Here is a 144,179-nt window from a genome sequence, read left to right as displayed (position 1 = left end):
ACTGCACTACAGTGGTTCTGCTCCTACTTGGATGGCCGATTCCAGAAGGTGGTGCTGGGGGATTATTGCTCTGTGCCATGGCAATTGTGCCATGGGGTTCCACAGGGCTCTGTTTTATCCCCTATGCTGTTTAACATCTACATGACACCGCTGGGGGAGGTTATCCGGAGGTGTGGGCTGAGGTGCCATCAATATGCGGATGACACCCAGCTCTACCTCTCTTTCTCATCAAATCCAGGTGAGGCAGTGGCTGTTCTGAATCAGTGCCTGGGCACGGTAATGGACTGGATGAGGGCCACTAAACTGAAACTCAATCCAGACAAGACAGAGGTTCTGTTAGTGGGTGGTTCGTCTGCCCGGCTAGGTGATATTCAACCTGTTCTGGAGGGGGTTGCACTCCCCCTAAAGGATCACGTTCGTAGTTTGAGGGTGCTCTTGGATCCAGAACTGTCACTTGAGGCACAGGTGAACTCAGTGGCACGGAGCACTTTTTATCAGATTAGGCTGGTATACCAACTACGCCCTTATCTGGACAGGGAGAGCCTAGCCACAGTGATCCATGCTCTGATAACTTCTCGTCTGGATTACTGCAATGCGTTATACGTGGGGCTGCCTTTGGAAACGGTCTGGAAACTTCAGCTGGTCCAAAATAGGGCAGCAAGATTGTTAACAGGGACTGGCCTGCGAGCTCATATTACGCCAGTACTTTTCCAGCTGCACTGGCTGCCAGTCCATTTCCGGGCCCGATTCAGAGTGCTGGTGTTAACATTCAAAGCCCTTAACGGCTTGGGGCCAGGTTACCTGAAGGATCGCCTCCTCCCATATGTGCCTGCCCAGACCTCAAGATCATCGGCGGCGGCCCTTCTCCATGAGCCCCTGCCAAAGGAAGTGAGGTGGGTGGCTACTAGGAGGAGGGCTTTTTCTGCTGTGGCACCCCGGCTCTGGAATGAGCTCCCTAGTGAGGTTCGCCTGGCGCCTACATTGTATTCCGTTCGGCGCCAGGTGAAGACCTTTTTATTTTCCCAGGCATTTTAGCATCTTAGCTTTCTAAATTTTTATCTTTGCTGTTTTAAATCTGTATTTTAAACTCCTGCACTGCTGCTAGGTTTTATTGTGGTTGTATTGTTATATTGTGGTTTTAATGTTCTATATATTTTAAATTGTTTTATTGTGTGTTGCTTGGTTTTAATTTTTGTGAACTGCCCAGAGAGCTTCGGCTATTGGGCAGTATAGAAATGAAATGAATGAATAAATGAATAAATAAATAAATAAATAATACAAAATTATGCCTGGTGTGGAGAAAGTGGATAAGGATACATTTTTTTCTCCCTCTCTCACAGTGCTACAACCCAGAGGGATCATCCCATGAAGTGGAATGGTGGGAGATTCAGGACAGATCAGTGGAAGGACTTCTTCACCCTGCACATATCTAAACTATGGAATTCGCTACCACGAGAGGTAGTGATGGGAGGGATGGACGGACTCTGCCCCACCCGGCTTCGTCTGGTGCTCGCCGAGCTGCTGCCCCTGCCTGCCCCTGCTTGCGGAGCTGTGCAACCTTCTCAATGGCCCCGGTGGGCGCCCAAAGAAGCCGTGGGGCTGCCCCCCCCATAGCTGGCCAGACTTGTGTGAAACAATGGTGGCTCTGGAACTTCCTCATTTTTAATGCTGCATGATTGGTGGCCATAAAGGCATCATTTACCCAACCCTGAAAATACAGGAGTTCTGGAGCTGCCCTTGTTGCACACAATGGCGGCTACCAGGGTCCCTGTCAGGGAGAAGAAGAGAGGCTCCTGTCTCTGCTGCCTTGCAAGGCTTGCCAGGTGGGAGGGGTAGGAGTCATGCCTCCCGCTTGTTCTCTGCCCCTTGCAAGGAGGGGAGAACATTCTGGGCCCACTCACTCAGCATGGGGCTGCTTGGCAAGCGGGTCCAGGTGTGCACATAGTCTTGGCTAGCCCGTCCAGGATATGCAAGCAAGGGGAGGGGGGGTCCTCCGGACTCCACCCCCTTCCCAGAATCTCACAACATCCCTAAGTGATGGCCACAATTTGGATGGGTTTAAAAGGGGATCGGACAAATTCACAGAGGAGGAGAAGGCTATCAAAAGTGACTAGTCCTGATGGCTCCCTGCTACCTGCAGGATCAGAAGTGGTATGCCTATGGACACCAGTTGCTGGGGAACATGGGCGGGAGCCTGCTGTTGCACCCATGTCCTGCCTGTGGATTTCCTGTGGGCACCTGTTTGGCCACTGTGTGAACAGAATGCTGGACTAGATGGACCCTTGGTCTTATCCAGCAGGGCTCTCCTTATGTTCTTAAGGATGGGTAAGCAGGGTAAAGAATATGTGATTACAGTATTTCCATTACACGCTCTTGTCCATCCTGTACAGCATCCTCCTCTTTGACTGCCAGTTATTCTCTAGGGTCCCTGACATGCCCTCCTACCTGATCCTTTTAGTTGGAGATACCAGGGATTGAACTTGAGACCTTCTGCATGCAAAGCAGTTGCTCTACCACTGAGCTCTTATCCTTTCCTGAATTACAACCAGCTGTGATGTCATGGAAGGTTCTGATCTTCTGGCAGGGGGTGAACTGGAGCCAGGTGTCTTGTCTTGTGCCGGAAGAATGAGAAATACACTGTCAGTTTCTGCTCGCTCCAGCGGGGTGGGGGGTGGGGGGGATCTTCACAACAACAGAATGAGAAGTGCATTGGACTATTACCTGGATTTTCATGGAATCGTCTTTGCTTCATCAGGGACACACAAAGCAAGATAAGCCAAATCTACTGGACTTTTAAAGTCTGGTTTTCAGAGGTCACACAGCGCTGGAAAGGAACATACATCCAGGTGGGGTGTGGGGAGTAGAACTGAACTGGCAGGGGCTGCTCAACTGATGAGAGAGGCTTGTCCCTCCCCCGCCCATCCAGGCTCCCCCTTGCTACTACATTATTATGAATGGAGAGCAACTAATTTTCCCTATGTGTGCAGATTTCCCTGAAGAAACTAAAATCTCTGGTTCTTGAGTGCAGGATCTGAAGGGGTCCCCCTGGGAGCTCCCCCCCGCACCAATTTTGCCCCATTCCAGCACTCTACCCCCAAGTTATTGCTTCCAGCTCCCCCTTTCTCCTTCTCCCTGCTCACAATGAGACGCACCTGTAAATCCAAAATATCATTACTGCGATAAAGTGGAGAAGGGACTTCACATAATAGAGAAACGACTGGAAATGACAGAACATCAAAGAAGCGCGACATCGCAATAATGTTTTAAGATAGCATTGGAGAAGCAAAAGAGCATTTTAGGGAGAGTTACTACAGTTAGAAATTGCAAGTAGATAAATAGGCACCGCTTCGGCGGGAAAGGTAACAGCGTTCCGTGCACCTCGGTGTTCAGTCATGCTGGCCACATGACCATGGAAGCATCTTCGGACAGTGCTGGCTCTTCGGCTTAGAAATGGAGATGAGCACCACACCCTAGAGTCGGACACGACTGGATGGGGACACCTTTACCTTTTTTTTTTTACTACAGTTAGACGTAAACCCTTTCATTGCTGGGGAGCGATATGTATTTCTTACTTCTGAGTAAACGTGACAGAAAGGGGAGATATGTTAAAGATGAAAACCAGACGAGCTAAGGTGAGTGAGTGTCCCCATTATTGCAGTAATGTCAGTGGTTTCCTGGGGATTTTCTCAATAGGAAAATTAGTTTCATTGGGGAAACAAGAGGGAATGGGGTCACACCCCCTTGACCATGTTGCTGCAAGATCACAGAGGCATGCTCAAGATTTAAGGGGGGGGGGATGACCCACTGTGCTAAAACTGCTAGGGAGTGCTTTCAGTACAAAAAAAGTCACTGTAAAAGGAGTTTCAGAAAATGGGGCTTTTCAAGAGGGAAGCGGCTGGTTGGCAGTGGATTTGTGATGTAATCTGTTGCAAAGGAATTCAGACTGCTCTAACTTCACACTAAATTGCTTGTGAAGACAGCTCCCAGGTTGGGGCATTCATGCCCCACTCCGGATGGGGTCTTCTTTCTTTTTCTTGTTTTAATATTGTCAAGCCTCAGTTGAATGTTAACTGGACCCTAGGGATGGAGGAAGTAGCAATTTTTGAGCTCAATGAAATTCTCGAACCCCCCACCTTTTGAAACTCATTTCAGGTTGCTCCCATCTTCATTTCTCACCTGTTTTTTTTTTTTTTTGGCTCATTCAAAAACTGTGCATTTCTGTGCATATTTCTCAAAATGTGTGGACTTTTGACCCATTGACTAAAGCATGAAAATGCATATATATTTAAATGCACACTTCAAAGTATGCTTTTTTTTTTTTTTTAAATAAACACTTTTCTTAAACCATTCCACATTTCAGAATTTGTGGACATTTCTTGGGAAAAAAAAGTGCTCCTGCTTGGGATTACGAGTGGGAAATGTTTGCATGATTTGCAAACAGAAACAAAATTCTTATATATCCCTACTGGGTGCTGTCTGTGTAAGTGACACGGCTTGGTGCATGTCTGAAGAAAATTTGAGTTCAGCCCCCCGTCTCCCCGACAGCCATTTGCAATCTCTAATCTCTGCATGATAAGGGGGAAAACCCACAGCGACACAGATAAGAAAGCTTATTCCATTCTATTATTGACTCGATAAAGCAGACCAAAGTCCTGTAATCCATTTACTGCAAGCTTGCGCAGGCTGGTGGCATAAATATTTTAGAAACCATCCATTTATGCCAACTGCCAAGGTGAGAATAATTGAGTCTCTCTCTAACCTTTCCAGCCCCTCCATTTGCCCTGAAGGTGCAAAAGCTGTTGGGAGCTTTTGCTGTGAGGAAAATGTAGATATTTAAGCGCATTAAATGAGTGAGGAAGTAATGAAGTGGGCAGCTAAAGCTTAGGAAAAGGCAGCCAGAGAAAGGAGCAGGCAGGCGGGAGCTAGGGAGAGCAACCTGCTAATCGTATTTCAGACATTTTCTCCTGCTCTAGCCTCTAGATCAAGTCTTGGCTGTTTGTAAGCAAATACAGGGAGCGATGAAATAGAACAGTCAAGTTGGCAAGCAAATGGCCAAGCACACCGGTTTCAGTCCAAGGAGCTTTAGGCTAAGGCAGCAGTGGTCAAAGTCCAGGCAGAGGACAGAACACGGGCAGGCTGGCAAGAAGGATCAGGCAACAGCAAGAGTAGTCAAGATCACAAGAAAGAGGTCGAACACAGTAAATCAATCTGGTACATTACACAGCCTGGAAGCAGGGCCTCTGAGCAGTCCAAAAGGTCAGGAAACAGAGCATCAGTCACAGGGCACAATTCAGGAGGCAAGGTACATGGCAGAGGCTGGAAGGACCAAGTTGTTCCAACTAGGGATGGTGGAGAAATCCATCACGGACTCCGTGGTGGAATGGACTGCTCTTCCCTGCCACCCCGCGAAGTCTGGTCAGGATGGACCCTACCTGTTGCTGGCCAGTCTGGGTCCGTCCTCTTCGGTCCGCAGCCATCCGCTGCTGGGCTGTGGATGCCATTTGTGTCCCTGCCCTTTGCCGTGATAGGCTACGTAAATATTTACATAGCCTATCACGGCCAAGGGCAGGGACGCAAATGGTGTCTGCTGCCCCGGACGCCATTTGCGTCCGCAGCCCGGCAGCGGACGGAAGTCTGGCTGCGGATGGGCCCGGCCGGCAGCTCCGCAGACTCCGCTGGGGAGGATTCCAGGGGGAAGGATGGATTGCCTCCCCATGCCACGGACCCCTCAGTGAAATGGTAAGTGGGGTTTGTAAACCCCTAGTTCCAACACTAGCTGGGTTTCCAGTGAAGGCGTTTAAGCCCCAAGCCAGCCAGATGCCACGCAGAGCTCAGCTGCAGCTATCAGAGCTTCCTTTCCAGAGCCTACTCCTGAGGAGTCTCTTCCTCCTGAGGAGACCTCTTCTGGAGGTGAGCCCTCCTTTGCACAGGAGCCCTGCTAGCCTGTCGCTTGAGGCGACAATGCTCCCAGGGATTGGGAGCGGCTCAGCCTCTGCCTCAGAGGCGGATCCCCTCTCTCCTGACAGGAATGGCCCTGCAGCCACTTCCCCAGGGGTTCAGGCTCCTGTGGGTCTGGGGGCAGCCCCTGCTCTGAGGTATCCTGGGCTTTTGGGGCCTCCAGCTCCTCCTCTGAGGAGGACTCCTCCAGTTCGCCCCTTGGACTGGGAAACTCTGAAGCTGGAATGCAGATAATTCTCAGGAAGGGGCTGCTGTTGGGAGCAGAGTTGCTAGGGCACATCTTCCTGTGATTAAAACTGCTCCGATGAGATAATGCTGTGGAGATGAATATCCCGTTCTAAGACAACATCTTGCAGAATCCTGCCGGGGTGTTTTGCCTTGGCTGGACAACATGCAATACTCGATCTCCCTCCGCTCCTCCCTCTTCTTAAGACAGAGCTGTGTTTGAAAGTGACACTTGTTTAAATGGGTCGGTCATGCTTGTGGAACACAGCATGCCGACCGCATATTAAACATGTGGTGACAAGCGCAGCAGCCGGAGAGGAAGCAGGTATTCGGGAGCGCTGAGCCATGGTTCAGAAATAGCCCATCATTAGGAGGATGGTGGAGGTGAGTTTGCAGGGAGGGAAGTTTTGTGCTAGGGATGTACGAAAGTTCCACCACGGATCTCAGGGAGGCCAAATGCCAGCGCATTCACCCCCCCGAAATCGGTGGTGGAACGGCCCGCTCCCCTGCCCCCCAGGGACAAGACTTACCTTGGGCGGATCTTCCTGGTGGCGGTGTCTCTGGCAGGGTCTCCGGCGGCGGTTGGGCGGCGGCGGTGGCGGCGGCTGGTCTTCTGACTGGCTGCCGCTGCTGCCACCATATCCAGGCTAAACACACACACACACACAAAAAAACGTGATAGGCTACGTAAGGATTTACGTAGCCTATCACGGCTGACTTTAAAAAAAACACAAAAAACTGCGCGTACGCAAATGGCGGCGGCCATGGCCACCGCCATTTGTGTTCCTTATTTTGGCACATCTTAGTCTATGTAAATACTTAGTCTACATAGATGCTACGTTATTTGCGTACCCCTTATTTTCACCGTCTTAGTCTACGTAAATGTTTACGTAGACTAAGACATGCCAAAATAAAGAACGCAAATGGCGGCGGCCATTCGTACATCCCTATTTCGTGCACTGCAAAGACCCTGTTGGGCTCTGGGTTTTTCTTCCCCCCATCCCTCTAGAAAATCAAGGGTACTTTGCAGAATGTTCTCCAAGTGATCTCTACCATTTTTTGCGGCAGCCACTATACTCCCATGTTGTCCCCCCCCATTGGAGGAATCCTCTTCAGAGGAGAAGCTACAGCTCCAAGATTCAAATAATATCAGAGAGCAGCCCATGCCAGAAGACCAGGAGGAGCTTGGGTCCGTCTCTGCAAGAAGAGGGGAACACCACCTCTGAGATGGCGGCTGAGTGAGCCCCTAGCATGCAAAAGTGCTAGCAGCGTCCCAAGAGGCAATCCCAAAGAGCCCCTGTGAGAAGCAGTGCTCATTTCCAAAGGAAAAGTTCTTGTGTATAAAGGGTTTCTTGTGTAGGGCCCTGCTCATGAGGAGGATTTATTCCACAAGCCTCTGATGTGCTGCAGCTGAGTCTTCAGGGACTTCAATTTCCCCGATATTTGTTGGGAGGCAAATTCTGCAAAACATGGCTCCTCCAAGAGATTCCTGACTTGTGTTGCTGATAAATTTCTCCTATAGAAAGTGGAGGAAGGAACTAGAGGATCGGCTATCCTTGACTTGATCCTAACCAACAGAGATGACTTAGTGGATCAAGTAGCAGTTACGGGAACTCTGGGGGAAAGCGGCCACGTTGCACTTGAGTTCTTGTTACTAAGGGAAGCAAAAGCCGAGTGTAGTCAAAATCCGTACCCTGGATTTTAGGAAAGCCAATTTTAATAAACTCAGAACAATGATCAGTAAGGTCCCATGGCAAGTGACTCTAATGAGAAAAGGAGTCCAAGATGGGTGGGAGCTTTTAAAAAAGGAAATTCTCAAGGCACAATTACAAACAATTCCAACAAGAAGAAAAGGTGGGAGGCAACAGAAGAAGCCAATGTTGCGTCACAAAAAGCTTAGAAATGACCTGAAAACAAAAAAGAAATGACCTGAACATGAGTGGGTGTGTTTTTTTTCTGATTGGAAAATGTGAATTTTTTAAAGTGTACATTTTTTCTGCAACTGAAAAAATCCAATTGGGTTTTTTGATCTCCCTCCCTTAAAACACACACACACACACACACACACACACACACTTTTCCCAATTGAAAATGTGCACCCCCCGCAAGCTAAACCACAAAAATGCGGATTTGGGAGAGATTTGTGTATAAGTGCAAGTCTATAAATGTGCACTTTCCATAGACGCAATTTCCATGTGCACACTTTCCATACGTGCACTTTCAAATGCCAATGCAAGATTGGGAAACTGCAAACATTTCCTAAGAATTGTGTTCCCAGTCATGTTGTAGGGATGGTGGAAGAGTCTGGTCGGGGGCATGAGCTCAGTGGATTACTGCCAGCTCGGCCCCCCAGACTGGAGTCCACGGACCACTGTACTTGCCCGACTTGGTGCCCCCCTGAGTTGGGCAAGCGAGGTGGGTCCCCCTGCTCCATCGAGCCATCATTCTGCGCAAAATAACGGCTTGACCTTTTCCATGCAGGCCAATTTTGCATAAATGGCTGCTGTAGAGAGGCACATTTATGCAACGTTACAGGCCGACAAGGGCAAGTTTGCCTGGGGTGAGTTCAGGGTTGCAAATGGGACACGTTCACATGACTTGCAAACAGGAGCAAATTTCTCATACATCCCTAGGACTGACTGTGAAGCGGCCATAGCAGGAGATTCAACCCCCCCCCCCCCCAGTATGCCCTGGAGGAAAGCTTCATCTGGGATATTGTGGAGGGAATGCTGCCAACGCAGTTTCTCCTGCACACGCACCATAGGGCAAAAAGAAGCTGTGCTATGGCTAATGCTGACCCCCTCTCCTGAAACTGTTTGCAAATTTCATTCTCCCTTGCAGAAATTCACTGAAATGGTGCCCCCCTTCTCTTCCCATAAATATGGTGGAGCATTTTAGAGGCCATTTGTGCTTAGCCCTGTTTCCCATTTATTATGGTTTCATTCAATTTCTACACTAACCTGCCCTTGAAGACTGTTTGGAAGCGGCAGCTTGTGCAAAATGCAGCAGCCGGACTGATAGTGGGGACGAGAAGGTCTGAACATGAAATCAATTCTGGCCCATTTGCACTGGCTGCCTGTATGTTTCTTAGCCCAATTCAAGGCACTGGTTTTGACCGATAAAGCCCTATAAGGCTTGGGACCACGATTCCTGACAGAGCACCTGTCCCAGTATAAACCTACCCATACGCTATGCTTGTCACCTGAAGCCCTCCCCCAGGTGCCTTCTCCAAGGGGGGTTCGGAGGATGGCAACAAGAGAGAGGGCCTTCTCCATAGCGGCCCCTGATTGTGGAAAGCTCTTCCCAGTGACATCTGCCTGGTGCCACCATTGTCATCCTTTCAGCATCAGGTTGAGACTTTCCTCTTCTCCCCATCATTTGACAATGTATGATAAGGTTTTAATTGTTCCTGGTTTTTTTTTTTTAAAAATCTTGAGTGTTTTGCAGATGGGATTTATAATGTATTTTATTTTTTTTATTTTTAAGTCTATAATCTCTTATAAACCAAACAGAGAGCTTTGGGTTTTGGATGGTATAGAAACGTTAACAACAACAACCCATAATTGAACCAAATGCATTTCTTTCCACCCCGACTCTACCGCACCCTAGGTTTCTTCATATTTCTCCACATATACCGTTTTATCATGGATGAGTTACAGATTCATGTAATGGAACGTAGGAAGTTGCCTTTACTGAGTCAGACCCTGGGTCCACCTGGCCCAGTACTGTTGACTCTGGATGGGCAGCAGTGGCTCACCATTGTTTCAGACAGGATTCTTTCTTAGTCCTCCCTGGAGAGGCCAGGGTTTGAACCTGGGACCTTCTACATGTAAAGCACCAGCTCTACCACTTAGCTACAGCCCTTCCCTGGAGCAACTGACACTTAACCCCCCCCCCCCAAGAACAACAAAAAAAGATGCACGAACAAACCTTGGGTATTTAATAGGGATCTTAAATGAACATCTATTTTCAAAGACTCATCAGCAAGTCGGAAGAGCTGCTTTAATATTTATCTTCCCCCTAAGCACCCTTTAATCCATGCATTTCCTTTTGGAAGCTGATGAAACTTTTCAACATAGATTCATGACAGCCAAGGAATACTGCAGGTCATCCAGTGACAGGCTGGGGAATTCTGGGTGAAGAAGGCTTTTAGGAACTTATCCAAACTTTTAAAAGATGTTGTTGGTTTTGTTTTTTGGGTTTTTTGCCCCCCCCCAGTCCCATTAATCACACGTCCTTCCTCTCGATCTTTTTAATTTGCAACTGAAAGATGGCTCTGATTTGTAGCCTCTTAGCTCAGCTTCTTTCATGCTGTGTGTTCAGGTTATATTGCATTCTAGGTTTGTGCAGCTCATAATTTCTAAAAAGACACATTTCTGCGATCAATAGCCACCATCCAAAGAACTGCTAATTCAACTTCTTCATTTGTTGATGCTTTCCTGTTTCAAAGTCAGCCACATCTCGACCAATGGATGCATGGATTTAAAGTGACTGCAAAAGCTGAAACTGCAGTCCCTGACTACCTGCGGGATAACCTTGGGACCTCCCTCAGCTCAGTCCATGCACTCTCCTGGACAGTATGCAAAGTGGCATGGCAGAGAAGGTGCTTCAGACTCTCCTCCATGATGAACATAATGTCACACATGAGTTAGACATCCTACATGGGAGCCTGTCGTGTTCCAGTGAGGATGTGAGTTCATGGGGCTCTGAGCAAGGGCTAGCACAGACTGGATATTGGAGAAGCAGACTCTAGCACAGGGTGAGCACTGAGCAGCTAGGGATGGGTGAATGAGTGATGTTCAAAATCACTAGGACCCTCCAAACATCACCGCTTATCTCATGCATGATTCCTGATCTTGGTTGTGATCACTGCTTGCTTTGCCAAACAGGAAAACTGGAAAACTGCACAAATCAAGCAGCAATCAAATGTGAGATGTCTGTGAATTTCACCAAATATGTGCAAATGTCTCCAAATTTGCAGAACCTTTCTCCGCAGACTAAAGCATGGCTGACTCAGTCTACAGGGAAATTTGCTCAAAACTGAACTAGGAAAGTTTTGCAAATTGAACGCAAGCACATGTCTGACAATTTGTGAATATTTTCAGCAGATATGTGTACAAACTCGTGGTCGGACAGGGAACACTTGCATGTTTTGCAAGCAAAAACAAAATTATCTCACATCCTTATGAACAGCTTTTTATGTTGAGGGCTGCATTTCTCTGCCATCATCTGTCAGGGGCCACATCACAGTGATGGGCTGAGTTAAAACTAGTGGCAGGAATGTTGGAGGAATCTGTTTTGGGGGGGTGAAGCTCGATGAGCTTCCCTTCATTCAGCTCCCCCCCCCCCCAGACTTCAGTCCACTTTCTACTGTAGAGCCTGACACGATCTGCATCAAGTTGGGACAGTTCACAGATTTTCTGTATTTCTTACGTTGAGCAAATTACAGCTGAATTTTGCACAAATTTGCATAAATTGTGCAAATTGTACAAATTTGGCTGCAATTTGTGAAAATTACACAAATTTTGACTGCAGTTTGCACAAATCTTTGTGCAACTTAAGGCTCACCACAAAAACAAACAAAGCAAAAAGTTCCCAGAGTTTGGGAAAAATGCAGGGCCCACAAATGCAAGCCAAGTCAGGCACACCAAGGAACTCTGTTGAGAAGAAAGAGAAACAGTTGACCCAGTGAGGGACATCCCTAGACCAGAGTCCAGTGTGGATGGGTCATCATTTTGCTGTTTCCACCACCTTCTTTTCTTACTCCTATTTCCACGCCCCATCTTTAAACTGAATCCTACGGGGGAGGGAGACGTAAAGTTCGGGGTAACAATGGACGAAAACACATGCCAATGTGGTGTAGTGGCAAGAGTGTTGGACTAGGAGCTGGGAGATCCGGGTACTAGTCCCCACTCAGCCATGGAAGCTCACTGGGTGACATTGGGCCAGTCACCGACTCTCAGCCCAACCCACCTCACAGCTCTGATAGCACCCAATAATAGTCTTCAGACACATGTAGGAAGAAAGCCAGACTATGAAGCACATGGACTTCAATTTCTATATACTAATGCCCAGAGTATGGGAAACAAACAGAACGAACTTGAACTCTTAATACAAGAGGGAAATTATGACCTGATAGGTGTAACTGAAACTTGGTCGGATGACTCCCATGACTGGAATACAGTAATTGAAGGATATAACTTGTTCAAAAAGAACAGACAGAACAGAGAGGGAGGTGGGGTTGCACTGTATGTGAAAAATACTTATCTCTGCACAGAAATACAGGAGGATGAGCTTGGTAGCCCCATCGAGAGCATCTGGATCAAAATAAATGGTGCAAAGATTAAAAGGAACCTGGTGGTCGGAGTCTACTACTGGCCACCCAATCAAGGAGAAGACAAGGATGAAACTTTTGAAAAGCAAATAGCCAATGTTTCAAGGAATACATTGTAATAGGGGACTTCGATTTCCCTGATATTTGTCGGGAGACAAATTCTGCAAAACATGCCCGCCTCCTGAAATTCCTGACTTGTGTTACTGATAACTTCCTCCTACAGAAAGTGGAGGAAGTAGCTAGAGGACTGGCTATCCTTGACTTGATCCTAACCAACAGAAATGACTTAGTGGATAAAGTAGCAGTTATGGGAACTCTGGGGGAAAGTGACCATGTTATACTCGAGTTCTTGGTTCTAAACAGGGGCGTTGCTAGGTTCTTAAAAGATCCAGGGCACAGGCTCATAACACAAATTTGCATATATGTGTGTATATATATATATATATATATATATATGTATATATATATATATATATATATATATATATATATGTCTAAGCACACCTCTAATATATGTGTGTGTGTGTATGTGCGTGCGCATGCATGTGGTGTGCTTGCATGTGTGTATAGATTACATACATACATACATAAGAACTGTGCATCCCCCACTCCACTTCAACTCAAACTCTGAGTCAGCATTTTGGAAAACATCCCACTTCTGCTTGGGCCAATTTGTAGTCAGACCATTTCAGCTCAGTAGCAAACCTGAGTCAAGGTTTGGAAAAATGAGTCTTTATGCTTCCTGTTGACTACCATTGGCATTAAAAAATACCCCCAACTGTAACTTTTTTTCTCTTGGTCAGAACTGGATGATCACTTCAGGCATAGCAGCCCCCTGGAAGGGGACCACACCTGCCCAATGTCAGAAAAATAGGTGCAGGGTTTATATTTTGATTTTCTTCTAAAGGAATTGCCAATAACATTTTTATTACTTGGAAGAATTCGATAAACATTTCAGGATTCATTGCCCCATCAGAAGAGATCATGTCTCCACATTTCAGAATGATAGCCACAAGGTTTTTTGTGCAAGGGTGGCCTTGGCATTTTGAGGTCTCCAAAAGAGGACATACTTCTCTCCTTATTTTCCTTGTGGACCATTGTTCTGAAAATTACAGAAAGCCTAGAGTTGTTCCTAAATAAGAAACCAGCAAAGTTTCAGAAGGATAGGTGCAGCAGTTCATGTGGAAGGGGAGTTGTCCAGTTTGGGGGAGGGAGTGATTTGCTTTCCCTTCACCCCCTCCCCAATAGTTCTTTGGGTAAATTGGTATTAAAATGCCCAGGTCATTAGAGGTGTTTCCCAAGCAAGTTTATGAAGGATGTACATGCATCCAAATTTAGAATTACTACAATTTATTTACATTTCACCAATATTAGCAGCAGGGGAACATGGGTGGGAAGGTGCTGTTGCACTCATGTCCTGATTGTGGGTTTCCCATGGGCATCTGGTTGGCCACTGTGTGAACAGAATGCTGGACTAGATGGATGTTGGTCTGATGCAGCATGGCTCTTCTTATGTTCTTGAATATAGAGTGCCTCTGAGCATGTGCAGAATGCTTTTCTTTCACCACTGAGCACTTACATTCTCCCCCTACCAATTCTATTCCCCTCCATGCAACCATCCCTCCTCATCCTACCATCCTCCAGCAACTCTTCATAAAAACAGATGTCTTGTTTTGTGCAACTCTCCTCTACCTCCACCTTGTTATGCACGAACTCTCATTGTATCTTCCTCCACATAACTTCATTTGTGCCAGGACTTCACCAGGTTTCAGCCAATGAGTCTGTTTTCAAAACTAGGGCTCATTTATGGAGAAACGCTGAGCATGTACTAAGTGCTTTTCCCTCACCACTGATGCTAGAGTTCATGCAAAATTAAAAAAAACCCCACAAATGACAAAACACACATAGGACTGAGCTGAAAGGGTAGTCAATGCATTAGATGAAATTGGGTAGGCACTGTATTTAGGGATGTATGAAAGGGACTTACCTTGTCCCGCGGCTTTTTTGGCGGTGGGGGGGAGGCGCTTCGCTTCTCCCTCTGAAGTTCATGCGAGCGGGGGGTGTCTTCCCGCCTCGCCCCTGGCCGAAATTCAGGCCGGGGAGAAGCGCCCTGTCTCCCCGGCCGCGAACTTCAACAGAAAAGTAAAACAAAAAACAAAAACGCCCCGTGATAGGCTACGTAACGATTTACGTAGCCTATCACGGCTAGATCTGCAAAGTCAGCCGTGATAGGCTACGTTAATCGTCACATAGCCTATCAGGGATGACTTAAAAAAAAAAAAGCACGTACGCAAATGGCGGCCCCCACAGGGAGCCGCCATTCGCGTTCCTTATTTGGTCGCTGTAGTCTACGTAAAGATTTACGTAGACTACGGCGAAAATAAGGGCAACGCTATGTAGCCTATCACGGCTGACTTTGCAAATCTAGCTGTGATAGGCTACGTTAATCGTCATGTAGCCTATCACGGGGGCGTTTTTTTTTTTTTTACTTTTCTTGGAATGGTGGCGGCGGCAGCCGGTCAAAAGACCGGCTGCCGCCCCTGCCCCTGTCGAAGCCCTGCCAAACCGCCGCTGTGACCCGCCATCGGGAGCGACATTCGGGAAAGGTAAGTCCCATCCCGGGGGGGGGGGTGCGGGGGGGTGCGGAGAATTTCTCCCCGAAACTACTTCGGGGGTCCGAATATGTTGGCACTCGGCCCCCCGAAGTTTCGGCGAGAAATTCTCTGACACCCCTAACTGTATTCAGCCTGCAGTACCATGGTCACAACTCAGGACTTATTTCTGAGTAAACATGCAGAACATCAAGGTTCAAACCTCCCTGCAAAAGTAACTCATGCTGGAATCCTATGCACACTTTCCTGAGGGTAAGCCTCATTAAACATAATGGGGCTTCTGAGTAGGCATACATAGGATTGTATAAATGAGCAGTATTTATTTTATTTATTTATTTATTTATTGCATTTATATCCTGCCTTTTTTCCTCCAAGGAACTCAAGGCAGCGTACATGAACCTCCTCCTTCCTCCATTTTATCCTCACAACAACAACCCTGTGAGGTAGGTTGGGCTGAGAGTCTGTGACTGGCCCAAAGTCACCCAGTGAGCTTCCATGGCCAAGTGGGGACTAGAACCCGGATCTCCCGACTCCCAGTCCAGCACTCTAGCCACTACACCTCCACTTAAAAAAAGCAAACCAAAAAAACTTATTTTTATTAAAGATTTATGTTCATAGGAACATAGGAAGCTTCCTTATACTGAGTCAGACCCTGGGTCCATCTAGAGCAGAATTGTTGACACTGACTGGCAGCAGCGGCTCTCCAGAGTTTCAGGCAGGATTCTTTTCTAGCCCTACCTGGAGATGCTGGGGATTGAACCTGGAACCTTCTGTATACCAAGCATATGCTGTACCACTGAGCTACAGCCCTTCCTATTGCTGGATAATGGCAACTGACAAACAAAATAGCCCCAGATTTGTTTATCTGCAACCATGTGAACTTTTCTCAAAGACTTGAGTGAGAAGGAGAAAAGCCAACCCTCTTGTTTGTTTGTATAAAGTCAAATACAGTTCAGAACTTCTCTTGCCCCCAAGATATTCCCTGGGTGGAATAAAGAAGACAAAGAAAGAACAGGATAGAGGAGGGGAGAAGAAAAGAAGAATGGTGCTTGGAAATGTATGGAAGGGGCAGGTAGAGAGAATTCCCTAAGCCAAGTGGCTCCTTTCAGAGAGGTAGTACTTCAGAGGAATTTAGGAGGCTGTGGAGGGCTTGTAAGGATTGCACGTACTTATGAAATTCATGAGGTGAGGTGGCTGAGGGCTTTTTCTAACTTTTAAAAAAATGACAGAACCTGTTTAAAAGCCTTAGCAGTTCCTCGATCATGATGCCACATAGTTGTAACCCTCCTTTTGAAATAATTTGAGTCCTACAGCTATTTAGGAGAAATTAAAGTGGAGGGGGAGAAAGAAGTTTGAGGAGGCTAATTGGATCCTTTGCTGTACTGAAGCTACTGAGCTTCTGCAGAAGCCAAAGGTTCCACTTTGGGGCAGTAAAATCAGGTATTGTGTGAAATACCAGTATTTCATTTGAACCTCTTTCTTCCCTTCCTTCTCCATCTTCAAAATTTCATTGCAAGCAAACTCCCAACAGTGGGCATGCAAGAGCAGAAAAGTAGGGGGAGAGAAGTTTTTTGCACCTCAAAACAACAACAACAACAACAACAAAACACCTACACCAGAGATTAGGGATAGTGACCTCCTAATGGTCACCTTAAACACCTTCTGGTTAGGATCTTTAATCCCCTGTGTGGCTTGGCAGTTTTTACTTTTTTAGTCTTTAAGAAAAGGAAAATGTATGCATGGCTAGCACAAAAGCCCTTCAGCAAAGGAGATTGTTACCTTGTCGTGGTGCTGGAGCTTGAGCACCTCAATGACGTCATGAGCTAAACCGTGAAGGGACACCCAAGATGGGAAGGTCATGGCAGAGAGGTCAGACTAAATACGATCCCTGGGGAAGGAAACGGCAACCCATCCCAGTATTCTTGCCATGAAAACTAAATGGACCAGTACAACCAGAGATATGTCGGTATACCATCGGAAGATGGGACTCCCAGGTCAGAAGATGGTCAAAATACTACTGGGGAGGAACAGAGGATAAGTTCAAGTAGCCCCAGATGTGATGATGCAGCTAGCTCAAAGCCGAAAGGACGGCTGATGGTGCTGGTGGTGAATGACGAATCCGATGTTCTAGAGATCAACACACCATAGGAACCTGGAATGTAAGATTTATGAGCCAGGGCAAATTGGATGTGGTTATTGGGGAGATGTCAAGATTAAATATAGACATTTTGGGTGTCAGTGAACTGAAATGGACTGAAATGGGCCATTTCACATCAAATGACCACCAGATCTACTACTGTGGACAAGGGAACCACAGAAGAAATGGAGTAGCCTTCATAATTAATAATAAAGTGGCTAAAGCAGTGCTTGGATACAATCCAAAAAATGACAGAATGATCTCAATTCGAATTCAGGGTAAGCCATGTAACATCACAGTGATCCAAATATACGCCCCAACCACAGATGCTGAAGAAGCAGAAGTAGATCAGTTCTATGAGGATCTGCAGCACCTACTGGATAGTACGCCAAACAAAGATGTTATTTTCATTACAGGAGACTGGAATGCTAAAGTGGGTAGTCAAACGACACCTGGAATTACAGGCAAGCATGGTCTGGGAGAACAAAATGAAGCGGGACATAGGCTGATAGAATTTTGCCAGGACAACTCACTGTGCATAACAAACACTCTCTTCCAACAACCTAAGAGACGACTTTATACATGGACTTCACCAGATGGTCGACACCGAAATCAGGTTGACTACATCCTTTGTAGCCAAAGGTGGCGGACATCTATGCAGTTAGTAAAAACAAGACCTGGAGCTGACTGTAGCTCAGATCAGGAACTTCTTATTGCACAATTTAGAATCAGACTAAAGAGAATAGGGAAGACCCACAGATCAGTTAGATATGAGCTCACTAATATTCCCAATGAATATTCAGTGGAGGTGAAGAATAGATTTAAGGGACTAGATTTAGTAGATAGGGTCCCGGAAGAACTATGGACAGAAGTTTGCAACATTGTTCAGGAGGCGGCAACAAAAAACGTCCCAAAGAAAAAGAAAACCAAGAAGGCAAGATGGCTGTCTGCTGAGACACTGGAAGCAGCCCAAGAAAGAAGGAAAGCAAAAGGCAACAGTGATAGGGGGAGATATGCCCAATTAAATGCAAAATTCCAGAGGTTAGCCAGAAGAGATACGGAATTATTTTTAAACAAGCACTGCGCCGAAGCGGAAGAAGAGAATAGAATAGGAAGGACAAGAGACCTCTTCCAGAAAATCGGAAACATCGGAGGTAAATTCCAGGCAAAAATGGGTATGATCAAAAACAAAGATGGCAAGGACCTAACAGAAGCAGAAGAGATCAAGAAAAGATGGCAAGAATATACGGAAGATCTGTATAGGAAGGATAATAATATCGGGGATAGATTTGATGGTGTGGTCAGTGAGTTAGAGCCAGACATCCTGAAGAGTGAGGTTGAATGGGCCTTAAGAAGCATTGCTAATAACAAGGCAGCAGGAGATGACGGTATCCCAGCTGAACTGTTTAAACTCTTGCAAGATGATGCTGTCAAGGTGATGCATGCCATATGCCAGCAAATTTGGAAAACACAAGAATGGCCAACAGATTGGAAAAAATCAACTTATATCCTCATACCAAAAAAGGGAAGCATCAAAGAATGTTCAAACTATTGAACAGTGGCACTTATTTCACATGCCTGTAAGGTAATGCTCAAGATCTTGCAAGGTAGACTCCAGCACTTCATGGAATGAGAATTGCCAGATGTACAAGCTAGGTTTAGAAAAGGCAGAGGAACTGGAGACCAAATTGCCAATATCTGCTGGATAATGGAGAAGGCCAGGGAGTTCCAGAAAAACATCTATTTCTGTTTTATTGACTATTCTAAAGCCTTTGACTGTGTGGATCATAACAAATTGTGGCAAGTTCTTGGTGGTATGGGGATGCCAAGTCATCTTGTCTGCCTCCTGAGGAATCTGTATAACGACCAAGTAGCAACGGTAAGAACAGACCATGGAACAACGGACTGGTTTAAGATTGGGAAAGGCGTACGGCAGGGTTGCATACTCTCACCCTACCTATTCAACCTGTACGCAGAACACATCATGTGACGTGTTGGGCTTGATGAAGCCAAGACTGGAGTTAAAATCGCTGGAAGAAACATTAACAATCTCCGATATGCAGATGATACCACTCTGATGGCTGAAAGCGAGGAGGAGCTGAGGAACCTCATGACGAAGGTGAAAGAAGAAAGTGCAAAAGCTGGGTTGCAGTTAAACCTCAAAAAAACCAAGATTATGGCAACCAGCTTGATTGATAACTGGCAAATAGAGGGAGAAAACGTGAAGGCAGTGACAGACTTTGTCTTTCTAGGCACAAAGATTACTGCAGATGCTGACTGCAGCCAGGAAATCAGAAGACGTTTACTTCTTGGGAGGACAGCAATGACAAATCTTGATCAAATATTGAAGAGCAGAGACATCACACTGACAACAAAGGTCCACATAGTGAAAGCAATGGTATTCCCCGTAGTAACCTATGGCTGCGAGAGCTGGACCATAAGGAAGGCTGAGCGAAGGAAGATAGATGCTTTTGAACTGTGGTGCTGGAGGAAAATTCGGAGAGTGCCTTGGACTGCAAGAAGATCAAACCAGTCCATACTCCAGGAAATAAAGCCAGACAGCTCACTTGAGGGAAGGATATCAAAGGCAAAACTGAAGTACTTTGGCCACATCATGAGAAGACAGGATATCCTGGAGAAAATGCTGATGCTAGGGAAAGTGGAAGGCCAAAGGAAGAGGGGCTGACCAAGGGCAAGATGGATGGATGATATTCTGGAGGTGATGGGCTCGACCTTGGGGGAGCTAGGGGTGGCGATGGCCGACAGGAAGCTCTGGCGTGGGCTGGTCCATGAAGTCACGAAGAGTCGGAAGCGACTGAATGAATAAACAACAACAAAAGCACAAAAGCCACTGGACCAAACTGCCTGAAATTTGGCAAGTTCAGTCAGCTCCATAGGGGCTGCCAGGTAGGGATGGGGGAGAATTTCTCCCTGAAACTTTGGGGGGCCGAGCGCCAACGCATTCGGTCCTCCGAAGGTTGTTCGGGGAGAACTTCTCCGCCCCCCCGCCCCCGCCCCCCCCCCCGGGATGGGACTTACCTTTCACGAATGTCCCTCCCGGCGGCGGGTCCCGGCGGCGGTTCGGCAGGTCTTCGTCAGGGGCGGGGGCGGCAGCCGGTCTTCCGACCAGCTGCCGCTGCCGCCATTACAAGCAAAGTAAAAAAAAAAAAATGCCCCTGTGATAGGCTACGTAACGATTAACGTAGCCTATCACGGCTAGATTTGCAAAGTCAGCTGTGATAGGCTACGTAAATCGTCACGTAGCCTATCACGGGTGACTTAAAAAAAAAAAAGCACGTACGGCTAATGGTGGCCCCCATAGGGAGCTGCCATTCATGTTCCTTATTTGGCCCCATGTAGTCTACGTAAAGATTTACGTAGACTACGGCGAAAATAAGGACAACGCAAATAGCCCTGTGGGGGCCACCATTTGTGTACGCGCTTTTTTTTTTTCAAAGTCACCCGTGATAGGCTACGTGACGATTAACGTAGCCTATCACGGCTGACTTTGCAGATCTAGCTGTGATAGGCTACGTTAATCGTTACGTAGCCTATCACAGGAGCGTTTTTTTTTTCTTTTGAAGTTCTCGGCCGGGGAGACGGGGCGCTTCTCCCCGGCCTGAATTTTGGCTGGGCGAGGTGGGAAGCCTCCCCCCCGGCCTGAATTTCGGCCGGGCGAGGAGGGAAGCCTCCCCCCCCGGCCTGAACTTCGGGGGGAGCAGCGAAGCACCTCCCCCACACCGCAAAGCAAGCTGCGAGACCAGGTAAGTGACTTTCGTGCACCTCTACTGCCAGGTCCGCAAATTCCAATGATGTATGTGGAAGCACGAACAAAAATATAGCTCTTTGCTTTGACAGATTTTCTTGAAAATAGCAAATTTTACCTGAGGCTAGCACAAAAGCCACTATGCCTAACTGTAGGGATGTACGAAAGTCCCTTACCTGAACCCGAAAGTTGATTTGCAGTGGGGGGGAGGCGCTCTGTCCCTCCCCCTGAAATTCTGGCTGGGGGGGGAAGCACCCCGTCCCTCCCACTGCGAATCCTGGCTGGCCGGGACGCAAATGGTGGCGGCCGTAGCCACCGCCGTTTGCGTCCCTGCAATCAGCCGTGATAGGCTACGTAAATGTTTATGTAGCCTATCACAGCTGAGTGAAAACAAACAAACAAACCGCGTGTACGCAAATTTGCGTTCCTTATTTTGGTATGTGTAGTCTACGTAAACATTTATGTAGACTACGGCGAAAATAAGGAGAATGCTATTTGCATTCCCCTTATTTTTGCCATAGTTTACGTAAATGTTTATGTAGACTACACGTGCCAAAATAAGGAACGCAAATGGTGGCGCCATGGGCGCAGCCATTTGCGTACGCACGGTTTTTCTTCTTCTTCACTCAGCCATGATAGGCTACATAAACATTTACGTAGCCTATCACAGTGTTTTTTAAAAATCTAGCCGTGATAGGCTACGTAAAGATTTACGTAGCCTATCCCGTTTTTTTTTTTTAACTTGGAAATGGCGGCAGCGGCAGCCGGTCGGAAGACCGGCCACCGCAGCCGCCACTGCCGAACCGCTGCCGAACCACTGTTGGAGCCGCCGCTGCCAGGCACATTCGCACAAGGTAAGTCCCGTCCCGGGGGGGGCAGGGGGGCAGACTGTTTCACCACCAATTTCGGGGGCCCAAATGCGCTGGCATTCGGCCTCCCCGAGATTCGTGGCGAAATTCTCTGACACCCATACGTGATAGGCTACCTAAGAATTTACGTATTTTTTTTTTTAAAAAGGAACTGCAAATAGCACCCACTATGCTATTTGTGGTTCCCTTTTTTCTTTTTTTGCCATAATTTCCTACGTAAATATTTATATAGGCTAGAATGGCAAAAAATAGAGAACGCAAATGGCGGGCGCCGTAGCCGTCAACATTTGCGTACGCTGGTTTTTTTGATGGGGGGTTAGCCGTGATAGGCTATGTAAATTCTTACATAGCCTATCATGGCTGCCTGGCTGGATGCAAATGGCAGCTGCTATGGCGGCTGACATTTGCATCTCCACCAGCCTGTCCGCGGCCAGGAATCCGGATGTGGACGGCCTTGGCCGGCTGTTCTGCAGCTTGGCTGCAGAGTGGAGCTGGCCATCGAGGATTCTGGGGGGGAGGACTGGATCGCCTCCCCCCCCTTTGAGGCTTCCGGGGGGAGAGACGGAGCACCTCCCCCCCCCAGCAGATGCTCCAACTGGAACAGGTAAGTGATTCGTACATCCCTAGAACAAGCTGAGGTTAGTGAGGGATGCTGAAAGCAACAAAAAGGCTTTCTTCAGCTATGTGCATAGTAAAAGACAGAGGAAAGAAATGGTGGTTCAGCTATTAAATAAGGATGGCAAAACGATAACAGATGACAAAGAAAAGGCAGAGGTGCTCAATCCCTACTTTGGCTCAGTCTTCTCCCAAAGGAGGGTCTATGACCCCCTGGCAAAGGTGAAGTACAGGCTGAAGGGGCAGGACTGCAGTTTGAGATCGATAGGCATATGGTCAAGGAACACCTCATTACTTTGAATGAGTTCAAATCTCCAGGGCCAGATGAACTGCATCCTAGAGTCATAAAGGAACTGGCAGAAGAACTCTCAGAACCACTGTCTATTCTCTTTGAGAAATCATGGAGGACGGGGGAAGTGCCAGATGACTGGAGGAGGGCTAACGTTGTCCCTATCTTCAAAAAGGGTAAAAAGGAGGAACCTGGGAACTACAGACCAGTCAGTCTGACATCAACTCCTGGGAAAATTCTGGAGCAGATGATGAAGCAATCCATCTGAAAGCACCTTGAAAATAATGCAGTGATGACTCGAAGCCAACATGGATTTGTCAAAAACAAATCCTGCCAGATGAATCTGGTCTCATTTTTTGATCAAGTCACCTCCCTTGTGTACTGTGGGAATGCTGTAGACATCATATACCTCGACTTCAGCAAAGCTTTCAACAAAGTGCCCCATGATCTCCTGAGGAGCAAACTAGGTCAAAGTGGGCTAGATGAAACAACGATCCGGTGGATCCACAGTTGGCTACAGAATCGGACTCAAAGAGTGCTGATCAATGGAATCTTCTCAACCTGGAGAGAGGGAATGAGTGGGGTACCGCAGGGCTCAGTCCTGGGCCCAGTGCTCTTCAACACTGTTATTAATGACTTGGAGGAGGAGGTGTGGGGAATGCTGATCAAATCTGCAGATGACACAAAATTGGGCAGGATAACTAATACCTTGGAAGACAGAAACAAAATTCAAAGTGATCTTGATAGGCTGGAGCTGTGGGCAGAAAATAACAGAATGAAATTTCATAGGGATAAATTCCAAGTTCTGCACCTAGGAAAAAGAAACCAAATGCACAGTTACAAGATGGGGGATACCGGGCTCAAGTACACTACAAACGAGAGGGTTCTTGGAATTGATGTAGATCACAAGCTGAAGATGAGCCAACAATGTGTTGTGGCTGCAAAAAAGGCAAATGCTCTTTTGGGCTGCATGAATAGAAGTATATCTTCCAAATGCTATGAAATACTTTTCCCCTCTACTCAGCACCGGTCAGGCCTCATCTGGAGTACTATGTCCAGTTCTGGGCACTGCACTTTAAGAAGGATGCAGACAAACTGGAGAGGGTTCAGAGGAGGGCAACAAAGATGATCAGGGAACTGGAAACAAAGCCCTATGAGGAGAGACTGAAAGAACTGGGCCTGTTTAGCCTCAAGAAGAGAAGACTGAGGGGAGGTATGACAGCTTTCTTCAAGTGCTTGGAAGGTTGTCACAGAGAGGAAGGCTTCTGAAGGAATCTCTTCTCCATCATCCCAGACTGCAGGACATGGAATAGCTGCTGCAGACATGCTTGCCCCAGTCTGGAAAGCGCAGAGTCTTTGATTTTTAAAAAAAGTTTAAGAGCAACCAAATGTCCTGGAATCAGCCCTGGTGAGCTCCTCAGAGCTCGTGGGCCCTGGCATTTGCCCAACCCTGCCGGGTGTTGATGCTGGGTCTGGAATTGGCTCAGTTTGTATTGCAACTCACACAGATTGAATTTCTCTAGCATCCCTATATGTGTCACCCTCCTGTTGACCCACATCAATAAGCCCCCTTCCTTATAACTGTTATCCAAGACATCTAGGGTCTTGAGAGACCCATGTGAATAATGGCCTAATTCAAATACTTTTTTTTTCTTTTTGAGAGGGAAGAATTGACTCAAACAGGGCATCACACACACACAGTATTCACCTCCCATTTGGTGGCATGGATGTGGGGAGACACTGAGTTGTTCTACCAACACAGGAATCATGACCATGAACCTTTTGGGATGTGGGTGTTATGTCAGTTGTGAGTCGCTTTTTAATTTTATTTTTAAAGAAATACCAAGGAAATGAAGAAATACAAGGAACAGGAGGTATCAGGAAAAGGTGTTTTGTCTCTCAAAGGCAAAACCATCAAGGATTTGTTGTACAACTTAACAGCGATCGATGGAGTTTTCTGTTAGATTGTAAGGAACATATATTTCCCCCTCCTGCTTTTTTTTTTTTAAATACATACTTCCTTGATTTTCTTTTTCTTTTGGTGGTGAAAATCCATCTGTTATTTGAAATGTTTCATTGTTTGTTTTATCAGCCGAGAAAATAACAGAAGATTGGGTCAATTTGTTTTAGCCTAACACATCTATGTTTTTATACCCTTTCCACTTTTTGTATCTCAGAGGGGTGTGTGTGTAATTGTATCTCATTTTATAGCAATGCCTTTTGTGATATCTGCTCAATAGCAATCACTTTTTTTCCTGTATTAGTCTGTTGGTCTTTATTGTAATTAGCTGTTTACAATGTCACAAAGAATAAAGATCAAACCTTTTTCCTGTCAAATAAATATTTATATGAAGCAATATTTTGTAGCAGAGTTTTACCTAGGACTAGCATAAGCTTTTGCAGACACTACCAGTTTCATGCATCTGATAGAGTGGACAGTTTCCATGAAAGCTTATGCTAGAATGAATAAATTTGTTAGTCTTTAAGGTGCAACGAAGACCCTTCTTGTCTTTGCTGCTACAGACTAACAAGTCTACCCTTCTTGAAATTGTTCCTAGGCCTGGTTCACAAATGCATTGATATCCCTTGATCTATCTGCAATTTATTAGGGATATTTCTAGATTTCTCCACATCCAAATTTCTCCCTCGATTTTAGAGTTCTGATTTACCTGGCCAATGTTGCCAGAGTGGAAGACGCCATAGGAATACTCCATTCTTTTGTTTTTGTAAAACCGTATTTCCAAACGTACAGAGCTCTGTGTAAAACATCTGTCCTTTGCCTTCTCCTCTGCATTACTAAAATTCATGTGCACTGAACAACCTTGAAATGATTGTATATATGGCTGTTATCAAATTTATTGCACTGCAGGGTTTTTCTTTTTGTTTACCAATGCAGGGGAGTACATGTATGATACATGTATGATACAAACACAAACATAGTCTTGATACATGGCTTCAGTTTTTTATTTAACCGTGTGCCTGTCCTTGTCATTAACATGGTGTTGGTATTGATAGGAAGATGCAGATGAAGCTGAAAGAACATCAGAGTATGCATGCTCCAATTTCAGAATTAATTTAAGAAATTCTGCTTAATGTGGAAAGTTAATCTGGAAAGCAGGAGGAGCGACACAGGGGCAGAACAAACCAGGTGAGGGACAAAGGAATGGAATGGCGGAGGGGTCACCGGATGGCAGAGGGGGTCAGCTAAATATGTGAGCTGATGGCTTTGAAAAACATCGTAAGAGCTTGATATAAGATCCATAAAGAGCTGTACTGGATCAGACCAAAGCCCTGTCTAGTCCACCATTCTGTTCCCACAAGGAATGGGAGAACCTGGGATGCTTGAGCTGCTGAAATTCTTCAAACTTTGCTTCAAAGCTCACTTTGGCTCACTCCTGCTCTCATTTGCAACCTGCTCTTTAGTACATTTGAATGTGAACGGTTGTGCATTTTTCAAAAGCTGTGCATTTTTAGGAAGTGGAGCGTCATTCAAGTGGACATTTGGCAACTGTGAACGCAAGTTTGGGAATTTGTGAACAGTTCTGGAGAACATCTGCTCCTGTCTGTGTCGGCTTTCAGGGTTGCAACAGGGGCATTTTTGAATGAGCTGTGAACTGAAATTACTTTCTCGTATATCCCATTCCCTAATTCTCACAGTGTCCAGCTATATGCCTATGAGAAGTCCACAAGCAGGACATGATTGCAATAGCACCCTCTTGCTCACGTTCCTGGAGTGTGCGTGTGTGTGATCCTGGAGGATCTCTCTCTCTCTCTCTCATCTATCTATCTATCATCATCATGACTGGTAGCCATTGATCATCTTCTCCTCCATGAACCTGCCCAAAGCTGTTTAAAGTGGTGGCCATGACCACCTCCTGAGGGAGTGTATTCCATAGTTTCACTATACACTGTGTAAAGAAGTGGTTTGAAAGAAGAAGGCATGTGAAATATCAATTCTGGTCATGTGAGGAGATATAGGGTTGGATCCAGCCTTAGTCATACTTAGAGTAGACCCACTGAAATCAATGGGACATAAATTAGTCATGAATGACTTGTCCCATTGATTTCAAAGGGTCTACTCTGACTAATTTTAGATCCAACCTATTGTTTTTTTAAAAAATAAATAAATGTGGCATTGTATCCGTAATGGTCCACTCACCTAGATGATGCTGTTATCAAGGGATAAATGTGCCCCTGAGAAGCCAGTGGCATAATTTGTCATTTTTCACCCAGGGCAGACTCCCATTTCCATAGTCCTCCCCCAGGAACCACTACCTTCTCCTGCCAGTTCCCCGCCCCCCTCTGGCTGGTGATGCCACCAAAACTTCTAATGCTGCTGAAATAGCATCCTAGATGCCAGGAATTCTGGGAAATGTAGTTTTAAGAGTTTCTGGCATCCACAGTAAGGACTTGAGAAGCTGCTACAGCAACACTTTGTGGGCATAATTGTGCTCTCACTTCTTCTCCAGCCAAGGGGTGAGTGGGAAATTCTGCTTTGCTCATAGCTGCATGGTGAAGGAATGCAAAGTAGATGGTGGGTCAGCCTTTTGGGTTCCTCAGGAGATGGCATCTAGGAGACTTGAGCTTATCAGGCTAATGAGAGAGCATTCTTGGCCTATCTGATTGCCCAGCCTTCCCTTCTCAACTAGATTCATGGTTGAGAGAGGCACCCACCTACCCCAAATCAACGTGACATCAGTCTACTGAGGCTAAAGAGGTATTTTTGTTCTCACTCATCCAGCCAGCACATATGAACCTAAAGTTGGAAAAAATAGCTACTGAGATTGATAGATTTCTCCATCCTTTCTTGTGACAAATGGTAAGAGGTGATCGGGCCCCACTGCTCTCCCAATGACAAGATCTGGACCACAACAATGTTGAAATTTGGAATGAGGTCAGGAATGAAATGGTTTTTTTGCCATTGGGGTTTGTTTATCTTTGTGGGGGGTTCAATTTATCTGAGCCTGTTCCAGCTTGATGGGGGGGGTGAGGAAAGTCCCATGCCTTAACAAATATAAGTGTTTGTCCTTCCTTCCTTCTTCTTTGATAAGGATTGTTTAATTTCTCTTCACATTTCTGATTATTAGATGTACAAAATTAGCACTGAGTGAAAACTAGGGTTGGGGGTAGGGATGTATGGATTTTGTAAAATCCATTCCATCTGTGTTTTGCAGATTGTCTTTCTTTCTGTCTTCAGTTCATTGGCAGAATTGGATTTTTTCCCAATTTCCCGAATGTGGACAAATTCACACTTGCAAACAAAATTCAAAGTGATCTTGATAGACTGGAGCTCTGGGCAGAAAACAAAAGAATGAAATTTAATAAGGATAAATGCCAAGTTCTGCACATAGGAAAAACAAACCAAATGCACAGTTACAAGGGGATACTTGGTTCAACAGCACTACAAGTGAGAAGGATCTTGGAATTGTTGTCGATCACAAGCTGAATATGAGCCAACAATGTGATGTGGCCGCAAAAAAGGCAAATGCTATTTTGGGCTACATTCATAGAAGCATAGCTTCCAAATCCCGGGAAGTACTGGTTCCCCTCTACTCAGCACTGGTTAGGCCTCATCTGGAGTACTGTGTCCAGTTCTGGGCACCACATTTTAAGAAGGATGCGGACAAACTGGAGAGGGTTCAGAGGAGGGCAACAAAGATGATCAGGGGACTGGAAACAAAGCCCTATGAGGAGAGACTGAAAGAACTGGGCCTGTTTAGCCTCAAGAAGAGAAGACTGAGGGGAGATAGGATAGTGCTCTTCAAGTCCTTGAAAGGTTGTCACAGAGAGGAAGGCCAGGATCTCTTTTCCATCATCCCAGAGTGCAGGACATGGAATAATGGGCTCAAGTGAGAGGAAGCCAGATTCCGGCTGAACATCAGGAAAAACTTCCTGACTGTTCAAGCAATATGACAATGGAACCCATGACCTAGGGAGGTGGTGGACTCTCCCACACTGGAGGCGTTCAAGATGAGGCTGGACAGCCATCTGTCAGGGATGCTCTGGCTTGGACTCCTGCACTGAGCAGGGGGTTGGACTCGATGGCCTTGTAGACCCCTTCCAACCCTACTATTCTATGGTTCTATGATGCATAAATCCACCCCAGTTGCACGACATGTGCATTTTCATGCTTTAGCCTCTGGGGGAAATGAGCATTTTTCACCGATGATGTTTTATTTTACGAATTTTACTATGATTAAATTTGAGTAAACTTCCATAAAGTAAAAACAAAAACAAAAAACAAAACAGAAAACCCAGTCCGTAAGTCCGTGGAATCCATACAATTTGGGAAAAGTCGATCCATTTCATAGAAAACCAAACTCATTTGATTCCATTGTGGATTTCTCTGATATCCCTAGTCAGGAACATCTTCTCTCACTACAAAACATGTCACCGTTTCAGCAATTTATTGTTGAAAAGTGTTTGGAGGGGGGCATGTTGAGAGAAAATGTGATGTGGCCATCTTGTTGAGGTGATGAGAGGCTGATTCTCTCTCACCCTGGTCCACTCATGGGGATGATTAGTGGATACAGAATGTGGATAAGGGCGAGCATCTGAGCTACACACAGATGTGTGAGAGGGTCTTCTCTGCAGGGGCCCTGCACCTTTGGAACCAGTTGCCATCGAGGTCCGCCATGCTCCATCACTGCAGGCTTTCAAGAAGTCTCGAAAACATATTGTTTTACCCTGGCCTTCTCTTGATAGGGCTGCTGTTGTTGCTGTTGCTGCTTTTATCATGGCTGCTGGTTTTATTGTTGGCTTTTATTGTTTTTATTGGGTTTTGGGTTTTTTTATCGCTTTTAATATTTTAAATGTTTTTTTATGTATTTCATTGCTGTAAGCCACCTTGGGAGGGCTTCTGTCCTGAAATGTGGTTAAGAAAGGTTTTAAATAAATAACATAAAAATAAAATAAAATTTGGAGGTGTGCCTTGTTTTCAAGCAAAAGCAATACCTTCCATTCAGATGGGGAAGGTATGCACAGGCATGCGCAAACTCACCCCATCCATGCTGTGCAGTGCTTGCCGGATCCCTGCCGGCTACTCAACTTCGCTCACTGTGTCCGGCGGCTGCAGAGCAGTCAGGGGCCACCCATGAATACAGCATGTGCACCTCTAATGTTGCATGAATGGGCCTCTTTACGGCCACCATTTATGTAAAATTGGCCTTTATGGAAAAGGCCCAGCTGCTGCTTTGCACAGAATGGTGGCTCGGAGGAGCAGCGGGGCCCACCACTCTTGCCCGACCTGGCGCGTGCCGAGTCCGGCAAATGTGGTGGGCTGCAGACTCCAGCCTGGGGGGCCGAGCTTGTGGTGGTAATCTGCCAAGCTCAAGCCCCCAACCAGACTCCACCCCCCCAAGTATGTATTTCCAACCAAAAAGCCATTTTTTAAATGAACTCATCCAAATCTGCACTTTCCCACCATACAGCAATGCATGAAAATGTCCCTTTTTTACAAATATGTGCACTTTGTAATATTTTAAAATATTTTAAATAGTTTTGTGAATATTTTTGGAGAAAATATCCTGTCAGTGTTCATGTTTGGGGTTCTGAAGAGCACATGTTCTCATGATTTGTGAACATAAACAAACTTGTTGTACATCCCTAAATGGCACACCTGGAAAGGGAAATCTTGCTTGGAAACAAGCCCCATGCTACTCGCGCTTCTTGTTCAAAGCAAGCTCACATGTTGCTGAGTTACTTGCTGGCAATATTCACCAGTGAATTGGGCAGTTCACAGGCAGTCTAGGAGTACCAGGGCCTTGAAAAAGGCCAGGGGGTCATGAGACCCATGGCAAGCATATTGCATGTTGCCCACCCCGCGCTCTCTCTCTCTCTCTCTCTCTCTCTCTCTCTCCCGCCCTCTTTTTTTATACTGCCCAATAGCTGAAGCTCTCTGGGTGGTTCACAAAAATTAAAGCCACAAAGTACAACATTAAACAATATAAAATATGAAAGCTTCAAACTACAATATGTCCATGGAGGCTCAGGTGTCAGCTGTGAGCTGGACAGTGCTGTACCAACTCCATCTGATACGGCGGCTGCGCCCCTTCCTTCCCGACCATCTGCTCCCATTGGTAGTACATGCCCTGGTCTCCTCTCCTTTAGACTACTGTAATGCGCTCTATGTGGGGTTACCCTTGAAGACGGTTCGGAAGCTGAAGCTGGTACAGAACGCCGCAGCTCGCCTGATTAAAGGCAGCCGCCGGCGAGATCACATCACTCCAGTGCTGAAGGAGTTGCACTGGTTACCAGTTATTTTCCGGGCCAAATTCAAGGTATTACTTTTGACCTTTAAAACCCTATATGGTTCTGGCTCAGCCTATCTTAAGGAGCGCCTCCAGCAACACCAGACAGGCTGCTTAACAAGACCAGCCTCGGATGGCCTTCTCTCTGTCCCATCAGCCAGGACAGCTAGACTGGTGGGGACGAGGGAGAGAGCCTTCTCTGTGGTGGCCCCCACTCTGTGGAACTCCCTCCCTAGGGAACTCCGCCATGTCCCCTCTTTAATGAGCTTCCGCCGTGCATTAAAAACGTGGTTGTTCGGGCAGGCATTTGGAGTGGGTTAGGGTATTTAAGAAATGTTTTTATTGTAGAATTTTATTGTTTTAAACTGCTTTATTGTTGTACGTCGCCCAGAGCGGCTGAGTGACCAGCCAGATGGGCAATTAATAAATTTAATAATTAAATAAAAATAAATAAATAAATAAATATAAAAGTACAGCCAGAATAAGACCTGGCAGCAATGCAGAGATTTAAAATACAGATTTAAAACAACAGAGGTAAAAGACTAGAGTGCTGAAATGCTGGGAAAAGAAAAAAGAAGTCTTCACCTGGCACCAAAAGGAGTACAATGTAGGAGCCAGGTGAACCTCTCTAGGGAGCTCGTTCCGCAGCCAGGGTGCCACAGCAGACAAGGCCCTCTTCCTGGCAGCCACCCACCTCACCTCCTTTGGCAGGGGCTCATGGAGAAGGACTGCTGGAGATGATCTTAAGGTCCAGGCAGGCACCTATGGGAGGAGGCAATCCTGGGCCCAAGCTGTTAGAGGCTTTGAATGTTAATACCAGCAATTTGAATCGTGCCCACAAAGGGACTGGCAGCCAGTGCAGCTGGGAAAGTACTGCCGTGATGTGATCTCGTTGGCTGGTTCCTGTTAAGAACCTCGCTGCGCTGTTTTGGACCATGTCCTGTTTAACCATGATATGGTATAGTCAAATGATTATATTGTGTTATTATCAATTGATTGATTAAAAAGACAGGAATAAAGTAAAATGGTGCTGAACCAGCAGCTAGTCAGGAAAGATATGGTTATGCACAGGAGTGAAAAATATGCAAAAGAATGGAAAGCAAGGGATGAGCAACAGACCTGTACATTCCGCTGAAAGTAAAACGGTGCACTGCATCTGGGGGCGTATGAGAAGTCTGCTTTTGATTGCAAATCATGCAGACGTGTCCCTTTCACAATCCTGAACAAGAACCGGAGCTCTTATTTTCAAGAAATGTTCACACATCCTGAAATCTGCAGTCAAGTTTTAAAAATGCATGAGTGTGAGTGTCTATACCTATATCTGTCTAAACACATTAAACACACACACACACACACACACACACGTAATTGTGATTAACAAACAGATTTCAATTTAACTAACAAAATGTTTTGGCTTCTGCCTTCATCAGCTGTTAAGATACTGTTTGTTAATCACAATTACCTGTGTGCGCATATATATATATATATATATATATATATATAGTCAGTGGCTAAACAGCCATAGGATAGGTCGGTTCCCAGGAATCAACCATGACGCCCACGCCCCGAGGTCGGTTCCCCGAGAACCGACCTCCACCTCCTCCCGCTGCCTCGTAGGCAGCGTGGATCAGCCCGTACTCCTCGCTTGTAAGAGGATTGCGGAGCAGCGAAAAAGGGACATTCCTGGGGGTGGGGAGGGCGGACGTGCTGTTCCGACACTTCCTATGTGTCGTCCAGTGTCCCCCCCGTGACTTCCTGTGGCTAGACAGCAGAAAATGGCTGTCTAGCTGTGCATGCAGGGCTACTGAAGTGAGGAGGGGAAGATCCCCTCTGCGCTGCTCCTGCCCTGCATTAGATAGGTGGTCACCTCTGAGTTCGGAGGCAGCCGCCTATTCCAATAGGATTGCACCCTTAGTGATTAACTGAATCCTTATAGGTATCCAGAGCATATATACATAGCCAGAGCATGCATATGTGTGTGTGTGTGTGTGTGTGTATGTATATGTGTATATATATATATATATATATACACACACACACACACACACACACATACATACACCCCCCCCTAGTGATTAACTGAGTCCTTATAGGTATCCAGAGCATGAATTGGTGAAGTTCTGTTTTTTAAAAAAAACAAAAACCAAACAAAAACCAGTATGTGTGTGTATGTATATATACACATACACACACACTCTTTGAAATGTGCATTTAAAAAGGCATTTTCAGACTGTATTTGATTTGTTCCCCACCTTTCTACCAAGAAAAAATGACACTCAAGGCAGCATGCAATCATAAATAAAATTTAATTAAAACAAGAATGAATGTATTCAAATACTTTAAAAACCAAGCAACCGCAAAATAAACACCGCATCCAACCCAACAGACCTGCTTATGCGCCAAAGGTCTGCTTGAATAAACAGGTCTTTGCCTGCCAGCAGAAGGACAGCAATGGGGAAAATGTGCACACGTTTGAATAAGAGACAAAGAAACGTATACTTTTCACATTCGAAATGTACCCTTTTCCCATCTGGCGGTGCCCCCAAATGGATCAAAACTGAAAATGGGAGCGAGCTAGAAAAAGCTTGATTTTGGGAGATTTTAGAAGAGCTTGAAAATGGCTGGTTTGCCAGTCCCTGGTTGGAGCCAGATTTAGGTGGGTGCAGCTGTGCAAGTGGAGGTGGGCCTTGCGGCCACCTCTTCCCCATGGTGCCTCCCCCAGCCCCTTGAAAATGCTGCACAGAGGGTAGGGATGTACGAAAGTTCCGCCACGGATCATGGGGAGGCCGAATGCCAGCACATTCGGCCCCCGAAATCAGTGGCGGAACGGCCTGCCACCCCCCGCCACCCCCCCGGGATGGGACTTACCTGGAGCAGATCTTCCTGGCAGCGGCGGCCGGTCTTCTGACCAGCAGCCACCGCCACCATTTCCAGGTTTTAAAAAAAACAAAAACAAAAAAACATGATAGGCTACGTAAATCTTTACGTAGCCTATCACGGCTGATTAAAACAACAACAACGCAGGTACGCAAATGGCGGCGGCCATGGCCACCTCCATTTGCGTACGTGCGTTTTTTTGTTTTTTTTTAATCAGCCGTGATAGGCTACGTAAAGATTTACATAGCCTATCACGGCTGACTGCAGGGACGCAAACGGCGGCGGCTATGGCCGCCACCATCTATGTCCCTGCTAGCCAGCGGCGGATGTCCGGCTGCTGGCGGAGCCGGCCGGCGGCTCCGCAGAATCGCTGCAGAGCACAGCCGGCCGGACAGGATTCCGGGGGGAGGGACAGAACGCCTCCCCCCGCACCATCAGCATAATCCCCGAAAGGTCATTACCTTTTGTACATCCCTAACAGAGGGTCACTGCTGGGCCCTGCTGAGTGGGATGAGCTGTATGCTGGATTCCAGAAGATGGGGTGGAGGCTCCTTCTGTGAGTGGAACCCTCCCATCAATGGAAGGCATTTCCTAGTTCCAGCCCAGTGTTTTGAGATTAAGGGTGGAGCTCTAGGTGGTGATCTGCTGGGGCTGGGGGAGGAGAGCTATTTTGGTTCTGTTTCAGTGGTCACAATTTGACCCCCCAAATCTGATGAAGTGGGGAAGGGGCCAATACTTCTGGCATGCATGGTTGGGGGCTTCTTACCTTCCCCCTTCTTATCTCCCAAATCATTGCTTTTTGAAGAATTCATTGTATAGATGTTTAAAGATATCAGCAGCACTGCTTCTGATGTTCTTCCTTCTTTGTTTTCCTGTCTCTGGGGAAAAAAGAAAGAAAGAATGGCAGCTTTTTTCCTGACATGCCATCAGGGTTTGGCAGCAAATTCAGTTGGATGGCAGCACTCTGGGAGTGGTAGGGGCCACAGAAAAGGAAGGTGGCCAGGCGATAACTGGCCCCATATGGTTGTTGGGAATATTTCAACCTCATCTGCAAGTTATAGAAAGGGGTTAGTGTTGCAGTTAACTAGTTAATACATGGGAATCTGGGGCATAGCAAGCCTTAGGATCTCTACAGCCTACAGCGTGGCTTCCTGCTTCCTTCCTTCCTTCCTTCCTTCCTTCCTTCCTTCCTTCCTTCCTTTGTTCCTTCATTCCCCTGTTTCTGGGAGCCCATGGCTTGCTCTCTAGCTCCTACAAATGTAAAGGAACATAAAATGGACTGAACAAACTCTTTTCGAAACCCTCCACTGCACCTGCAGCTTATGTGCAATTACCCAACATGGATTTGTCAAGAACAAGTCCTGCCTCACAAATCTGATCTCATTTTTTGATCAAGTAACCTCCCTTGTGGACCGTGGGAATGCTGTAGACATAATATACCTCGACTTCAACAAAGCTTTCGACAAAGTGCCCCATGATCTCCTGATGAGCAAACTAGCTCAAAGTGGGCTAGATGAAACAACGATCCGGTGGATCCACAGTTGGCTACAGAATCGGACTCGAAGAGTGCTTAGCAATGGGAACTTCTCAAACTGGGGAGAGGGAATGAGGGGGGTACCGTAGGGCTCAGTCCTGGGCCCAGAACTCTTCAACATTGTTATGAATGACTTGGAGGAGGAGGTGCAGGGAATACTGATCAAATTTGCAGATGACACAAAATTGGGCAGGATAGCTAATACCTTGGAAGACAGGAACAAAATTCAAAGTGATCTTGATAGGCTGGAGTGCTGGGCAGAAAACAACAGAATGAAATTTCATAGGAATAAATGCCAGGTTCTGCATCTAGGAAAAAGAAACCAAATGCACAGTTACAAGATGGGGGATATGTGGCTTAACCACACTACAAGCGAGAAGGATCTTGGCACTGTTGTCGATCACAAGCTGAAGATGAGCCAACAATGTGATGTGGCCACAGAAAAGGCAAATGCTCTTTTGGGCTGCATGAATAGAAGCATAGCTTCCAAATCCTGGGAGTACTAGTCCCCCTCTACTCAGCACTGGTTAGGCCTCATCTGGAGTACTGTGTCTAGTTCTGGGCACCACACTTGAAGAAGGATGCAGACAGACTGGAGAGGGTTCAGAGGAAAGCAACAAAGATGATCAGGGGACTAGAAACAAAGCCCTTTGAAGAGAGACTGAAAGAACTGGGTATATTGGGCCTTGAGAAGAGAAGAGTGAGGGGAGATAGGACAGTCTCTTCAAGTCCTTGAAAGGTTGTCACAGAGAGGAAGGCCAGAATCTCTTCTCAGTCATCCCAGAGTGCAGAACATGGAATAATGGGCTCAAGTGACAGGAAGCCGATTCTGGCTGAACATCAGAAGAAATCTCCTGACTGTCAGAGCAATACAACAATGGAACCCATTCCCCAGGGAGGTGGTGGGCTCTCCCACACCGGAGGCGTTCAAGATGAGGCTGGACAGCCATCTGTCAGGGATGCTCTGACTTGGATTCCTGCATTGAGCAGGGGGTTGGACTCGATGGCCTTGTAGGCCCCTTCCAACCCTGCTATTCTATGATTCTATGATTCTATGATTCTATAACTCTTAAGTAAACCATTTCACTTCTCTTCATTAATGAAAGGTCTGGTTTCTTTTTCGGCCTTTGTGTGCACATGGGACTGGTAAGGGCTCATTCTGTTCCGCCTTTTGTTTTTCTCTGCCAACAGCCTGCTTGATTGTACTAAATAATTCCAACAGTATGGTTAAATGATTGTATTATTGTATTTATTATTAAATTGAAATAAAATAATAAATACGATATAAAATAAAACAGTGTGGAAGCAGCAGCCAATCGGAGAAAATATGGCCGTGACCATAAATGAAAAAAACATGCAAAAGAATGAAAAGTAGGGGTTTATTTACATGACACATGACACACCACACCAACAGCATCTTTCAAATCAAAAATCGATCCTCACCGAAATTCTGTGTAGCACTAGCAGAAGCAGCACTTCTGGCTTTAATATGTAGTTACAGCAAATCAATTGTATTTTTACTACCAATAAACTCGAGTTTTCCCTGCAAGCATCCTGTCAGAGCTGTTAGAACATTTAAGGACTGGGTCACAGAGCAGGAAGAAAACCTGCCAGGAGCTCTTTATATTGCAGAGAAATCAGGTTGGGGTGTTCGGACCATAAAATATAATTTTGTTGTTCAGTCATTAAGTCTTGTCCGACTCTTCGTGACCCCATGGACCATAGCACACCAGGCCTTCCTGTCCTCCATTCTCTCCCAGAGTGTGCTCAAGTTCATATTCATTGCATTGGTGATGCTATCGAGCCATCTCATCCTCTGCCGTCCCCTTCTCCTTTTGCCTTCGATCTTCCCAGCATCAGGGTCTTTTCCAGTGATTTTTCTCTTTGCATTAGGTGGCCAAAATATTTCAGCTTCAGCTTCAGTATCTGTCCTTCCAATGAGCACTCAGGGTTTATTTCCTTTAGGATGGACTGATTTGACCTCCTTGCAGTCCAGGGGACTCGTAAGAGTCTTCTCCAGCACCACAGTTTGAAAGCATCGATCCTTCGGCGCTCAGCCTTCCTAATACTCCAGCTCTCACAGCCATAGGTTGCTACTGGGAAAACCATCGCTTTGATTATACGAACCTTTGTCAGCAAGGTGATGTCTCTGCTTCTTACTATGCTGTCTAGGTTTGCCATAGCTTTCCTCCCAAGGAGCAAGTGTCTTTTATTTCATGGCTACAGTCACCGTCTGTGGTGATCTTGGAGCCCAAGAAAATAAAATCTGTCACTGCTGCCATTTCTTCCCTTTCTATATGCCAGGAAGTGATGGGGCCAGATGCCATGATCTTCGTTTTTTGAATATTGAGTTTCAAACCAGCTTTTGCACTCTCCACTTTCACCCTCAACAAGAGGCTCTTTAGATCCTCTTCGCTTTCTGCCATTAGGGTGGTATCATCTGCATATCTGAGGTTGTTGATAATTCTCCTGGCAATCTTAATTCTGACCTGTGGTTCATCCAACCCGGAGTTTCTCATGATGTACTCTGCATATAAGTTAAATAAGCAGGGTGACAATATGCAGCCTTGTTGTACTCCTTTCCCAATTTGAACCAGTCGGTTGTTCCATCTCTGGTTCTTACTGTTGCTTCTTGGCCCACGTACAGGTTTCTCAGGAGACAGGTAAGGTGGTCAGGTGTTCCCATCTCTTTAAGAATTTGCCACAGTTTGTTATGATCCACACAATCAAAGGCTTTAGTGTAGTCAATGAAGCAGAAATAGACATTTTTCTGGAATTCTCTTGCTTTCTCCATGATCCAGCAAATGTTGGCGATTTGATCTCTAGCTCCTCTGCCTCTTCGGAACCCAGCTTGTACTTCCAGTAGTTCTCGGTTCACATGCTGCTGAAGCCTAGCTTGTAGGATTTTGAGCATCACCTTGCTGGCATGCAAAATGAGTGCAATTGTACGGTAGTTTGAACACTCTTTGGTGCTGCCCTTCTTTGGAATTGGAATGTAAACTGACCTTTTCCAGTCTTGTGGCCACTGCTGAGTGTTCCAAATTTGTTGGCATATTGAATGCAGCACTTTAACAGCATCATCTTTTAGGATTTTGTATAGCTCAGCTGGAATACTGTCATCTCCGCTAGCTTTGTTGTTACTAATGCTTCCTAAGGCCCACTTGACTTCACTCTCGAGGATGTCCGGCTCAAGTTCAGTGACTGCACTATCATGGCTATCAGGGACATTCAGATCTTTCCTGTATAGTTCTTCTGTGTATTCTTTCCACCTCTTCTTAATCTCATCTGCTTCTGTTAGGTCCCTGCCTTCTTTGTCCTTTATCAAGCCCGTCTTTGCACAAAACGTTCCCTTGAGATCTCCAATTTTCTTGAAAAGGTCTCTAGTCTTTCCCATTCTGTTGTTTTCCTCGATTTCTTTGCATTGTTCATTTAAGAAGGCCTTCTTGTCTCTCCTTGCTATTCTCTGGAACTCTGCATTCAGTTGGATATATCTTCCCCTTTCTCCCTTGCTTTTCGCTTCCCTTCTTTCCTCAGCTACTTGTCAAGCCTCATCAGATAGCCACTTTGCTTTCTTGCATTTCTTTTTCTTTGGGATGGATTGAGTTGCTGCCTCCTGAACAATGTTACAGACCTCCGTCCATAGTTCCTCAGGTACTCTGTCTATCAGGTCTAATCCCTTAAATCTATTCCTCACCTCCACTGTATATTCATAAGGGATATAATTGAGGTCATAGCTGAATGGTTTAGTGGTTTTCCCTAATTTCTTCATTTAAACCGAAATTTTGCAACAAGAAGCTCATGATCTGAGCCACAGTCAGCTCCAGGTCTTGTTTTGACTGACTGTATGGAGCTTCTCCATCTTTGGCTGCAAAGGACATCATCAATCTGATTTCGATATTGACCATCTGGTGATGTCCATGTGTAGAGTCGCCTCTTGTGCTGTTGGAAAAGAGCGTTTGCTATGATCAGCGTGTTCTCTTGGCAAAACTCTATTCGCCTTTGTCCTGCTTCATTTTGTACACCAAGGCCATTCTTGCCTGTTATCCCGGTGATTTCTTGACTTCCTACTGTAGCATTCCAATCCCCTATGATGAAGAGGACATCTTTTTTGGGTGTTAGTTCTAGAAGGTGTTGTAGGTCTTCATAGAACCGATCAACCTCAGCTTCTTCGGCCTCAGTGGTTGGGGCATAGTCTTGAATTACTGTGATGTTGAATGGTTTGCCTTGGATTCGTACCGAGATCATTCTATCATTTTTAAGATTGTACCCCAGTACTGCTTTTCCCATCCTTTTGTTGACTATGAGTGCTACTCCATTTCTTCTAAGGGATTCTTGCCCACAGCAGTAGATATAATGGTCACCTGAATTAAATTCACCCATGCTTGTCCATTATAGTTCGCTGATTCCCAAGATGTCGATGTTCAATCTTGCCATCTCATGTTTGACCACCTCCAGCTTACCTTGATTCATTGATCTGACATTCCAGGTTCCTAAACAATATTGTTCTTTACAGCATCGGATTTTCTTTTCACCACCAGACACATCCACAGCTGAGTGTCCTTTCGGCTTTGGCCCAGCCGCTTCATTCTTTCTGGCACTACTTGGAAATTCGCTCTGCTCTTCCCCAGTAGTATATTGGGCACCTTCCGACCTGAGGGGCTCATCTCCCGGCATCATCTCTTTTAGCCTTGTGATACGGTCCATGGGGTTTTCTTGGCAAGAATACTGGAGTGGGTTGTCATTTCCTTCTCCAGTGGACCACATTTTGCCAGAACTCTCCGCCATTACTTGTCATTAACTGTGGGTAAAAGAAGGGGTGATGCTTAGACCTAGTTCACACATGCATTGTACTACAGTTGAGTTCAGACTACAAGTGATGAATACGTAAATTCACTCCATAGAAACAGGTTGTGGTTTGCAGTGATTTGAGTTGCTGTGAACATTTTAGATGAGGAAGGAAGGTTGGTGCACACCCTTTAGTATCTCTTATATGGTGAAAGAGGCCGGCCCCAGATGTGCCCCTCATGGCTGTTTGGTTCAAGGGGACAAGGGACACCACTTTTGGAGTGTGACCAACTCAAAGCTTATATGCCCAGGGTATGGTAACTTAGACGCACCTCCTTCAGTATATTCTTGGATGTGTAGGCTATGAGGAGTCATGAACAACTCCGAGACAAGGGAGATGTACTGTACAGTTTGAGGGAGGAGAACTCCATTACCTCATAACAAAGTGAACACTGGGGAGATGAACATAGTTAAAGACAGTGATCCTTTCAAGTTTAGGGATGTGTGTAGGGATGGGAGAGAATTCCGCCACGGATCACGGTGAGGCCAAATGCCATTGTATTTGGCCCCCTGAAATCTGGAGTGGAATGGCCTGCCACCCCCCCCCCCCGCGGATCCCCCCCGGCACGAGACTTACCTGGGGCGGATCTTCTGGGTGGTGGCGGCTCCGGCGGCGGCTCTGGCGGCAGCAGCGCCTGCGGTGGCTGATCTTCCGACCAGCTGCCACTGCCACCATTTGCAGTCTTGTCAGGTTTTTTTTTTTTTACAAGACGTGATAGGCTACGTAAAGACTTACGTAGCCTATCACGTCTGGCTTAAAAAAAAAATGCGTACGCAAATGGCGGCGGCTATGGCCGCCGCCGTTTGCGTTCCTTATTTTTGTCCGTCTTAGTCTACGTAAATATTTACGTAGACTAAGACAGTGAAAATAAGGGGAACGCAAATAGCGTAGCGGACGTTATTTGCGTTCCCCCTTATTTTCATCATCTTAGTCTGTGTAAATATTTAAATGCCTGAGGAAACTGCCTATATAATGAACCAAAATCTGAGTTTATTGAATGTACTTTTAAATGTTTGACTGTTATAACACAGAAATTAACAAGAATGAATGTACATGGAGAATGACCTAGAAAGCAAAGCTTTGGAGCTTTTTAATTTAGGGTCCAAGTGATACATAAATACACCATTAATTTTTTTAAACCCTTTCACAATATAGTCCTTTTTCTGCCACCTGAAGTTGTCTTTCATGGCTATAGAAGTACAGTTCATGGCTATAGCCACAACATATTTTCCAAAGGTTAGCTTTCCAATTATAATCCAAAATTTGAAGTTCATATTTTTTCTTATAGTCACTTTTATAACCACATTCTGTTGATTTCATAAAGATACCATTTAGCTGAGGTAGCTGGCATTTAAATTCCTCAGGCATTAAATTTAAATGGCCGAAGCCGCCGTCATTTGTGTACACGTGTTTTTTTTTTTTAAGCCAGATGTGATAGGCTACATAAGTCTTTACGTAGCCTATCATGGCTGACTACAGGGACGCAAACGGCGGCAGCTATGGCCGCCACCATTTGCGTCCCTGCTAGCCAGCGGCCGGATGTCAGGCTGCTGGCGGAGCCGGCTGGCGGCTCCGCAGAATCCCCGCAGAGCGGAGCCGGCTGGCGAGGATTCCGGGGGGAGGGACGGAGCGCCTCCCCCTCCAGCAGAACCCGGAGGAGCCAGGTAAGGGGAATTTCATACATCCCTAGATGTGTGAATTAGCTCTCCAAAGTTCTCTGAATTCAGTCTTGAAGCTCGTTCCAACTTGAGTCTGGATCAGTTTATGAGCTTTGTTGTTGTCGGTTTTTTTGCATGAAATCGTGTGTATTTTCATGTATATTAAAAGAATGTGTACATTTCAAGTACACATCCATTGCACTCATCTTTGAAATGTACCCATTATTTTCCCATTGATTAAAGCACATTTGTGTGCATTTTTCCAAAGTACGCATATTTTCACGTGCATTTTTCAATGGTACACATGCTGTCAAATGCATTTTGTTTGGTCCACGAGTCACATTGCAAGCTTGGAAATGTATGGACTTCAACAGCAGATTGTGTCCGAGTCTGTGTTCGGTCGGGAAGGTGCAAACTGGGTAAATTCTGATCAGAAATGAACTGAAACAAATTTATCATACATTCCTATTCAAATTAAAACAAACAAACATTTGGCTCTTTGTTAATCCTCCGAGGAAGGCTCAGAGGATGGCAAAAGAGGAGAGGGCCTTCCTGATGGCAGCCTCTTGGCTGTAAATTCTAGGGATGTGTGAAAGTCACTTACCTTTTCGAAGGGAGTGATTTGCGGTGGAAATCCTAAAACGTCTGGCTCTGCTATGCGGCAAATCCTCAGAGCCGCTGGCCGGGTGCATTTGCAGGCATGCGGAGCCTGCGGACGCAAATGGCGGTGGCTATGGTGGCCGCCATTTGCATTCCTGTTTTTTTTGCCGTGATAGGCTATGTAAATATTTACGTAGCCTATCATGGCAAAAAAAACAGGGACGCAAATGGCGGCGGCTACAGCAGCCGCCATTTGCGTTCCGTTTTTTTGCCATGATAGGATACTCAAATATTTACGTAGCCTATCACGGCCTCCAAAGGGACACAAATGGTGTCCCTGTGTTAACCGTGATAGGCTACATAAGTATTTATGTAGCCTATCATGGCAAAAATGGGGGAAGCAAATGGCGGCTGCAGATGAGGCCGCCATTCGCAAAGCAGCGCGAACGGCACCAGGCAAGTGCTCCATTTCATGCGCCTTTTGCAGGGTGGTGGGGCGGGGGGCTTCGTTCTGTCACGGATTTTGGGGGCCCAAATGCACTGGCATTCGGCCTCGCTGAGATCTGTGGCAGAATTCTCTGACATCCCTAGTAAATTCTGTCCCCACTGAGATACCAACATTGTCAACTTTGGGGCACCAGATTAAGCCTTTTTTCTACTTCCAGGCTGTTAACATCGTATGGTGGGGAATTTATGTCAGTTGTTTCATCAGGTCCCAGTATTTTAGCGCAACTTTCTTTTTAGCTGTACTAAATTGTTCTTTAATTTTTTTATGTTGAAAATTTTACATTATGTTTTTTATTGTCTTGTCTTTGTGTGTGGTCATTTTTGTGACCCACCCAGATCCTTGGCTATTGGGTTGTATAGAAATGAAATAAAATGAAAAAACAGTGATCACCCCAGTTGCACATCCTTTAGATTTAATAGACTTTGGCTCTCCATTACTCCAAAAATGTTGTCGTCTTGTTTCTTTATGGGTCTGAGAGCAATTCAGTTTTGCATAACTCTGGCATGCCTGATGCCTCCCCTCTACATTTAAAATGTTTCTGTCCACATCTTTCCTCCCTGGATCACCTGGGAAGTACAGTATTCTCTGGTCCTTAATGCAATTAATGCTATCAAGATTCAGGCTGAACTGCCCCCTCTCCGCCATCACAGTTCCCACAAGAACAGCGAATGGGGAAGTAATGGAGCTGTAAAGAGACTGTTGCCTCTCCTCTGCAAGGGAACTGTTCTTCCTTTGCAACTTCTTTGAGGGTGTCGATTTCAAGAGGGGGAAATTATGCCGCTAAAGGCAGGATATGAACAGGAAGATGGTAATGAAACATTGTCTCAAAATGAGCTCCGCCTAGGTAATGAACCATTGTCTGTGTGAGAATCTCACAGGCTTCTCGGGTCCCTTATTGTCTTCGTAACAGCTGCGGGAATGGAGGCACTGTTCAAATGCAAAATGGAAGAGCTGAACAAAAACACTTGCTCTTTCCCCCCCTGCCCTTAAGACTTCTTCTTTTTTCCTTCCAAAGCAAAATGCTTCTGGAAAGTTTCCCAACCTAACTTAGAACTGCCTGATCACCAATTTGGGTTCAATGACATTTCTTTTCTCCTGCTCTAAAGACTGGGGGCTTGTAGGCCACCTTGAGACCTTCTGCTTCCATTAATGAAACTTGTTGGTGTCCCATAAAATCCATCAGTTGTTTCTTGGCTTGAACTTGGCTTGACACAAGACCCAGTGACCACCTTGAGGAGTGTGGAATCTCTTGGAGGGCATTTTTCAGCTTGTATTGAAACTTTTGTTTCTCCTCCAATTCTGCAGATGTCTCACCTGAAGGAGAACCTCCACCCCCAAATATGGACACATGAGAAATTCAATTCAGTTCATTTTTTATCAGGATTTTAGGGATGTCAGAGAATTCCGCCACTGATCTTGGTGAGGCCGAATACCAGTGCATTTGGCCCCCCGAAATCCGTGGCAGAATGGCCTGCCCCCACGCCCCCCCACAGATTCTCCCTGGGACGAGACTTACCTGGGGCGGATGTTCCGGACAGCGGCGGCTTCGGCGGTGGCGGCGGGGGCTGGTCTTCCGACAGGCTGCCGCCGCCGCCATTTGCAGTCTGGTTGTTTGTGTGTGTGTTTTTTACATAGATGTGATAGGCTATGTAAAGACTTATCTAGCCTATCACATCTATGGATGTACGAAAGTCACTTACCTTTTCGAAGGGTGACATTCGTGGTGGGGGGGAGGGGCTCCGTCCCTCCCCTGAAATTCTGGTCAGCCAGCTTCGCTCCGCAGGGATTCTGCGGAGCCGCCAGCCGTCTCCGCCAGCAGCCGGACATCTGGCCGCTGGCTAGCAGGGACGCAAATGGCGGCGGCCGTAGCCGCCACCGTTTGCGTCCCTCCAGTCAGCCGTGATAGGCTACGTAAACGTTTATGTAGCCTATCATGGCTGATTTAAAAGTAAACAAACAAATGCGTGTACATAAATGGCGGCGCCCATGGGCACCGCCATTTGCGTTCCTTATTTTGGCACATCTTAGTCTACATAAACATTTACGTAGACTAAGACGGAGAAAATAAGGGGAACGCAAATAGAGTAGTGTCTACGCTATTTGCATTCCCCTTATTTTCGCCGTCTTAGTCTATGTAAATGTTTACATAGACTAAGGCATGCCAAAATAAGGAATGCAAATGGCGGCGACAATGGGCGCCGCCATTTACATACGCGGGTTTTTTTCTTTTAAATCAGCCATGATAGGCTACGTAAACATTTACGTAGCCTATCACGGTGTTTTTTAAAAAATCTAGCCGTGGTAGGCTACGTAAATCTTTACGTAGCCTATCACTTTTTTTTTTTTTTTTTTACAAGACTGGAAATGGCGGCGGCTGCAGCTGGTCGGAAGACCAGCCGCCGCTGCCGCCGCCGCACAACCGTCGTACCGCTGCCGGAGCTGCCACCGGAGCCGCCACCACCAGGAAGATCCGCCCAAGGTCAGTCCCATCCCGGGGGGGGGGGGCAGACAGTTCCACCACCGATTTCAGGGGGCTGAATGCGCTGGCATTCGGTTTCCCTGAGATTCGTGGCGAAATTCTCTGACATCCCTAATCACATCACGGTAAAAAAAAAAATCGCGTACGCAAATGGCGGTGGCTATTGCGTTCCTTATTACGTAAATTAAATATTTACGTAGGCTAAAACGTCAAATCAAAAAGGAACGCAAATAGCGCCCACTGCGCTATTTGTGTTCCCCTTTATTTTCACCGTAATAGTCTACGTAAATATTTACGTCGACTAAGATGGTGAAAAATAAGGAACGCAAATGGCGGCGGCTGTAGCCGCCGCCATTTGTGTACGCGTTTTTGTTTTTGTTTTAACCCAGACGTGATAGGCTATGTAGGTCTTTATGTAGCCTTTCACGGTTGAATACAGGGACGCAAACAGTGGCGGCTATGGCAGCTGCCATTTGCGTCCCTGCTACCCAGCGGCCGGATGTCCGGCTGCTGGCGGAGCTGGCCAGCGGCTCTGCGGAATCTCTGCGGAGTGGAGCCATCTGGCCAGGACTCCAGGCGGAGGGACGGAGTGCCTCCCCCCCACTGAGGATTCCAGGGGGAGGGACTCCCTCCCCACGGCGAAGCAGATCCGCGAAACAGTAAGTAACTTTTGTACATCCCTACAGGATTTACTTAGTTCACACCTTCTTGGACAAATATGGAGTCAGATGCAATCTGCTGTTGAAGTCTGTACCTTTAGAAGTTATCAATGGGATTCCTGGGCCAAAAAGCAAGTGTTCAAGAGCATGTATCCATTGTGAAAATGCTCATGAAAAAATATGTACTTCTGAAAAATGCCCACAAATATGCTTTAATCCATGAGAGAAGAAGAGGTATATGTCAAAGATGTGCACAATTGATGTATACGTTTGGAAAAAATATGCACAAAAATACCAATGGATTTTCATGCCAAAAGAAAAAAAAACCTCACAACCTGATATAGACTTGAATTGGAATGAGCTTTTAGATGGAATTTGGAGAATTGGACAAGCTTGTGTTTTGCTGACTGGCACATCCCTAGCCCTAAATTCACCTTCAGTTTCACTTCAGGTACATATCCCTGGCCCCCCATGACTATTCTATTGAAGTTTGCACATTCAAGGGTTTTTCATCAGGTGTGTGGTGGTAAATTTTGAAGAGCAGAAGCTTATCACCACAGTGTATGTATACACCCCCACCCCCCACCAAGGAGCAGCATGACACCCAGTTTAATAGGATCACACTACAGCAATCCTTTGCATAGTTACCTGACAATAAGTTGCTTTGTAAAATGTCCTGGAAGCTTCTCTGAAGGGTGGGTATTTTTAAAGAAATACATAAACATGACCCTAGAAACCATGCTGTGGATAATAGTACAGGATGAAAGGGCAGGATTGCAGCATGAGATCGACAGGCATATGGTCAAGGAACACCTCATTACTTTGAATGAGTTCAAATCTCCAGGGCCAGATGAGCTGCATCCTAGAGTCATAAAGGAACTGGCAGAAGAACTCTCCGAACCGCTGTCTATTCTCTTTGAGCAATTATGGAGGACGGGGGAAGTGCCAGATGACTGGAGGAGGGCTAATGTGGTCCCTATCTTCAAAAAGGGTAAAAAGGAGGAACCTGGAAACTACAGACCAGTCAGTCTGACATCAATCCCTGGGAACATTCTGGAGCAGATGATCAAGCAATCCATCTGGAAGCACCTTGAAAATAATGCAGTGATGACTCGAAGCCAACATGGATTTGTCAAGAACAAGTCCTGCCGGACAAATCTGATCTCATTTTTTGATCAAGTCACCTCCCTTGTAGACCGTGGGAATGCTGTAGACATCATATACCTCGACTTCAGCAAAGCTTTCGACAAAGTGCCCCATGATCTCCTGAGGAGCAAACTAGCTCAAAGTGGGCTAGATGAAACAACGATCCGATGGATCCACAGTTGGCTACAGAATCGGACTCCAAGAGTGCTTCTCAATGGGACCTTCTCAAACTGGGGAGAGGTCACGAGCGGGATACCGCAGGGCTCAGTCCTGGGCCCAGTGCTCTTCAACAGTGTTATGAATGACTTGGAGGAGGAGGTGCAGGGAATGCTGATCGAATTTGCAGATGACACTAAATTGGGCGGGATAGCTAATACCCTGGAAGACAGAAACAAAATTCAAAGTGATCTTGATAGGCTGGAGTGCTGGGCAGAAAACAACGGGATGAAATTGAATAGAGATAAATGCCAAGTTCTGGACCTAAGAAAAAGAAACCAAAAGCACAGTTACAAGATGGGGGATACATGGCTCAACAACACTACAAGAGAGAAGGGTCTTGGAATTGTTGTCGATCACAAGCTGAGTATGAGCCAACAATGTGTTGTGGCTGCAAAAAAGGCAAATGCTCTTTTGGGCTGCATGAATAGAAGCATAGCTTCCAAATCCTGGAAAGTACTAGTTCCCATCTACTCAGCACTGGTTAGGCCTCATCTGGAGTACTCTGTCCAGTTCTGGTCACCACACTTTAAGAAAGATGCAGACAAACTGGTGAGGGTTCAGAAGAGAGCAACGAAGATGACCAGAGGACTGGAAACAAAGCCCTGTGAGGAGATGCTGAAAGAACTGCGCATGTTTAGCCTTGAGAAGAGAAGACTGAGGGGAGGTATGATAGTGCTCTTCTAGTCCTTGAAAGGTTGTCACAGAGAGGAAGGCCAGCATCTCTTCTCGATCATCCCAGAGTGCAGGACATGGAAGAATGGGCTCAAGTGACAGGGAACCAGATTCCGGCTAAACATCAGGAAAAACCTCCTGACTGTTAGAGAAATGCGACAATGGAACCGATTCCCTAGGGAGGCGGTGGGCTCTCCCACACTGGAGGCGTTCAAGACGAGGCTGGGCAGCCATCTGTCAGGGATGCTGTGACTTGGATTCTTGCATTGAGCAGGGGGTTGGACTTGATGGTCTTGTAGGCCCCTTCCAACCCAACTATTCTATGATTCTACAATTTTGGCTTGCTGCGGACGTTTGGTTGGGTCTTTCAAGTGGATGCACTGGGGGTCGGCAGTGGGGTGCCATGTAGACCAGGGTGCCCCGGACCCTTTTCTTGGGGCCTCCTGGGGTGCCTCACCCCTCCCACCTTTGTGGGGAGGATAATCCATTTTCTTACCAGCAGCTGGAATCACTTCCAGGTGAAGTGAGGGCCTCCAGCCACTTCCATCTTCATTTCCTGTGACTAGGTCTGGGCACACGTGGGGATCAGAGACATTAAATGAAGCTGGTGGGTGGCTGCAGGCTGATGTTTTCCTTTGCACTGTGCCCAGCCACCAAGAAAAAGATTGGGGTAAAAGGAATCACAGGGCAGTGGTAAGCCATCTGGGGACACCAGGGAAGCCAGCAGGAAGCCAGTGGTGGTGAGTATATGGAGAGTAGGAGGAAGGCAGCAGGGGCTGAAAAAGCTATCTGGGAACAACATGGGTGGTTGAGGATGTTTGAGTTTTTCAATGTCTGAACAGAACAGGGGGTGGCATGTGTGACAAAGAGAGGGAGAGGGAGAAAGGGTTTAGTGTGATTTTGGAGGGATCTGGAAAAAAGAAGTAAGTACAGTTTTTATGTGATTGCAGTGAGGAGGAGAAGCGCAGGGATATGGGAGAAATCCACTTTGGGAGGGGAGCTCAATGAGCTTCCCTCAGGTTGCCCCCCTCCTCGGACTTTGGCCTGATTTTCATGAACTGGCCTGACTCGATCTGTATCGAGTTAGGACACTTCAAGGATTTTCTGGGTTTTTTATTTGCCCAAATGCAGATCTGTGGAAATTGCAGCCAAAATCTGTGCAAAGAATGAAAATTGTGGTGGCAATTTGCGCAAATCTGTATTTCGGCAACTGGGGGAAAAGTTCCTGGATTTTGGGAAAAACCTGTGGTGGCTCATCCCTCAAATGCAGGGGATGTACGAAAGTCACTTACCATTTCGCGGAATTGCTTCGTGGTGGGGGGGAGGCACTCCATCCCTCCCCCCGGAGTCCTGCCCGGCCGGCTCTGCCAGCAGCTGGACATCCTGCCACTGGGTAGCAGGGATGCAAATGGCAGCAGCCGTAGCTGCCGCCATTTGCATCCCTGTATTCAATCGTGATAGGCTACGTAAATATTAGGGATGACAGAGAATTCCGCCACGGATCTCGGTGAGGCCGAATGCCAGTGCATTCGGCCCCCCGAACTCAGTGGCGGAACGGCCTGCCCCCCCACGGATCCCCCCCACGGATCCCCCCCGTGATGAGACTTACCTGGGGTGGATCTTCCGGGCAGTGGCGTCTGCGGCGGCGTCTACGGCGGCTGGTCTTCCGACCGGCTGCCGCTGCTGCCATTTCCATTCTTGTAAAAAACCCAGCAACAACGTTATAGGCTACGTAAAGATTTACGTAGCCTATCATGGCTGGGTTTAAAAACACACAAAAACAACTGCATACGCAAATGGCGGCGGCTACGGCTACCACCATTTGTGTTCCTTATTTTTGGCCATCTTAGTCTACGTAAATATTTATGTAGACTGAAACGGCGAAAAATAAGGAATGTAAATGGCGGCCGCCATAGCCGCCGCCATTTGTGTACCCGTTTTTTTTTTTTTATCCAGACGTGATAGGCTACGTAAGTCTTTACATAGCCTATCATGTCTGGGTAAAAAAAGAGAAAAAAACAAAAGACCAGACTGCAAATGGCTGCAGCGGCGGCAGCTGGTTGGAAGACCAGCTGCCGCCGCTGCAGCCACCACTGGAGCCGCCGCCGCCCGGAACATCCGCCCCAGGTAAGTCTCATCCCGGGGGGATCCACAGGGGGCGGGCCATTCTGCCACAGATTTCGGGGGGGGGGCGAATGCCAGTGCATTCGGCCTCACTGAAATCTGTGGTGGAATTCTCCGCCTTCCCTACTCAAATGTGAGCCAAGTTTGGTGGGTAGTGGAAGTCCATTGAGCCTCAAAAGGGGTGGATTTCCAAGCAACAGACTAGAGAAAGGTGGGACATGTGTATCATAATCATGATGGATTGCATCTAAGTGTTCTGTTTCTCACTTTCCCCCCTTCTCCCTAAAAATTTGTGACTGGATTCTAATACTGGCTTGCTTAATATATCTGAAATGTTCCTAATTCACCAGCAAACAAAGCTGTATTTAATAATGCTTTTTTACAATGTTCTCACCTTCCAATTCTTTTGGGCATCTTTCACTGTAAAATATTTTGCTATGCATAATGCATTTGCACCCCTTTCTCTTTTGCAAACAGACTGCTCTGATTATTATAATGATTATTATTTCCTTGTGGCCTCTGATTCTCCATGTGTGAAAGTCTCTGAAGAAAGCAGTAATTTGATCCTCTTTCTGGTAATCACAGCATTAAAGGCTGCCTCTTCAAGTCACCACCAGTAACAAATTGGTATCTCGCTTCTCAGTTTCTTCCTGCCTCATCCCACATCCCACTCAAGATTGCAGAGTGCACATTATAGAAGATGAGGATTTAAATAATAAACTCAGAAAGTGAGTGAGTGTGTGAGAGAGAGAGAGAGAGAGAGAGAGAGAGAGAGAGAGACTCAAAATCTCTCTCTCTTTACTATGCCCATTTGTCTGGAATATGTTTCATTGCAGTTCCAAGAGTGATGCACACTCTGACTAATGAAGGAGTTATACATGTGCAGAATAGTATGAGTGGGCATCCTTTTCCCATACTGTCTGAATGTGTGGATGGCGGAACGTGGGGATGTGCAAGAATTTTATTTTGAATTGAATTATCTTTATTGCTAAAAGTGACAAGTCATCACACTTTTACATATTTAAAATAGAATAAAACACAGATAGGACAATAAGCTAAATCAGAATACCATAAAAAGATAAGATAAAATACAGTAAAAATGGTGAACAGAAATGCAAGACTAAAAAGATTATGAAAATGCAAGAACACATTGACATGGCTCAAAAGCTCCCCAATGAGTAACTAGGCCGACACATATAACGGAGAACGATATTTATATGGGCCCCACATTGGGATGCATTATGGGTGGTTTTGGTACTGAGCTCTTAAATTACTTGCAGGCAGGGCAAATTCTGCAACCAGAGAAGTAATATGTACATTATTATCAGCCAACAAAATACAAATTTGATCCAGGGGATGTCGATTACATAAAGAGTGGAGAATGTATTCCAAGAATTTCTGCCTAGGGGAGGTATATAGAGGGCACCATAGCAAATGATGTTGAATGTCCTCCACTTTCCCTGAGTCATAGAATCATAGAATCATAGAATCATAGAATGGTAGGGTTGGAAGGGGCCTACAAGGCCATCGAGTCCAACCCCCTGCTCAGTGCAAGAATCCAAGTCAGAGCATCCCTGACAGATGACTCTGCAGCCTCGTCTTGAATGTCCAGCCTCGTCTTGAGTCACAGATGCAGCATTGTTGTTGTTGTGGTGGTTGCTGTTGTTATATTTATATCCTGCCTTTTCCCCAGTACTGGGACTCAAGGCGGCTTTACAACATTAAAAACTTATACAGTTAAAACATATAAATAGAAATATACAGAAGTTAAAAATATAATTAAGTCATCAATAATATTAAAATTGTATCAAATATCAAAATTGTAAAAGACAACAAACAATATAAACCATAGTACCAATCCATCATATTCTCACAGGACCAGACTAACTAGCCCCAACAGCCTGCCAGAACAAAAAAAGTTTTTACCTGCCTGTGGAAACATACCAAGGTGGGTGCCACTCTCACCTCCCTAGGAAGGGAGTTCCAGAGCCTTGGGGCAGCCACCGAGAAGGCCCTTTCCTGCGTTCCCACCAGGTGAGCCTGTGATGGTGATGGGACAGCAAGAAGGGCCTCCCCTGAAGATCTCAGGACACGAGCAGGCTCATAGGGGAGAATACGCTCTTTCAGATAACCTGGACCCAAGCCGTATAGGGCTTTTTAGGTCATGGCCAGCACTTTGAATTGTGCCTGGAAACGGATTGGGAGCCAGTGAAGCTGTTTTAGCAGGGGAGTGATATGCACCCTGTAGCTAAGGATGAACGAAAGTCCCTTACCTGGTCCCGCAGCTGTTTTTGGTAGTGGGGGGAGGCGCTCCAGTTCTCCCCCCAAAATACTTGGGGGGGGAGGTGCCTTGCCCCTCCCCACCAAACTTCAGGCCGGGGGGGAGGCGCCCCATCCCTCCCCGCCGAAATTCTGGCCAGGGGGGAGCACCTCGCCTCTCCGGCCGCAAAAGAAAAAAGTTAAGGGAAAAAAAACACGTGATAGGCTATGTAATGATTTACGTAGCCTATCACAGCTAGATTTTCAAAGTCAGCTGTGATAGGCTATGTAAATTGTTACATAGCCTATCACGGCTGACTTTGAAGAAAAAAAAAAAGTGCGTACGCGAATGGCGGCGCCCATGGGCGCCGCCATTTGTGTTCCTTATTTGGGCACGGGAAGTCTATGTAAAGATTTATGTAGGCTACGGAGAAAATAAGGGCAACGCTATTTGTGTTGCCCTTATTTTCGCCGTAGTCTACGTAAATCTTTACGTAGACTTCCCGTGCCCAAATAAGGAATGCAAATGGCGGCGCCCATGGGCGCCGCCATTTGCGTACGTGCTTTCTTTTTTTTCAAAGTCAGCCGTGATAGGCTTTGAAAATCTGACTTTGAGAATCTAGCTGTGATAGGCTACGTAAATCGTTACATAGCCTATCACTTTTTTTTTTACTTTACTGGGAAATGGCGGCGGCTGCAGCCGGTGGGAAGACCGGCCACCGCTGCCGCTGCAACACCGCCGCAACGCCACCGGGACCCGCCGCCGAGAGGGACATTCAGCCACGGTAGGTCCCATCCCGGCGGGGCGGGGGAGTGTCGGAGAATTTCCCCACCAATTTCAGGGGGCCAAATGCGTTGGCATTCGGCCTCCCAGAGATTTGTGGAGAAATTCTCCGACATCTCTACCTATAGCCAGCCCCAGGCAACAGTCTGGCAGCAGCTCTTTGGACCAGCTGAAGTTTCCGAACCCTCTTCTGAGGCAGCCCCACTTAGAGCACATTACAGTAACCCAAACGAGTCCTTGGTGATTTGATTAGATCAAAATCAACTATTTTGATTAGTTTGGGACCAGAATCTGCCCCCTTTGTGCCTGTGAACATGAGCATGTTTGTCCAGAAATGCTTGAATATTCCTGAGCTTGTGTTCACCTTTGAAAAATGCGTATGTAAGAAAACGGGTACTTGAAAAATGCACCTTTGGGGGGAAGTGAGCCTTTCCACAGTTTAGCCAGTCGCGGGGAGGGGAGTGCACATTTGGGTGCACACTTCTAAAATTTTGCTGCTCAATTACCACTTTTCCCATTTGAACAGCAAGGACAGCAATGCTCGCAATCAGAAACAGGAAGTAGGTGAACTGAACTTCAAGGTGACAATTGGAAAACCTTGCTGAGATTGAGCTTCACTGTTTTCCCCTTCCCAGTTTCCACCTTGTGGGTCAGGGTGCCCCACTTGTGGGTCCCAATATGTCCCTACAGAATTCTCCAGATAGCCCCACCTCCCTTTCCCCAACCACTGACAGCTGGTTTCCTGGCTTTTGCTTGTTTTTCCCCACTCTGAAAGGTCGAAATCCCTCTGCTAAGGCTGAGTTGTTGGAGCTAAGAGCTTCAAGCTCAAATTTGCTGGGTTTTTTTTTGGCTCTTCCCCCTTTTGCCTTCTGCTGCCACTGGAACACAGCCCCCAAGAGCTTCTCCAAAACTGAATTCAGCCCCAACTTGAAGCCTGGCTCAGGGGTCACATGGTAGCTAGCCCACCAGGCTAATGCACAGGGCACTGCACAGCTCCTAGGTAGGATCCAGATGCATACAAATGTCTCTTTCTGGAACACACTTTCCCTCCAGACCAGGGGTGGGAAATGTTGGAGTGAAACAACTATGCTTGTGATAAGTCGTCTGTGTCAGGATTGATTCTGAGCATACGGAGATAGTTAGCAGTTCAGATTCAGAAGGGGAACAGCCAAAATCGGGGGAGGCATCTTCCTGAACGAGTTCAGATATGGATAGGCGTGCTTCTCCGGATGCTGACACCCAGATGGCTGGGCCTGAAGCCCCCTGTCCTCCACGAGAATCCTGGAGGACGAGGAGAACGCAGGGTGTGACCTGAGGGATGCTAGCCTGTGGTGCAGAGTGAAGCAGGAAAAGTTAGAGGCGGAGCTCAGACGGTCGACCCGTTTGGTGACGCATGAGGGTTGACGTGAGGGAGCATCTCTGGAAGGGGGGGCATCCCTCCCTAAGTTATTCTAGCCAGCAAGTCTTGTTCCAAACAGCGGGCAACTTTCGGTGATCCCATTTGGATCCCCTGTTGCCATTCCTTTGTAGCCAGAGAGTCTTCGAGGATTTGCATCTGTAATAAACCTGCGAATAAGGAATTAAAGGTGTGAGACTGAAGCCTCTCTTCTTGTGTGTGTGCATGAGGAAGGAGGGGGCCAAGGGAACATGACAGCCTGAACCAGTGAGGGGCAATAGACAAAAGGGAACTTGTTTTCTTCCTCCATTCATTTCTTCTTGTAACTGTTATTTGATGTTGATTGCAAATCTTAGCCTGCCTGCCTGCCTGCCTGCCTGCCTTCCTTCCTTCCTTCCTTCCTTCCTTCCTTCCTTCCTTCCTTCCTTCCTTCCTTCCTTCATCAATCATATGTGTTCCTTCGACTGAACAGCACAGCCATAATGGCTGCACTCCATCTTTAATTCAGAGGATATTTATTTTCCCAGGAGCTATTAACTCCAGATACAATGCTGTTTGTTTTTGAAATAGGAGTGTGCACGTGTGTGGTTCTTTCTATAGCATTTGCAGTGTACCAGTTACATGCAGAAACTATGCAGCTATAACTTACCACACAAACACAACTCTAAGAAGAAAGATATGGGCCACAGTCTGCATGTGGGTCTTTCTCTCCTAAAAAAACAAGGAGGGTGGGGGAGAAAAAGTCATGGTTTGCTGCTGAAATTCAGCAGCAAACCATGATGGAGGCTTAGAATTAGGGATGTATGAGAGATAGGGATGTCAGAGGTTTCCGCCATGGATCTCAGTGAGGCTGAATGCCAGGGCATTCGGCCCCCCAAAATCCATGGCGGAATGAAGCCCCCCCCCGCCCCACCACCCTGCGAAAGGTGCATGAAACAGAGCACTTACCTGGTGCCATTCACGCTGCTTTGCGAATGGTGGCCACATCTGTGGCCGCCTTTGCTTCCCCATTTTTGCCGTGACAGTAGGGATGGCAGAGAATTCCACCATGGATTCCAGTGAGGCTGGATTCCTTAGAATCCGGCCCCCCGGAATCCATGGCGGAATGGCCTCCTGCCCCCCACCCCCCTGTGGAATCCCTCGGGATGGAACTTACATTGGGCGGATGTGGCATATTCGGCGGCGGCGGCTGGTCTCCTGGCTGGCCGCGGCCGGGCTTCTGTGGCCGCCATTGCTGTCTTTCGAGCTGTGATAGGCTATGTAAGAATTTACGTAGCCTATCACGGCTAACCCCTAAAAAAACCCGAACACCCAGTGTACGCAAATGGCGGCGGCTACAGCGGCCGCCATCGGCGTTCCATATTTTTTGCCTTTCTAGCCTATGTAAATATTTACACAGGCAATTACAGCAAAAAAAGGGAACCGCAAATAGCATAGAATCATAGAATCATGGAGTAGCTGCCGCTATTTCCGTACGCCAGTTTTTTTTTTTGCTCAGCCATGATAGGCTACATGAAGACTTATGTAGCCTATCACAGCTGCCTGGCTATATGCAAATGGCACCAGCCAGTCTGTGGCTGGAAACCTGGCTGCGGACGGCCCTGGCTGGCCAGCTGCTCCATGGATCCGCCACGGAGCAGAGCTGGCCAGGCAGGATTCCGGGGGGGAGGACCAGATCGCCTTCCCCCCGTCGAGGATTCTGGGGGGAGGGACGGAGCGCCCCCCCACCGTGAACAGAATCCGCAAACAGGTAAGTCACTTTCGTACATCCCAATGTGATAGGCTATGTAAAAACTTACGTAGCCTATCACGGCTAATGCAGGGACGCCATTTGCGTCCCTGCGGAGGCCATGATAGGCTACGTAAATATTTACGTAGCCTATCATGGCAAAAGAAGGGAACACAAATGGTGGCGGCTAAGGCGGCCACCATTTGCATTCCTGTTTTATTGCCATGATAGGGTACGTAAATATTTACGTAGCCTATCATGGCAATAGAAAGAGGCGCAAATAGTGGCCACTACACTATTTGCGCCCCTGTTTTTTTACATAGCCTATCACGGCAAAAAAAACAGGAATGCAAATGGTGGCCTGTGAATGCACCCAGCCGGCAGCTCTGTGGAGTTGCCGCGGAGCGGAGCCGGCTGGGTCAGGATTTCGGAGGGAGGTGTGGAGCGCCTCTACCCCACCGCGAGTCACCCCTTCGAAAAGGTAAGTGACTTTCGCACATCCCTAATGAGAGATTTGTTTCAGTTCATTTTTAATCAGGATTTACCCACTCCACACCTTCTGAACTGAACATGGACTCAGATGCAATCTGTGGCTGAAGTCCATATGTTTCTGAGCTTGCAATAGGATTTGCAGACCAAAAAAATGGCATCTGTCAGCATGCGTCCACTTGAACAATGTGCATTAAAAAATGCTCATAAATGCTTAATCAACGGGGAAGAATGCACACCTTTCATTTAAAAGATGTGCACAATTGATGTGTACATTTGAAAAAAATGCATGGATTTTCATGCAAAAAGAAAAGAAAGCTCACCATCTAATACAGACTCGAGTCAGAACATGTTTCAAGATGGAATTTGGAGAACTTTGGCCAGCTTGGGTTTTGCTGATTTGGACAGCTCTACTTAGAATGGAAAAAAAAAGTTTGAAAACAAGCTTAATTTGTCCATTCTAGGCCTCCATAGTGGCTATGGAGACTTAGAATGGACAAATTTAGCTTGGCCCCCCCCTTTGCAGCATGTGGTAGTGGCAGAGGGGAGGGGGAGTGCAAGCAACTTTGTGTCCAAGGGGAGGGTGAATTAGCCCCTGCATGCCCTGAATTTGCCCATCCCTGCTTTAGACTTATGATTATTGGAACACATTTTATATATTGAATATATGGAGCAGATTTTATTGCATTATAGGCATGGAAATAATTTCCAGGGAAAACAGGGGACCATATAAGCCTGCCTGCCTGCCCAAACCTATCAAGAGAACGTGCTCTTTGGAATGCAAACAGTCACCATTTCCAGAGTAATAGTCCAGTCCACACAGCAATTCATTAGCAGCCCCATCAGTCTAAATCGGTCTCTTTAACATGTCTGCTGATGTCTTGGCAAGAACAAATATGGGTGACATTTCAAAGGCAGAGTTAAAACTTCACTTTCTATTATGGCACAGCAAACAGACTTGGTCTGAAATGTAACCCCAGGGAGCTCCAGGACACCACACTTAAATATGAATACCACGTCTCACCTGCAGCTGCAGGGATAAGAAGTTTGTATATAGTTTATGCTTTAGTTGAGCACCCGCATCTGCCACCTTCCGACACTTGGAACAGAAAATGATAGAAGAGAACACAAAACAAAATGGGAACAAAACCAGGCACACGACAACTGGCCTCTGTAGGTGATCTGGAAGCAAAATGTTTGTTGAGTGTGGAAGCTGGAGGCAGACTTCACTTAGGGTGCAATCCTATGTATGTTTAGACTAGAGAGAAGGAAGTCCTACAACTCCTTGTATTTCCCAGCCAGCCATGTTGGTTGTGGCATGCTATGAGCTGTGGGTAGGGATGGATGGACTCATCTCCTTCCGGGGCACGGGGGAACTCGACGAGCCACCCCTGTGCTTGAGCAGCCCGGACCTTCTCAGCAAGCCTCCCTGCTCACCCCGCCCACCCGCCTGCACTGCCCCTCTTCTGTGTGTGTCGGGGGCGCGTCTGAGTGCAGGGAGTGGGAGAGCAGTTCAGAGTCTGAAGAGGAGCTGCCAGACATGGGGGAGGAATGTTCCCAGGCTATTCCAGAGATGGTGAGGCAGGCTGCTCAGGTTTCAAAGGTGCAGCTGGAGGAAGGTCCCTCTTCACCCCCCCCCCTTAGAGATAGCAAACAGGGAGAAGTGGTGTTTGCTGAATGTGAATTAATAGATGCCAGGCGCAGATGCAGACCCAAGAGGGAGATGGCTGGGGCAGAACTCAGGAGGTCTTCCTGATTGGCTCTGTGTGAACAGCGGCACTTAGAAGCCGAGAGAGAGAGAGAGACCTCCCCCCACCCCTTAATTTAGGCTAGTGAGCCCGCCTTCTTTCAAACAGTGGGCAACTTTCGTAGCTACCTTTTGAGCCCCCGGAAGGCATTTCCTTGCAGACTGAGAGTCACTGAGAATTTGCATCTGTATGACCCTTTGTGGTAATGGGATTAAAAGCTGTAGATTGAAGCCTCTTGTCTGTGTTTGATTTGGCATTTGAAGATCACTGTGGGGGCAAAGGGAAACCTGACAGTGTGCCAAGGACTCCGGCAGTCAAGCCCTTGGGCACATAGAGCACAAGGGTTTGACTGCCAGAGTCCTTGGCACCGTGCGTGCCCCAAGGAGGAAAGGGCTAGAGTGCTTGGGGCACTGAGAGGCCCGTCCTGCCCCTGCTGGCTGCCAAGTCCTCAGCACCACTGAGTCCTCAGCACCACTCCCAGTTGCTCGCCATGATCTGGGGTGCACAGCAAGCAGGGGCTGAGTGCGGGCGCGGGGGAGTCTGCTGGCCTCCTTGACCAACCCAAGTGCTCGTGACCTCCCTAGTTGTAGGACTTTTTCTCTCTAAACATGCATAGGATTGTGCCTTTAAGACCATAAGAAGAGCTGTGCTAGGTCAGACCAAAGTCCTATCTAGTCCAGCATTCTGTTTTCACTTTGGCCAGCCGGTGGCCCCCGTGGGAACCCCGCAAGCAGGATGGAAGTACAACAGCCCCTCCCACTTATGTTCCTCAGCAACTAATTTTGAGAGGTAGGGCTTGGGAGAAATGTCTCCAGTTCACATTTTATTGTGAAGTTACCTAACATTGGAACAACTGTGAGAACTAAGATTCAATTATCTTTCAAAATTTGCATTTCTCTGAATTTGCAATGAAGTTCCCCAGTTTTTTTTTTAAAGGCATAAAAAAATAGTATATTAGGAAAACATTAAAATGCATTATATTAGGAGAATATGCAAAATGTGTATATTAATCAAAAATGCAAACAAACAGAAATTCATATGATCTTTCACGGGAACTTTTTACTTTTTTTAACGTTTGGGATGAACGTAACTTGAGAGTGGAGAAATTCTGAAGCTTTGTGATGAACTGAACTGGAGAGAGACCCAAATGGACATTTGCCCATCCCTTTGGAGAGGCATACTGCTCTGATCCAAGTGGTGTATACTCATCATGATGAATAGGTAGGGATGGATGGATTCACCCGTGCCTGCCAAGTGTGGGTGCTTGCCGAGGTGCTGCTGCCACATGTCCCTGCTCACTGGGTTGTGCGAGCCCTGGAGGGCTCGGCGAGCAGTCTGGGAGCACCCCACAGCCGCCCGCTCCTCGTTGCGAACCGCTGTTTTTACGCAAGATGGGGGGGTCCGTAATTTTTGTATATTTAATGTTGTGCACAATGGCGGCCGTACAGGGCCATTTCTGCAACATCAGGGGCATTAAGGCCCCCTTTAGTTAGGGATGGTGGTGTGAGCTTCTGGTTGGGGCTCAAAGCTTGGCCATTGCTCGCTGGCTTGGCCCGCTGCATGCCCGTCAGCAGACAGCTGTGCTTGCCAGACTCAGTGCTCCCCAAATGCTCTGCTGCTCCACCAAGCCGCCATTCTGTGCAAAATGGGCAGCACAGCCTTTTCCGTTAAGACTGATTTTATGTAAATGGCGGCCATAAAGTGGCCATTTAGGCAACATTATGGGTGTGAAAGGACCATTTCAGTAAATGTCCCTTTACAGAAGAAAAAAAAATGAGTCACCAGTTCTTTGCGAAATTTATTTATTTATTTATTGCATTTATACCCCGCCTTTTTTCCTCTTGCAAGGAACCCAAGATGACTTACATTATCATTCTCCTCTCCATTTTATCCTCACAACAACATCCCTGAGAGGTAGGTTGGGCTGAGAGTGTGTGACTGGCCCAAAGTCACCCAGTGAGCTTCCATGGCTGAGTGGGGACTAGAACCCAGATCTCCCAGCTCTAGGGGTGCACGAAAGTCACTTACCTGGTCTCACAGCTTTTCGCGGTGGGGGGGAGGCACTTCGCTGCTCCCTCCGCGAAGTTCAGGCCGGGGGGGGAGGCTTCCCGCCTCGCCCGGCCGAAATTCAGGCCGGGGGGGAGGCTTCCCGCCTCGCCTGGCCGAAATTCAGGCGGGGGAGGAGGCGCCTCGCCTCGCCTGGCCGCGAAATTAAAAATTAAAAAAAAACAACACGCCCCCGTGATAGGCTACGTGACGATTCACGTAGCCTATCACGGCTAGATCTGCAAAGTCAGCCGTGATAGGCTACGTAAATCGTCACGTAGCCTATCACGGGTGACTTTAAAAAAAAAAAAGCGCGTACGCAAATGGCAGCCCCCATAGGGAGCCGCCATTCGCATTCCTTATTTGGTCGCTGTAGTCTACGTAAATCTTTACGTAGACTACAGCGACCAAATAAGGAATGCGAATGGCGGCTCCCTATGGGGGCTGCCATTATCCGTACGCGCTTATTTTTTTTTTTTTAAGTCACCCGTGATAGGCTACGTGACGATTGACGTAGCCTATCACGGCTGACTTTGCAGATCTAGCCGTGATAGGCTACGTGAATCGTCACGTAGCCTATCACAGGGGCGTTTTTTTTTCCTTTCTTTTATTGGAATGGCAGCGGCGGCAGCCGGTTGAAAGACCGGCTGCCGCTCCTGTCCCGGACGAAGACCCGACGAACCGCCGGCAGGACCCGCCGCCGGGAGGGACATTCGCCAAAGGTAAGCCCTGTCCTGGGGGGGGGGGTGCGGGGTGTGGAGGTGTGTGTGGAGAATTTCTCCCCGAAACTTGTTCGGGGGGCCGAACACATTGGCGCTCGGCCACCCAAAGTTTCGGGGAGAAATTCTCCGCCATCCCTACCCAGCTCCCAGTCCAACACTCTCACCACTACACCACACTGGCTCTTGCTGCTTGCCAGGTGCCCATGGGCTGCCCGGTGGCTTGCTGCACATGGCAAGCAGGCTCAGGTAGCTGGTGGGGGATCCAGTGTGTGAACCTTGGGATGAGCTACCTTGAGTTTGCCCATCCCTAACTGGAATGGGGAAGCCCGGGCTCAGCTCCACCCTTGGCTGCGAACATAGTTGGCTGGCCTTGGGCCTATACCAGCAGCCCCAGGGCAAACTCTCTCACCACCTGAAGTGGAAGAACACATACTGCCACACCTACTGCTTCCACTGCTTCATGCCCGTTCCCTTCCTCCTGCCACCTCACCCCCGACCTTTCTCCCACTCTATACACCAGAAGAAGTGGCCTCCTGTAGGGGTGTATGAACCCCACTTGCCATTCCGCTCTGGGGTCTGCTGGGGTGGGAGGCGATCCATTCCTCCCCCCAAAATCCTCCCTGGCCAGTTCTAGTCCAAGGCGAGTCTGCGGAGCCACTGGCCGGGGCCGCCTGCAGCCAGACCTCTGTCCACTGCCAGGCTGCGGAATAAAATGGCATCCAGCGTAGGGGACGCCATTTGCGTCCCTGCCCTTGGCTGTGATTGGCTACATAAATATTTACATAGCCAATCACGGCCAAGGGCAGGGATGCAAATGGCGTCCACTACGCCATTTGCGTCCCTGCTCTTTGCCGTGATAGGCTATGTAAATAGTTATGTAGCCAATCACGGCCAAGGGCAGGGACGCAATGGCGTCCGCTTCACCATTTGCATCCCTGCTCTTTGTCATGATAGGCTATGTAAATATTTCTGTAGCCAATCATGGCCAAGGGCAGGGATGCAAATGGCGTCCGCTATGCCATTTGCGTCCCCGCTCTTTGCTGTGATAGGCTATGTAAATATTTAAGTAGCCAATCACAGCCATGGGCAGGGATGCAAATGGTGTCTGCTACGCCAGGCACCATTTTGTTCTGTAGCCCAGCAGTGGATGGCTGCGGAACAAAGACGACGGATCTGGACCAGCCGCCACCTGGTAGTGTCTGTCCTGGGAGGATTTGGGGTGGGGTGGGGTAGTCCATTCCGCCACGGACTCTGGGGGGGGGGGCGGATTCTAAAGAGGCTGGCCATCCCTAGCCTCCTGGGTCTCATGAGACCTGGCTGACCTCTCACAAGCTCCTATGAGACCCAGCCAAGCTCTTACGAGTGCCTTGAGGCTCTCAAAGGGGAAACAAAGGGAAGGTGGCTGTACCAGAGAGCTCCGTTGGCCACTTTCTCACAGCAGCAATTGCCACAGTAGGAAAGCAGCTGGCAAGGATCACTAGCACACCCACTGGAGGTGGTGGGACAGTGATGGCAGACTTTCCTGGCTGGAGTAGTGTGTGGGAGCAGTGCAATTCACAGCTCTTCCAGCTTGGCCACCTGATGTGGGCACCTCACACTTCTTCATTGGTGGGCCAGCCTTGTATACTAGCTTCCATGGGATGAAATCCCACTAAACTCACTGGAGCTGACTTCTGAGTAGACATGTATAAGATTGCACTGGAAGTGAGCAAAATGGAATAAGTTGTCTAGGATGACATAAGTGAATATAAAAGGGTTGGAGGAAAGAATATATAATATGATGTTAATTTTGCCGATCATGTGCAGATGTTAGCTTAATTGGAAAGAGTCATTCACAGTAGGAGCCAGGAATAAGTACGGGTGAGAAAAGCATTAATTAAGTTAGCAAATCCATACCTCCCAAGCCAATACACAAGTCAAGAAATCCACACTTTCCTGAACTTGGTGACGCAGGTTGTCAGAGGGAAGGCAGTGTGCACAAAAATATGCATGTTATTGACAAATATGCAGAAAATGCATATATTTGGGGAAAATGCACACAAAACTGCAATAGAATCCTAGAATCCTAGAACAGTAGGGTTGGAAGGGGCCTACAAGACCATCGAGTCCAACCCCCTGCTCAATGCAGGAATCCAAGTCAAAGCCTCCCTGACAGACGGCTGTCCAGCTTCATCTTGGATGCCTCCTGTGTGGGAGAGCCCACAACCTCCCTAGTAGATCAAGGAAAAGTGTTGAAAAAAAATGCAAACATTAGACCCCCCCCCCAATTGTGTACATCTGGAACAGTGTACACAGAAAAGCATGAATTGATGTGAGTACTTTAAAAAACAGAACACAGAGCTTAATCCTGAGAATGTGTCAATCTCCAGGTGACCAAGGGAAATATCCAGTGTGACACGACCATGAAGGTAAATTATGTCGCACCACATCAGCAACCTCTGGAGCCATGCTAATGGAGCTTACTGGTGCCAGGGAAGCCCATCATACCCCCAATGGCTACTGGCATTGCTCTAGAGGTCATTTAGGCCCGTGCAATGTATAGGGATGGAAGGGCACCCCCCCATCCGGGTGCCCTTTGAGCCCCTGCCCCCACTTGCATGCCCTCAATCCCATGCACAAGCTCTCCCCTCCTTGCCAAGCTGCTTGCACTCACTTGGGATCCATCTGCAAATGCCACAAGTGCCATTTTGTGAATAAAATGGCAGTCGCGAATATGCACACATCTAGTCTTATGCAAAAGGCCACCATGGATGGCCCATATACAGAAGATTACAGGCACAATTTGTGCCTGCAATCTTGCATATATAGGCTTTCACGGCGCCATTTTGCATAAGACTAGATGTGCGCATATTTGCGATCACCTTTTCTTTGGCAAAACGGAGCTCACAGACGGGTCCCGGGTGAGTGCGGGCAACTCTGCAAGTGCGAGGGGGGCTTGAGTGAGGGCAGGGGCTCAGCGGGCTTGGGGACGTTGGCAGCTGGAGTTCAATCCCAGATCCACCTGGTGCCCGTGCTGTCCCTAGCAATGTAATTTATGTTAGCAGTGGTGTTGTGTTGGGTATTGCCCCAAGATTGTCAGATCTGTCAATCCATAGTCAGGAATGTAAGATCATGCAAGGGGATCCAACCATTGTTTTCTAATAATAGGATACATTTCTGTCATGTCTCCCCTTAGTCAATGCTTCCCCCCCCCCACTAAACAGGGGGAGCAATCCTATCTGGATCGACGGTTGCCTTCGAGCCCGGGGGCGAACGCCTATCCAGTGCAGGGTGGGAGGAGTGGTGAAGAGAGGATCTCCTCCTCACTCCCCCCACCCTGCTTTGATGGCTAGAAAACCCATTTCAGCTGTCTAGCTTCAAGACCTCGGAGCACGGGAAACGGGCGGCACATAGGATGTATCGTACAGGCATTTCCAACCTCCCTGCCCTGGCTCACCCCCAGGAATGCCCTGTTTTCGCCACTCCATGCTGCTCTTCTGAGAGTGGAGCACGGGGCCAATCCACACTGCCTACAAGGTGGCATGGGAGAAAGTGGAGGTTGGTTCTCCGGCAACCGATCTATCCTATTTCTGTCTAGTTGCTGACTAGCGGCCATAGGATTGCTCCCTTAAACACCAGTTTCATTCCACACTGCAAGCTTTACTTGGATGAGAGAAGACAACTTGGCATGAACAGGTTAAAATATTATGAGAATGCAGAAAATTAGACTACTGCAATGTGCCCCATATGGGGCTGCCGTTGTGCCTGGTTCGGAACTGCAGCTAGTGCAGAACGCAGCTGCCAGGGCGTTCAGTGGGACACCCAGCTTTGTTCACATAATGCCTGAGTTAAAAGAAGTGTACCAGCCGCCTCTTAGCTACTGAGCCACGTAAATTGGGAAAGGAGTATGACAAGGCTGCATATTGTCGCCCTGCTTATTTAACTTATATGCAGAGTACATCATGAGAAACGTCGGGTTTGATGAATCACAGGTCGGAATTAAGATTGCCGGGAGAATTATCAACAACCTCCGATATGCAGACGATACCACCCTAATGGCAGAAAGCGAAGAGGATCTCAAGAGCCTCTTGTTGAGGGTGAAAGAGGAGAGTGCAAAAGCTGGTTTGAAACTCAACATTAAAAAACTAAGATCATGGCATCTGGCCCCATCACTTCCTGGCATATAGAAGGGGAAGAAATGGAAGCAGTGACAGATTTTACTTCCTTGGGCTCCAAGATCACCGCAGATGGTGTCTGTAGCCATGAAATTAAAAGACGCTTGCTCCTTGGGAGGAAAGCTATGGCAAACCTAGACCGCATAGTAAGAAGCAGAGACATCACCTTACCGACAAAGGTCCGCCTAATCAAAGCGATGGTTTTCCCAGTAGTATGTATGGCTGTGAGAGCTGGACTATAAGGAAGGCTGAGCGCCGAAGAATTGATGCTTTCGAACTGTGGTGCTGGAGAAGACTCTTACGAGTCCCCTGGACTGCAAGGAGGTCAAATCAGTCCATCCTAAAGGAAATCAACCCTGAGTGCTCATTGGAAGGACAGATGCTGAAGCTGAAGCTCCAATATTTTGGCCACCTAATGCGAAGAGAAAACTCTCTGGAAAAGACCCTGATGCTGGGAAAGACTGAAGGCAAAAGGAGAAGGGGACGGCAGAGGATGAGATGGCTGGATAGCATCACCGATGCAATGAATATGAACTTGAGCACACTCCGGGAGAGAGCGCAGGACAGGAAGGCCTGGCGTGCGATGGTCCATGGGGTCACGAAGAGTCGGACACGACTGAACAACAACAACAACAACATTGTCATAGAAAGCCCTAAACAACATAGTATATCTAGCAAACCACCTCCCCCTATATATACCCAGCTGACATTTAGGATCCTCAGAGGAGGCCTTGTGGGTGATTCCACAACTTATTATATTAAACAGTATATACTAGGGATGGCTGTCCTGGGGAAATCCGGCCCTTTTGGGGCTTGCTGGATTTCCCCAGAGCCCTTGGCTAAACTTGCATCTACGAGCTGAGCTGAGGGCTTTTCTCCGAATTCTGGGAAGTTACTCACCCCCCCGCCAAATTGCCATTTATACAAATTGTGGGTGCAATTTGTGTGATTTGTGCAGATTTTGGCCCGATTCTTTTAATTTGCTGCAATTTGCGTAAGTGGCGATTCAAAGGGGGGGGGGGATACAAATCTGCAAGCTGACCCGACTCGATACAGATCAAGTACGGCCAGCTCATGGGTAAGTGAGCCGGAGTCTGTGGACTGAGCTGTTGAAAACTCAGTGGACTTCACCCCCGGACAGGTTCCTCTGACATCCCTAGTCTCTATATATTACAAATCACTCAATCAATCACTCAATCAATGTTTGCTGATGTCAGGGTGATGGAACTGCCTTGACAGGATTCCATGCTTAAAGGTACCCTAGAAATACTTTAAGATAGATAGATAGATAGATGATAGATAGATGATAGATATGGTGACTGAAACTTCCAGTCTGATGGAACATGCAGTGGGGTGGATTTTGGAATGGCTAAGCAGAATTTTCAGCTAAGATTAGGAAATGCCTTAACTAAGGATGGACCTACCCAACCCAGACCCCTGCTGGTCACCCACCCCTGCTCAGCATGTGTGGCGAGTCGCTGGACCATCTGCGGACACCCGGCAAGCAGTGGCCAGCCACCTGATTCCTCAGCGAGCCGTCATTTTGCATAAAAATGGCAGCTTGTTCTTTGATGCAAAGGGCCTTTTATGCAAATAGCGGCCTTAAAGAAGCCATTTACTCAAGACTGCAGGTGTAAATACATCCACCATTTGTATAAAGAATGAACCGCCATTTTTAAGCAAAATGGTGGCTTGGCAGACCAGTGGGGGCTGGTGTTCTTGTCCAACTCGGGAAGCTGAGCGAGGGGCAGGGGGAGTCCACCAGACCCCCCCAGTGACTGCCGCAACATCCCCAGCCTAAACTGTAATACCAGAAATGCCACTTTTTTTTTTTTTTACATATTTTGGTGGAAATACTATTTGAAGGATAACACGAAGCACTGTTTCCACCTGTAAGTCCTCCTTAAGCAGGGCAACAATCGGGCAAGCAGCCAGAACCCTCTCACAGTGACTCAGTGACCTTGCTGGAAGACTTCAATTAGCACATGTTAATCACTTATTTCTAAAACAGATGAATATTTTGCCGCCAGAATCCAAACACTCATACGCTCCATAAATTTCTGCCGTTTGCTTTCCCCTGACAGACAGATTCAGATATAAATAAATTAGCTAATGAATTAAATGACTAATTTATACAAATCCGGCCACAGTCAGCAAGTGGCATCGAGGACGCAATTGATTTTTTTTTTTTTAAAATAACTTCTCAGTAAAGCAAACTATTGTCCAACTAAAATCAGAAAACAGTCTTTAAAATAATAATTAAAAGCCCCATTACAAACTTTCTGACAAATGCAAAGTTCCTCTGACTTTTCTCTTGCAGGTGCTATTCCTATGGTGTAATACGTTCGTCCTCAGTTAGGGATGTAAGAACTCACCCTGGTACAGATTCTCCAGGCACTCGGTGAAGCAGCGTCCCTGCTCGCATCCCCCCGAACCTGCGCTCGAGCCACCCACGAGTTCGGTGAATTCCCCAGGGCTCACCGCGAACCCGTTCGGTGAGCGCCGCCATTTCCGCACCTTTGATTTCTGCGTAAAATCAGGAAGTTAAAAAAATGTGCGTATTCAAATATGCGCAGTTTGGAGCTGGGAAAGCTAAATAAGCACAATATTAGAGGGATTATATGAGCGGGGGGCGAACAAGGACAGCGTCTCGGTGGGCGCAGTTCAGGGGTTACGGGCGGGGGTTGCTCGACGATTCCCGAACTGCCCTCATGACATCCCTATCCTCAGTACCCTACTTTAGCGTAGAGGCAGCCTTCTACCAACTCAAACACAGGCCATTACTAGGCGTGACTTGCTGCTATACAAATGCTTCGCAACCTGCCCCCGCTTATATTTAGTCTAAGCATTGGTTCCTTTTAGAGCTAGGCCAATCTTTTAATCCCAGGTCTCTTTTAGCATTCATGAAGAAGATGGACAGGAAGTGGCTTAGCTCAGCGATAGAGCCCTTGCTTTGCATGCCGAAGGTCCCAGCTTCGATTCCTGGCATCTCCAGGTAGGGCTGGGAAGGAATCCTGCTTGAAACCCATGGAGAGCTATTGCTGCCAGTCAGTGTTGACAATATTGGGTTAGATGGACCAAGGGCCTGAGTCAGGATAAGGCAGTGTTTGCTGCTGCTGTGTTCTTCCATCTTTAGGAAGAGCTGTAGCTCAGTGGCAGAGCTTTGCAAGCCGAATGTCCCAGGTTCAGTCCTTAGCGTCTTCTGGGGGAGTTGGGAAAGAACCCTTGCCTTCAACCCTGGAAAGCTGCTGCCAGTCAGTGTCAACAACAGTGGGCAGGACAGATCAGTGGACTAACTCAATAGAAGGCGTGTTCCTATTCCTCTCCTTTTGGGGAAGGGCTGTAGCTTAGTTGTAGACCACGTACTTTGCATACAGAAGGTACTTCAAACCCCAGCATCACGAGGTAGGGCTAAGAAGGAAACCCATGGAGTGTCGACCATTCTGGGCTAGATGGACGTAGATTCTGACTCAGTATGAGGCAGCTAAGGATGTTGCGGGTGTCTAGTTGGAGCTCGAGGCCTGGTGATTTCTCACCAGCTTGGCCGCCTGTATGCTAGTCTGAGGATTCCTGTGCTTGCCCTACTCACCACGCACTGAGTCAGGCAGGCACGGAGATCCCTGCTCCTTTGCCAAGTCACAAATGGCATCTCAGCCTTATCCATAAAGGGCCATGTTACACAAATGGCAGATGTAAAGCAGCCCATTTACGCAAAATTACAGCTGCAAATGGTCTAAATAGGCAATTTATGCCTGTAATTTGCATAAATGGGCTGCTTTACAGCCACCTTTTGCGTAAAATGGCCCTTCATGAAAAAGGCCAAGATGCCATTTTGTGTAAAATGGCAGCTCAGAGATGGGTCAGGTGTCCAGCAGAGTGGTGTGCGAGTCGGGCTGTGGGAGTCCGCCCGTCCCTTAAGGCAGCTTCCTATGTTCCTATGACAAAGGAATTGCCCCTGAAAATTTGGGAGGCACAAGATAAACTTTTATGAAATTGGGGGAGGGGGGTAGACATACCTTGCTTTTATACTAAGACAAGCTGGCTGAGGGTTTGGTCATCCCTCCCCCTTTATGCTGGGACCAATGGCCTCTGAGGCTTCTTTTTAAAGTGTAAGGATGTGTGTGTATGTGTGTGCGCGTGCGCATGTGCCTAAGTGTGGATCCCCAGCTGCCTTATCTTAGTATAAAAAAAGTAAGCCCAAACCCACAAAACATTTTGAAGAGAAAAACATCCTGCCCCTAAAAGCAACTGATGCTCCCTTTTTTCAGTGGAGATTAAAGGTCACGTGGAAATGGAGGGAGGGGGTTGGGGACAGATCCATCTAGCTCGGTACTGTTGACACCAGCAGTAGGCAGTGTGGTATAGGGATGTTGGAGAATTCCGCCACGGATCTCAGTGAGGCCAAATGCCAGTGCATTCGGCCGCCCGAAATCCATGGCGGAACGAAGCCCTTCACCCCACCACCTGCGAAAGGCGCGCGAAACAGAGCACCTACCTGGTGCGTTCGTGCTGCTTTGCGAATGGCGGCTGTGTCTGCAGCTGCCATTCTCATCTTCATTATTGCCATGATAGCCATTTGCGTCCCTGCGGAGGCCGTGATAGGCTACTTAAGTATTTACATAGTCTATCACGGCAAAAAAGAGAACGCAGATGATGGCCGCTGTAGCCGCTGCCATTTGCGTTCCTGTTTTTTTTTTTGCCGTGATAGGCTATGTAAATATTTACGTAGCCTATCACAGCAAAAGACAGGGGCACAAATGGTCGCCGCTATGCCATTTGCGCCCCGTCTTTCGGCGTGATAGAGTACGTAAATATTTACGTAGCCTATCATGGCAAAAAACAGGAAAGCAAATGGCGGCCACCGTAGCTGCCACCATTTGCGTTCCCCCCCTTTTTTTGTTTTTGCTGTGATAGGCTACATAAATATATTTTACATAGCAAAAGACAGGGATGTAAATGTGGCAGTTACGGTGGCCGCCATTTACATCCCTGCGCAGTCCAGTGGCTGGATGTCCAGCTGCAGGTGGCCGCGGGTGGCCCCGGCCGGCAGCTCTGCAGAATTGCTGTGGAGCGGAGCTGGCCGGGGAGAATTTCAGGGGGAGGGACAGAGCGCCTCCCCCCTACCGTGGATGTCCCTGGACAAAACCGGGTAAGTGTTTCATACATCCGAAATTGTATGAAATTCATACAAATGAAATTTTGGAAATAAAAACGCAGTGTAGTAAATTCTGATAATAAATACATACGTTTTTTTAAAAAATGAATTGTGCTCACCGCCTTGTTTGTGGGTGTTCTTTTTAAATTGAAATCTTCCATCTCCATTTACTTTCAGCCAAAACACTTCCTCTTCCTAGGGCCTTCCCAAAAGAAGGTGTGCCCGAGTGATAAACTATTTGTTTACAGCAACGCTGTTTTAAAGAAAGAAAAAACCTTTTAAAATGACCATGCCGGTCCTGGAGCAAATGGAGTAAGTAAACGGAGACGGAAGATTTCAATTAAAAAAAAAAAAAGTTAATATCTGTGAAAAATAGCGATTCTTACGGAAGTTATGCAGACTCATGGAGATGGCTGGGCACCAGAATTATGGTTGTGGGTATGGATTTATCTTCGTAATTTTTGGAGCGGAAAAAAAAGAGGAGAATTCCAGGGGCTTCTGAACGGCGGAACGGAGCACTGGCTGCAAACTGCAGAAGTCAAGCGGCACTGAAGGTACATAATTTGTACATCCCTAGCGACAACCACTTTTTCTTACTGACAGCTGGGATTGCTGTGGAATTCATTTCTGCTGGTGCTGAAAACTGGGGGTTCAAAGGAGTTGCTTAGTGTGTTGGAGCTCAGAGTCCACCTCTGCCTTGGACTCAGTCTTTTAGGCACATGACTTGTCCTTTGCCCTTCCTGGTGGTGCCCTGGAGAGGTTCTCAAATTGCCAAATGTGCCCACAGTCCAAAAAGGTGGCCCACCCATAATCCACAATGACTGGAAGCATCTAGTGTGCCCTTCCCCAACTTGATGCCTTCCAGATGTTTTGGATTTCAACTGCCATCAGAACCAGTCAGGGATGCTGGGGGTTGTTGTCCAAGACATCTGGGGGTACTAGGTTGGGGATAGCTGATCTACAATGACTGGAAGCATCTCTTCGGGGATTCAGACTAGGGATGTACAAATCAGCAAAAGTTCACGGAAGTTCTCAGAATTCCATCTCAAAGCTCATTCCAACCCAAGTCCGTAACAGATTGTGAGAATTGGTGATTTTTTTTCTTTTTCTTTTTCCTTTTTGCATTAAAATCTGTGTGTATTTTCATTTTCCTAGTGCACATATCAATTGTGCACATCTTTGATATGTACACATCCTTCTCCCATTGATTAAAGTGTATTTGTAGGCAGTTTTCGAAAGTATGCATGCTGTCATTGTTTTGGTCCGCAAATCACATTACACATTTGGAAATGTATGGACTTTGACCACAGATTGTATCAAAGTCTGTGTTCAATCTGGAAGGTACAAACTGGGTATGAATTTCTCATACATCCCTAATTCGGACAGGGATTTTCCCCAGTCCTATGTGGAGATACCTGCAAGTGGACCTGATGTCTTGTGCATCCAATGTATCTCTTCTGCTACTGAGCTACAGTCCTTCCCTAAACAACAGGATGTTTACTGAACTCTGGATGGCCCCCACCCATAGCTGTTTGGGTCCCATGCTGGGTGGTCCCATGCTGGGCAATGTACATAGTGGTTCAGCATCTCTACTGACTTCTTCTCAGGGAAGCTGCAGCTTCTCAGTCAGAGGTGATAAAGGGCAGGCCTTTGACTGTCCATAATGCAAACCCTCTCTTTGCCAGAAAGATTCTCTGTTCTGACACTTGGCCACCACTTGCTGTCTGCAAAGTGAGTAGGACCTGGTGAGAAGCAAAAAATTCAAGCCTCTCATCATGTACCTCTCCATGTAGCGCTTTGCCACTCTCCGATTGCGTGGTAGGGGAAAATTTATTCATCCAACATTCATAGTCTTCTAGTTTCAATTTCCTTTTGCAAGGCTGGAAATTCATCCTTGAGGAAGTTATCAAGCATCACTGAGAGGGCTTTTTTTGGTGGTTGTCCCCAAACCTGTCTGAGGATGATGTGTAGAACTCAATTCTGTCCCCAGCCTTGTTCCTTAAAGTGGAAATTGTGTCGGCAGCTCTTCCAGATGACCTTTTTAATAATGTCTTTCCTTCCATTTTATTATTATTTAAAGGATGCATGAAAAATCCATTGAATCCTAAGCGTATTTTATGGGCCTATTTATTTACTGGGCTGCTATGGCTGAGCTGTCTGACTGTGTGGCAACTAGATCAAGGAAGAGGTCTGTTTCTATCTCTGTCAAGGAGCTGATGCCAGTGGGCATTGGAGGTAGGGATGTTCTCCGACATCCCTAATTCTTGTAGGTCTTGTAGGCCCCTTCCCACCCTACTATTCTATGATTCTGTGATTGATTCTATTGATTCCATCCCCAATAACATATTTGGGCCTGACTTGGAATTAGAAGGAGGCATACAAAATTAAGAACTTAAGAACATAAGAAGAGCCTTGCTGGATCAGACCACGGGTCAATCTAGTCCAGCATTCTGTTCACACAGTGGCCAACCAGCTGCCCACTGGAAACCCACAAGCAGGACAGCAGTGCAATAGCACCCTCCCACCCATGTTCCCCAGCAAGTGGCATACAGAGGCATACTGACTGGAGGTAGCACATAGCCATCAGGACTAGTAGCCATTGATAACCTTTCCATCCAGGCATTTGCCAACCCCCTTTTAAAGCCATCCAAACTGGTGGCCATCACTACTTCCTGTGGTAGCGAGTTCCATAGTTTAACTATGCGCTGTGTGAAGGAGTCCTTCCTTTGATCTGCCCTGAATCTCAATTGTCATGCATGCTGCTACCACTAGACTAATGGGGCTGAAAATTGTAATGGAAAATGTATATCTTCTTATCAAAATAAACTGAAAAGCTTCTATGATTCTAAGAAAAGCAGAGCTCCCCCCCCCTCTGAAAAAAGAGAGAAGAAATCATACAAAGCAGGGGTGAGGGTTGAAAAGAAAAGAGCTGACTGATTAATGAGAAGACACACGTCGTTCATTTGAGTCTATAAACAGGCTTTTGTTAGGCTTAAAAGTGGTTAAGAGCAATGTCCGGACTATGACTCGGCGAGGATGGGGAACTTTTATCTCCCAAGAGAGGCATTCTCTTGGAGGTAATGTGTCAGGGGCTGCATGCCAGGAATGGGTGGGAGCCAAAAGCCGACATGGCCAGCCCATACCCTTTGTCACGCCTACCTGTGCACCCACTCTCACACGCATACAAAAACAAGCACACCGTCTTCACCCATTCATCGTTCTCTTCAACCCACCCGTCCATCCATACACAAATGCAAGACTAGGGGTGGCACGCCAGTTTGAGGAGGGGTGGAGTCCAGTGGACTCCCCCCACCCAACCACCCAGACACTGCTCACCAGGCTGCGGGGGGCTCGCTTGCCTTCTCAGCGACTGGCGGGAAGTGTTGCAAGACTGTCCGTTGTCTTACCAAGCTGCCATGGTGCGCAGAAATTGCAGCTTGGTTACTTCCGCAAATCTAATGTTGCGCCCACGGCTGCCTTAAAGGGGCGATGACTCAACATAACAGGAGTAAAGGGCCCTTTACACCTGTAATGTTGAGCCATCGCCCCTTTAAGATGCGATACGAGATATGCGGGAGCAACCAGGCCATGATTTCTGTGCACAATGGCAGCTCTGTAAGGCAACAGACAGCCTCACAGTGCCTTTCGGGCAGTCGTTGAGCCATCCTGTAGCTCCCATAGTGTGACTTGTGTGGGTGGGCAGTGATGGCAGCTCGTCGATGGCCTAAAGGGACTGGACGGAGGTGAGTCCATCCATCCCTACACAAGACCTCCATTGCAATTTGCACTGGGGGGGGCAGACCTCCCATTCGGTCCAGTGTAGGCCACTTGCAGGAAATTGCAGGTGCTGGGGGGCCGGGGGCTTATTCTGTTTGTCCTTCCACTGCAATCCCAATCTGGGTCAGCCCCCCAAGGGCTGCAATTTGCACTGGGGAATAAACCTTCCACTGGGGTGAAAGGGAGGTTTTGACCCCACCACAACGCTTATTACAGTTGCAGTTGGGATCAGGACCACAGTAAGGGGAAATGATTACCCACCCCATCCACCCCGACAAACACACACCAGGGTTCCAATCCAGATCAGGTACTCAGCTCCTGCAATTTCCTGCATTCCTGTGCTGACTTGAGCAGAAGGGAAGCTAGTCCCAGCAGCCAGCAAAGAAGCTGAGGAGGAGAGGCTGTTTGGGCCTCCTGGGAATCTTCCAGTCACCACCAAAGGCTCCCCATCTCCGAAGGAGGGCAAAACAGAGAACTGTCCAGGTCACAGCCTTGACATTGGTGCAAAATGAGAACCAGCGCTCATATAATATAGTGACAGTTATTAAATAATGTTAAAGGATTATTTTCTTCTTCTTTTCATTTTGGAATCATTACACCCCAATGCATGTTTATTCCAAAATATATCCCAATTAGGGATTTAATAGGGGAGTAAACCCCATGGAGCACAGTGCAAACTGCTTTCCAAGGAAGTGTGCTTTCGATTGCAATCCAACACATGGTTTCAATCCAGTAGAAAAAAAGCCAGGTATCAGATGTAGGGATGTACGAAAGTCACTTACCTTTCCGCGGATTATGTTGATGGTGGGGGGGGAGGCGTTCTGTCCCTCCCCCTGGAATCCTTGACGGAGGGGGAGGCGATCCTTTCCTCCCCCCTGGAATCCTCCATGGCTGGCTGTGCTCCGCGGCAGCTCCGTGGAGCAGCTGGCCAGGCCCAGCCAGGCCAGAGCCGTGCGCAGCTGGATTTCCTACGTCTACGGATTTTAGCCTACGGCTAAAACGGCGAATCAAAAAGGGATGCAAATAGTGCCCGCTACGCTATTTGCATTCCCCTTTATTTTCGCCATCATAGTCTACATAAATATTTACGTAGACTAAGACGGCCAAAAATAAGGAATGCAAATGGCGGTGGCCGTAGCCGCCGCCATTTGTGTACACGGTTTTTTTTTTTAAACCCAGCCATGATAGGCTACGTAAATCTTTATGTAGCCTATCACATCATTTTTTTTTTTTTTTTACAAGACTGCAAATGGCGGCGGCGGCAGCCGGTTGGAAGACCTGCCGCCGCAGCCGCCGCCGGAGCTGCCGCCACCCGGAAGATCCGCCCCAGGTAAGTCTCGTCCCGGGGGGGATCCGCGGGGTAGCGGCGGTGGTGGGGGGTGGCATGCTGTTCCACCACCGAGTTTGGGGAGCCGAATGCACTGGCATTCGGCCTCACCGAAATCTGTGGCGGAATTCTCTGACATCCCTAATCAGATCTGTCTGAGGGTCAGCAAGGGCAGCAGACGAGTGGCTTATTGCCAAGTGGTGTTCCCACTGGGGCGGTGTCTGCAGCCTAACACAGTGAAGCACGTTCAGACAAGGAGTTCTGCATAGAGGGCAGAGGATAAAACCAGAGACACATAGCACTGGCTAGCTGCTGCTGATCGAAGCATAGGATTTTGGACATAGTTTCGGAGCTGACTCGGTAGGAGCAGCCTATCTGAGATTTCAGAATGTCATCAGCAGTGCCCATTTGGGTCACTACAGAGTTAGCTCTTGATTAACACTTTTACATTTTGACCTATTGCATAAAATCTTCAAAAAGATGTAAATTGGGGTGGGCAACCTTGGGCCCAGGAGCTAAATCCTGACCTCCTGGGCTCCCAATCTGGCCCTCTGAGGTTTCCCAGTTGCCCACGGCCCCACCCCTTGGCCCCACCCCTTGGCCCCACCCCTTCCCCCCAACCACTGATCATGTGGTAGTTTCATGCCTTTTATGCAGTTTCCCCCCATTCTAAAAGGTCAAAATGCCTCTCCTGAGTCTTCGATATTGGCTGGAAGAGCTTTCAGCTACAATATGCTAGTATTTATTTATTTTTTTGTATTTTTGCCCCACCCCTTTTCCCTTTGGTCCCACCCACCACTGGAATGTGGCCCCTGAGAACTTCTCTGAAATTGAATTTGGCCTTCAGGCTGAAAGAGGTTCAACACCCCTGATTTGAATAGTACATGGTCATTGGGGGAGGGGGGTCATGCAAAATTTGGATCCTGCCCAAGGATAGAAATAATGCACTGATCAGAGCAATGTTGTCCACCCACCCACACAGAGCCTCGCACCACTCTTGGAGGTATATGGAGTACACATAGGGATGTATGAGAATTCTGTTTTTGCTCACGAAATATGCGCACATGCCAATTTGAAGCACTGAGTGCAGGCACAAGCACATGTCCACCGAAAATATTCTCAAATTGTCCATCATGTGCTCACACTCATCTCATTCAAGATTTCCAAATGGATTTGTGCACCCTCCGTAGAAGGAATCAGTCCAGCTTAAGTCTATGGAGGAAACTTGTGCAAATTGGGAGATCTGTGGACATTTGCTGAGATTTGTGTAAATTTTCTGAGATTTGCACAAATCTCTCATTTGATTGCTGTTTGATTTGTGCAAGTTTCCAATTTCTGGAGAACAAGCAATGCTTGCAAACGCGAACAGGAATTGCGTGTGAGATGAGCAGCAAGATCACGTTGGGAGAATCTTCCTGATCTTGAACATCACTCATTTGCCCATCCTGTTGCAGAATGAAGTAGAGATTCTAGTTCAGAATCTGAAGCATCCACTTCCTGAGATAAGGCAAGAATCCCTTTCATATCCTTCCACAGTCAATAGCAAGACAAGACTGAAGAGATGGAGTTGCACATTTTTGTTTGAGAGAGATCAAGAAATGTATTGGATCAATCCACTTGATATTAATGTCTCAGAAAGATATGGTCACTTGGGATGGAGTTAAATGAATCTCTCAGATTCCGCAGACATGTACAGCTTGCCCTCTTTGTGATGAATTTGTATTGCTCTCTAGACAAGTGAATACATATAAATGGTTGCAACTTAACTCAATACAACAGAGTCCCATTGCAATTTAGTGAACAGCTGAAATCTGTCTTGAGGTTATTAAACCAGAGGGAGAAAATGAAGCTTGATTAATCTTACTTATGAGTAGGGATTTATGAGGACTTTGTTTTTGCTTGCAAAGCATACAAGCATGCCCTGTTTGAAGCTCTGAGCACGAGCAGGTGTCTGCCAGAAACATTCACAAATTGTCAAATGTGTGCTTGCACTTGTCTCGTTCCTGATTCCAAGTTGGATTTGCACAAATTTCCTCTAGAGGAAATTTGTACAAATTTGGGGAAATTTGTGCAAATCTCCGATGCGATTGCTGTTAGATTTGCACAATTTTCCCATTCATGCAAAGCAAGCAGGAGATGCAAACGTGAACAGGGATCAGGCACTTGAACAGGAATTGGGCATGAGAAAAGTGGTGAGATGCTATGTGGAGAATTCTGGTGATCTCAAACGTCACTTGTTTGCCCATTCTGACTTACGAGTAATATTTGCCCAGAGCAAAGTTCAAGGTAAATTGGGAGGATCTGGATTATGGCCCTCCGAGGAGGAAGCGTATTCCCTCCAATTCTAATTTTTCTGTTTTTTTTTTTAATATACAGAAATTACAGAGCACCAATACTCCCTGGTAGTCAGGAGAAGAAGGCCTAGATAAATCTCTGAGGCCATTCCTAGTGAGAGAATAGCTAGTGATGCTCAAGGATTTGGTTCGGTCCACATTTTGAAGTGAACCAACTTGAAGTTTTTGGACTCTCTCTGGGGGCATGGCTAGGGGGGTTGTCAGGATGAGTGCCTGTTCTTCAAAATTTACCATTACATCACTGATAGTAAGTCAGGAATAGTTTATTATGGTCACAATAATAATATCTCCACTGATGGAGAGATGGACAAGTCAGGGGAAGGTGCAAGATGAGGACATGGGTTCTGGGACTGCATCGTATCTTGGGGTGGGGGGATAAAAAGGATTGAAAGATCATATTTCTAGGGATGGCAGAGAATTCTGCCATGGATCTCGGTGAGGCCGAATGCCAGTGCATTCGGCCCCCTGAAATCTGTGGCGGAATGGCCTGCCACACTCCCGCCCCCCTGTGGATCCCCCCTGGGATGAGACTTACCTGGGGTGGATCTTCCGGGTGGCGGCGTCTCGGGTGGCAGCGGCGGTGGCGGCGGCTCGGGCGGCTTGGGCGGCTGGTCTTCTGACCGGCTGCCGCCGCCGCCATTGCAGTCTTGTTGGTTTTCTTTTTTTACAAGACATGATAGGCTTCGTAAAGACTTATGTAGCCTATCACGTCTGGCTTAAAAAAACAAACAAACGTGTATGCAAATGGTGGCGGCTATGGCCGCCGCCATTTGCATTCCTTATTTTTGGCCATCTTAGTCTACGTAAACATTTACGTAGACTAAGACGGCCAAAATAAGGGGAACTCAAATAGTATAGCGTCCGCTATGCTATTTGCGTTCCCCTTATTTTGGCCATCTTAGTCTATGTAAATATTTACGTAGACTAAGATGGCCAAAAATGAGGAATGCAAATGGCGGCGGCCGTAGCCACCGCCATTTGCGTATGCACTTTTTTTTTTTTAAGTCAGACGTGATAGGCTACGTAAGTCTTTACGTAGCCTATCACAGCTGACTTGTTGTTGTTCAGTCGTTCAGTCGTGTCCGACTCTTCGTGACCCCATGGACCATAGCACACCAAGCCTTCCTGTCCTCCGCTCTCTCCCAGAGTGTGCTCAGGTCCATATTCATTGCATTCCATATTCATTGCATTCATTGCACGAGCCATCTCATCCTCTGCTGTCCCCTTCTCCTTTTGCGTTCAATCTCTCCCAGCATCAGGGTCTTTTCCAGTGACTTTTCTCTTTGCATTAGGTGGCCAAAATATTTCAGCTTCAGCTTCAGTATCTGTCCTTCCAATGAGCACTCAGGGTTTATTTCCTTTAGGATGGACTGATTTGACCTCCTTGCAATCCAGGAGGTCTTCTCCAGCACCAGTTTGAAAGCATTGATTCTTCACCACCCAGCCTTCCTTATAGTCCAGCTCTCACAGCCATACATTACTACTGGGAAAACCATAGCTTTGATTAGGAGGACCTTTGTCGGCAAGGTGATGTCTCTGCTTCTTACTATGCTGTCTAGGTGTGCCATAGCTTTCCTCCCAAGGAGCAAGCATCTTTTAATTTCATGGCTACAGTCACCGTCTGCAGTGATCTTGGAGCCCAAGGAAGTAAAATCTGTCACTGCTTCCATTTCTTCCCCTTCCATATGCCAGGAAGTGATGGGGCCAGATGCCATGATCTTCGTTGTTTTAATGTTGAGTTTCAAACCAGCTTTTGCACTCTCCTCTTTCACCCTCAACAAGAGGCTCTTGAGATCCTCTTCGCTTTCTGCCATTAGGGTGGTATCGTCTGCATATCGGAGGTTGTTGATAATTCTCCCGGCAATCTTAATTCCGACCTGTGATTCATCCAGCTCGTCGTTTCTCATGATGAACTCTGCATATAAGTTAAATAAGCAGGGTGACAATATGCAGCCTTGTTGTACTCCTTTCCCAATTTTGAACCACTCAGTTGTTCCATGTCCGGTTCTTACTGTTGCTTCTTGACCCTCGTACAGGTTTATCAGGAGACAGGTAAGGTGGTCTGGTACTCCCATCACTTTACGAGTTTGCCACAGTTTGTTGTGATGGCAGCAGCTACGGCCGCTGCCATTTGCGTCCCTGCTAGCCAGCGGTCGGATGTCCGGCTGCTGGCGGAGCTGGCCGGCGGCTCCGCGGAATCCCTGTAGAGTGGAGCCGGCTGGCCAGGATTCCGGGGGGAGGGACGGAGCGCCTGCCCCCCCCAGCAGAACCTGGTGGAGCCAGGTAAGGGGAGTTTCATACATCCCTACATATTTCTAGAATGGAAATCAGTGTGTGTATGTGTTTGTGTGTGTGTGTGTGAGCAAGTAATGTGTATAAGTGAATCTATCTATCTATCTATTTATCTATCTATCTATCTATCTATCTATCTATCTATATCTATTTATCTAATCATCTATTTATCTATCATCTATCTATCTATCTATCTATCTATCTATCTATCTATCTATCATCTATCTATCTATCTATCTATCTATCTATCATCTATCTATCTATCTTAGAGATGGTGTGGGTGCCCAATTCAGTCTGGGAATCTGACGGAACCACCCCTGCTGGCATCCCAGAGCCCTGTTTGCCAAACCCCTGCCCCTGCTTACCCCTTGCCCATGCTCAGCAAATGGCCTGCACTCACCCCAGTGACCTCATTGAGCTTTGCGGTCACCATCTTTTGAGAAATAAAATGGCAATTGCATTTTTGCGCACATGCAAAAATGTGCATTTTGTGAATGCGCATATTCGTGTATATACGAAAATGAGCATTTTTTAAAAAACCCACATTTTTGCACACAGAAACATGTGCCTTCACAAAAATGCACATTTCACACATGAGAATACATTAGGGATGTACGAAAGGCACTTACCTTCCGCGGATTATGCTGATTGTGGGGAGGGGAGGTGCTCCGTCCCTCCCCCCAGAATCCTGGATGGGGGGGAGGCGCTCCGTTCCTCCCGCCCCGGAATCCTGGCTGGCCGGCTGTGCTCTGCAGGGATTCTGCGCAGCCACTGGCCGGATCCGTCAGCAGCTGGACATATGGCTGCTGGCTAGCAGGAATGCAAATAGCAGCAGCCGTAGCCGCCGCCGTTTGCATCCCTGCAGTCAGCCATGATAGGCTACGGAAACGTTTATGTAGCCTATCATGGCTGACTTAAAAAAAAAAATTTGCCATTTGCATTCCTTATTTTAGCACGTCTTAGTCTACGTCAAGATTTACGTAGACTAAGACGGTGAAAATAAGGGGAACGCAAATAGTGTAGTAGATTCTACACTATTTGCGTTCCCCTTATTTTCGCCGTCTTAGTCTACGTAAATGTTTATGTAGACTAAGACGTGCCAAAATAAGGAATGCAAATGGCAGCGGCCATGGCCGCCGCCATTTGCATACGTGCGTTTTTTTTTTAAGTCAGCTGTGATAGGCTACGTAAACATTTACATAGCCTATCACAGTTTTTTTAAAAAAACCTAGCCGTGATAGGCTACATAAATCTTTACTTAGCCTATCACTTTTTTTTTTAAAACTGGAAATGGCAGCGGCGGCAGCCGGTCGGAAGACCGGCTGCCGCAGTCACCGCCGCCGCCGCCGAACTGCCACCGGAGCTGCCGCTGCAGCCGCCACCGCCAGGAAGATCCGCCCAAGGTAAGTCTCATCCTGGGGGGGTGGCGGGGGGGCAGTGGGCCGTTCCGCCACCGATTTTGGGGGGCCAAATGCGCTGGCATTCAGCCTCCCCGAGATCCGTGGTGGAATTTGTGTACATCCCTAGAATACATGTATTTGTAAAATGTGTATTTTCATGCATACAAAGACATGCACATTTTTACTATCATCATTTAAAAAAAAAATGGTGACCACAATGCTCAACGAGGCCACTGGGGTGAGTGCAGACTGCTTGCAGAGCATGAGAGGAGATTGAGTGTGGTCTGGGGACTGGAGAGCAGGGGCAGGGGCTGGGTGAATGTCCGGAGAATGTTCACACATCCCCTATCTATCTATCTATCTATCTAATCATCTCTTTATCATCTATCTATCTATCTATCTATCTATCTATCTATCTATCATCTCTTTATCATCTATCTATCTATCTATCTATCTATCTATCTATCCTATCATATATGTATTTATCTATCCTATCTATCATAGGATAGATAGGATAGGAATAGGAAGATTTTAGGATAGGAAGATTTTGAAGCGGTGAACAACAAAGATAAAAGAATAAACACCAGGTTAAAACAGTTAAAATGTTTGGGTGAACTCTGATGGCAACTGAGTTTTTAAAATATAAACCTGAATGGTGTGTGTGTGTGTATGGGGGGGCATGTCTGAGTAAGTGCCTGAGAGGGAGAGAGAGGGTGAGTGGGGTGTATCTGACTGAATTAGTGTTGGATGTGACAGGGAGAGAGTGGCATGTGTGTGTGTTAGGTTTTTTTTATGAATATGAACACATCTGTGTGTGTACATCTGCATGCAGGCACATGATCCCTGATGTGGCCGTCAAGGCTGAAAAGGCGGAGTGCCTCTGGTCTAGATCCCTAGCATATTGTTTTTAAGTTAACAAAATAAAGCTGTTTGTTAAAGTTTTGTTCCAAAATGTGTAGTTAGAGATGGATGGATGGACCCCCACCCAGTCCTTCAGGCAATTGCAGAGCTGCTGTTCCTGCCTGCCCGTGTGAGTCAGGCTGCGGGAGCTAAAGGGCAGCTTGGCGACCACCTGGGAACTGCTGAGGGGCCGCCCATCCCCTTCCTGAGCTGCAATTGTGCGCACAATCTTGGAAATAACTCTTGGTTATTTCCGTATAACTAAAGTTGCGTCTATGGCTGCCTTAAAGGGGCAATGGCTCAAAACTACAGGCATAAAGGGCCCTTATTCACCTGTAATCTTGCATATATAGGCTATTCATAGTGCCATTTTGTGTAAGACTAGACGTGCGCATTTTCACAATCACCATTTTCTTCCTCAAAATGGTGCTCGCAGCACTCATGGATGGGTCCCGGGTGACTACAGGAGGCCTGGAAAATGTGGGGAGGTTGAGCACAGGTCTGGGAGCATGTGAGCGGGGGCAGGGGCTTGGCGGGTACCCAGAGAACCTGGATGGGGGGGTGGGGCGCCCATCCATTCCTAATCTGTAATGAGGAAAATGTTAGAAGCCTCCCAAATTTCAGTGACCAATGAACCTATATAACCCTATATATAACTATATAACCCAGTGACCTATCAAAGGGGTTCTGCACATTTCTCAGTTGCCATCAGAGTTCACCCAAAGTGTAATCCAAAGAAACTTTGGAGGGTCCTTTGCACACACATGTGTGCGTTTGTGTGTGAAACACCTGGAGAAGATTAAAGTTGCTAAACAAAAAGAGTTTTGATAAGCTGAGTGACATTTCTCAAGAGACCTCTGCAGAACACTAATTATGATCAATCGATGGCCTCAACTCAAGTCTGTGAGTCACACTACAGCTCATTTGAAAAGACTAATTTACTTTCTTCGTTAGAGACTCATTCCAATGTAGTTGGGTACTGATAAATGCAACTCCCACAGTATATTCTCCTGGGATGGGGAGGGCAGGCATCTCTCTTAGACGGAGATTAAAAAAAAAAGAAAAAGCCTTTTCCCCACAAATAGGATTTCAAAAAAATCCAAGGGCAATGTAAGCTTTAGAGCCAATGTGGCATAGTGGCTAGAGTGTTGGACTGGGAGTCGGGAGATCCAGGTTCTAGTCCCCACTTGGCTATGGAAGCTCGCTGGGTGACTTTGGGCCAGTAAGTAACTGACTCTCAGCCCCACCCCCACCCAACCTCACAGGGTTGTTGTTGTGAGGATAAAATAGAGGAGGAGGATTATGTAAGCTGCCTTGAGTTCCTTAAGGAGGAAAAAAGGAGGGATATAAATGTAATAAATAATATAAATGTAATAAATAAAAAAATAAATCTTACGCAGGTTAGACAGAAAAAGTCCTACAACTCCCAGCATACAACCAGGATGGCTCTGAAATAGGGGTGGACGAAAGTCACTTACCTGTCCTCGAAGGACGTTCGCGGTGGGGGGGAGGCGCTTCGCTGGTCCCCCTGCGAAGTTCAGGCCGGGGGGGGGGAGGCTTCCTGCCTCGCCCTGGCCGAAATTCAGGCCGGGGAGGAGGCTTCCCGCCTCACCCGGCCGCGAACGCGAAAGTTTAAAAAAACAACAACAACGCCCCCTGATAGGCTACGTGACGATTCATAGCGTTGCCCTTATTTTCGCCGTAGTCTACGTAAAGATTTACGTAGACTACAGCGACCAAATAAGGAACGGGAATGGCAGCTCCCTTTGGGGGCCGCCATTATCCATACACACTTTTTTTTTTTTTTTTTAAAGTCACCCGTGATAGGCTACGTGACGATTCACATAGCCTATCACGGCTGACTTTGCAAATCTAGCCGTGATAGGCTACGTGAATCGTCACGTAGCCTATCAGGGGGCGTTTTTTTTTTTCCTTTCATTGCAATGGCGGCTGCCGCTCCCGCCCCGCTCGAACACCCGCCGAACCGCCGGCCGGACCCGCCGCCGGGAGGGACATTCGGCGAAGGTAAGTCCCGTCCCGGGGGGGGTGCGGGGTGCGGGGTGCGGGGGGGTGCAGAGGATTTCTCCCCAAAACTTGTTCGGGTGGCCGAATATGTTGGCGCTCGGCCCCCTGAAATTTCGGGGAGAAATTCTCCGCCAACCCTACTCTGAAATGTTGGGAGTTGTAGGACTTTTTTCTGCCTAAACCTGCATAGGATTGTGCCCTCAGGAAATCTTCCAGCTAGACCTGTGAATCTTCCAGTGCAAATGAATTCATTTATACATCAATGCAGCTGATCAATAAATACCCATCTTGTATTTCTATACCTTCTGGCTATTATTTGATGCACTGTCCCTTAGATAATTTAGACAAATGTTCAGAGAGAACCTAGATGGTATTTATTTTATTCCTCATTGTTTTAAAAACAAAACAAAACTACTTTGTGAATGAAATGAAAGTAATTGCTTGCTTTTATCTCCTAGGCTCAGAGTAAAGAGCCCTGAAGGGATGGCATCATCAGAGAAAGTACCACTTTGGGCCATGCACCCCCCCGCCCACCCAGCTTGAGACTAGACAAAGGAAACAATGCAGGTTTAACATTCCCTTTCGGATGACGATGCTGTCTTAGACCATTTGCTTAATGTTCCCATCTTTATATAGGCTTGTATGAGAGAAGTGGCATTGTCCTTTTGATTTAAGCCAATGCTGATCTTCTGATACAGAAAGTCTAAGGAAGAGTGGAATTGTAAGGCTGAAATATGCCAAATGTAGCTATCTAACCCAGCTTTCTGTTTCTGACAATGGACACCAGCATGCCCCCAGGAAGCTCAGTTATTGGGCATTAATGTGATGGCCATACTCTTGTTTTTCCCAGCAACTAGGAATGGATGGACTCACCTCTGTCCAGTTTCTCAGGGCGCTCACCCAGCGACCTCTGCTGTTCGCCCTTGCTCTCTGTGTGAGCTGCTGCTGCAGCACAGGACAAGTGCCCAGCAAGCACTGCGGCTGTGCCTGTCCTCTTAGCGAGCCGCTGTTTGGGGTAAAAATGCTACTTTGGGCTTTTCCGGATATGTAACGTTGCATAAATGGTGGTCAAAAAGGGGCCATTTACACAACCTTACAGGTGGAAATGGACCACTTGCATAAATGGAGAGCTGGTCTGGTAAGTGGAGGTGGCTCTGCAAACGTGGCGAATCTGGGAGGCCGAGTGTGTGTGTGTGGGAATCCATGGGACTCCACCCCCTCCTGAGATTCCTGTGACATCCCTACCAGCAACATCTGGCACTTGGAGGTTTAATTGCTTCTCAAGATAGAGGCTCTATTGAGCTATCATGGCTTGACAGGTATCTAGGAACATAGGAAGCTGCTTTATATTGAGCCAGTCCATTGGTCCATCTAGCCAAGTATCGTCAACACTGACTAGAAGGAATGGCTCTTCAGGTTTTCAGGCTGTAATTTTTCCAGCCTTATGTGGAAATGCTGGGGATTGAACCTGGGACCTCCTGCATGCAAAACAGGGGATCTAACAATGAACTATGGCCTTTCCCAGGCCTCTCCTCCAGAAAAGCATCTAATCTTTTCATACCCATTAACAGCAAACTTAAGAACATAAGAAGAGCCATGCTGAATAAGACCAAACACCTGTCTAGTCAAGGCCTCTCTAGTGATTTCCAGGAAGGTTCCCATATCTTTTATGGGTGTGAGGTGCTTGACTGTAGGGATATATGAAAGTGACTTACCTTTTGCGGATTATGTTGATGGTGTTCCGTCCCTCCCCTCGGAATCCTCGAACGGCTGGCTGTGCTCCGTGGCAGCTCTGGGGAGCAGCTGGCCAGGCCCGGCCTGGCCAGGCCAGAGCCGTCCGCAGCTGGATTTCCAGACACAGAGGGCTCTGGGTAAAAAAAAACAAAAAAAACCTGTGTACGCAAATGGCGGTGGTTACGGCCACCGCCATTTGCGTTCCTTTTTTTTGGCCGTCTTAATCTACATAAATATTTACGTAGACTATGACAGCGAAAAGAAAGGGGAGCGCAAATAACGTAGTGGGCTCTATTTGCGTCCCTTTTGCATTCACTGTTTTAGCCTACGTAAATCTTTACGTAGACTAAAACGGCGAATCAAAAGGGGACGCAAATAGCGCCCGCTACGCTATTTGCGTTCCCCTTTCTTTTCACTGTCATAGTCTACATAAATATTTACATAGATTAAGATGGTAAAAAGAAGGAACGCAAATGGCGGCGGCCGTAGCTGCCGCCATTTGCGTATGCTTTTTTTTTTTAACCCACCCAACCATGATAGGCTACGTAAAGATTTATATAGCCTATCACGTCTTTTTTTAAAAAAAAACCCTAGCCATGATAGGCTATGTAAATCTTTACGTAGCCTATCATGTCTTTCTTTTTTCTTTTTTCTTTTTTTACACAAGCCTGGAAATGGCGGTGGTGGCAGCCGGTCGGAAGACCGCCCGCCGCCACCACCGCTGCCAGAGCCGCTGCCGCCCAGAAGATCCGCCCCAGGTGAGTCTCATCCCAGGGGGGATCTGCAGGGGGGGGCGGAGGAGCAGGCCGTTCCGCCACGGAGTTCGGGGGGCCGAATGCACTGGCATTTGGCCTCACCGAGATCCGTGGTGGAATTCTCTGCCATCCCTACTTGATTGTGGGGTTGAAAGCCTGCTGGTCCAGTCACAGCTTTGACCTTTGGTCTAGGACAGAGGTCCTCAACCTTCTTGGGTTGCTGGGCACATTTGGAATTTTGAGAGTGTCATGTGTGTTCTCACAAAATTGCTAACATGATGGGGGCTTTCCTATTCCTAAAATGACCACCAGGATGGGCATGGCTGGTCACAAAACACTCATTTGCCAGAAGGCAAACAGGTGAGACTAAAAGGAAAGTAAAAGTCAGGGTCTGGGCCTCAGGGGAAGTGTGGTCACGTGGGGTCTACATGCTTCTTCATCAGAATATATAGCTTCTTCCGCTAAGCATGGAGAGACTGAGCACAAATTCACAAGATGTGCCCTAGCAATCTAAGCTAGAGGCCACCTTCCCATCTTCTTGGATGATTTCCATAATTCAGTTATGTGCACAATTCAATAAAGAATGACTTGATCGTGTCAGTGCTGAACCTACATCCCACCTGTTTTGTTGGATGATCCCAACAAAATGTCACACAAGGAGAGAGGGAGAAAATGTGTTTTTCTCTGCTCTCTCCACATTGTAATGGTTGTACAATTTGTCTGAACATGGGATCCTTTTCCTCAGGGCTGTGCACAGACCCCCACAACCTGCTTTGGATTTCTTTGCATTATACTTTGGATGATGAATTTCAGACAGTCAGGCCCAGTGGTTTTTGTGCTAGCCACGCATAAAATTTCCCTTTCTTAAAAACTAAAGCAAAAGATAAAAAAAACCCTGTCAAGCCACACAAGGGATTAGATATCCTAATCAGAAGGTGTTTGAAGTGACCATTAGGATGTCACTATCCCTAATCTCTGCTGTAGGTTTTTTTGAAGTATAACCCCTCTCCCCTAGTACTTTCTTTTTGTCTGTCCTGTGCCACTGTTCAGCTTCACTGGATGACCTGAAGCTAGGGATGTACGAAAGTGACTTACCTTTCGTGGATTATGTTGATGGTGGTGGTGGGGAGGCGTTCCGTCCCTCCCCCCAGAATCCTGGCTGGGGGGGAGGTGCTCCGTTCCTCCCCCCGGAATCCTCGAATGGCTGGCTGTGCTCCGCGGCAGCTCTGTGGAGCAGCCAGCCAGGCCTGGCCCGGCCAGGCCAGAGCCGTCCATAGCCGAATTTCCGGCCGCGGAGGGCTCTGGGTAAAAAAAAAAAAAAACGCGTATGCAAATGGTGGTGGCTACGTAAATCTTTACGTAGCCTATCACATCTTTTTTTTTTTTTACACAAGCCTGGAAATGGCAGTGGCGGCAGCCAATCGGAAGACCGGCCGCCGCCGCTGGAGCTGCCGCCGCCCGGAAGATCCACCCCAGGTGAGTCTTGTCCCGGGAGGGATCTGCGGGGGGGCGGGGGGGCAGGCCATTCCGCCATGGAGTTCGGGGGGCCGAATGCACTGGCATTCGGCCTCACCGAGATCTGGAGCGGAATTCTCTGACATCCCTACCTGAAGCTCTTCTCATTAAGGGAAGAAAAAAGTTAAACCTCTCTTTGGCTGCAATGCACCTTACCTGGGAATAAGTCCTACTGAACTCAGTGGAGCTTATTTATTGCACTGCTCCACTTTCTTTATTCTGTACAATCCAATAATAAAGAACTCTCCTCCTTCTACCAACTCTTTTTCACACTGTGAAACAAAAGCAGATTCTCCTGTTATATACAACCCCTCCTCCACCACTGTGATTGGAGACTGCTGGGTTAAAGGTTCAGCCTGATAGGCACTTAGAACTCTCACTTGCCAAGACTCAAGTTTTCCCCTCCCAACTCCTCCTCTCCCCCATCCCTAATCTTAAGCAAATTGTTACATTTCCCAGACAGGTTGTCTGGCCTTCAGAACCATCCATATTCATCTGAAGTGATCTAAAGCAATCTGGATCAGTCTGACCCACTTTGGACCACTTCGGACCACTTTGGATCCAGATTGATTCAGTCCAAATCACTCCACCTTGGTTTGGAATACAGATCTAGAACTGAAGTAGTGCATAGCCCTACTTTTTCCCTCCATGGAAGAAGATGGAATTCCCAAACATTGGTGAGATCTCCCCCAATCTAGGGATGGCACAGGCTCCTGATTCTGTTCTGGAATCTGGCAGAACCCCCCCCATGCCCTCAAGCCACACTCACTGATGCCCTGCCCCCGCTTGCCCCCTGCCCATGCTCAGTGAGCCACCTACCCTCACCCAGGCATCATTGTTGCACTCTGCGACTGCCATTTTGCAGGAAAAAATGGCCATCACGAAAAAGTGCAACATGGGGCTGTGAATAACAAGATTACATTCCTGGCCCCATTTTATGGATATGTGAAAGTGTGTGTTTTCGGGATCACCACTTAATGTTCCAAGAAATGTTGACTTTGGAGATCGACAAGGCCACCTGGGTGAGTGCGGGCTGTTTGGTGAGCAGCAGGGAGCTGGAGTGGTGCACACCAGTTGGGGCATGGGCGGGGCAGGTGCCTAGAGAGCCAGGATGGGGCACCCACCCACCCATCCCTACTCCAACCTAGTGCCCTCCATATGTTTTGGACTACAATCCCCATCCTTCCTGACCATTGGCCATGCTAGGAGTTAAAGTTCAACACATTTGGAGGGCACCAGGTCAGGGAAGTCTTTTATTTCTAATCCCCCTGACCTGGTGCCATGGTTTAATTGGAGTCTGGGGGTGCTGAGGATCTGCATTTCCACTTTTTTACCCTGCCCTGCTGCCAGGTACTGTGGGATTCACAGGGGTGCCATGTTCCCCTTGCTATCATCAGTACTGTACAATGTTGGAAGTGGAGACTGTTCAGAGGGGACTCTAATAAGCATGGCAAGAATCCTCCTGTCCCAGAAATCCCCGGACTCCAGAGAGCCACACCCAAGCCATAGCTGAAATAAAGGAGGGATGTCATGGGAGTCTGGGAAGGGGTGGCATCTGGTGGACTCCCCTCTGCTTGGCCTCCCAGACCCCAGTCCTCAGACCACCATGCTTGCCCGACTCGGCATGCACCAAGCTGGGCAAGCACGGGAGTCCCTGGCGTTCGTAAAGGCACCTTTTACACAAGATTGCAGGCGTCAATGGACCGTTTATGCCTATAATCTTGCATAAATGGCTGCTTTGCAGCCACCATTTGCATAAATGGGGATTTATTAAAAAGGCCAAGCTGCCATTTTTATACAAAATGGTGGCTTGGCGAGGGATCAGGTGGCTGTGCACTGCTTGCTGGGTTTAGTTTCTAAATGTTGGGAGGTTGCCCCTGCTGCCTTCTGAAATCCTCCTAGCCAGAATCAACATGCAGACAATTGGGCTCTTTTCCAAGGCTTTATTCCCATTCAACCTAATGACTCTTACAGATGCTAATTGCTTGATCCTACGAGTGAGACTTAAGAGAGCTGCCTACTCGGGGGTTCTAGTCTTAGGAATCAGTTGATCTCCGTTTGGAAGAGATGGCTGGAAACCGCTGTACTTACGAGCTAGGAGGAGAGAGTCCACCCCTTTCCCCTGGGGCATTGGGGTGCTGATGTTGCCATCGCGCCACGTGGGCTGAGCGACTCCTCTCAGTGCCTGCCATCTCGTGCTTGAGGATGCGCTGGCGCCTAGCATCCAGAAACTGCTGTGGTGCCTCCCTCTCCCTGCCAGGGTCACTATCACTCTCAGGAATGTGTACTGGGAGGGGATCTCCCCCGGCTGCTCCTCTGAACAGCGCGCGGGTTCCTCTCCCGCGGTTTCTAACTCTTCCTCAGAATCAGAACTGCTTTGGGGCTCTCTTTGCTCCAATCCAACCCTGACACTAAATGCCAGCAAAGAAGTAAAAGTTGCACAGACAACAGATGATGTTAGGAGTGGGATGAGAGTGGTGGGGAGGAGACTCCAGGCTGGGCTACACTTAAGACAACAGTATACAGTTAATTCACTGTGCCTGAAAACAACCCGCTGCCGTTCTTCAATCTGACAGCTTGACATTAGTGCTGTGCTGAAAATGTCTCCCACATTTTTTCCGGCCATTCTCATTCCATTTGATAGAAAAGAAATTGTTTTAAAAAAGAAATTCATAGGACAAGAAATTCTGGAGAAATTCACATGGGTTGGGTTTGGGGGTCTTGTGCTTACCTGACTTGTGAGGTGACTGAGGAGTGTGCATGAGTGTCCTGTCTGTCATTGTACAGTAATCTCTGTGGCAGCCTGTAGCCTCCTCAGCTTCCTGCACTTCAGTTGAAGCCGTCATGTGGAAGACAACATGAGTTCATTTTCAGGAAGACATTTTCAGTTCAGGAAGTGCAGGTGGCCTGGGAGGCTGCAGAGCCATGGAAAGGTGTGTAATAGAGCGAGAAAACACAGACAGCCCCCTCGGCCACCTCGCAGTGGTTAGGTAAGCACAAAAATGCCACCAAAAGACATTCAACCTTCTGCCTCAAAACAGTGGAAGCCTCAATACAGTTGATGTTGTTGCTACCTACAGAAGCAGTCCAAGAAACCAAAAACCCTCAGGAGAAAAGGAAGAAGCTGTGCTACAACAAGGGATGTACGAAAGTTCCGCCATGGATCTCGGGGAGGCTGAATGCCAGCACATTCGGCCCCCCGAAATTGGTGGTGGAACGGCCCCCCACCCCCCGGGACGGGACTTACCTTGGGCAGATCTTCCTGGCGGCGGCGGCTGCGGTGGCGGTTTGGTAGTGATTTGGCGGTGGTGGCTGCGGCGGCCAGACTTCCGACCAGCTGCCGCCACCACCATTTCCAAGTTTAAAAAACAAACAAACAAAAAAAGTGATAGGCTACGTAATGATTTACATAGCCTATCATGGCTAAATTTAAAAAAAAACACCGTGATAGGCTATGTAAATGTTTACATAGCCTATCATGGCTGATTAAAAAACAACAACAACAACAACAATGCGCGTACGCAAATGGCGGCGCCCATGGGTGCCGCCATTTGCGTACGCACGTGTTTTTTTTTTAAAAATCAGCCGTGATAGGCTACGTATTTACGTAGCCTATCACGGCTGACTGCCAGGGATGCAAACGGCGGCAGCTACGGCAACCTCCATTTGCGTCCCTGCCAGCCAGCGGCCGGATGTCCGGCTGCTGGCGGAGCCGGCTGGCGGCTCCACAGAATCGCTGCGGAGCGAAGCCGGCTGGCCAGGATTCCGGGGGGGAGGAACGGAGTGCCTCCCCCCTTGGCCAGGATTCTGGGGGGAGGGACAGAACACCTCCCCCCCAACATCAACATAATCCGCAGAAAGGTAAGTCACTTTCATACATCCCTAGCTACAACCCCTGCCAATAGTGAGCCCCTCCGGGAGAAATTGTTGGTGAATTTCTCCTCCCACAGGAGAAATTCAGTGAAATTGTCCCCCCCCCCCATGTTCTCTGCCCACAAATAGGCTGGATAATCTTTAGAGGCCATTTGTGCACAGCTCTATTTGATATTGTGGGAGACCATCAGATTTTACTTTTGTGCTTATGTTCCTGCTACATGCCTTCCTGCCATAGGAACATTCTAGGGTTTGGGCTTTAGCAGATGACCCCAGTTCTGGAACACATGAAAGGGAGTAAAATGATAGCTGTGCAATTCTTTTCCTTTGATCCTGTCAGGTACTGCTGTCTCAGCTGGAATAAGCTGAACTGAATTTTCTTTTAAGATCTCATTTACTGATACAGGGGGGAAAAGGACATGCCTGGTGTAAGAAACCAAAAGTGTTAAAATACGCTCCCTGTTTCTGATATGGCCAAAGAAAACAAATGAACAAAAATGCAGGAATGAAGTATGTAGAGTAGGGTTGTGCAGGGACCCCCCAGTACGACTCGGAAGCTGCTTTGTGCTTTGTGGCTTCCAAGGTGGGCCCAATCTGGCTTCAGCTGATTTGGGGTGACCCCGACCTGCCTCAGCCCCGAACCCAAAGCAGGTTTTGGATGGAGAACCCCACTTGGAGTCCACCCCAATGCCCCCACACAACCCCTCAACTCCTTACCTGGGCCACCTCCTCCTCTGCCACTGCTACCACCTTCTCCGCTGCCGCACTGCCGCCTTCTCCATTGCACCACTGCTGCCGCCTTTGTCTTCTTCTCTGCTACCGCCATCTCCTGAGGCCTGGACATGCAGCAACTGGTCTTCTTGCAGAGGGTCATCATTTTCCAGGAAGTTACCATTTTAAATATGTGACTCCTTGCAAGAAGAGTCACTGAGCATCCAGGCCTCAGGAGATGGCAGCAGCATGGTGGCGTGGTGGTGGTGGTGGCAGAGAAGGTGGAGCTGTGGCAGCAAAGGCGGAGAAAGCAGCTCCGGTAAGAACCTGGAGGTGCTGGGGGGGCAGGTCGGGGGGGACGGGCCAGGGGCCTAAGCTCCGAAGTGCACCAAGCACTTCGGTGAGCCCCCGACCCACTCTGGGATGCTTCGTGCCCCCTCTGTTTCACCTCGGAAGGGGCCCAAAGTGGCCCGAAGTGGCCCGAGGTGGTCCTCTTCAACTCGGGGTTCAGGCCTCGGGCCAAAGCGGTGCACAGCCCTAATGTAGACACCTCTTTGCCACTTCATTTGTTTGACTGATTACCTTTGTAACTCACCATTCCACAAAAGCCTCTCAATAGGGATCTATGCATTTTGTAAAGTCTGTTCTGTTTGCATTTCGCAGATTGTCAGGTGCCTTTCATTCCATTGTCTGCTCATTGGCAGAACTGGATCTCTTTCCAATTTCTTGAATTTGCACAAATTTGTGTTTGTGCAAACTCACATCTGCGCAAATTTGTCCATGCAAACATGCGCAAATCCCCCATGTGACTTTTTATGCTTTAGCCTGCAGGGAAAATGTGCATTTTCAGCCTGTGTTTTTTTATTTTACATATTTTTCTATGACTAAATTTGCATTAAATTCCGGAAAGTAAAAAACCTGGTCTGCAAGTCCATGGAATCTGTTCTACTTGGGAAATGTACTGTGGAATGTACAAGTCAGATTCATAGAAATCTGAAGTCATCTGATTCTGTTGTGGATTTCTTGGATGTCCCTAGTCCTGAACAGACAACAATGGATAAAACAATAACAACAACCAAACATATCTAAAAGCAACTTTGAAACACAAAAAGTAAAAACCACAGCAACCAAAACAAACTAACAATCCATCAGCATAAGCAAATATGCATGCTCACTCACATAATGCCTATCAAGGGTTGAATTTGACAGTGCTGATTTCTTATTAGAGGAAAGCAAGCGGTATTTTGGGATTTTAAAACTATAATAAAAACCTGGAAGCACCTCTGAGCATGTTCTGAGTTCATTTTCTGTGCCACTGCGTAATTATCATCCTCCTATTTCACCTCTCCCCAATGCATGCACCTGAGTTAAGTAGATAGAGCTTCTAGGTGAGAATTTTGCCCATGAGTATTCACCTATTAACAAGCGTCTAGTCTTTAGAACCAAAAATACATGCTTGAAAATGGGTGGGCAACATTTATGCAACATTGCTTTTTTGGACAAACCCAAGCCACCATTTTTACACAGAATGGTGGCTTGCTAAGGGGCCGGGTGGCCCCACAGCACTCACCGGGTGCTTGCTGAGCTGTCCAGGGGCTCGCACAGTGCAGGCAGTGGGCTGGCAAGCACCTGGTGACCATGGACAGAGGTGAGTCCATCCATCCCTACTGTCTTTATATTGGTGCTTTAAACCCTGCCCCCCAAGCCCTCACAACACATCTTCTGTTTACTTTTTTTTGGGGGGGGATATTTTTTATTGTATTGATTTTACTTATTGCTGGAAGCTGGCTTGTGAGGCTGTTGTCCTAAAAGATGGTCTACAAATATGGAACCCATCTTTTGCACTGCATTGCATTTTACATTTTTAATTCTACCTATGGCATATTCTATGTCTTTTAACTGATTGCAGTCTGCCCAAAGAACATTGGATTTAGGTGGAGGAGGGCCAATCCTATTGGGATAGGTGGTCAACCCCGAACTCAGAGGCGGCCACCTATCCGATGCAGGGAAGGAGCAGCGTGGAGGGGATCTTCCCCTCTGTGCTTCAGCTGCCCTGCATTCATGGCTAGACAGCTGATTTTGGCTGTCTATAGGAAGTCTGGGGGGGGATACATAGGAAGTGTCGGAATGGCACTTCTGCCCTCCCTGCCCCGGCCTGCCCCCAGGAACACCTCGTTTTCACTGTTCCATGCTCCACTTACAAATGTGGAGCACGGGGCCAATCCAGACTGCCTATGAGACAACACGGGAGGGGGTGGAGGTCAGTTTCCAGGGAATCGACCTCAAAGTGTGGGTGACTACTAGCGGCCATAGGATTGTGCCCGTAGAAATGTAATAAACAAATACATACATATATACATGTTACAAAATAAAAATAAAAGCTGCCCTGCAAAAGAAGCATATTTGACTTTCTCAATAATAATAATAATAATAATAATAATAATAATAATAATAATTGTTATAGTTTGAAGAATTCATATTGGTGCAGATTTTTGATTGCCTGTGCACAGAGGTTTACTTGTCATACAGTGCAATTGCGTTCAATGAGTCTTACTCCCAGGTAAGTGGGTACAGGATTGCAACCTTAGCCTGGAATACAAGAGAAGAATAAGCTACAATCAAGAAAGCTGGCTGAAGAACTGTTTTCTTGCCAGATGGACCACAAATCCCATAGGAGCTGCTTTCTCGTTTGAAGGACCTTGGAGCACTCAAGCCGGATTTGATTTCTTCATTGGAAAAGCCTACACGGCTGCAGTCACAAGCAGTCACTCTATTAAAAATGCAGCACAGGCAATGCCTCCCACTCTTTCGTCTCCATTTGAAATTCATTAAGGGAATGACTAAATTTCTCTCGTGTCTTCTGAAAGCTCGTGTGTGTGTCTGTGTTTTCATCCAAGGGCTTAAAAAACCAGCATGGTTCCAAGCTGTCAGAATGACATGGAGCTAAACAGAAAGGAGTAAATGATTCAACAAAATGTTTATTTGTCAAAGCTCGCAGACTTGGCAAACACTGAGGCTAGTCCAGGGTTCTCATATGGAGGGTTCCTGACAAGGCGTTTTAGCAAGGCATCCCAAAATCTACATGAGGAAGAGGCCTTGGGGGGGGGGTCACAGCTTTTTCTAACATAAGAACTTAAAATGTTGTGAAGAGCCTTGATGCTGGATCAGATCAAGGCTCCATCTAGTCCAGCATCCTATTCCCACAGTGGCCAACCAGCTGCCCATGGGAAACCCACAAGCAGGACACGAGTGCAGTGGCACCCTCCTGCCCATGTTCCCCAGCAACTGGTATACATAGGAAGACTGCCTCTGACACTGGAGGCAGCATATGGCCATCAGGACTGGTAGCCATTGATAGACATATCCTCCAGGAATTGTCCAATCCCCTTTTAAACCCATCCAAATTGATGGTCATTGCTACATCTCATGGTAGTGAATTCCATAGTTTAACTATGCACTGTTTGAAGATGTGTCTTTTATCTGTCCTGAAACTCCCACCAATCAGCTTCATGGGAAGACCCCATTGGTTCTCTCATTATGGGTGAGGTAGAAAAATGTCTCCCTCTCCACTTTCTCCACGTTGTGCATCTTTTTTGTACACCTCCATCTTCTCTCCCCTTACTCACCTCTATTCTCTAAGGTAAACAGTCCCAGATATTGTAAGCTTTCCACACAGAGGAGTTGCTCCAGCTGCTTGATCATTTGAGTTGCTCTAAGTTCTAATTCCTACCCGCTTCAGTGCATTCTACACAAACTGCCTGTCCTTGCTACAACCTGGGAGAGACATCTTGGAAAAGAGACGATGCCCCCACCCTTCTGAACACTCATCAAGGAAGCTCATAATTATTGAATGTATTCTGAACTGAGCCGCGGGGAGCTAACTGAATCACAACTTGTTTTTAAACAAGCAAGTCCATAGCCCATGTGGCTGCAAGCCATGCTTGGATGAGTGTGCTGTTCTCAATTCTAAGAATCTGAAAGAGTTGCTGAATAAGGGTTCCAGTGGTTGAGGGCAGAGACTGAGTGCCTGGCATAGATAGTTGCTCTATAAAAAGTCTACTTCTCAGATTTTCTTCATGATCTGCTGCTGTTGCTTTTGGGGTTTTCGTTACCTTGATGTAGGGATGGGGGAGAATTTCTCCCCGAAACTTCGGGGGGCCAAGTGCCAACGTGTTCGGCCCCCCGAAGTAGTTTCGGGGAGAAATTCTCTGCACCCCCCTGCACCCCGCACCCCCCCCGGGACGGGACTTACCTTTCCCGAATGTCCCTCCCGGCGGCGGGTCCTGGCGGCGGTTCGTCAGGTCTTACAGGGGCAGATGTGGCAGCCGGTCTTTCGACCGGCTGCCGCCGCCGCCATTCCAATAAAAGTAAAAAAAAACACACACCCCCGTGATAGGCTACGTGACGATTCACGTAGCCTATCACGGCTAGATTTGCAAAGTCAGCCGTGATAGGCTACGTTAATCGTCACGTAGCCTAACACGGGTGACTTAAAAAAAAAAAAAGCGCGTATGGCTAATGGCGGCCCCCATAGGGAGCCACCATTCACGTTCCTTATTTGGTCGCTGTAGTCTACGTAAAGATTATGTAGACTACGGCGAAAATAAGGGCAACGCTATTTGTGTTGCCCTTATTTTCGCCGTAGTCTACGTAAAGATTTACGTAGACTACAGCGACCAAATAAGGAACGGGAATGGCGGCTCCCTATGGGGGCCGCCATTTGCGTACGCTTTTTTTTTTTAAAGTCACCCGTGATAGGCGACGTGATGATTAATGTAGCCTATCACGGCTGACTTTGCAGATCTAGCCGTGATAGGCTACGTTAATAGTCACGTAGCCTATCACGGGGGCGTTTTTTTAAAAAAAAAACTTTTTATTTCGCGGCCGGGCGAGGCGAGGCACCTCCCCCCTGGCCTGAATTTTGGCCGGGCGAGGCGGGAAGCCTCCCCACCCTGGCCTGAACTTCGGGGGGGGGCAGCGAAGTGCCTCCCCCCCACCGCGAAGCAAGCTGCGAGACCAGCTAAGTGGCTTTCGTGCACTCCTACCTTGATGTAGGCATGGTGCTTGCTGTTCTCTGGTTCCTCCATCCACATGTTCAAAAACCAGTTCTGAAGTTCCTTGACACCCTAGAACAGCCTTTCCGAACCAAGTTCTGCACCTAGGAAAAAGAAACCAAAGGCACAGTTACAAGATGGGGAATACGTGGCTCAACAACACTACAAGCGAGAAGGATCTTGGAATTGTTGTCAATCACAAGCTGAATATGAGCCAGCAATATGATGTGGCTGCAAAAAAGGCCAATGCTCTTCGGGGCTGCATTAATAGAAGCATAGCTTCCAAATCCCAGGAAATACTAGTTCCCCTCTACTCAGCACTGGTTAGGCCTCATCTGGAGTACTGTGGCCAGTTCTGGGCACCACACTTGAAGAAGGATGCAGACCAGCTGGAGAGGGTTCAGAGGAGGGCAACAAGGATGAATAGGGGACTGGAAACAAAGCCCTATGAGGAGAGACTGAAAGAACTGGGCATGTTTAGCCTTGAGAAGAGAAGACTGAGGGGAGATAGGATAGCGCTCTTCAAGTACATGAAAGGTTGTCCCAGAGAGAAAGGCCAGGATCTCTTCTCGATCATCACATAGTGGAGGACACGGAATAATGGGCTCAAGTGACAGGAAGCCAGATTCTGGCTGAACATCAGGAAAAACATCCTGAGTGTTAGAGCAATATGACAGTGGAACCCATGACCTAGGGAGGTGGTGGGCTCTCCCACACTGGAGGCCTTCAAGACGAGGCTGGACAGCCATCTGTCGGGGATGTTCTGACTTGGATTCCTGCACTGAGCAGGGGGTTGGACTCGATTGCTTTGTAGGCCCCTTCCAACCCTACTGTTCTATGTTTCTATGATCCTATGATGCCCCACAGATGTGTCTGTTCGTTTGGGAAAGGTTGTTCCAGAGTGACCAAGGTTTTGGGGTTCTGAATGATTTGGAGGCTTTTGCAAAGCTTGATTGCTGCATGGTGGGGATTTTTTTTGGTGGGGTACCTTTCTGTGGTGTGTGTGTGTGTGTGTGTGTGTGTGAAAATATATGTGTGTGTGTATGAAAGAGAGTATGGGGTAAACACCTCTGGCATGTGACCTCTGGAAGGTTCTCTGAATGGGCATGTTCCTCACACCTGACATGGATGGTCTGGAACCTGGCAATTTCAATTTCAAGGGCCTGCTTCTCTCGACAGACATACCCCACACTTAGGTCATCTGTGAAGGCACTGCTTCATGTTCCATTTGAGATGCAGAGACCGAGGTTCGGAACGGGGCCTTCTCAGTTGTGGCACTGAGAAATGGCCAGCCTGGGCTGCCTGCGGTGAAGAACCAGATCATGCCCCCCGCATTCACATACAGAAACTGACAAGGTTGCATCTTACTTCAGTTCAGTGTTGGCAATGGGCCATCACCCTCCACTACACCTGGGCACAGCAGGACACTTTAAGCATTGCAGGGCAGGCTCTGGGTCCCACACAATTCTACCCTCTAACAACTCACCACTTCTCCCTCTGCCTGTCTCCCTCTGTCTAATGGTAGTGCTGTAAACTTGTGTATATTGGCCATTCATGGAGCCATTTTGTGTAAGATCAAATGTGTGCATTTTTGCTATTGCTCCCCCTTTTTTTTTTTTGCAAAATGGTGATCACAGAGCATGCTGGACAGGCCCAGGGTGAGTGCTGGCAGCTTGTTGAGCAGGGGAGGCTCAGGCATGGGTCTCTGGGGGTGCATGAGCAGGGGCAGGGGCTTGGTGGGAACCCGGAGAATCTGGACCGGTGGGGGGGAGGCTGTCCATCCCTAGGTGCAGATGGGTGAGAAATTCATTTCATTTTATGTTTGGCTTATTGGTTAAGACGCTGAACTGCAGACTGGAAGGTCGGCAGGTCAGGTCAGCAGTTCGAGACCCGAGTGCTGCGTGACGGAGTGAGCTCCCGTCTTCACTCCCAGCTTCTGCCAACCTAGCAGTTCGAAAGCAAGAAATTGCAAGTAGATAAATAGGTACCACCTCAGCGGGAAAGGTAACAGCGTTCCGTGCACCTCGGTGTTCAGTCATGCCGGCCACATGACCACGGAAGCGTCTTCGGACAGCGCTGGCTCTTCGGCTTAGAAACGGGGATGGGCACCACACCCTAGAGGTGGACACGACTAGGGTTGGCGGAGAATTTCTCCCCGAAACTTCGGGGGGCCGAGCGCCAACGTGTTCAGCCCCCCGAACAAGTTTCGGGGAGAAATCCTCCGCCCCCCCCGCCCCCCGCACCCCCCCCAGGACGGGACTTACCTTCGCCAAATGTCCCTCCCGCCGGTGGGTCCAGCCGGCGATTCGGCGGGTGTTCGAGCGGGGCGGAAGCGGCAGCCGGTCTTTCGACCGGCTGCCGCCGCCGCCGCCATTGCAATGAAAGAAAAAAAAAACAACGCCCCCTGATAGGCTACGTGACAATTCACGTAGCCTATCACGGCTAGATTTGCAAAGTCAGCCGTGATAGGCGACGTCAATCGTCACGTAGCCTATCACGGGTGACTTTAAAAAAAAAAAAAGTGTGTACGGATAATGGCGGCCCCCATAGGGAGCCGCCATTCCCGTTCCTTATTTGGTCGCTGTAGTCTACGTAAAGATTTACGTAGACTACAGCGACCAAATAAGGAACGCGAATGGCGGCTCCCTATGGGGGCCGCCATTAGCGTACGCGCTTTTTTTTTTTTTTAAAGTCACCCGTGATAGGCTACGTGACGATTGACGTAGCCTATCACGGCTGACTTTGCAGATCTAGCTGTGATAGGCTACGTGAATCGTCACGTAGCCTATCAGGGGGCTTTTTTTTTTTTTTAAACTTTCGCGTTCGCGGCCGGGCCGAGGCGGGAAGCCTCCCCCCCGGCCTGAACTTCGCAGGGGGACCAGTGAAGTGCCTCCCCCCCACCGCGAACGTCCTTCGAGGACAGGTAAGTGACTTTCGTCCACCCCTAGACACGACTGGTTGGGGACACCTTTACCTTTTTACCTTTTAAGGATTTACAGAAATGAGCAGAGTTCATATTTGGGTTTGGAGGAGAAAAAAAACTTGAGATTGTAAAAATTCAAATGTGGGAGGACGTGAATCTGCCAGATAGGGATGGGTGAACATATCACGTTCATGCACAGTGAGGTTCTCCAAATTCTTCTTCGAAGCTCATTTCATCTCATTTGTGTTCCTGAACATGAGCGGCATTTGTTTTCCCTCTCGGGAAAAAAGCACAGTTTTGATTGGAAAAGTGAGCTTAATTTTTTTTTTCCATTTGAAAAAAAGTGAGCATTTTAAAAACGAACATTTTCCTGATCAAATAAGTGCTAAATACATAGGCTAAAGCACAAACGTGAGGATTTAGGGGGGATTTGCACATACGCACATAGGTATATATGTGCATTTTTGGAAGTGTGCCCTTGTGCAAGACGAAATCACGTTCAGGAAATTGCAAACATTTCCTGAGAATGTTGCATTCACACCTGACGCACAGGATTCAGTGCACAGGAAATCCTGTTCACAGGATTTCTGGAAAGGAACAAAATTCTTGTACATGCCTACAGACAGATTCATCTATCCCTAACGCGGAATAACTTCCTCTTAAGATTGTGCTCCACCATGGGTCTAGGGATGTGCAAATCAGCAAAACTCGAGTGTGCCAAATTTCTCTGAATTCCATTTCGAAGCTTGTTTCGAATTTAGTCTATATCAGATTGCAAGCTTTGTTTTTGTTTTTCCCCCACATGAAAATACGTGCATATTGTCATGCACATTTTCCCAAATGTACGCATCAGTTGTGTGCATCTTTGAAACCTATGCATTCTTCTCCCATATATTAAAATATATCCGTGTGCATTTTTTCAAATGCTCTTGAACACATTCTGGGGGGGGGGAGGGGGTTGGAAACCACATTGCAAGCTTGGAAATGTACGGATTTCAACTGCACATTGTGTCCAAGTCCGTGTTCAGTCCAGAAGTTTCAAACCGGATAGATGTAGATCAAAAGTAAACTGAAATGAATTTCTCATACATCCCTACATGGGTCAGATCTGTCTGTCTTCCACTCTCCTGGGCTCCATTATCTCCCAGCTCCACTGTCTAAGGGGGCAACCTCATTATGCCTCTGAAATCTGAATTGCTGCCTCCACCTCCCCACCCTCCACTTGCATTCTGTTTCCCATTTGCTTGTCCTCCCAGAGATCGTATTAGAAATCCACCAGCGTATAACTTTATAGATATCCTGACACCAGGCCTTGATCAGACACAATCTTTACAAGGCTATTACAGCTCTCTCTCCCCCCTTGTTTTGCTCACATGTGCCAGTGAAATGCACTGACCCACAGCTGAGCATAATCCCTTATGAAGAGAACAGTGATTACAAATCTGGTCCTGTATAAGAGAAGTACACAAGTCTCCAGCCATTTCCTCTGACCTATTTCATGTTATTGTCACCGTGAGGGCAAGTTCCTCTGCACACCTCACAGCCACAGTGTCCGCACATCGCAGATGCAGAAATGAGGAATGGAGGAAGTGAAAATAACATTCAAAAAGGCATTCTAGTATAAAAAAGTGCTTGCAAAAAAGTATATATTAGGCAATATTGTTTACAAAAATGTGTATGAATGTTCATGTGAACTTTGAAAAAAAAATCATAGAATCATAGAATAGTAGGGTTGGAAGGGGTCTATAAGACCATTGAATCCAACCCCCTGCTCAATGCAGGAGTCCAAGTCAGAGCATCCCTGACAGATGGCTGTCCAGCCTCGTCTTGAACGCCTCCAGTGTGGGATAGCCCACCGCCTCCCTAGGTAATGGGTTCCATTGTCATATTGCTCTAACAGTCAGGAAGTTTTTCCTGATGTTCAGCCAGAATCTGGCTTCCTGTCACTTGCTTGAAGTCTGGGACAACCTGAAAAATGAGAAGGTGAGAGAAACCAACACTGACAGATTTGTCCATCCGTACTTTAGAAAGGAGTCACTTCACACATTCAACTGCAGGTGTCAACTGTTAATCAAGAGAAGTACTCTATGTGTGAGCTGGCCCTCAATAGAGACAAAGTAGGGAGGCAGCCAGGTCAAATGGTGCTTTGGTCCACATAGTAAAAAGGCAAACAGGTGCTTGGAAATCTGAAATATGGGATCAGAGATTCATCTCTCCGATCAGACAGGCCTTCACAGAGAAGACTGCGTGAGCTCCCCCCACCCAGCTCCCCACACCCCATTCTTTCCTTTTTGAAATCATGTGAATGTCACTTTAAACTCCTTGGCCTGAAAGACTTTTACTTGGAAACCCTGACAAGCTGATGACAGGTATTTGCCAGGAATATCTGATGGGCTGTCATCAAGTGACCACAGTCAAGGGAATATACTGAAAACAACACTTGAAAAGCAGCAAAGAGGCCTGCTCCACAATCTCACAAGTAAAAAGGAGAAGGTCAGTTGATACTGAAACGTTTTTCTGATATGACTTAGCTCAGAATATAATGAATGATACAGCTATCCAGGAGACCTGACTCTTCCTTATTCTTCTTTTTCCAGTAAGCTGTTGAAGTTTTCCCATTCTAAAATTCTATAGATCAGAGATGGGGACCTATGTTTCCCACCCCAAGCCACTCCCCCTTCAGGCTAGTTAGCCCCCACAATTATTTCCCATCAGTGATCAGAGAAAACTTCGTGGATTTGGCTGATGTCACTCCCATGCTGAATTGGGAGAAGGGGTGGCAAGCTGATAGATTTTTTTTTTTTTTAATCTGTATGGAAATTTGTACATATTTTTCAGTGTATATGTTCATGTATGCTTGTGAAGGTTTGAGCCCTACAGAGGGAAGGAAAAAGGTCAGGCCTAGAGGCCTGGAGCTTTCTGTTGAGAGGGGCAATTTCATTTCCCTGATTAAGTTTCAGTTTCAGTTCCCCAGTTAAGTTTCATTTCTTCAGGTTTGAAACTGTACTTTCAGTTTTTTGGGGGGAGGAAAGTATAAAAAGAGAGATTCAGAAAGACCAGAGCAGTAAGAACAGAATCAGGGAGACCAGAGCCTAAAGAGGGAGCAGGAAGAAGCAACTTGGAGAAGCCTAAGTAGAGCTAGGTCAAAGGAACTTGCGTTTTCCAGCTTTTATTTTCTCTTAATGCCTTTTGTATCACTCAACTCTATTGTGGAAATATCTTTAGTTGCGATTTGCTTGCTTACTGGTAAATTAAACTGTTGTGGTTGAATCCTGTGCCTAGAGTGTCAGTCACCCCATACCTACACCCTAAACCCCATGTTATTGGAAAGGGGAAGGTAAAAGAAGGAAGGTGGGATTCTTAAGGAGGCAACAGAGCCTTAAGAAGTTGTTCAGGGGGTCCAGGTCAATGGTGGAATCCCGACAATGCCTTTTCCTGAACAATTTTAAACATATGCATTTGGGGATGCCTGCACTCATTGACCAACGTGTGCTTGTGTGGTTTTTGGAAACTGACACCATTTTCTTTGTGCATTTTTCAGAAGTGCGCATGTGGAATGTGGAACCCATTTTGTTTGCTTTGTGGAACACATCACAAGCTCAGGAGTGTCTGGATTTCTGACTGCAAATTGAGTTCAGGTCTGGGAGGTGCAACTTGGGTGGATCAGGAGATGCACGCACACTCAACCTCGACGGAGCACATTTGTCACACATCCCTAAGCCGTCCTCGCAGAGGGCTCATCTTTATTAATGGAGATGTTGCTTTGCAAAGGCTGAGCTGCCTGATCCCCAGGCACAGGAACAGCAACCGTTCCTGCTGTGATCCAGCCCAGTGATGGTGATTAATGATGTCCTCAACTAATGCAAATAAAACACTCGCTTCCTTGCCCATTTCGACATGATGTCAGTTAAATTGAGTTTGAGAAGGAGACAGTGTGGGAGCAATGGCCAAGCGCCAGCCCTGCAAGACCAGAATGCAACGCCTCCAAGTCTGCTAAAGATGAGGTGTCCATGGATCATGGCTACGGGATATTTGCCATGCCATTTGACACACTTAAGCATTTTAGGGCACAATCCTATCCAGATAGGTGGCCGCCTCTGAACTCGGGGGTGACCACCTATCCAAAGCAGGGCAGGAGAAGCACGGAGGGGATCATTCCCTCCACGTTCCTCCTGCCCTGCATTTTTGGGTCAGACATGCCCCTTTTCTGCCACCCCACACTCCTCTTGTGCGCGGAGAACGGGGCTGTTCCGCGCTGCCTCTGAGGCTGCATGGAATTGGGGGGAGGTCAGTTCTCCAAGGCTGGTTCCCAGAAAAAAAGTATCCTCTGGCTGTAGGGATGTACGAAAGTCACTTACCTTTTCAAAGGGTGACATTGGTGGTGGGGGGGAGGCGCTCCGTCCCCCCCCCAAATTCTGTCTGGCCGGCTCCGCTCTGCAGAGATTCTGTGGAGCCACTGGCCGGGGCCGCCCGCAGCCAGACATCCAGCCGTTGGGCAGCCTGCAGGGATGCAAATGGCAGCTGCCGTAGCTGCTGCCATTTGCGTCCCTGTGTTTTGCCATGATAGGCATCGTACATATTTACATAGCCTATCATGGCAAGCAAAACAACAACAACAGCAGATGCAAATAGCGGCGGCTATGGCGGCCGCCATTTGCATTCCCTTTTTTTCACCGTTTTAGCCTACGTAAATATTTATGTAGGCTAAAACAGAGAAAAAAAGGGAACGCAAATGGTGGCCGCCGTAGCTGCCGCCATTTGCGTCCGCTGTTGTTGTTGTTTTGCTTGCCGTGATAGGCTACGTAAATACTTGTATAGCCTATCACGGCCTCCGCAGGGACACAAATGGCATCCCTGCCTTAGCCGTGATAGGCTACGTAATTATTTACTTAGACTATCATGGCTATGATGAGGAAGCGAATGGCGGCTGCAGATGCGGCCGCCATTTGCAAGTCAGTGAGGACGGCAGCAGGTAAGTGCTCCGTTTCGCGTGCCTTTCGTGGGGTGGGGGGGCTTCATTCCTCCACAGATTTCGGGGGGCCGAATGCACTGGCATTCGGCCTCACTGAGATCCGTGGTGGAATTCTCTGACATCCCTATCTGGCTGTCTAGCTGCTGTCTAGTACCCATACGATTGCTCCCACCATGCACATTAGTCAAGGATGTATCTTTATCTCTGGCTATGGAGATGTGTTCAGGCCTGGTCATTTTGACAGCTTCTTATGGAACAGACGAGGCAATTCGGACACACTATGAAACCCTTTGCTTTGGCATGATTTGGTTATGTAAGACCTTGTGATCCCACTGCTGGATCTCAAACATGTCTCCAAAGTGGCTTACAAACACTCCCTCATCAGCCCACTTCGCACTGTCAAAAGCAACAGTAACACAAATGGAAACAAAACAAGCTATGATATCTAACAGGCTTCCCAAATGCTCTCTAAAATAAATCAGGATTCATTCAGTGCCTAAAAACTAATTGAGAAGGGGCAAGATCATGGCAGGAATCAAGGGTAGGCATAGTTGGGCACCTGCTAAGGGAGCGGAGGGAAATTATGACTTGATAGGTAAAACTGAGACTTGGTGGGATGACTCCCATGACTGGAATACAGAAACTGAAGGATATAACTGGTTCAAAAAGAACAAGAGGAACAGAAAGGGAGGTGGGGTTGCACTGTATGTGAAAAATACATATCTCTGCACAGAAATATAGGAGGAGGAGCTTGGTAGCCCCATTGAGAGCATCTGGATGAAAATAAATGCAGCAAAGAATAAAAGGAACCTGGTGGCTGGAGTCTGCTACCGGTCACCCAATCAAGGAGAAGACGAGGATGAAACTTTTGAAAAGCAAATAGCCCATGTTTCAAGGAAGCATGACGTAGTAGTAATGGGGGACTTCAATTTCCCCAATATTTGTTGGGAGACAAATTCTGAAAAACACGACCCCTCCAGGAAATTCCTGACTTGTGTGGCAGATAACTTCCTCCTACAGAAAGTAGGGAAATGAACTAGAGGATCAGGTATCCTTGACTTGATCCTAACCCACAGAGATGACTTAGTGGATCAAGTAGCAGTTACAGGAACTCTGGGGGAAAGCAACCATGTTATATTTGAGTTCTTGGTTCTAAAGGAAGCAAAAGCCAAGCATAGCCAAACCCATACCCTCGATTTTAGGAATGCCGATTTTAATAAACTCAGAACAATGATCAGTAATGTTCCATGGCAATAGGGATATCAGAGAATTCCGCCACGGATCTCAGTGAGGCTGAATGCCAGTGCATTTGGCCCCCCGAAATCTGTGGCGTCATGAAGCCCCCCACGAACGAAATGGAACACTTACCTGGCGCCGTTTGCGCTGCTTTGTGAATAGCATCATCATCTGCGGCTGCCATTCACTTCCCCATTTAGGCCATGATAGGCTAAAAAAATACTTATGTAGCCTATCACGGCTAATGCAGGGATGCCATTTGCATCCCTGCGGATGCTATGATAGGCTATGTAAATATTTACATAGCCAATCATGGTCCAAATGGGGAACACAAATGGTGGCCACTGTAGCTGCTGCCATTTGCGTTCCTGTTTTTTTTTGCCATGATAGGCTACGTAAATATTTATGTAGCCTATCACGGTAAAAAAAAACAGGGGCGCAAATGGCGTAGCCGTCGCCATTTGCTCCCCTGTCTTTTGCTGTGATAGGCTATGTCTATGATAGGTAGCCTATCACAGCCAAAACCATGAACGCAAATAGCGGCTGATGTAGCCGCCGCCATTTGTGTCCACAGGCTCCACATGCCTGTGAAGGCACCTGGCCGACTGCTCTGTGGAGTTGCTGCAGAGCAGAGCTGGCCGGGTTAGGATTTTAGGCCTCTCTCCCACCGCAAATCACCCCTGCGAGAAGGTAAGTGACTTTTGTACACCCCTACATGGCAAGCGACGCTAATGAGAAAAGGAGTCCAAGATGGGTGGGAGTTTTTAAAAAAGGAAATTCTCAAGGCACAATTACAGACAATTCCAACAAGAAGAAAAGGTGGAAGACAACAGAAGAAGCCAATGTGGCTTCACAAAAAGCTTAGGGATGACCTGAAAACAAAAAAGGACACATATAGGAAGTGGAAAGAAGGCCAAGTAACAAAGGAAGAGTACAGGCAGGTAGCACAGAATTGCAGGGATGGTGTCAGGAAGGCTAAAGCTGAGAACGAGCTGAGGTTAGCGAGGGAGGCTAAAAGCAACAAAAAGGCTTTCTTCAGATATGTGCATAGCAAAAGACAGAGGAAAGAAATGGTGGTTCAGCTATTAAATAAGGATGGCAGAATGATAACAGATGACAAAGAAAAGGCAGAAGTGCTCAGTTCCTACTTTGGCTCAGTCTTCTCCCAAAAGAGGGTCTATGAGCCCCCTGGCAAAGGCGAAGTACAGACTGAAGAGGCAGGATTGCGCCTTGAGATCGATAGGCATATGGTTAAGGAACACCTAATGACTTTGAATGAGTTCAAATCTCCAGTGCCAGATGAACTGCATCCTAGAGTAATAAAGGAACTGGCAGAAGAACTCTCAGAGCTACTGTTTATCATCTTTGAGCAATCATGGAGGACAGGGGAAGTGCAAGATGATTGGAGGAGGGCTAATGTTGTTCCTATCTTCAAAACGAGTAAAAAGGGGGAACCTGGGAACTACAGATCAGTCAGTCAGACATCAACCCCTGGGAAGATTCTGGAGGAGATTATAAAGCAATCAACCTGAAGCACCTTGAAAACAATGCTGTGATGACTCGAAGCCAACATGGATTTGTCAAAAACAAATCCTGCCTGATGAATCTGATCTTATTTTTTGATGAGGTCACCTCCCTTATGGACCGTGGGAATGCTGTAGACATAATATACCTCGACTTCAGCAAAGCTTTCGACAAAGTGCCCCATGATCTCCTGAGGAGCAAACTAGCTCAAAGTGGGCTAGATGAAGCAATGATCGGGTGGATCCACAGTTGGCTACAGAATCGGACTCAAAGAGTGCTGATCAATGGGATCTTCTCAAATTGGAGAGAGGTAACGAGCGGGGCACTGCAGTTAAGGATGTTAGAGAAATCCGCCGTGGATTCAAATGAGGCAGGAATCCATGGTGGATCGGCACTACTTACCTCCTGTTTTTTTAAAAAAAGGAAATGGCGATCAACGTGGAGGAGGAGAATGGCTCTGGCTGGCAAGTAGGGATGGACGAAAGTCCCTTACCTGATCCCAACGCTTGCTTTGCGGTGGGGGGGAGGCGCATTTGAGTTGCAGCTATTCATAGGGATGTACGAAAATCACTTACCTTTTGGGGATTATGCTGATGGTGTGGGGGGAGGCGTTCCATCCCTCCCCCTGGAATCCTCACCGGGGGGGAGGCGCTCCGTTCCTCCCCCCCCCGGAATCCTGTTTGTCCGGCTGTGCTCCGCAGCGATTCTGCGGAGCCGCCGGCCGGCTCCACCAGCAGCCGGACATCTGGCCGCTGGCTATCAGGGACGCAAATGGCGGCAGCCGTAGCTGCCGCCATTTGCGTCCCTGCAGTCAGCCATGATAGGCTACGTAAATGTTTACGTAGCCTATCACGGCTGAGTAAAAACAAAGAACAAAAAACAACAACAACATGCGTATGCAAATGCATTTGTATTCCTTATTTTGGCATGTCTTAGTCTATGTCAAGATTTACGTAGACTAAGACGGGAAAAATAAGGGGAACGCAAATAGCGTAGATGCTACGCTATTTGCGTTCCCCTTATTTTCGCTGTCTTAGTCTACATAAATGTTTACGTAGACTAAGACATGCCAAAATAAGGAACGCAAATGGCGGCGCCAAAGGGTGCCGCCATTTGCGTACGCACATTGTTGTTGTTTTTTAAATCAGCCGTGATAGGCTACGTAAACATTTACATAGCCTATCACGGTGTTTTTTTTAAATTTAGCCGTGATAGGCTACATAAACATTTACGTAGCCTATCACTTTTTTTTTTTTTAATCTAGAAATGGCGGCAGCGGCAGCCAGTCAGAAGACCGGCCGGAGCCGCCGCCGCCTCCGAACTGCCGCCGGAGCCGCCGGTGGAGCCGCCGGTGGAGCCGCCGCTGCCAGGAAGATCCGCCCCAGGTAAGTCCCGTCCCGGGGGTGGCGGGGGAGGTGGCGGGCTGTTCCGCCACCGATTTCGGGGGGCCGAATGCGCTGGCATTCGGCCTTCCCAAGAACTGTGGCGGAACTTTTGTACATCCCTAGCTATTCAATAATAAACTCCCCTTGGAGTTAGAATCAGTCCTCGCTCCCTCTGGGTGGTATCCAATTTGAGTCCTACAGAGAGTAGACCCATTGAAATGAATGGGACTTAAGTTAGTCATGACTAATGTAAGCATCATTCATTTCAATGGGTGTACTCTACACAGGACTAACATTGGATATTACCCTCCATCTTTAGAAAAGGTGTCAGGACACATCTTTTTTACTTTGGCCTTTGAAATTGTTTTAGTGGGTTTTAAAACAATGTTTTTAATCATTATTTTCATGTTGGTTTTAATGCTTTTATATTATCGTTATTGTTTTGTCGATGTTGTACGCTATCTTGATGGGTTTGGTTGGTTGGTTTTTGCAAAAAGGGTTTAAAATACTAAAAATAAATCAGTACAGCCATAGTCTCTGTGGAAGGGCTGTAGCTCAGTGGTAGAACACAGGCAAAAGGTCCCAAGTTCAATTCCTGGTATCTTCAGGTAGGGCTGGGGAGGAATCCTGCCTGAACAATGGAGACCCATGGCCCATGGAGACCAATGGAGACCCATGGCCAATGGACCCATGACCAATGGACCCATGGCCAATGAACCCATGACCAATGGAGACCCATGGCCCATGGAGATGCATGGAGACCCATGGAGACCAATGGAGACCCATGGAGACCCATGGCCCATGACCCAAGACCCATGGAGACCCATGGCCTTTCAGTGTAGTCACGACTGATCTGGATGGACCAAGGGATCAGTATAAGGCACCTTCCTGTGTTGGGATGGGCCTGTAGCTCAGTGGGAGAGACCTGAGATTACATGCAGAATGTCCCAGGTTCAATCCTCAGGATCACTCCTCATTATAGGTAGCTTCGACTGTTCACATGAACCCTCAGATCTAGAACTAAAATAATACTGGTCCCAAATTGAGAAAGAGGGAGGTTGGAAGTTGACTTTCCCAGTGACATTCGCAGGGACATGTCTTCTGATTCAGCTCAGAATAGACATCCTATTTTCCAAGTTCTGAAGAAAATACTCAAATTCCACACCTGACTGTGGACTTTCTAGGTTGTTTAGGAAGATGCCCCAGAGAGGAAGCATGATAATTATTGTGTTTTAATTTTATTTGCAAGCATGAAATTTGCAAGTATTTTTAAAATGTTTTTAAAATAATAATACAAGACTGCTGATAAATAACTCGTTTCTTTTACTTGTCGAGTTATTTATAGGCATCATCAAAAAATCCAAGATCAGCAAAGATAACACAGCAAAACCTGTTTTGTTTACTTGTTATTTTTCTTTGTCCTCCCTCCTCCTTTACTATCACAAAATAGATATTGAACACAGATGCAACCACCTTTCATGCATTATTTTTCTGAGTCTACATAGGTAATAAATTTAAACCATTTGTCTGAAATTTCATCCACAGTTAACGGGATACACACCCCTTTAATTTGAGTTGTAATTTTGTCCATGACTAAAAGTTCTCTACGGATGGGAAAATCAGTGAGGCATAGCTTTGTTCCATCTTGAAGTTTGGCCTTAGGGATATAAAAGAATTTCATTCCTGTTCACAAATCATCCGAATATTTACTGTTCATAAACTCAAATGTAAACGCAAGCAGGAGAGCATGTTCTTCAAAAATATTTGCAAATCCACAAATTTGCATCCATGGTCCAAAAATAGCATTCCCCTTATTTTCGCCATAGTCTACATAAATGTTTACGTAGACTAGATGTGCCAAAATAAGGAACGCAAATGGCGGCGCCCATGGGCGCCACCATTTGCATTTGCGCGGTTTTGTTTTGTTTTTAACTCAGCCGTGATAGGCTACGTAAACATTTATGTGGCCTATCACGGCTGACTGCAGGGATGCAAACGGCGGCGGCTATGGCCGCCGCCATTTGCGTTCCTGGCCAGCAGGATTCCCGGCAGGAGGGACGGGGCGCCTCCCCCCCAGCCAGAATTTCGGGGGGGGGAGGGATGGGGCACCTCCCCCCGGCCAGAATTTTGGGAGGGAAGGATGGGGTGCCTCCCCTCTGGCCAGAATTTCGGGGGGAGGGACAGAGCGCCTACCCCCCACCGCGAATCAAATTTCCGTTCAGGTAAGTGACTTTCATACATCTCTATCACCTGTTGTCAGGCAGAATGGAGGCTTCTAATCACTGTAATGTAATACAATATAATATCGTAATATTGTAATGTAATATTGTAATTTACAATGATTGTAATATCATTATAAATAAGGAAATAAAGGAGTTTCAGTAAGACTGTCATAGTTCTTCTGAATGGGGCATAGTATATCTAGGGATGTACGAAAGTCACTTACCTGGTCCCGCAGCTTGCTTCACGGTGGGGGGGAGGCACTTTGGTTCTCCCCCCGAAGTTCAGGCCGGGGGGGAGGCGCCCCGCCTCGTCCAGCTGAAATTCAGGCCAGGGAGAAGCGCCCCGTCTCCCTGGCCACAAAATAAAAAAGTGAATTAAAAAATACCAAACACACCCATGATAGGCTATGTAACGATTTATGTAGCCTATCACGGCTACATTTCCAAAGTCAGACATGATAGGCTACGTAAATCGTTATGTAGCCTATCATGGGTAACTTTGAAAAAAAAAAAAGTGCCCACGGGTGCCGCCATTTGCGTTCCTTATTTGGGCCCGGGTAGTCTACGTAAAGATTTACATAGACTACAGCGAAAATAAGGGCAATGCTATTTGCGTCACCCTTATTTTCGCCGTAGTCTACGTAAATCTTTACGTAGACTACAGCGACCAAATAAGGAACGCGAATGGCGGTACCCATGGGCGCCGCCATTTGCGTACGCGCTTTTTTTCCCCCCCAAAGTCACCCGTGATAGGCTACGTAAATTGTTACGTAGCCTATCACAGGTGTGTGTGTGTGTTTTTTTACCTTCACTTTGTAATGGCAGTGGTGGCAGCCGGTTGGAAGACTGGCCGCCGCCCCCGACCCCACCGAACCGCCGCCAAACCACCGCCGGGACCCGCCGCTGAGAGGGACATTTGAGGGAGGTAAGTCCCATCCCAGGGGGGTGGCGGGGGGGTGGCGGAGAATTTCACTGCCAATTTCGGGGGGCCAAATGCATTGGCATTCGGCGTCCCCGAGATTCGTGGAAAAATTCTCCGCCATCCCTAAGTACATCCCTACTGGGTATGGTGCGATCCACCAGGGCCATGAAGTAGGGAACAAGTAGGGACATGTCCCAACCTTGCTTATCTGGCTTGCACAGATGGCAAAATTACTCAATTTCTGACCACCACCACCCCGGCATCAGGGCTGCATTAGAGATGTATAGACTGTGTAAAATCCACACCGTCTGTGTTTAGCAGATTGTCAGGTGCCTTTCATTCTGTCGTCCACCCACAGATGGATGCAGATTTTTTTTTTGTCATGTGGAAAAACACGCAAATAATTATGTAAATATTTACCTTAGTATTTACATAATTTACCTCAGTACGCAACATTTAATGTATTGTCCCGTATTCCATGCAATGTGTCCTCAGCAGAAACATACGTCTTTTTCTATGGATTTATGTGCATAAATTCTGGAAAAGTAAAAAAAATAATCCGGATGTCCACGGACTCCGCGTGGCCTGAGAGGGGTGCTCTGCAGCGGATTCAGCAGGTCGGATTCTTAGAAATCCAAGCTCAGTTTAATCCATCTCGAATTTCTCCAGCATCCCTAGTGCATTGCTCTCTTTTATGATGTGTGAATTGACTCTCTCAGCAGCAGAAGGCCTGGGCACAGCTTAGGATTCCTTCGGCCCTCTGCCCAAGACAGTGGGGTGTGCTGAACTCTCTGTGGAACCCTCTGTTCACTAGGAAAAACAAAACAAGCCCTCTTGTAGCTTCCAGCACTGAGCCATGTTTCCAGTGGGAAAACAGTGCAATGTAGTAGCTTCTTGGCTGGTCCTCCTTCTTGGAGGAATGTGGAAAGCTCCCTCCTTGCCAAAACAAGGCAGTTTTGCCTTGGCAGTTAGGATGGTGTTTCACTGTAAAAACAGAAGGAAATAGAAGAGCAGGGGTGTCATGGCTAAAATCTGTCCAATATACCAGAGGTTTTCTGCCCCCCCCCAAATAGGCTTCCATTTTTTTCTGCCTCATTCTCAAGGCACTGTAGAATTTATTTTGCATTTTGTTTGGTGGTGGTTTGAGCTACCTTATCACTGTGGGATGGCTGAGTGTGCCATTTGTGTGCTTTCCCCCTTCTTTGTATTACTCATCTCTCCATCACTCTGCCCTACTTATCTGGCCTGATCCTCCATGCAGACCCACAGGGATGTGGTTCTGACATCCATCTGTAGTTCTGACCACTTGCTACCTGAACTGTACTCTGGCTGTACCTACAAAATGTGTGAATGACCCACTAAGAACCCAATCCCGACCTATTTATTTATGTGCAGGGCGGTGGTGCGTGGTCATAGAATCATCGAACAGTAGGGTTGGAAGGGGCCTATAAGACCGTCGAGTCCAACCCCCCTGCTCAGTGCAGGGTCGGCAGCCAAATTCCTTGAACTGTATGTTCCTTTTTTCGATTATCTATGCTTAGCATTTGTCTCTCTTCTTGTCCAATTCAGGCCTCATTGCTGATCGACCAGATAACTGCAAACCTAGATAGGAAAGTTAATTTTCTTTTACCATATCTCAGCCAGCGATGTTAGTAGCTCTCCACTAATATATTACTGGACTATCTCTAGCTGCCAGAAACTAGAAGAAACAGATGTTCTAAAAAACCCTGCTCTGTCCTAATCTCTGGTAAGCTCTTTCTTCATAACTTTGCCTTTTATCGGTGAAATCAGATTAGGCTATTCCCCCCCCCCCAACCAGAGGCAATACACTGTTATTCAGCTGGTGATGGATATGGAAACGTGTCTTTCTGTAAGCTAACTCAGCATGGAGAAAAATGTGCTCTGTAGCTTGCACCTTAAAACAGCAGTTCTTGCATCTCTCCCCTGCCCTCAGCAACCAGCCACTGCTCCATTAACCCCCCCTCCCGCATCTTCATCCTTCTGCCACATGTGGATTTCCCCCCCTAGCACACAATTTCAGGTTAGCTGTTCTGGAGGTGGGGGACTCAGACTAGATCAGGATGTCTTGAGCCCCATGACTGCACCAAGATCTGTTTGATCCCAGAGGTTGCTTTTTGAGGTTGTCATGACTTTGATTCTTTGGGCTTCCCATCAGCATCCCAGATCACTTATCCTATCAAATCCACCCCTTGTGTGAGACAGATAGTTATGCTGGTAAAACAGCTAGGGAAAATACGGCTATTTAAGAAGACTTTTCACCGAGTCCCCCCCCCCGACTTATTTTGTGTAATGCTCTGTCTTTATGATGTTTTCCATTAATACCTACCCCCCTTTCCCAGAGCTCAGCCCAGGCTTCTGAGTGTGGGAAGGCATTATATCACTGCACTGGGGTGGTGGGATGAAATGCAGAAGCGTGTGGATGAAGGCAGTGTTAGTATATCATCTAGTGCATGTGTGGGGGATTATTTAAGTCTGTTCCACCCAGCACTGACCTTCTTCCAGATTACGGTGGTGTCCACACCCCCACCCTAAAAGAAGCATTGTAAAAATATGACTGGTTGTTTGGGGGCCAAGTAAGAATTTCTTTTACTCGGTGGTCTGATGGGACTTGTCTTGCTGGATTCCCCCTGCCCCCTTTTGGTTACTCTACACTGATCCTGGAGAGGGGGGATTGAGGAATTGGTAATGGTGGCATTGAAATTAAATAGGATGGATACAACAGCAGAGCAGTGTGAGATATGAGAGGTATCTCGGTAGTGGTACTTGGTGCTATAGTGAAAGGGCTGAGCAGACAGTGGATACAATTAGTCCATGAACTGAAGTTTTTACTGCGTGGGAGCAGAAAGGAAGGGACATGTTTTTGTAATGCTCTCAGGGAACATGGCAAGATGCCATGTACTGAGTCAGAGCCTTGGTCCATCTGGCCCAGTATTGTTGACACTGAGTGGCAGCACCTCTCTGGGATTTCAGGCAGGAATTTTCCCAGCTCTACCTGGTGATGCCAGAAATTGAACCTGGGACTAGGGATGTGTTGTATTGATTGTATTGTTTACTGCGGTTTTAATGTTTTATATATTTTGTATTGTTTTATTGTGTGCTCTTTGGTTTTAATTTTTTTGAACCACCCAGAGAGCTTCAGCTATTGGGCGGTATAGAAATGAAATAAGTAAGTAAGTAAGTAAGTAAGTAAGTAAGCAAGTAAACCAATATACGTGTGAAGAAGCAAAACTTGAGCTTGCTGAAGTTCTCTGAATTCCATCTTGAAGCTCGTTCCAACTTGAGTCCATATCAGAATGTAAACTTTGGGTTTTTTTTTTCTTTTCCCATGGAAATCCATGCATATTTTCCTTTGTATTTTTGTATATGCATCAGTTGTGTGCATCTTTGAAATGTATGTATTATTCCCTCTTCAATTAAAGCATATTTCTATGCATTTTTCAAAAATACACATTTTTTGGTGAGCATTTTTCAAATATATGCATGCTGCCAAATGCAATTCTTTTGGTTGGCGAATCAAATCACAAGCTTGGAAATGTATGGACTTCAACTGCAGATTTTGCCCTGAAACAAAATACTCAACTATCCCTAGTCAACACAGGGGTCTGCAATTTTGGACTCTCCTTGGGGGCATGGCTTTGGGCACTGTTCTGATGAGTGCATGCACTTTAACATTTACCACTACATCACTGGTGGGTAATGGGATGAATATGGGAACAAAGGAGAGAGAGGAGTCACAGAGAAAACTAGGCTTTGCAGACACTCCTACAAGTACGGATGCTGAAGAAATTCAAGATGGACTAAAATGTGTTCGGACTCATCCATTTGTAATGCTCATGTTAGTAGTGAGCCTAGCAATGCTAGAGGCTGGAGGGATGGGGGTGGGAAAGGTCTGTGTGGATGGAAGAAGATTGGGTAGGCCAAGAAGCAACTCTTCCTCTCCCTCCCCATTCCAGCCTCTAACCTCACTATTTCTCTCCCCCCCACCCCCCTTGACTAGCTAGGCCTGCATGGCAGTGGTAGGTTCCCCAGTTCCACTGTGCAAGGGGGATCCACTTACTAGGGATGTATGGGAAATTAGTTTCAGTTCAGTTTTGATAAGGATTTACCCAGTTTGCACTCTCCAGACTGAACATGGACTGAGATGCATTCTGTGGTTGAAGACCCTACATTTCCAAGTTTGTGATGTGATCTGTGGACCAAATGGGTTTGACAGCATATGCACGTTTGAAAAATATGCATGAAAAAAGTGTACTTTCGACAAATGGACACAAATAAACTTTAATCAATAGGATAATAATACATATATTTTGAAGATGCTCAGAACTGATGAGTACATTTGGAAAAATATGCACAAAAATACAAATAGATTTTCATGTGAAAAGGGAGAAACAACAACAACAGCCCCAAAGCTTGCAATCTGATACAGACTTCAGTTGGAACAAGCTTCAAGAAGGAAATCAGAGAACTTCAGCAAACTCGAGTTTTGCGCATTCGCACATCCAAACTGGGCATGGGCAGTTAGGCTGAAGATTTGCCATTCGGGACAATGGGCAAGAAGTAAGGAGAAATCACCGGGAGCCCAAACCTTTAAAGGAGGGTTTCATTGGTGGAAACTAGGGATGGCGGAGAATTTCTCCCCGAAACTTCGGGGGGCCGAGCACCAACGTGTTTGGCCCCCTGAACAAGTTTCGGGGAGAAATCCTCCGCACCCCCCCCGGGACGGGACTTACCTTCCCTGAATGTCCCTCCCGGCGGCGGGTCCGGCTGGTGGTTCGTCCGGTGTTCGAGCAGGGTGGGAGCGGCAGCCGGTCTTTCGACCGGCTGCCGCCGCCGCCATTGCAATCAAAGAAAAAAAAAAACAACGTCCCCTGATAGGCTACGTGACAATTCACGTAGCCTAGCATGGCTAGATTTGCAAAGTCAGCCGTGATAGGCTACGTGAATCGTCACGTAGCCTATCACGGGTGACTTAAAAAAAAAAAAAAAGTGTGTACGGATAATGGCAGCCCTCATAGGGAGCCGCCATTCCCGTTCCTTATTTGGTGGCTGTAGTCTACGTAAATCTTTACGTAGACTACGGCGAAAATAAGGGCAACGCTATTTGCATTGCCCTTATTTTCGCCGTAGTCTACGTAAACATTTACGTAGACTACAGCAACTAAATAAGGAACGCGAATGGCGGCTCCCTATGGGGGCCGCCATTCGCGTATGCGCTTTTTTTTTTAAAGTCACCTGTGATAGGCTACGTGACGATTCACGTAGCCTATCACGGCTGACTTTGCAGATCTAGCCATGATAGGCTATATGAATCGTCACGTAGCCTATCAGGGGACTTTTTTTTTTTTTTTAACTTTCGTGTTCGCGGCCGGGCTAGGCGGCAAGCCTCCCCCCCGGCCTGAATTTCGTCCGGGCGAGGCGGGAAGCCTCCCCCCCCGGCCTGAACTTCACAGGGGGAGCAGCGAAGTGCTCCCCCCCACCGCGAACAAGCTGCGAGAAAAGGTAAGTGACTTTCGTCCACCCCTAGTGGAAACTCATCTTCTGCCTATGACTGAACTACAGATCTAAATGTTGTACAGGTTTCCAGCAGCCTGCAAGAGAAGGATGGAGTCAATCTCTGATTTATTTGTTGTTTTTGCTTTACACAAAGGCTTTTTTTATTTACGTAAATACGTAAATATTTACGTAGACTAAGATGGCAAAAATAAGGGGAACGCAAATAGCGTAGCGGACGCTATTTGCATTCCTTATTTTCACTGTCTTAGTCTACGTAAATATTTACGTAGACTAAGACGGCCCAAAATAAGGAATGCAAATGGCGGCGGCCGTAGCTGCCGCCATTTGCATACACGCATTTTTAGTTTTTTTTTAAAGTCAGACGTGATAGGCTATGTAAAGATTTACGTAGCCTATCACGTCGTTTTTTTTAAAAACCCTAGCCATGATAGGCTACGTAAATCTTTACGTAGCCTATCATGTCTTCCCCCCCCCCACACACACACTGGAAATGGCGGCAGTGGCAGCCGGTCGGAAGACTGGGTGCCGCCGCCCGTAAGATCTGCCCCAGGTAAGTCTCGTCCCCGGGGGGATCCGTGGGAGGGATCCGTGGGGTGGCAGGCCGTTCCGCCACAGAGTTCGGGGGGCTGAATGCACTGACATTTGGCCTCAGCGAGATCCGTGGCGGAATTCTCTGACCTCCCTACTTTTTTCCCTCCCCTGTTGCAGTCTGACCCATCAGCCAATTCAATTCATGTGTTGACCAGTAGGAAGACTTCTGCCTGTGCAGGTGAATGTGGGTAGCTCATTCAGATGCTGAGGACAACACAAATGACCTTCGCCTACTTGCTGAGACTAAAATCCAAGAATCATTCAAATGATTTTCTGCCTCAACTGAGACCCTCTTAGATCAATGACAGCAGTGTTTTTTGCCTTTATCAGGGGGAAAATATGGGGAACTGATATTCTAGCAAGAAGCACTGGGCCTCTTTCTCCGAAGGTACAACTCAGTTCATTCTAAATTTAACATCAAAGAGAGGGAAAAGAATATCTCTTACGACAAACCATGCAATGGATAGAGGAGATAATAGTTTATCTCATGTGCTGAAAAATAAATAAAACTATTATAACTTTCTGTATAGGATTTTTAGTTTACAGGGTTTTGCAATATCTCTCTTCTGTCCCTGGAACAACCTTACAAGTTAGATTTTTATTATTCCTGTTTAATAGGTGAAGAACTGAGAGAAGAAGTCATTGAAGGGCATCCAAATGAGTCTACCGCTGCGGTGGGTGGGGATGACTTGGGTATCTACTAGGCATCATTGTCCATTTTGCTGTTCACATATTTTTGCTCCAAAATTACCCATAGCTTTCATGAAGGTGTTCAGAAATACTGGTGGGGAAATGGCAGTTTGTCTTGGTGATTTTTTGACAGTCCTAGCAGAAATGTGTGCTGCTTACTGGTGTTGCAAGGCCATGTGTGTCATGTTCCCACTGGAACTCATCAGAAGAGGTGCTAGAACTCCCAGAGACAAAGATCATCAAGAAGCAGCCCATACCAGAAGGCCAGGAGGAGTCTGGGGCCTTGGGAGAGATGGCTGTGGGTCCATCCCCACAAGAGTATGGAAACTCCACCAATGAGACAGAGGCTCGGAGACAGAGCAGTGGCATCTCCACGAGGCAGCCCAGAGTAACCCCTGTGAGAAGGAGTTCCCATTTGCAAAGGAAGCCTCCTCATTAATAGGACCATCCTCATGAGGGGGACTTCTTCCAGAAGCCTATGATGTGCTGCTACTGAGTCCTGGGTTGAGCTCTGGAAGGTCCATCTTATAAGCCTCAGAACTAGACAGGGAGAGAACTTGCTGCTGGAGCAACATCTTAGTTCAGCTCCCAGTACCTTGCAACCTGGTTCTCCTGATCCTTCTTTGGATTGATTTCTCATGCTGCTGACCCCTAGACTCCTGATTAAGGATGGGCAAACTCACCGGAGTCTGCCTTGCCTGCAGCTTGCCAGACTCCTGCCAGCCACCCGACCCTGTTCGGCACACCATGGTGCCCAGTGAGCAGTGCGTGGTGTCCGGTCCCCCTCCTCCTGTGAGCCGGCATTTTGCACACAAATGGAGGAACAGCTATTTACAGAAATCACTATTTGCATAAAATAGCGGCAGTAAATAGCTCCATGTATGCAAAGTTGCAGGTGTAATTTTGCGTAAATTGAGCTATTTATGGCCACAATTTTACACAAATTGTGATCTCTGTAAATAGCAGAGCCTCCATTTTTACGCAAAATGGCAGCTCATGGACAAGTGGGGATCCCAAGCTGGGCAAGTGCTGAATGGATTTGAGCCATCCTTTGCCCCAAGACTGGGATTGGCCCAGCTGTAGCAGGGCAATATGTAGCATTCCATTCACTGTATGTGATCCCTGGTAGGCTGTGATCAACCCATGTGATTTATGTATGAATGAGGAAGATTCAGGATTTACCAAATGGATGTGTGAATTTATTTATTTATTTATTTGCTGCCCATCTGGCTGGCTACCCGGCCACTCTAGGTGGCGCACAATACTAATAACGACACGAAATACAACGAATTTACATAATCAACTGAATAAATCAGTGTAACAACATTGCTCTTAAAACCCCTAACCCACTCCAAATGCCCGCCTGAACAGCCAGGTTTTTAAAGACCGTCAGAAGCTCATCAAAGAGGGGGCATTAGGGAGGTCACTAGGGAGGGAATTCCACAGAGTGGGGGCCACCAGAGAAAAGGCCCTCTCCTTAGTCCCCACCAGCCTAGCTGTCCTGGCTGATGGGACAGACAGAAGGCCTACTGAGGCTGGTCTCATTGACTGGTGTTGTTGGAGGCGCTCCTTGAGATAGGCTGGGCTGGAACCATATAGGGTTTTAAAGGTCAATGCCAACCCCTTGAATTGGGCCCAGAAAACAACTGGTAACCAGTGCTACTTCTTCAGCACTGGCGTAATGTGATCTTGCCAGCGGCTGCCTTTAATCAGCACATTAAAAAGGGTGAATGTTATTTTGTCCCCAGAAGAGGGACACAAACAGAAACAGCAAACAGGTTGAACCAGGGGCTGCAAAATGCATTGGTTTATATGTCTGATCTGCACCATTCTTAGCAACTTAAAGCTCGGGCTGTGCAGGGACCCCCCTATCCAACTCTGAAGCTGCTTCGCAGCTTCTGAGGTGGGCCCAATCTGGCTTGGGCAGGTTCGGGAGGGCCCTGACCGCCTTGGCCCTGAAGCAGGGTTCGGATGGCGAACCCACTTTGAGTCCCCCCCGATGCCCCCATGCAACCCCCCAGCTCCTTACTTGGGTCACCTCCTCCTCTGCTGCCACCATCTTCTCCACTGCCATGCCACCGCCTTCTCCATTGCACTGCTGTCATTGCCATTGCCGTCATCTTCTCCTTCTTCTCCGCCACCTCCTGAGGCCTGGACACGCAGTGACTGGTCTTCTTCCACGGAGTCGCCATTTAAAAAATGGTGGATGACAGTGATGACAACAGCAGTGGCAGCGGGTGGTGGTGAAGACGGCAGCGGCGAAGATGGTGGTGGTGAAGACAGCGTGGTGGTGGTGAAGATGGCGCAGTGGTGGCGGGGAAGATGGTGCGATGGTGGCATGGCGGTGGTGGCAGGGAGGGCGGTGGCGGCACAGCGGCGGAGAAGGCAAAGAAGGTGGCAACGTGGCAGTGAGAAGAAAGCGGCTCAGGTAAGGACCTGGAGGCGCCGGGGGGGGGCTGGGCTGGGGATGCTGGGCTGGGGCCCGAAGCTCTGAAGCTCACTGTGCACTTCGGTGAGCCCCCGACCCGGTCCAGGCTGCTTTGTGCCCCCTCTGCTTCACCTCGGAAGGGGCACAAAGTGGCCAGAAGCGGCCCGCTTCGAGTTGGGTTTCGGGCCTTGGGCTGAAGTGGCTCACAGCCCTACTTAAAGCCATTCTTCGTAAACCCAGTGCAGGCATTGCTCCCATTCCTTGGGTCCAATCACCAAACCAGGCTAATAACTGGTCTTTGCTTTTCACTGCATGACCAGTGGTATAGTATGCGCTCATCACAACAGTCCTCATAGCTACGCCCCTGAGGAAAGGCCAGAAATGCAGGCAACTGTGTGGGTCTGTATCAGCCAACCAGTTCTGGCAGTTCTCATTTCCACCAGGAGCCGTTTTTTTGTAAAACTAATGGGTCTGAACTGCCCATCTGAGGCCAAGGCACCGAAAATTACTTTGCATTGTGACAGGAAAAAATATATAATTGCTTGGAAAATTCATTTCCCAGCTACTGTGAAAACTGCAGCTCAGCTCAGAAGGAACAGAGTGTGGGGGGGTACAGCATCCCTGTGAGACCTGGCTCCACTATGGCTCCGCTCCACTGTCCGTCACTGTGAAATTTGGCCCTTTGGGGGCTTGACAAACTCCTGCTGAGCACCCAACTCAGCTCGTATTTGTGGGCCGAGCCACCAGGGGTGGAGGTGGTGTCCACAACTTTTTCCACTGTTGTTTATTTGCGTAAATAGAAATGTGCACAAACTGTGGCCGTGATTTGTGTAATTGCACCCACAACATGGGCAAACTAGGGCTAAAGAAAATGGCATACATTTATATTCATGCAAATAATAATAAAAAATTGAAAATCCACAAATTGGCCCTACTCACTGGGGAAATGAACTGAAGTCCAGGGGGCTGAGCTGATGAAAGCTCAGGGAGCTCCACCTCCCTGACAGAGTCCTCTGAGATCCGTAGATGTGGAGCATCTCTGCTGCTCATTCACCTGCCACCACCTGAGGAAGCCCAAGCAGCAGCCCTGATGGGGAAAGCCTTGGGGTGCCCTTCAATCTCTAAGCCATGTGAGGCTTATTTGGGCAGGATGGGAGCTGTGGCTTATGGATGGTGAGGCAACTGGAAACAGGCTTGGACACACCCACCCAACTGGTAAGGCTGCCCTTCTAGCCACGTCTTTGTGTTCCAGCCCTTCTAGTGGGTGGAGGCCCAGTCTCTCCCTCTTGCATGTGGTAGGCTGGGGCACGTCCACCTCTGAGATGAAGAAGAGATGTGTGTTCTGCTGGGCTTCGCACTGATACATGCGTCTCTCCTGTACAAACCCATGGGGAGAAGACATCAACAGGGGCTTAGCTGGCCAGTTGCAGCACCACGATGGAGAAAGAGAGGAAAACAGGAAATACATCATCAACTTCCCCATTAACTGAGCCCTCAACAGTCCCTAATTGATGGAGTATCTGGAAACTTCGTGGCTAGGATGAAAGGGAGCTTTATTGGTTCCAGCTTTCTCATCCTTTTGCTTGGCTGTAACTCAGTGATGATAGCTGCTGGAGCATCCAATCATCACCCATAACAAGCAGCAAAGAGCACTAGATACTCTGGAGTAGGCAGTGGTGTAGTTAAGTAACTTAAGACTCTGGATTTTATGTTGCTATGGAGGCTTCCTTTAGATGGCCAAATGTATTCTTTCAGATGTGAAATACACAACTCACATTTTTCTTCATTCGCTATTGTCATTCTGAGTTTTATGACGGCTTCTACATTCCTTCTGTGTTAGAAAAACAACACAACTGTTTGCCAGTATTTTTTTTTTTTAAGATACTCTCAGCATGTGTAGTTTTGCATTTTCAATTCAAATCACAGCATCTTCATGACTGTAGGAACAAAAGAGAGTTTGGTTCTGCTGCTCCGATAACCTCATGACCTGCCGCTCACTAGGTGTCCATTTGCCCCCTTGCAGTGGAGGCTGGTGGTGCCAATATCAGTGGGGCGGTAAAGCTGCTCCGAGCGTCAGTCAGAACCAGCCAGAATGCTAAAGGAGCTCTCCAAGGGGCAAAGCACATTGCATCACTTGTGAAGCATTGTAGATAGCTCCTGCAGAGTTCTGACTGAAACCTGGAGTGGATTCACCACCCCACTGACATCAGAGCCACCAGCTTCCACTGTCCCCTTCGGCACCAGGCTCTTGTACTTTGGCCCCAAGGTCCAACCCTGCCTGCATCACTGGAAGTAGGGATGGATGAATATTTGTCCTGATACGGCTGAATCAGACTTAGTAAATTATGGGGCAATCCAAAAGGCAAGGTAACAAAGCAAGCAAATGGCCATGCACAAAAGTTCGGGCCAGTATGGGATTGGGCAAAGGCAGGAGTGGTCCAGATACATGAAAAGATCAAAGCACAGTTAAACAGTAAGTTACCATACACAGTCCAGAAGCAGAGTCAAACAGGAGTCCAACGGTCAGCAGCACAGGAGGTCAATCGCAAGGCAAGGTCCAAAAATCAAGGTGCAAGATGCAGGAGCCAATGAACAATGTTGTTTCAGCAGTGGCCAGGCTGGAACTGAAGGCTTATATAGCTAGAGCTTTCGGAGCCTCACCCAGGGCTCAGCTGCAATGTGTTTACAGGTTCTCTGGCAGAAGTCCTACCTGGGAGGAGGAGTGCCTTGCTCCCGAGGAATCCTCCTTTGTAACTGAGCACTCCTTCTCAGAGGTGCCACAGGTGGTGACACTCTTGGGGGCTGGGTGGTTGTCCAGCCTTTGCCTCAGTGGTGGAACTCCCTTCCTCCTGCAGGGCTGGACTAGTGGTGATCTCCTCTGAGGGCCCAGGTTCACCCAGATCTCCTGACATGGGTGGCTCCTTGGCATTGTCTGTCTCTGGGAACTCCAGCTCCTCCTTGCAGGAGGATTCCTCCAGCAGGGGCATATAAATATGTCAGTTCCATTTCCTTCCCCAGTCTTTTGCTTTTCTCTATGGCCCAGTTATTCCGGAAAGATTGAAGGAGTTGAGTACCTAAACCTGGTGAATAGATTATCAAAATGTGATATATTGCCATCTTCAAACGTATGAATTACTGTCAGATGATGGAGCAAATTACTTTTCTTTTGCTCTGGAGGGCAGGATCTGAACCAAGAGGTTTAAATGGCAAGAAATGAGATTTTGTATAAGCACTAGGGACACTCTTCTCATGTTCTTATGTTGTTAAGAGCTTTATAACGATACCTTCTGTTTGATAGAGGACCAGACTGCTTCAGAAGGTGGCGGATTCTCCTCCATTAGAGGTTTTTTAAGCAGAGGCTGCATGACCATTGGTTAGGGATGCTTTAGTGGTGGGTTTCCTGGAGCAGCAGTGAGCTGGACTCGATGTCCTTTGAGGAAGCTTCTATGATGCTCTGAAAGTCAATGGAGAAATTTGGCTGAGGTGAATACTGGAAGCATCTTCAGCATGGATACTGAGTTCTGTTACCCATGATAGAATAATACTACCCAGCACTGGGTTATCCCTCCTTTTGGTTCTTCTTTTATTTTGCTTCTTCACATAGTTCCCAATAAGCTTCAATATCCTGGTGCCAAATGAATAGTGGCAGTTTTATAGAAAAGCGCATTTTAAATAATTTAGAAACTGAAGTAAGTCATCTCAGACACGTAATTGAAATGCAGGGAAACAGCATCAATAAATTCCTTAAAATGTGTGTGTGTGGGTGTGTTTCATGAATGTCTTTAAAGAGATAATCTCTTCCATTTCATGAGGAAGTATACATTGGAGGGTCTGGGGTCAGCATCGATTGGCTGCAAGTCAGAATGTGGGTGAGAAAAGATTTTGTTTTTATTTACTTGGCTCTTCTTCCCATCTTGAAATGGATGCATTATCATGCAAAGTCCTGCCTTTGATGCAAAGGATGGACGAAGAGACCTGCTGGCTCAGACCACAGGTCTGTTTGGTCCAGCTTCCAGTTTCATAGTGGTCCAGTAGAGACTGGTGGCTCCAATTTTGGTTGGGCTGTGAATCCATCCTGGGCTTCAGCCAGAAGCAGCCAGAACTTTAAAGGAGCAACCTAAGGTGCTGAACCTATTTTGGGGATAGGGTTCAACACTTTGGATAGCTCTTTTAGAGTTCTGGGTGGTTCTGACTGAAACCCAGAATGGATTTACAGCCCCACTGTAATAGGAGTAGGGATGGTGGAGGCACCCGTTTTGGTCCAGGAGTCCAGAGGACTGCCTGCGCCCTGCCCCTGAGCTGTTCCTGCCAAGCCTCTGCCCATGCTCAACTCCCCCACACTCACTGAGCTTCCCACACCCACCCGGGCCCTGTCCTCCCTCACCATGATCCCCATCTTAAGAAAAAACCTGGTGATCGCAAAAATGCGCACGGAGAGTTAGATGCAAAATGGCGCCATGAATCACCCATACAGGCAGGATTATAGGTGTAAATGGACCATCTACACCTGCAATTTTGTGTATATGGGCGATTCTCGATGCCATTTTGCATATAACTCTATGCGCACATTTTTGCGATCAGCAGGTTTTTTCTTAAAATGGAGATTGCAGTGGTGGAGGATGGGGCCCAGGTGAGTCTGGGCAGCTTGGCAAGCATGAGGGGGGGCATGGATCCAGGGGTGCGTGAGTGTGGGCAGGGGCTGGGCAGGTGCCAGGAGAACCCAGACAGGGGAGGCGCCCATCTATCCCTAAATTGGAGACATCAGCCTCCAATCTGACGACCATAGAAAGCCCACAGGCAGGGCATGGAGGTAAATGCACTAAGCGGGGCTGGCTCAAGATATTTTGCTGCATGGCCTGAAAGGCAAGAGGGTGCCTTCTGCCATTCTATGTGCACAAGCTGACCAGACTGCCAGTTGAATCTTTCTTTGACACTGATAATGGGATAGCATCTTCCATTTCACCAGAAAGCAGCAGGCTAACTTAGGGGGTGCAGGACGCATGTCGTGGTCCACAGCTCTGTCTTCCAGAAACTTGCTGCTGCTGCCTCCAAGCATCTGCCATCTGAGACAACATTGTCTAACAGTAAACCTGGCCCTGGCAGATGCTTTAGTCCATTTCCATGGACTTCCTCCATTTCCCACTTCCAAGTCAGCTTCTGTGCCAATTCCATGTGTGTGTGTGTGTGTGTGTGTGTGTGTAATGCAAACAAAGTAATAATTATCAGTAGATGTTTTGTGCACATTTTTCCTTCTGCATTTCATGGATTGTCAGGTGCCTTTCATTCCATTGTTTGCTCATTGGCAGAACTGGTTTGCTTAAAATTTCCCAAATTTGTGCAAATTCACATTCACACAACTCCACACTTGCAGAAATGCAGAAATCTCCCCCAATCCCCCCCCCCCAAATGTGCAAATGCTCCCTCAAATGCTCAAATCCTCCCAAAATGTGCATTTTCATGGTTAAGCCTATGGGGGAAATGCACATGTTCAGCTGTTTTTGTTTTTTTGTTTTACATTACATATTTTTTACATATTTTTCTATGACTAAATTTGCCTAAAATTCCAGATTTTTTTTTTAAAAAACTTGCCCTTTCCAGCTCTTGTCCTTTCCTCTTCATTGCCTACTGCTTACAGCAATCCTGTCTGTGAGATTTTGTATTCTCCAGCCATGGATTTTTAACGGCAGGCAGATGCCAGCTCTGGTTTGCAGAGAGATGTTTGTCTGCAAGTGCCAATATAGCTTGGCAGGGCTTGCCAGTTCTTATTGCTTTACTCTTCCTGGGCTCTAACAATACAAGTTTTGTTCCATGCACACTTTTCAACACAGTTATGGAGTGTCTGTTTTGTTTGCCTTGGAGGGGAAAAGAATTATGAACAGAGCTGCAACAGAAGTTTGGAAGAAACTTCGTAGGAGAAACACAACAACAATTGCTCTCCAAGAACAATATCTGGCCTACACTGAAGTCTGAAAAGTGTGTTCTCACAACGAATTGATCTGCTGCAACTGTTCAAACAGCATCACCCTGTGTCAAGGTTCCCCTTATAGCCTGGACATCTTGAGCAAGGAAATGGTGGTTCAGCTATCAAATAAGTATGGCAAAATGATAACAGATGACAAAGAACCAATTACCTAGGGAGGTAGTGGGCTTTCCCATACTGGAGGCATTCAAGACGAAGCTGGACAGCCACCTGTCAGGGATGCTTTGACTTGGATTCCTGCATTGAGCAGGGGGTTAGACTCAATGGCCTTGTAGGCCCCTTCCAACCCTACAGTTTTATGGTTCTATGATTCTATGAACTCCTGAGGGACCTTTTGCCTCCTTAAGAGGCCAACCTTCCTTCTCTTGCCTTCCTCTTTCCAATACCATGGGGTTTCAGCTGTAGACATGGGGTAACTGCTACTGTAGACTAGGGATGGATGACCACCCCTCCTCCTAGTTCTCAGAGTGCCTGCCCGCTCAGCCCCTGCTCGCATGACTGTGGACCTCTGGACCCTTCTTGAGCTCCCTGCTGCTTGCGAAGCTGCCCACACTCACCTGGGAGCCGTCCTCAAGCACCATAATCACTATTTTGCAAAAAAAAAAAAAAGAGGGCAATTACAATATGTGCACATTTAGTTGTATACAAAATGGCCCATATATGCAGGATTACGGCAGGGGCGGGCGGGGTGTGTGTGTCCGCTGGACTGCTGGCCCGAATTGGGTGCCGATGCGATCCCTACCCTAGACACAGGGTTCAACCACAACAGTTTGCTAGGAGATTTAAAGCAAAAAATTACAATTACACAATATAGCTGGGTGATACGAAAGGCATCACTCAGAAAATATAAGTTGCAAAACACAAATTCCTTACTCTAGCTCTTCTTATTCTTTTTTCCAGGTTGCTCCTTCCTGCTCTCTCTCCAGACTTTATAAATTAAAGCTTGTGCACAATGGCTGGCTGGAAAGTGCTGGCCACTGTGTGCAAGATTTAATTTATGGAAATCGGAAGTCACCATTTAATGGCGACTTGAGAACACAGTGCTGCAGCTGCTCGCAGGTGGGACCGATAAGCGCCAGCAGCTAGTGCAGCTCAGGGGTCAGGGTGGGGGCTTGGAGAGCCACATCCAGGTGGCTGAGTGTGTGGGGGTGTCCATTGGGGCTCCACCCCCTACACGGACGCTCACGACATCCCTGTTTTTCCATCCCTGGTGGAAGACAGCGATGCATCTGAAATTCTCCACCTCTGAATTTCTGCCTTGATTTTGGACTTGTAACCTGGTCTTGTTTCTGGAAGTGCTTGCCAGTCAGCATAAAAGTGAAGTAAGGCCCTCTGATCTCGGAGGTGTCCAAGTTCCTTATGTCCTGCCAGGCTGAAGCCAGCTGGGCGGGAGGAGTGGCGGAGGTGATCTGCGTCTGCCTGTCCTCTGTCTTCACTGATTTTCGTGAGATGGGCTTTTCAGCATGAACGAGGACACATAGGAGGCAGAGGGCCTTGCCTCTCTGGTATCCTCCCCTCCCTGCCTGCCAGAATACCCCCTTTCCTCCTCCTACTCAGTTGGTTTTCTGACCTCAGAGCGGCAGCTGACATGGTTCCCTTCATGCTGGCTGTGAGGGGACAAGGTCAGGGTGTTGGATCTCTGTCTCCCCCTTCTGAGGTTGGACTGTTGTCTCTGGCCTCGGAGGGGTTTTCTGAGACATCTGTGGTCATTGGGATGCTCACCCAGGGGCCGTAGGGTTGCTCCCCAAATGTTGGACAATGCAGTTTTGACAATATTCACTGTATGAAGAGGATACTGGGCCATATTTTTGGAGCCGTCCCTGAATAGGGCTAGTATGTTCTTATCCACTGGAACTGTCTTTTCAATACATATAAAAGGTCTCAGTGATGATATTTTAAATCCTTGTGTGTCATGCCAGAAAAATCTAATTCGTGCAGATTGGAACAAAATGGAGCTCTAAATTCCACTTTATTGACTATTTCTTCATATGAGACAAACCTCCCTTTTATATAAATCTATTAGTCAGTATCATGCATCTTCCATATATCTAAGAGCTTAGATGTCAAGGCCAAATTAAGTAATTCATCAGTAAATAACAGCATTAGCAGTAATATACTTGGTACTAACATGTACCTCACCCCTGCATGTGTTTATCCCATGATTCCAACTGGGTATTGACAATACAGTTATCCCTTTTACAATATTGATGCCTCTTATATTATTTGTTATCCATATTAAATCTCACAGATGTGCTTTTCAGTATGCTTCTTCATGTGGATAAAAATACACATCACAGTTATATTGATAAGAGACAACTCTGAGATGTATTCTTTTCCATATGAAGAAATGAATTGTAAGTTATATCTATGAGATTCAATATGGATAAGAAATAGTATGGATAATAAACATGCTATCAATTGAGCAGAAGAGCCATGCTGGATCTGACCAAGGTCCATCTAGTCCAGCAAGGATCCATGTTGGATCTGACCAAGGATCTGACCAAGGATCTGGATCTGACCAAGGATCTGGAACTGACCAGAGGATCTGACCAAGGATCTGGATCTGACTAAGGATCCATGCTGGATCTGACCAAGGTCCATCTGACCTCAGAAGAGCCATGCTGGATCTGACCAAGGTCCATCTAGTCCAGCAAGGATCCATGTTGGATCTGACCAAGGATCTGACCAAGGATCTGGATCTGACCAAGGATCTGGAACTGACCAGAGGATCTGACCAAGGATCTGGATCTGACTAAGGATCCATGCTGGATCTGACCAAGGTCCATCTGACCTCAGAAGAGCCATGCTGGATCTGACCAAGGTCCATCTAGTCCGGCATTCTGTCCACAAAGTGGCCAGCCGGATCCCCCAATGGGAAGCCCACTAGCAGGGCATGTGCAACATCACACTCCCACCCATGTTCCCCAGCAACTGGTGTACATAGGCATACTGCCTCTGATACTGGAGGTAGCACGTAGCCATCAGGACTAGTAGTCATTGATAGCCTTCTCCTCCAGGAATTTGTCCAATCCCCTTTTAACATCATCCACGTTGGTGGCCATCACTGTATCTTTTGGTATTCACATTACATTTCTTTATAGTTCTTGGATCTTGCTATGACCTGTGCTGCCCGCTTCCAAAATGAAGACATGAGATAGTACTGGGGGGTAAAGGTCACAGGCTGTAGGCACCTGCGATGTGTATTAAACATCTCCACCTGTGGATGGACTAGGGATGTACGAAAGGGACTTACCTTGTCCTGCAGCTTGATTCGCGGTGGGGGGAGGCGCTTCGCTTCTCCCCCCGAAATTAGGGATGGGGGAGAATTTCTCCCCGAAACTTCGGGGGGCCGAGTGCCAACGCATTTGGTCTGCCAAAGGTTCGGGGAGAAATTCTCCCCCCCGCCCCCCCCCGGGATGGGACGTACCTTTTACGAATGTCACTCCCGGCGGCAGGTCCTGGCGGCGGTTCGGCAGGTCTTCGTCAGGGGCGGGGGCGGGGGCGGCAGCCGGTCTTTCGACAAATAGCGTTGCCCTTATTTTCGCCGTAGTCTACGTAAATCTTTACGTAGACTACAGGGACCAAATAAGGAACGCGAATGGCGGCTCCCTATGGGGGCCGCCATTTGCGTACGCGCTTTTTTTTTTTTTCCCAAAGTCACCCATGATAGGCTATGTGACGATTAACGTAGCCTATCACGGCTGCCTTTGCAGATCTAGCCGTGATAGGCTACGTAAATCGTTACGTAGCCTATCATGGGGCTTTTTTTTTTTTAACTTTTCTTTTGAAGTTCACGGCCAGGGAGACGGGGTGCTTCTCCCCGGCCTGAATTTCGGCCGGGTGAGGCGGGAAGACACCCCCCCTCGCATGAACTTCGGGGGGAAAAGCGAAGCGCCTCCCCCCCACCGCGAAAAAAGCTGCGGGACAAGGTAAGTCCCTTTCGTACATCCCTACCCGAAATTCAGGCAGGGGGGGAGGCCTTGCCTGGCCGAAATTCAGGCCGGGGAGAAGCGCCCCGTCTCCCCGGCCGTGAAAGAAAAAGTGTAACCCCCCCCCAAAAAACACACCCCGTGATAGGCTACGTAACGATTAATGTAGCCTATCACGGCTAGATTTCCAAAGTCAGCCATGCTAGGCTACGTAAATCGTTACGTAGCCTATCATAGGTGACTTTGAAAAAAAAAAGAAAGAAGCGCGTACGCAAATGGCGGCGCCCTATGGGCACCGCCATTTGCGTTCCTTATTTGGTCCTGGTAGTCTACGTAAAGATTTACGTAGACTACGGCATAGTCTACATAAATCTTTACGTAGACTACCGGGACCAAATAAGGAACGCAAATGGTGGCGCCCATAGGGCGTCGCCATTTGTGTACGCGTTTTGTTTTTTCAAAGTCACCCGTGATAGTCTATGTAACGATTTATGTAGCCTATCACGGCTGACTTTGGAAATCTAGCTGTGATAGGCTACGTTAATCGTTACGTAGCCTATCACGGGGTTGTTGTTGTTTTTACACTTCACTTTGTAATGGCGGTGGCGGCAGCCGGTCGGAAGACCGGCTGCCGCCCCTGCCCCCGACAAAAGGCCACCGAACTGCCGCCGGGACCCGCCTCTGGGAGGGACATTCGCCAAAGGTAAGTCCCATCCCGGGGGGGGTGGCAGGGGGGTGGCGGAGAATTTCACCGCCGATTTCGGGGGGCCGAATGCGTTGGCACTCAGCCCCCCGAAGTTTCGGGAAGAAATTCTCGGCCATCCCTAGGATGGACATCCTCTGTCTTGTGGTGACAGTTGGGAGACCTCCTCTGCCTCCTTCTTGGTCAACACCACTCTGACTCAACAAGCTGGATGCAACAGATTGCTCATCCTTGCCTGTCACTACATGTTCACCCAAAGAGTGAGCCAAGGAGGCACTTCACTACTCAGCTGAACCTCCACTGACCAGCACTTGGTGGGCTCAACCCTACAGGGCCCAAGGGCACCTCCCCCTTCACACATCCAGTCAAGCTGGACAGCACTGACACGTAGGTTGGGTAACCAACCTTCCAGATGCCTCAGGATGCTCACCAGAGTAGTCTATTCTACTTCCCTCCCTGCCTGAACTTCCTTCTGACTGTGATCAAGGAAAGAATGTATTAGCCAATTAGCCAAATCAACTGAACCCCCCCCCCCCTTACGTGATTTACAGCAGGGGCGGAGAACCTTTTTCAGCCCAAGGGACAAATTCTATTTTGGAGAGCCTTTCATGGGGGTCACATTCCAGTGGTGGATGGGGGGGGGGCAAAGGCAAAAGGGGTGGGGCATGAAGCTCTTTTAGCGTGAAGCTTCTTTTAGCGTGAAGCTTCTTGTAGCTCTTTTAGCGTGAAGCTTCTTTTAGCGTGAAGCTCTTCCTGCCAGTAAGCAAAGCCTCAGGAGAAGCATTGCAATGTTTTAGAATGGGAGGAAAACTGCACAAAAGCCCAGGAAGCACTGAATGATCGGTGATCAGTGGAAAGGGAGTGTGGCCATCTGCGGAACCCTGTAGGATCAGGCTGAGTCCCCAGAAAGGCCTGATTTGGCCCAGGGTGTCTGAGGTTCCCAACTGCTGATTTATGGCATAGAGGAGGTGAAAAGAGGTGCATCCCAATGCCAATCTATGGAACACCCCAAAAATTCATACTTAGGGGAACTGGATAATCTCACTCAACTGCACTGGGACAGGTGGGTGGGCTGCACGCTAGCTCCAAATAGGAAGGGGTGGCGGTTAAGGATGTTGGAGGAATCTGTCCTGGGCTGAAGTCTACTGAGCTTTCAGCAGCTCAGCCCCCCAGACTCCAGCTCGCTTACTCATGAGCTGGCCCAACGTGATCTGTATTGAGTCGGGCCAGCTCAAGTATTTTCATTTTTTCCCCTTAAAATCGCCATTGAAACTGCAACTGCAGTTTGAACAATTTATGCACATTGCGACCATAGTTTGTGCAAATTGCAGCCTTGATATGCTAAATTTGCGCAAATCGTGCCCACATTTTGTGCAAAATTAAGCATATTACAGCCACAATTTGTGCAGATTATGCGAATTATAGCTGCAATTTGTCCAAATTGCAAATTTATGGGGGGGGGGAGGAGAAAGTTCCTGGATTTGGGGGGGAAAGCACATGGCTCGGCTCACAAATGCAAGCTGAGACAGCGGCGCCAGGGGAATCCGGCAAGCTCCCAAAGGGATGGATTTCCCTGCGACAGCCATCCCTAGTGTTGCTGCTGCTTTATAAAGGCTCATGCCAACCCCAAGATTAGGCAGATGTCCCCTATATTGGGACACCATGCCATATCATGTGCCTCCATTCCAGCTTCAAAGAGGTGTGTGTCAAATCCTCCCCCTCCTTAACAATGGATGGATAGTATCCCAGTCTTCCTGATTTCCAATTCCAATTTCCAATTCCATTAGAGGACTTTCTAAAATTGATTCTGGAGTATGTGCTTCCTGCCACAGCTTGCAGTACCTTTATTTCATTGGCAGCTTCGCCCTCTACTATGTTAACATTCTACAGGTGCATCGCTAAAACACTACGAAAATAGAACTCTTGATGCAATTGTATTTATGGTTTCATTCAGATTCTTTTGGTGGGGCATTTTGCTGATGTGCTCATGCTCATTTGTTTTTGTGCCATTTCTTTAGTAATCTACAAAGTGAACATGCATATTGGTAGAACTCTGCATTAAAAGGATCTCACTGCTAGCAATGGAAAAATGTTCAAGCTCATAGAGGTTGTTTCTCTGTTTTCTACCTCAGCACTCTTCTCACCTTGTTCTCACTCCCAAGCAAGAGCATCCCTCCCTGCCCCCAAACAGGAAAATGTGGATTTTTGAAGACAAAATGTGCAAATTTCTAAGCACCCCCCCCCAAATGTACACCTTCTCGCCATAGGCTAAAGTGTGAAAATGTGGTTTGAGGGGTGAAATTTGCATTTTTGGAAGTGTGTACTTGCACAAGCACACAGTTTCAAATGTGCATGCAAGCTTAGAAAATTATTGTGAAAATTTCCCAAGAATTATGCTCCTGCTTACATTTGCATTCAGGGCTGCAAACAGGACATGTATTCATGGTTTGCGAAGAGGAATGAGATTCTTGTGCATCCCTGATCAGTCAGTGCAGTTTTGTGTGTGATCACATTGGTTGCTTTCTTGCAGTGTGTTAGCAGGGGCCTGTGTTGGTTATACAGATGGGAGAAAGACATGAAGGAATCAAAAGCTGAGGCAAGCTGCAGATGGACAGTGGAATGTATAAAACTGAGAAATGAAACTTTGAAGAATTACTAATGCATTAGTTCCATGATGGGGAAAAAACACACCAAGTCTATCCAGGAAGAAATCCAGACAAGGAGGATTTTGAAGGTATCACTAATAGGGGTAGGAGAATCATTGAGGTTTTCAGAGCTCCACCTCAAAGCTTGGTCCACCTCATTCCTGTTGCCAGTTGTGAGCTCCCCCACCTCATTTGAATGTGAAAAGAACTTATTCGGGTGTGCATACTTTCCACTAATTGACCTTAGTGTGAAAATGCTCATTTCCCCCCAAAGCACATTTTAAAGTGCACATTTTTAATGCACTTTTAACGCACATTTTTGATGCATTTTGTATTTAAAATGCGTCACAAGCTTGAGGATGTGCAAATGTGCCCACAAAATGCATGCATAGACTCTAATCATTAGTTATTGAATAAAAATTGAGGATCTGCAGAAAGAAAGCTAATGCATTAATCAAAGCAGAGTGTCCAGATCACGGGACATAATAGTTCTGCTCTATTCTGCATTCGTCAGGCTGCATTGGGAGTGACATGACCAGTTCTGGGTGCTCCATTTAAAGAAGGTCATTGACAAGTTGGAGCATGTTTGGAGAAGAGCACCTAGGATGCCGAGGGGTCTGGAAACCAAGCCCTATGAGGAATAGTTGAAAGACTTCAGTATGTTTAGATGGAGAAGATGAAGGGGGGATGTGAGAGCAGTCTTCAAATATCTGAAACACTGCCAAGCAGAGGATGGAGCAGGCTTATGATCTGTTGCTCCTGAGGACAAGACTAGAGCCAATGGGTGGAAATTATAGACAAGGAGATTTCATAGAATCATAGAATCATATGGTTGGAAGGGACCTACAAGACCATCGAGTCCAACCCCCTGCTCAGTGCAGGAATCCAGCTCAGAGCATCCCCAACAGATGGCTGTCCAGCCTCATCTTGAAAGCCTCCAGTGTGGGAGAGCCCACCATTTTGGCTAAACTTTGGGAGAAACTTCCTAACGGTGGGGGCTGTTCAGCAGAGGAATACAACCCCGCCTCAGGAGGTGGTGGGCTCTCCTTCATTGGGGGTATTTGAACAGGGGCTGGGTGGCCATCTGTCAGGGAAGCTGTAGCTGCAGCCTGCAGCGCGGAGCCTGCATTGAGCAAAGGGTTGGACTAGATGATGTCTGAGCTGCCTTCCAGCTCTATGATTGTATGGAAGGAAGGAAGGAAGGAAGGAAGGAAGGAAGGAAGGAAGAAAGATTTTCCCCCTAACAGTTACTAACAGTAGCTTAACTCCCCCCCCCCGTGAAATGTGTGGAAATGCCATCCCGCTCCTGTGTATTTCTGTGTAAAAATGTTCCAACTTGCTCTTGGTTCAAGGGGTGCATTCAGCCCTCAACATCAACCAACTTCCCCAGTGGCCTACATAACCGCTATTTCTTTTATTCCAAGTGCATTACATTACTTGGCTTGCACAACCCCACTATCACTCAGAATCGTATTGTTTTTTTTTTCCTGTGCTGGTTAACTTGGGTCAATTGCTTTTTGCAAAAACAAACACAAAAACACACTTTACAGTTAGGAGAGCATAGTTCAGGCTGGTGCTGTTTCATTTACTTTCTTTCAGTTGTCCTTCCCTTCACTTATAGTTATTTACTCCTATTCTTTAGGAAAGACTTATTACAAGGTGTGCTGGGGGGTAGGGAGGCTGGGCCTGTGAAATGTCGAGCGGGCGGAGTTTTGCATCTTTTTGGCAATAATGATACATTGCTTGGGAAAGTGTCTGTAATCATTCATGAACGGAAAGCCAGCAACACACCCAGCTGAACAGACCTCTTAAAACAAAATGTTGAAAGGGCCAATTTGCACATAGCTACGGAGTTTGTCATGAACATTTGCAGTGTCAGAAACGACTCCCTTTTCAACGAGCCCTGGTAACCGTTGTGAAAAAGAAGAAAAGGAACTACCATGCCCTCACACGCTTTTGCTTTCAATTGACTTCGCTTGCCCCCAGCGATTTCATCAGATGGCCAAATCTGACTGGCTATGTAGCAGCATGACATCACACAATTTGCTGCATTAGCCCTCGCCAATGGAAGGAGTGGTCTGGCATTGATCTGTCTGTATGTATAACCAATGACACCAGGGTTGCCTCTTATTGCAGTATTTTAACAATGCCAGAGGAAGACAAAGCCAATGAAGGGACTTGAAAGCTATGACAACTTGGGCATGCACTGTGCTTAGGGATGTGGCAGAAGTCTGAGAGGGAGGTGGAGTCTGGTGGACCCCCCCCCCCCCCCCGCTCGGCCTCCTGGACTCCAGTCCTCAGAGCACCACACTTGCCTGTCTTGGTGTGCATGAGTAGGGCAAGCACAGCAGTCCCCGCTCCCTTGCTGAGCCACCATTTTGTGCAAAGTGGCGGCTCATCCTGTTTACGTAAAGGGGCTTTTTACGCAAATGGTGGCCATAAAGGGGCCATTTAGGCAAAATTATGTAATTTTGCATAAGTGGCTCCTTTACAGACACCATTTGCATAAAAAGCCCCTTTATATAAAATTCTTTATATAATTCTTTATATAAAAAGAATGAGCCACCATTTTGTGCAAAATGGTGGCTCGGCAAGACAGCAGGGAGCCGTGGACCAGCCAGCTAGGGATGGCAGAGAATTCCGCCATGGATCTCGGGGAGGCCGAATGCCAGTGCATTCAGCTGCCTGAAATCTGTGGCGGAACGGCCTGCCCCCCCGCCCCCCGGATCCCCCTGGGATGAGACTTACCTGGGGTGGATCTTATGGGCGGCCGTGGCGGCGCTGGTGGTGGCGGCAGTGGCTGCGGCAGCTGGTCTTCCGACCGGCTGCCGCCGCCACCATTTGCAGGGTTTTTTTTTTTTTTTTACACTGTCGTGATAGGCTATGTAAGTTTTTATGTAGCCTAAAATGACTGGGTGGGGAAAAAAAAAAGGCGTATGCAAATGGCGGCGGCTACGGCCGCCGCCATTTGCATTCTGTATTTTGGGCCGTCTTAGTCTACGTAAATCATTACGTAGACTAAGACGGCGAAAATAAGGGGAACGCAAATAGCGTAGTGGACGCTATTTGCGTTCCCCTTATTTTCGCCGTCTTAGTCTACGTAAATATTTACGTAGATTAAGATGTCAAAAATAAGGAATGCAAATGGCGGCAGCCGTAGCCGCCACCATTTGCGTACACGGTTGTTTTTTTTCCCCCAGAGCCCTCCACGGCTGGAAATCCGGCTGCAGACGGCTCTGGCCTGGCTAGGCCTGGCCGGCTGCTCCGCTGAGCCACCGCGGAACACAGCCGGCCAAGGAGGATTCCAGGGCGGGGGAGGAACAGAGAGCCTCCCCTCCATCCAGGATTCCGGGGGGAGGGACGGAGCGCCTCTCCCCCCCACCATCAGCATAATCCGCGAACAGGTAAGTGATTTTCGTACATCCCTACAGCCAGCAGCTAACGCAGCTTGGCAAACAGGGTTGGCTGGCCAGCGGGGGTCCGTTGAACAGTGTGCAAGGCAGACCCAGGTGAGTTTGTCCATCCCTAACTGTGCTTTGTCCAAAATCCACAAATAAAATATACAAGAGGGGAAGATTCCCACTGTACTGCTTGGAGATGGGTAAAAATTTCATATCGGCCTGGTTTTGGTTAAAAAAACAAAACAAAAACAAAAAAACAATTCACAAAGTTCTTCATATTTGGGACAAAAGAAATTGAGAGTAAAATAAGGAAATGTGGGAGAAACCAAAATGACTGATTTGTCCATCCAGGCCTAGAGTGCTTAGGTCTTAGAAGTCTGGGTTCGAATCCCTGTATATTCAACCATGTTAGTGCTGAATTAGGGTTGCTACATCTTTGTTTTCTGACATGCTCCACATCTTTAACAGTTATATGTCAGGCAGGTACATCATGGTCCTTTCCATGCTGGGAATATTGAATTTATTTATTTATTTACAATATTTATATACCACTCCATATCTAGAACAGATTTTGGAGCAGTGAACACAAGAGATAAAACAATAAAAGTATTAAAAGATTAAAAGACAAGATTAAATTAAAAAAACCAAACAGAATACCAGTAAATACCATGACTGGTCAATTAAGGGATACCTGCTGGAACAGTGCTGTTTTCAGGAGGCGCTGGAAACAACACAGTGTTGGCACTTGCCTGACCTTCAGAGGCAGGGAGGTCCACAGGAAGGGGGCCACCACACTGAAGGCTTTTCTCCTGGTGCCCTCCAACTGGGCCATGGGTCCATGTGGAACCACCAGGAGCAAGCCCTCCAAGGACCTCAGTGACCAGGCAGGTTGGTAAAGGAGAAGGCGTTCTCTTGGGTATCCTGGTCCCAAGTTGTTTAGGGCTTTGTACATGAGTACCAAAACCTTAAACCTGGCCCGATAGTGAATAGGCAGCCAGTGCAGTTTCCTCAGCAAAGGAGTTGCATGCGGGAAAGGGGCAGCTCTCGACCACAGCCAAGCTGCTGCGTTCTGCACTAACTCCAGCTCCCAGAGCAGCCTTAAGGGCAGCCCCACATAGAGCGCATTGCAGTAATCCAGAATTTGGCTGGTGGGAATTTCATTTCAGTTCATTTTTGGTTGGAACTTACCAAAATTTGCAAAGTTCCTCATATTCAGGGAAGAACGGACATGAGATATTTTTATTTATTTAATGAATATGGATGAAAGCGAACAGGCAGATCCATCCATCCCTGCTGCCTGCTGAGTAGAGCAAATGAGTGATGTTCAAGATAGCCAGGATTTGCCGAACATCGTCTCATTGCTTGGCTCGGGACTGCTTCCCGTTCATGCTCGTGATGATTGCTGCTTGCTTGGTGCAAGCAGAAAACTTGTGCAAACTGAGCAGTGATGAAATAGGAGATTGGCACAAGTTTCTCCAAGTTTCCTGATGTGTGCAACTTGCCCTCATAGAAGGGCTGGTTCAGTCTACTGAGGAAATTTGTGCAAATTAGGAAATGTACGCAAATCGAACTGGGGATTGGGAATGAGACGAATGCAAGCACATTTTCAACAGTTTATTAATATTTATATCATAATAAATAATGGGGCACGCTCACATGTTTTGAAAGCAAAAACAGGTTCTCCTACATCCTTAGTATTGACTAATTCCATTTCAGAAACAAGGCAATGTAGTTCAGAACCCCAAAATACAGTGAGAAACATGGATTAGAAAGACTTCAGAAGTATCCTTGCCAATGTCTGTAAGACTATCCATCGCTTAAGTGGAACTTTCACCATAGTTCTGAATAGTCTTCTCTGTCCTGTCCTTGCCAGTTCTTCATTATTAATATTCATATTATTTTACACCATCCACTGCACCTGGACTCCATCACAAGTGGTTTTCTAAAAGTAAAGCTGTCAAAATGTGGGTTCTTTCTTTCTTTCTTTCTTTCTTTCTTTCTTTCTTTCAAGAGATGCACACCATTTTTCAGTCCCTCATTTGGTGATCCTTCCCATATTGGGTAGTTTCTTTAAAAGTCTGGGGCTGCATAATTTAAGGGTTAGTGGTGATCTGCTTTGATGGAATATTTTCTGTCTATATTTAGGACTCCATCTACGAGTGATGGAAATCAGAGCCATTAAAATGTTCTATTAGTAATGATATTGGGGAGGGGGTGAAAGAGAGAGAGAGAAAGACTGATCAGAACTCTCAGCACACATAGAACATTAAGTATATCATTAATTTTAATGAAAAAGTCCAAAATTACGAGGCTATTAAAGTTATATTTCAAGCTACTCTCTCTCTCTCTCTCTCTCTCTCTCTCTCCCAGTCCTTTCTCTCTTACCTTCCTTCCTTCTAAAAAGTCTTATAAATAATTGCTAATGAGTGGTGGAAAAAAACACATGCTTAAATCATGCATAATTGACCTTATAATTTCCTCTCAGAATGCCATCAGAAAACAATTATTTTCACTTTATTCTGTTTTTGTGTGTGCTGGCAAACATCTCCATTGGAGATCTGTTCCTGGAAACATATTCATGGAATGTGCAATTAAAGCTGTTGCCTCCACCAGCAGGTGATGCAGGGAGACCCCCCTCCCCCTACCAATGCTATCCAATGCCTGTATCTCATACACAGTGGGATATTTTGAAGTGCAATGAAGTACTGAAATATTTTGAATGAGCACTGGAAGTGCAGACTGTCATCATTTATTTTATTTATTTATTAAATTTATTAATCGCCCATCTGACTGGTCACCCAGCCACTCTGGGCGATGTACAACCCACCATAAAACAATTTAAAACAATAAAATTTTACCATAATTTTTTTTTTTTAAATACCATGCAGAGCAAGCAATGGTCACAAACGTGAATGGACTCAGGCATGAGACAAGCAGTGAGATGATATTTGGAGAATCCTAGTAATCTTGAACATCATTTGCCCATCCTTAGAAACAATCCCTTGTTGCTGGGAAAATCCACTTCCCTCCCATCTACCATGAGGGCTGCAGCTAAGCTCAGAGGGAATGAGGAAGTCTGAGAGGCCAGTGCCCCTGCTAATAATAATAATAATAATAATAAGACATGGCGCTGCTTCCCTGAAAGTCCTGGCTCCACTATTGCACTCTTCACACAACCACTCCACTCTGTGATGGAAGCGGTTAATTGGCACACACTTGTTAATTGAGCTCAGCCTGTTCTTTTCCCCTGATTTTTTTTTTCAGAGAAAATTTCGGATTTTTTATTTTTTTTCTCAGAAATGTTCTCAGGGGAAATAAAAGGGAAGTTGGCATAATTTTCATAGAACCATAGAATAGTACGGTTGGAAGGGGCCTTCAGGGCCATCGAGTCCCCCCCCCCCCGCTCAATGCAGGAATCCAAGTTTCTCTGAATATTCTCCATTATTCTTTTGTGGAGATTCCCCACTGCCTCCCCCCACCGTGGCAATGCCTGAGAATGACTCTAGGTTCAAGGCAGTGTGGAGTATAGGGATGTACGAAAGTGACTTACCTTTCCGCGGATTATGTTGATGGTGAGGGGGAGGTGTTCCGTCCCTCCCGCCGGAATCCTGGCCGAGGGGGGCAGGCACTCTGTTCCTCCCCCCCCCCAGAATCCTGGCCGGCCGGCCATGCTCTGCAGCGATTCTGCGGAGCCACCGGCTGCCTCTGCCAGCAGCTGGACATCCGGCCGCTGGCTAGCAGGGACGCAAATGGTGGCGGCCGTAGCCGCTGCCATTTGCGTCCCTGCAGTCAGCCTTGATAGGCTACGTAAATGTTTACGTAGCCTATCACGGCTGATTTAAAAAAACCAACAACAACGCACGTATGCAAATTGCGGCGGCCATGGCCGCCACCATTTGCGTTCTTTATTTTGGCACGTCTTAGTCTATGTAAACATTTACGTAGACTAAGACAGCGAAAATAAGGGGAACGCAAATAGCGTAAATGTTTATGTAGACTAAGACATGCAAAAATAAGGAATGCAAATGGTGGTGGCCATGGCCACCACCATTTGCGTACGCACGTTTTTGTGTGTGTGTGTCAGCCATGATAGGCTATGTAAAGATTTATGTAGCCTATCACTGTGTTTTTTTAAAATCTAGCCATGATAGGCTACGTAAATCTTTACGTAGCCTATCATGTTTTTTTTTTTTTTTAACCTGGAAATGGTGGCAGTGGCAGCAGCCAGTTGGAAGACTGGCCGCCTCAGCCGCTACCGCCGAACTGCTGCCAGAGCCGCTGCTGGAGCCGCTGCCGCCAGGAAGATCCGCTCAAGGTAAGTCTCGTCCCGGGGAGGTGGCGGGCCGTTCCACCACCGATTTCGGGGGAACGAATGCACTGGCATTTGGCCTCCCCGAGATCCATGGCGGAACTTTCGTACATCCCTAATGGAGTAGGGATGGAGGAGAAATTCAAGATGGATTAAAATGAGCTTGGATTTCTAAGAATCTGACCTGTGGAATCTGCTGCGGAGTGCCC

The sequence above is a fragment of the Heloderma suspectum genome, chromosome 15 (assembly GCF_057233095.1).
Source record: "Heloderma suspectum isolate Gila_16-S chromosome 15, 16-S_ref, whole genome shotgun sequence".
Lineage (NCBI taxonomy): Eukaryota > Metazoa > Chordata > Lepidosauria > Squamata > Helodermatidae > Heloderma > Heloderma suspectum.
Note: the sequence above shows the minus strand (reverse complement) of the source record.